The sequence below is a fragment of the Thalia democratica genome, chromosome 7 (genome assembly GCF_965202585.1).
Source record: "Thalia democratica chromosome 7, ktThaDemo2.hap1.1, whole genome shotgun sequence".
In the NCBI taxonomy this organism is placed as follows: Eukaryota; Metazoa; Chordata; class Thaliacea; order Salpida; family Salpidae; genus Thalia; species Thalia democratica.
In genome coordinates, this window is record NC_139171.1 from 37,695,740 (window position 1) to 37,839,918 (window position 144,179).

The 144,179-nt window shown below is 27.7% G+C and overlaps 6 protein-coding genes across 6 annotated transcripts; 1 reads left to right on the forward strand and 5 right to left on the reverse strand.

Moving 5' to 3' along the window:
- The first annotated feature begins 13,611 nt into the window (after positions 1-13,611).
- On the forward strand, positions 13,612-22,928 carry LOC145840824 (uncharacterized). Its single transcript, XM_082948163.1, has 4 exons — positions 13,612-13,921; positions 17,321-17,611; positions 21,878-21,952; positions 22,231-22,928. The coding sequence occupies exons 1-4, from the start codon at positions 13,687-13,689 to the stop codon at positions 22,725-22,727; spliced, it is 1,098 nt and encodes a 365-aa protein (XP_082804289.1). The 5' UTR covers positions 13,612-13,686; the 3' UTR covers positions 22,728-22,928.
- A 7,496-nt stretch (positions 22,929-30,424) lies between these two features.
- LOC145840887 (acyl carrier protein-like) lies at positions 30,425-37,561 on the reverse strand. Its single transcript, XM_082948233.1, has 4 exons — positions 37,400-37,561; positions 36,510-36,638; positions 31,602-31,686; positions 30,425-30,785 (listed from the first exon to the last, which is right to left on the reverse strand). The coding sequence occupies exons 1-4, from the start codon at positions 37,544-37,546 to the stop codon at positions 30,691-30,693; spliced, it is 456 nt and encodes a 151-aa protein (XP_082804359.1). The 5' UTR covers positions 37,547-37,561; the 3' UTR covers positions 30,425-30,690.
- Positions 37,562-43,445: 5,884 nt separating this feature from the next.
- On the reverse strand, positions 43,446-58,867 carry LOC145840667 (serine protease HTRA1-like). Its single transcript, XM_082947990.1, has 7 exons — positions 58,452-58,867; positions 53,239-53,356; positions 51,987-52,073; positions 49,392-49,610; positions 48,895-49,030; positions 48,543-48,720; positions 43,446-44,063 (listed from the first exon to the last, which is right to left on the reverse strand). Exons 1-7 carry the CDS (start codon positions 58,826-58,828, stop codon positions 43,892-43,894), a joined length of 1,287 nt encoding a protein of 428 aa, XP_082804116.1. The 5' UTR covers positions 58,829-58,867; the 3' UTR covers positions 43,446-43,891.
- A 6,947-nt stretch (positions 58,868-65,814) lies between these two features.
- LOC145840409 (uncharacterized) lies at positions 65,815-66,862 on the reverse strand. The gene has a single exon (XM_082947662.1). The coding sequence runs from the start codon at positions 66,843-66,845 to the stop codon at positions 65,820-65,822; it is 1,026 nt and encodes a 341-aa protein (XP_082803788.1). The 5' UTR covers positions 66,846-66,862; the 3' UTR covers positions 65,815-65,819.
- Positions 66,863-93,463: 26,601 nt separating this feature from the next.
- Positions 93,464-95,757, reverse strand: LOC145840332 (uncharacterized). The gene has a single exon (XM_082947556.1). The coding sequence runs from the start codon at positions 94,726-94,728 to the stop codon at positions 93,997-93,999; it is 732 nt and encodes a 243-aa protein (XP_082803682.1). The 5' UTR covers positions 94,729-95,757; the 3' UTR covers positions 93,464-93,996.
- Positions 95,758-102,467: 6,710 nt separating this feature from the next.
- On the reverse strand, positions 102,468-143,175 carry LOC145840650 (dynein axonemal heavy chain 5-like). The gene is made up of 89 exons (XM_082947970.1): positions 143,118-143,175; positions 142,673-142,845; positions 139,772-139,897; positions 139,581-139,706; positions 139,312-139,402; positions 138,331-138,566; positions 138,077-138,220; positions 137,618-137,692; positions 137,154-137,279; positions 136,517-136,685; positions 135,407-135,510; positions 134,618-134,760; positions 133,998-134,183; positions 133,232-133,447; positions 132,934-133,061; positions 132,301-132,469; positions 131,797-132,001; positions 131,332-131,544; positions 129,635-129,832; positions 129,351-129,476; positions 128,959-129,132; positions 128,482-128,657; positions 128,091-128,166; positions 127,836-127,948; positions 127,349-127,558; positions 126,844-127,048; positions 126,443-126,561; positions 126,129-126,265; positions 125,802-125,964; positions 125,466-125,577; positions 125,045-125,173; positions 124,733-124,824; positions 124,436-124,543; positions 124,147-124,300; positions 123,822-124,018; positions 123,575-123,644; positions 123,383-123,511; positions 122,897-123,115; positions 122,537-122,683; positions 121,903-122,075; positions 121,496-121,674; positions 121,097-121,284; positions 120,740-120,934; positions 120,368-120,610; positions 119,939-120,111; positions 119,604-119,730; positions 119,164-119,356; positions 118,804-118,922; positions 118,540-118,630; positions 118,196-118,404; positions 117,873-118,022; positions 117,506-117,646; positions 117,208-117,330; positions 116,922-117,039; positions 116,668-116,813; positions 116,246-116,377; positions 115,923-116,063; positions 115,695-115,785; positions 115,304-115,452; positions 114,484-114,675; positions 114,072-114,188; positions 113,726-113,930; positions 113,418-113,548; positions 113,192-113,319; positions 112,861-113,011; positions 112,376-112,552; positions 111,933-112,148; positions 111,626-111,793; positions 111,036-111,254; positions 110,559-110,735; positions 110,178-110,372; positions 109,946-110,101; positions 109,455-109,637; positions 109,173-109,319; positions 108,613-108,777; positions 108,152-108,389; positions 107,707-107,846; positions 107,293-107,424; positions 106,905-107,076; positions 106,629-106,768; positions 106,233-106,397; positions 105,638-105,832; positions 105,217-105,367; positions 104,922-105,040; positions 104,663-104,812; positions 104,325-104,537; positions 103,905-104,033; positions 103,224-103,356; positions 102,468-103,016 (listed from the first exon to the last, which is right to left on the reverse strand). Exons 2-89 carry the CDS (start codon positions 142,673-142,675, stop codon positions 102,721-102,723), a joined length of 13,695 nt encoding a protein of 4,564 aa, XP_082804096.1. The 5' UTR covers positions 142,676-142,845; positions 143,118-143,175; the 3' UTR covers positions 102,468-102,720.
- Positions 143,176-144,179: the final 1,004 nt, after the last annotated feature.

A 144,179-nucleotide genomic window follows, 5' to 3' on the forward strand; every position in this document is an offset into this window, starting at 1 on the left:
TACCTAGGCGGTTGCATAAATATTTATAACTAAATTTATTTTCTAAAAAAATTAAAATCAAAATTTAATTGTCTTTTACTTTTGGAATACACTCGGCAGACATATACAATTACTCTTATAAAAACTAAAAATCTTGAAAAAAGTGATGAATTTCTTTATCAATAACGCAATCGTTTTTAGATAAACTGTTGTTCAAGAAGCTTAAACTACAAAGCATCCGTAACTATTCCATAAAAACTTTACATTCCTTATAATTGTTGTAAAAAAGTTTTAACTCAAATTTGCATACACTTTTTAAAAGTTTTAAAGAAATTATTATTTTTAAACAAGTTAAAATACTTACACAACCGTGTCTAGATTTTTCAGTAAATAATTCAATACTAATTTTTGCTTTGTTTAATAATCGTGTTAATCATCGCAGCTACTGTCTACAGAATAAATTTATTTACTCAATTCAGAACTAACATCTTTGCCCGTTAAACTGTTATAGTTTATTAGAAAAAACTGCATTAAATTTTATGTATAAGTGCTGAATTTCGCTTTAAAGTTTACTTGTTGTTATTCAATGAAGCAAAAGACTACCTATGCAAAATTAATTGATGTCTTTATGACTTTCTTGCTTCTATTGGAGTTTTACCCTTTTATAAAGAGTGTAATAAATTTTAATAATTATAACTCACTTTTATAAACGATTCAATTAAACAGATTTTCTAATGAAAAGTTAATTTAGGTTGTTTTTGAGTCAAAACAGTTAAACGAAACGTTTTAAATCTTTTTCACTTTAAACATATACTGTTTTGTAAAAATATTTAAATTTTTTAAATTGAGATTCATCCTTCAAATCAACTGGTGTGCAATTAAAATATGACCAAGCACTTAAAAAGATTTTAGATATTACTTTAAATTATAACGCGATTTTTTAAATTTGACATTAATCTGTTTTTTTTTTTGTTGAAAATTTTTAACTTTTTGCAAAGTTTTAATTTTTCATTTAGACAAATAAAAAAAAAAGAGTGAAGTATGACTCGTTCCATAAAAAAGGAACCGATCAATTTTCAACGGCGTCACTTTTGCAGAGAGTCACTTTTGCACAGCGTTATATTTGCATGGTGACATATTCGCACGGCAATATTTTTTAACGGCGACATTTTTGCACGGTGACTCTTTTGCATTGTGTCACTATTGCACGACGTTACATTAGCATGGCAACATTTTTGCACAGGGTTACATTTTAACGAAAATTTTTGTGCACGGCGACACTTTTAAACAGAAGGTCAGTTTTGAACAGACTATATTTTGCACGAGCGTTCCATTTGCACGCTTCTTATTTATGAAAAAAAAATAAATGCTTTTAAGTTTTTTTTAAACAAGAATATTGAGACTGATTTTTACTTATATTCTCTTAATGTTAAAATTAGCATTAATTCGTTTCCAAAAAATACTTAATTCTAAACAGTTATTAAATTAAAAACATATTTATTTAGTTTGTGAAGTGTAAAGGTATTTCAGATTGTTCTTTATAAACCTTTTTAGTTTAATAGAAAATTTTTTGTTTTATAAATCTTGCGTGAGAATAAAAGAGCAATAAAAAGAGCGAGATTTTTCATTACTTTATCATTTCATCATGAAATAAACCAATGCGAGAGTACCATTTGGGAGTTTAAACTTATGTTCATCTGCAAAAAATAAACGAATAACATAATAAACAAACAAAATTAACATAATTTAATTTATAATTAATAAATATTTAACTAAATACATTTTTTAGTAAAATAGCAGTTTTTTTTTACAAAAGTTTTAACAACTAGTTTTAATTTACTTAAACTACTTAATTTTCTTGATTTTTTTTTCTAAATCATTTAATTATGATTTTTTAAAGTTCAAAAGAGCTAAAACATATAAAAAAGCATAGTTGTTAATTGATAAAAAATAAATCAAAATAAATTAGAACAATTTACTAACACTTTTAGTATTTTCTTTATTTTTGTTTCTAAATAAATTTAATATTTTAGTTTTCAAGTTTTTGTCACTGGCAAATTTTGATCCCTTTACCTTTTAGTTTTTTTTGTTTTTAACATTAATTGCCACCATTTTAACTTTTTTTATTTTTGACTTTTTATCAGTGATATGAGTCTGTTATATAATTTTTAATTTTCATTTACTTTTTAGTTGCAGATTCGGTACTAGCTAGTAACATTTAATCGGCCTGCATGCAAAAGTGATGTTCTGTTCAAAAAAATCGCCGTGCAAAAATGCTACCGTACAAAATTGACGCCGTCCAAAAGTTTTGCTGTGCAAAAATACCACCTTGCAAACGTAACATTCAGTTTAAAAGTGACCTTACGTGCAAATAAGTCGCTGTGCAAAAATTTCGCCGTATTAATGTGACGTCGTGCAAAATTGAAGCTGTTAAAAACGCCGTGCAAAAGTATAGCCATGCAAAATTGACCCTGAGTGCAAAAGTGTTATCTCGTACTAAAGATCCTTTTTTATACACCATATTTTAAAAAAAATTATTTGTTTTTGTTAGTGAAAAAAATAAATTTTGTAAAAAATTAAATTTTTTCAACAAAAAAATTTCAATAAATTTCAAATAAAAAAAATTGACGTTTTAAAATAACATCCAAAATTATACTTTCAAAGTGATTGGTCATATTTTATATGCACACCAGTTGATTTAAAGGATAAATCTTAATTACTTTAATCTAAATATTTGAATAATGCAGTATGTGTAAAAAATTTAAAAGATTTAAAACGTTTTGTTTAACTTTTTTAACTCAAATAAATTTTTAATACTCTAAATTAACTTTTCAAAAAAAAAATACGTCTAATTAAATCTTTTACAAAAGTAAATTATTATTGATAAAATTCATTACACTCTTCATAAAAGGTTAAAATTTCAATAGAATCAAGAAATCCATAAAGAGTCCTAATGGTTTTAAATAGGTAGTCTTTTGTTTCATTGACACACAAAAAATAAACTTTGAAGTGATTTGCAGCACATTATACATAAAATTTAATACAGTTTTTTCTGATAAGTTATAACGTTTTAACGGATAAACATGTCAATTCTGAGCTGAGTAAATAAATTTATTTTGTAGACAGTAGCTGCGATGATTAACACGACTATTAAACAAAGCAAAAACTAATATTGAATTTTATGCTGAAAAATCTAGACACTATTTTGTAAGTACGTTTGCGTATCTAAAGATTGTAATAACTTTGTTGAAATCTTTTTTAAATGTAAGTAATAGTTATTGTAAGGCAATCTAAAAATTATAAAGTAAAATTTTCTGCTGATAAGTTTTTTGTTTGAGTTAAAACTATTTTACAACAGCTATAAAAATTATATAATTTCTATGAAGTAGTTACGGATACTTTGTAATTTAAGCTTCTTGAACAACAGTTTATCTTAAAACGATTGCGTTATTAAAAAAGAAAATCATAAACTTTTAAGATTTTTAATTTTTATACGAGTAAATGTAAATGTCTGCCGAATATAATCCAAAAGTTTAGGAAAATTAAATTTCAAATAAAAATTTGTTTTGAAAATAAACTTAGTTATAAATCTTTATGCAACTGCCTAGGTAAACAGCAGGTTACTGACGTATCAAAAAAAAAACAATTTTTGACGGAAACTTTGCTAATTAAAAAAAAAATTATGTTACTAGAGTTTTTTTTTTACAAAATAATTAGCTAAGTTCTCAAACTTTTATTTATCCATTGTTTAGAACTTAAGTTAAGGTTTAATGTTTTCAAAAAACTAAAAAAAAAATTTAGTTAAGTTTTTAAAACATTCTTTTTAAATAAGTGATATCTAATAAAACTAAATGTACTTTTAGTTAAAGTTTAGAATTTTAATAGAAGTATTTGCCTAGGTATTCTTTTATCAGTAGCTCATAAAATGTAAACTTTAAAGTGATGCACAACACATAATACATTAAATGCAATTCATTTTTCTAGCATATAAGTTACATCGTGCCAACGTGTAAGTTTAAAGCTGACTAACTAATTTATTACTGTGGGTAGACAGTCTGTAGGCGTAGTATGGAGGAAGTAGATGCACATATACAAGTACTGTATGCAGTTGTTGTTCAGCAGAAGTTGTTAGTTTGCTTAAGAAAGCTTAAAAAACTTAGAAGTCAAGCAGTTTATTTATTTTTTCTAAAAGATGACAATGTCTAAAAATTTCAATGAAAGAAATTGCTTGTGCTTATACTTTTTGTAAATTTATCAAGTTTAAAAATTGCTTAGAACTGCCTGCAAGATAATGTTTCAAAGCAAACCAATCTGTCAGCTTAGTGCGCTAATTTAATTTAGAACTAGATGCTCCTCAAACATGTCTGTTAGTATTTTTGTCGTTCGGGTCTAGCTGAATTTTTTAGTTATTGAAGTTGTTTCATCAAAACAGTTTAAAAGCGAATTGCAGCTTTACATAGGTAACTAACAGCAGCTAAAATTTCTGCTGAAGGTAACTCTACTGTAAAAACGATAGAGTAAACGTTATTAAGAATATTGCATATTTGTAACCTTTACCTATTAATGTCAGTATCAGTATACTCGTCTTATCTTATTTATTGCTCTCATCTTCTTTTACTGCATGCTGTTCTTCGTAATAAAAAAGACTGCTTTTTTCAACACATCTTTTTTGAACGCACGAATGCTTTCATCATCAGTAAATTTTTAGTGTAAGTTTATTAAAGACCAGGAGTTCTAGAAAACGCGTGTTTGGGATGAGTTCAAAATGCGCACTTAACGGAAAGTATTAAATCTTTTTATGCATAGTCGTATGGCATGCGTAGTTATGCGACCGCGTTAGTAAACGGCAGGTTACTTAAATTCAGAAGTACTTGTTACTTTTTAAAAAACGGAAATTTTGATATTTTTTTAATAAAGGTAAAAAAAGTATTAGTCCATAATTGCGCTTATTTATGTGTTGCAATTTTTTTTCAAAGTATTTATCAAACTTTTTTAGTAAAACTTAAAAACAAATATTTTTGATTATATAATCGTGAATAAAATTGAAAGTACTTTTAACAAAAGTTCTAGAACATCATAAGAAACAGCAAAGCCACAAAGCAATAAACTTACCTAAGCGTAAGTAGGCTTTTTATTAGTTAGTTTGTAAATTCTAAACTTTAATGTGATTTACAGCACATTATACAATTGGAGAAGTTAATCTTTCAACAAATCAGCTACAACGTGATAGTTCTGAGCTGATTAGTTCATTTTTTTTCTGTAGGTAGATAGTCTATAGACGTGTACTGTACATATACTGAATAATTTTTTTTTTCAGCAGTTGTTGTTTAAAAATATTTTTTCATTAAAACTTTAGAAACTTAATAATTTTACGAAATTATTTATATCTTCAAAAAAACTGATGGCTTTAAAGATTAATGAAGGAAGTTATTTTTAAATTTAAGGTTTATAAAGTTGATTCAGTTTTGTTAAATAACTGTTGTATAAAATAAGTCATAAATTAAGATTAATAAAGAGATAATACTATGTCTAAAAATTAAGCAAAAATTACCAAGTACATATTCTATAATCAGAAAAAGTAATTTTAAACCACATTGATTTTTTTTGTAAGCAGATATAAATATTAAAGATTTAAGCGTCGAAACTAAGTTGTTTATAAAAACTCAATGTTGTGAAAGTTATAAACATTTCAAAAATTTTTTTAAAGTTTATAATCTGTAAGTAGAGGTTATTTTAGTAGGTTCTCTAAAAAATTGTAGGTTAAATTTTCATGTGAAATTATACTTGAATTTTAATTACATCCATTCAGTATAAACAATTTCAAAACTTATATTGAAATAGCTACGGATGGTGAGGAGTTTAAAATTTTTAAACAACAGTAATTTTAAATACTGTTTATTTACTTTAAGGGCAACATCATATTAAATTTTTTTTTTTAATGAAAATATAATTTTAAACGAATGCGAGATATATTCTTGAAGTATAAAACAAATTATAAGTTTTATCTAAACTTTAATTTAAATGTTTAGTTATGCGTCCACGTAGGTACATTGGAAGATTTCTGTAAATATAACAAATGCAATGATCTAAAGTCAGAAGTTTTGCTTGTTATAAAACTTTTTTTTTAAAGTTTCAATAATACTTAAACTCCTTTTTTATCTTAAAAAAGGTAAATTACCCTTAAACTTTTATACTTCTGCTTGATGCACTTTAAATTATCAAAAATTTTTTAGAAGTGTGATAATTATTTTCCATTAAGTTTTTTACTTTTGGCAACAAAATAAAGCTTATTACAATTAAATGTTGTTTTAATAAAAGTGTAGAACTACAGTAGATACAGAAAAACCATAATGAAATTAATTAATTTGCGTAGGTAGTCTTTCGATTCATTCGTTTATAAAGTTTTAACTTTAAGTTTACTTACAACACATTATAAGTTTAATGCAGTAAGTTTTTGGCAAATAATTTATAATATTTACTGTACTCAGAAAATATTAAATAAAAAACAAAAAGAAAACAATATCACTAACAATTTAAGCCTAAATAAAAAACTATAAGATTTATGCTAGTATTAAAAAAAAAACTAAGTTAATTTTATACATTTTTTTTGAAATAATATTAGTGCTTTAAATCTAAAAAAGTTTCAAGTTGCTACAGTTTTCAATTATAAAACGTTATAAAAAAACCATTAACTATGTAATAAATTTATTTTTAGTTGAAAAATTGAAATAGTAGTAAAAAATTTGTTTATTAATTTTGTGCAACTCAGTTAATAACTTACACAGCTTTACTAAAATTACTTCTTTACAGTCATAATTATGATAAGAGACAATATTTACCTGGCTACTTTGCTAGCTATTATGTTATCAAGCACCACTAAAGCCGCATACTATCAATCTAATGGTGACTGTGAACTTCACACTGATTCAGATTACTATGACTATTATTGCGATGATGAACTTGTTAAACTAGATAACGTCGTGTGCACAGCTAAAAGCAAAAAACCAAACTACTATTTTCCAAAAATAAAGCTTTCCTGGTTGGCATCCCAGAAGTACTGCCAGGACCATTACAACGGTAATCTCGCCAACCACGGTTTGGAGACTCAAGCCGCCAGAAGAGCATTGGCAATTCGCTTCAACACGCAAGATGACTTTTCCGTGGGTTTCCGCAGAGTCAACGGTGTCTGGCTCAGAGTCGACGGTTCCGTCATCGACCCCCCACTTGACAACATTTGGTATCCTGAATTCGGTTACCCCCTCAGTACACCTGGGTATGACTACATGAGATTAAGAGGATACCAGCAACCCCATAACGAGAGGCTTGGAATGCTGTGGAACCATCAGGAGCACCACAAAAGATTGTTCATTTGCGAAAAATTTTAATAAAGCAATTTTTTTTTTTTTTGAAACAAAATTAATACCAATATTGTTAGTCAAGATCAAATAAAATTATAAAAAGTTATAGTGGAGTCAACTATTTATTTACATAAACTAGCTGCTGACCAAGGGCTACAAATAACATAGCCTTAAAAATATTATATTTGAAAATAAAATCAAAATAAATAGTAATTAAAAATTTAATACTAAAAAGTATTTATAAACCTAATTTCAAAACTTACTTAGTTTTTTGATTTTTTAAAAGTATGTACTTAAAACAGTTTATAACATCAAGGAAACCGCAAGATTTTTAACTCTTTACTTAATGTAACTTACCGAATTATTCAATTAAAAAAAATACCAACTAGTATCAATAAATGATTATATAAGTTATGCAAGAACGTAACTGTTTCATTAAAACTTTATATACTTATTGCATTAAACGCAATCATCTAAATATGTTACTGTTGTCGTATAAACAGTTTATACAAAGTTTAAAAAAAAAGAGAACCTAGTAAATTTAGTAAGTAACAGAACTTAAATAAAAAAATATTTTTATTCAATTAATACTGCTATTAAGTAACCTTAATACTTTTTATGTATTTTTTAACTTCGGTATATGGTTTTGAATATATAGTATGCTTTTCTTGTCATCAAATCGTTTAACATTTACTTATTAACTAATTTAAAAATTTGTTTTTAGAATGTTTTTCAAACAATAGTTTCATTTTACACAAAATTTTTTATACAACATTGCTTTGTGTAACGTAAATTAAATTTCTGGTAAATAATTTTTTTTTAATTTATAAAAATTATAATTGAAATTTGTAAATCCAGCCTTAGGTAGTGAATTTACAAGTTTGTTGTAACTGATGATCAGATCACTGGTAGTGTTACCGTTATGAAACTGAGTTTTACTATAAACCTAAATCACTAGTAATTTGTTTGAAAATATAATTTAAAAAAATCTTTTAAATAGTACAAGCCAACATGATCTAAAGCAATTACTAAAATAGTAAACGAAAATAATCGTATTTGTGAAAATAACTCTTCTCAAAGTTGTGTTAACTAGTATTGAGTTAATTTAACTCTTTGGATAGTTTTAACTTCTTAAAGCTTATAAGAATACAAAATAAAAACATATTTAAATTGTGAAAAAACTTTTAGTTTTGAATAGATATCCTGTAAATTTTCTAGCGTTTTTTAAAAATTAGGAATTAAATAACTATATTACTGGGTAAAAAAACCTTTTAGCTTAAGCTTCGTAATGATTCTTAATAAGATTGCAAGTTGAAGATAGCAAAATCTATTTTTTATATCAACCTTTCATTATTTTGTCAACAATTTCAAAATATATAGCTTTTTTTAGTTTTAAAGTTTCTGAGAATCAGGACTAAGATAACAGTAAACTTATAAATGGTTATACTTAAGTAAAAAGAGTGACAAACTAGATTGCTAATTTTCAAAAAAACATTGTAATAGCTAAATATTTTTTTAAGTAACTCAAATAAAGAAAGTTCTTAAATAAAGATTAAATATTAAAAAAAATAATCAAGTTGTGATCACAACTTTGAAGACTATCTCTAGTAAAATACTTTTAAATAAAGTTTTTAAAATTTGATGTATTCGTAAAATAGAAGATACAAAAAACTAAAACACGTTTGAATAATGTTACATATAGGTGTTAGTTAATAATTTACAAAAGTAACGTTTATTAACAAAAACAACTGCAATAAATAACAGATTTGAAAATACCCATACTACTGAAAAATTTTTTGATACGTAAATAAATAGTACTTATTTAAAAACTTTTTAAAATATTTGAAGTATACTAAAAATAGCTATGTATTTTACTTTATTTAAGCCATATCTCAAGAAATGTTTTATGTTTTGCAAAAAGAAAAAAATGGCTTGTAGATATTAAAAGAACCTGCATATTTATTTTTTATGTTTGACAAATATACATTACTTTTTTTTTTTGCCGTTCCAACTTTTTTTTAAGAATTTGAATTGTCGGAATTTGAGTTGTCCGAATTAGAATAGTTGTTAAGTGCACGACGTGCACCCCAGAAAAGCACAGCGTGAGTTTAGCACGGGTCGTCACTTTAGAACAGCATCATTTCAGCATGGAATAATTTTAGATCTTTAATATGATCATTTAAATGATGTTCAATTATTTAATAAGTATTAAGTTAACAAACAAAAAATACGCAAACTAGTTCTAACAGTTTTAAATTCATCTTATAACTTTTTTTGGATAAGTTTGTATTAATAGCACTTTAAATTGAGCTGTTTCTTAAATTTTCAAAAAAATAATAAAAAGTAAATAAGCTAAACAGGTATAAATTTGTTGAGTATAGTTTAATTACCCTTTTAGTAATCTATATAACATAACTTTTGTAACACATATATACGTATAAAAAAATGCGAGCGCGTTATGTAGAAACTTAACATCTTTATGTATTATAGTATTACAAATTATATGAATTAAAAAATTAAATAAGTAAACTTTTATTCTGCTATGAAGTTATTGTAAACTTGTAAAAACAAAAGTAAATTGTTTGTCAAAATTTATATATTTTTATGTATACAATTTTGTTTAAAAATTACGCTTTAAGTTTAAACATAACTAGATTATTTTAAGCTTTTTGATAAGTTTCAAGAAACCTAGAGCTTGTATATATTGCTTAGTTAATAAAAATAGTTTCATGACGAAGATATGAAATTAAAAGTATCAAAATAATTTAGTATAAAACCATAAAGTAAAATAAGTTAATAAAGTTTGTAATGTACTCTGATTTTAGTTTTAATTAAAGCTTAAACTTATATTACATTTAAAGCTTATAAACTTTTAGTTTACATTTTGCATAGTTTATTTTAAGATGTTTGGGCACGTGTAAGAAAAGCAAGCGTCACTTTAGCACTGAGTGACACTTTAGCACGGCGTTACTTTAAAACGGAATGTCATTTTAGTACGGCGTCACTTTAGCACTGAGTGACACTTTAGCACGGCGTCACTGCCGGAGTGTCATTTTGGCACGGCGTCACTTTAGCATGCAATGACTTTTTTTTGCACGGAATAACTTCAAGTATTTTAAAATGATCATTTAAATAATATTAATTTTATCAGGTCGTCAGTTCCGCGCCGAAGAATAAACCCATTGGTACTTCAAACTGGTTTTTAATATCTTTTTTACCAGTTTCTATACCTACTTTTTTGGTAAAAAAAGATAGTAACAGCTAATTTGATGTACCAATGGGTTTACTCTTCGGCGCGGAACTTTGCCACCTGATAGGTTGGTATGCCTTAAATAAACTTATGCACTTATCTAACTATAAAAATATCGGAATTGATAGGGATGACGGCCTGGCAATAATAAGTAGAAAAATTAACCAAGAGCTAGAAAGACTAAAAAAGACATAATAAGAACTTTTAATGAACTCGGTTTTAAAATAATGATTGATACAGGCACGACTAAATGAAATTTCCTAGATGTATCCCTATATACTGCTAATAATACATTCAAACCATACCAAAAAGAAAACTCCAGCACCAATTATACAAACAATTATTCGAACCACCTGTCCATTATCAAAAAGAACCTCCAAAAAATGTTCGAAAAAATACTCAACAGACTGTGAAAAACTAAGAAATAAGAATTAATAACCGGATACCAGAATAATTTAACTAACTCAAATTTTAAACACAAACTTAAATACTCAAATCACCAAAACAACCAAAACAAAAATAAACCAACACGAACAATAAAAATAATCTACTTCAGCCCACCCTACTGCCAGTCAGTAAGAACCAGTATAGATAAAGATTTTCTGCAAAAAATAGAAAAACATTTTAAAGAAGACCACAAGTTACACAAAAAAAATAAATATAAAAGTTATAAAAATTCATTTAGCTGCATGAGCAATACTAAGAAATTAATCCAAATACATAATCGACAATATTTGGAAACAAAGAAGGATGAAGAAAATGAAACACTTTGCAACAGTCGAACGAAAAATAAATGTCATCTCAATAACAAATGCTTAGTTTAAAATGTCAACAATCAGATCACAAAACAAAACTAAAAGTATTTGAGCTCAACGGGTAGGACTTTCAAAAGAAGGTCGTACAATTGTATAACTGAATTTAAAAACTGTAAAGAAAACGACACAGAAATATCAAAAAAAATCTGGAAACTTTAAGTCAACAACACTGATTATAAAATAGACTGAGAAATAATCCACTATATTTGCAAAACAAAAAACCTACAAAGTACTTGCAGTACCTGCATACTAGATTAGTTCGTGATTACCAAAGCAGACAAAAGTGATAACTTGAACAAACGGTATGAAATGAACTGTTGTATTCCTCCCCTTTTTTTAAAAAGCTCCAATTCAAAACTTAAGTCTTGAGTTGTTCGTAATGTATGTTTTATGTATGCTCTTGAAAATTTTTTATGTAGCTACTATTTACTTGAAACTAAAAGCTTTAATTAAAAGCATTCAGAAAAATTCAAGTTTTCATAGTTATTAGAAATATATAACTGTTTAAATTTTCGACATTTACGTCACGATTAAAATTAGCTACATTAATTTGTATCTCAACTCAAATTTTATTTACTACTAGTAACTAATTTTTATTTGAGCAATTTTTATTTTTAAAGCCTACATATAGGTTATTATTATTGTTTTTATTATTATATTGATTTTTAAACTTAACTTAAACTTTACCATAAATTCAAACTTAAGATTAAAATTTAAAAATATGTTTTTTTTTTCAGTTCTAGTTTGTTCTGTTTTTAAGTAAAAATTTGTTTTTATTTAATTGTTTTAATACTATTTTCTATGACTGTTACATATCTTTTTAGATTTTTTATTTAAGCATTTACGAGGTCTTTGACCGAAAATTAGTTTACATAATAAAGTCTTGAAAGAATAAAGATGTAATTTTTATATGAAATAGTGTTTATTTAGGTATTAGACCTTAGAAATTAGTATAAGAAATTTGTATAAATAGTAAAAACTAGATTAAGTTCTAAAAAATTGTAAAATATAAATACTTTAAAGCATGCCCTTTAAAATATAATAACTAAATTTTATATAATTCACCTAACTCGCATTAGTTACCACTGCTGTTTTATATTTGCAATAATGAACTTTCATATTATATAACAGTTAGATTATTTTACGAGCATAAAGTTAATTTTATAGGCAAATTTATAAATTTTTCAAAAAACATAAAACTTTAATGTCAATTATTTTCTTTATCTTAAAAGCTATCTAAAAAGTTTTTTATTTATCTTAGAGAACGCACCTTTGTCTTTAATTTAAGAAAAAAAAAAATTTGGTTTGGGGTTTAAATTATTTCATGGGGTCCCTCCAAAAATAAAGGTTTTTTTTTTGTTTTTTCTATTAAAATTGCTTTATAACCAAAAATAATTTTTTTTTTGAATTAATTTTTTTTATTTCCCTTGGTTTGCATGTTATTTAAACTCTTAAATAGTTATTTTATAAATAATGTTAATATCTTTTACGATTTGGCCCCAAAACAAAATGATGTATATTACACTATCATTTGCCTTGGCCATTTCCTAGATAAAAAATTGATAAAAGGAAAAAAACAATTAATAAGAATGTAAATTACAACAAGTTTAATTAAACTTTAATAATTTAATTTCATTTGTTGTAATTCACATTCTTATTAATTTTTTTTTTCCTTTTATCAATTTTTTATCTAGGAAATGGCCAAGGCAAATGATAGTGTAATATACATCATTTTGTTTTGGGGCCAAATCGTAAAAGATATTAACATTGTTTATAAAATAACTATTTAAGAGTTTAAATAACATGCAAACTAAGAGAAATCAAAAAAAAATAATTCAAAAAAAAAAAAAATTTTTGGTTATAAAGCAATTTTAATAGAAAAAACAAAAAAAAACCCTTTATTTTTGGAGGGACCCCATGAAATAATTCAAACCCCAAATTAATTTTTTTTTTCTTAAATTAAAGACAAAGGTGCGTTCTCTAAGATAAAGAAAAAAATTTTTAGATAGCTTTTAAGATAAGGAAAATAATTGACATTAAAGTTTTATGTTTTTTGAAAAAATTATAAATTTGTCTATAAAATTAACTTTATGCTCGTGATTATTTTAAACTTTAAACAGTTTCTTGCAAAAAGCAATTTTTCGTGCTCAGTAGAGCGAAGCTACCCTCATGAAAGTATAGAGAAAATTCTTAACTATATTCAGTAAATAGTAATAAATAATAACAATAAAGTAACCTTATTTAGACTGAATATCCATCAACATGGTTTACTAAAGAGAAAAAAATGAACAAAAAAGTTTTTCCAAAGCATCCATTGGTTAAGTTTGAACCAAAGCCAGGTAACCATGAGTTTCCTTATCCTGGTAAACAGCCTTCAAAGGATCTTAGTAAAAATCATTATCCAATAGTTTCTCAAAATCATGTTAAAGGATTAATAGCAAACGTGCAGGAAGGGAAGACTCCAGATCCAATATTGTTGAGTGTTAAGGTCAATCCTGAAGCAGATAGTGATAATACAGGTTTAGAGATTAGGATAGTAAAAGTATGCTTTCATTAACTTTAGTAAGTATTTTAAAAGTGATAAAGGTTTATTATAAACTTGTTTCTTTATAAATTTTTTACTACCTAGATAACATAAATAAAGTCACTAATTCTAATACATGTAATAATACTATTTAAAAAATTATCAAGTGTTTTAAAAATTGCCAAAAAAAGCTGTTAGAGTTTTAATGACATAAATAATCTTATAATAATATTAAAATTTTTTTTGAAATTAGATATAAATAGTCTTTTATTTTATAATTACAAAAAATATTAAAAAAAGATATACACATTTAGAAGTGTTAAAAACTTTAAATGTGTCTTAAAAATATTTGAAAATTACTTAAAAAAAAGGCTTTTAGTCATTTTATGACTATATTTTCTAATATATATTGCTATGCCATAGTTGCCATAATTTAAATATGGTATAAATCTAACAGTTTTAAATACTACAGTTTCTTAAACTTAGATCATCATGTGTCTTCTAGTCTTGAAAAGCTTGATGTAATGGAACTAAATTTATAACAGCTCTTTGAAAAATTAGGATAATTTAAAAGAACTATTTAAAATTAATTTATTTAGGTAAGTGTGAGCAATGCCTTATATAAAATCATTTACAAGCTTTTCAGTTAAATAAATTTAAATATAGTTTTTAAGATAAGAGATGAATGTTTTTTAATTTATTAGGTTTCTGTATGTACACTATAATCTAGTAAAAGTAAATGATTATTGCATACAACTATGTTTTCTTTTATACAGTTTAAACATTGTTATAAAGTTTTTCTGTTTTTTTTATATTAGTTTTTTATCATTTGAATTTCAGAAGTTTTCCAATATCCAAAAAATTTATCCATTAAAAAATATTTTCTGTGATTTATTGCTTTTATAACCAACATTGTATTATAGTTATGGTCATAATGTTCTAAAAACCTACACTATAACCCATATAAATAAATAGTAACATTTACCTTTCTAATACTGATATTAAAGTTAACTTAGGGCTACTCTATATAAAACTAGGCTTGACAAGAATGAACATATTGTATTAAAAATCAATTGCAAAATCTAACAAATATAAAGCACCATATACAATATGAAAATTTTTTGCTTTAGAAATTACTATATGAGTGCTATTAAAGCCTTTAAACACAATTTAAATCTAAAATAAGGGCATAGGGGGGGTCGGACATTTTTTTTTACTAAAAATAACATTGTATTTTACATGAAAGCTAAAAAAAACAAACTACAAGCTAGTTTTTATAGAATTAAAAAATATTATTTAACTTTTGAGATACTGTAATTTTTATAAAAAGTTTCCGATACAAACGTATGGACCGCAAGTTTTTCAGGGTCAATTTTCTCGGAAATTAAAAAAATCACTAAAAACCTATCTCCTCCTTCATTTTTTGAGCTAGAGACCTCAAATATTTAAGAAACGTTCCTTTTGTAATTTAGAAGACTTTGAATGTTGGAATTTCTAAAATATTAAAAAATAAAAATTTTTAGATAAAAAAAAACAAAAAAAATAGGTGTTTTTTTTTTATAAAAATTTTATTTATCAAAACTAAGAAAATTCCTGCATTCAATCTTTTTAAAATTTAATAATAGACTTTCTGTGAAAATTTGAAGAAGATTGCTTAAAAAATGAAGGAGAAGATAGATTTTTAATAAAATGGTCTTTTTTCCCATTTTAAGTTTGCGCCTTCCATTAGGAACCTATTGCGGTCACCAACTTTGATCGTTTATATCTCAAAAAATACTTTGAATTTTTTCAAGCGGTTAAAAATTTCTGATAGCTCAGATAAAACTCTATAAAATAATATCAACTTGTAAAAATCAAAGTGGACCCCCTAGCCCATAATTATATTTTGAGAATGTTTAAATAAAAATAAACTGCCTGAACTTAAATTTATAAAAATAGTAATGAGAAGAAAAAATTCAGATAAAAATTATAGTACTCTAGTATACAATTAAATGTCTATTCTTGAATTACATGTTTACTGCAGCAAAAATGTGGCACAACCCTCTCCACCACTCTCCGTGTCTGGTTTATATATCTTTGATCCCAACTTTATTCAACATTACATCAGGAGTTTTGACTCTTTATTTTCTCCTTACCTAAACTGTATTAAAATTGCATCAGTACTTGCATGAGTATCATTCTGGGATTTTTCCTTAAACACAAAACGGACACAAATACAATTTGATGTACCAATGCACCTTTAATGTTAAGGGCATTGGGGGTAAACACCTTTTTTTTTAATTTGATCTTATTTTATATAGTTTTCGCTAAGCTACAAGATGCTTTACACAGATTTTACAAATTCAAAATAATTTTTGAGATATAGCCGGTCAAAGTTGGAGGCAACAAGAGGTTCCTTATGGGAGGCGCAAACTAAAACGGAAAATAACTAGAAATCACTAAAAATCTATCTACTCCTAAGTTTTTTGAGATAACTACCTAAAACTTTCAGGAAATGTTCCTTGATATATTTAGAAATTTCTTTCAGAAAAAATTAAAAAATAAAAATAGAATTTTATATAAAAAATAAACAAAAAAAACAGTTTTTTTATGTTTTTTTGTAATAAATTTTTTTTTTTTAATAAATTTTATATTTTTAATCCATTATAATCTCTTTGGTATTGTTTCCATATATATTAAACCTAATTTTAATTGAGGAAACAAAAAAGGTAACTACTAACAAAGATAAACATCTTAAAAAAGAGATCAAATTGCAAAAACAACTCATTTTTTGTTTTGTTAAGTAGGTTTTAAATTTTACAATAGCCTTTTGAATAAATGCAATTTTGAAGTACCTTAATATAAACAGGTTGTAAATAAATTATAAAAATTGATTAATTTGTAGTATACTGCAGGTAATTTGTATAAAAAAAACTTCATGCTTCTTTTTTAATTTTAGAGCAAAGTAACTTTGTTGTTTTATTTATTTATAACTTTGTTAAGTTTTTATATGTATTTGATAATAACTTAACAAAACTAGGTGTCTTAATAAGTCGAGTATATCAAATTAAAAAATAAAATTAAATTTTTTATTATTTTCACTTACTATAACTAATTTTTGAACTAAACACTAAAGGAAATAAAAAAAATTTCTCATAAAAAGGAATGTCAGCGATGTTTTTTTTAAGAAATGAGTACTTGTAAGGATAGAATACATAAGTTTGACACATAAATAAAATAAAAACTTTTTGTTCTGTGTAAATATTTACAATAACAAATTAATATTTGATGATCACATATTTAGATAACTTTAAGTGCAAATATTTTGACTCCTGAGTGTACCTTATTTTATTTTTAAAACAAGTAATGTTTAAAATATTCAATAATAAATCAAGACAATTTAAACATTTTATAGAATTGAAGACTAAGCCAAACACTGGATTGTTCAGGCCGAAGGGGTTTGTTTTACCAGAGGGTTGGCAAATGGAAAAAGTTTACCGCAAGACAAGTAGCGTATGTGATGTGTACTACTGGCCGCCACTTGTCAAAGGTGAAAAAAGAACAAAGTGCCGCAGCAGAGTTGATTTGAGAAAAAAGTTAGGTGATAATTTCATTAACTGGGACCTCTTCAGATATAAGTCCGGAGAATATCCAGAAGGAGAGATTGTAAGAAACGCAAACTTTGTATTAGATAACTACAAAAAAGGTAATTTTACATGAGTGTAAAAATAGTGTACTAATTTTTTTTTGTAAATGCAGTTGTTAAAAAATAGAAAACTAGAATATTTTTTTGCTAATCCCTCAGACTTGTTATGATTTGAATTTAATATTATTATTATTATTATTATTATTATTATTATTATTAAGTTTATTGTCCAACAAAGGACCTAGGCATTAAAACCTAAGCCACTTAAACTGAAAGACACTAACATAAAAAGAAAAAAAAACAAATTACAGTGATTAAATAAACATAAACATAAAACTTATACAAAGTACAAACTGAATAAATTAAAACTTTCACAATTCAACGATTCCAAAGTCACCAATCTCCAATTATACGTTCCAAAGCAACAAATACCTGTAACAAGCATTTCTGTCAAATCTTCAGAACCTGTCTTCATCTCGCAGAACATTGATCTGAGCTACTATTTGTTACTCGTTATGACGGCAAATTCAGTCAAAAATCACTTCAAAAATGTGGCAGCAACAGTTCACAAATCTAGCTTAGGAATCAACTGAGTATCCAATAATTTCAAAATCTAAAGCCCAAAGCACATTAACAAATAATAAATTGATAAATCTTGTTTTTATAAATATAACAGGATATTTTTATCTACTAAGTTTCAATGCTTATTTTTTGTTTACAATTATATTTTTAAGTAAATTATTAAACAAGTTATACTGTTTGTTCTAGTATATTACAACTTGATTAATATGATTGTAGTTCTTTTCTAAAATTTTACTAGGAAAATGTTCAAATATTTATTGTAAACATATCAATAGTTTTATTAAGTTTTAATAGCTGTTATAGATACAATAGTACTGTAGGTATATTTAACATTCATCAGTTATTTTTTTACAAACTATTTTATGTAATTTTATCTGTTTCTTTATATTATCAAGGTTTTTTTTTCATGTTTTACCATTATGTTTTAAACATATCAAAAGATAATTTTTTAAGTTTTGTTTTATCAACAAAGTTGCAAAAAATCTGGAATCCTGGAAAAATCTTAATTTGGTATTTTAGGCAAAAAAATCTGAAAAACCTAGATTTTTGACAAACTTTGAAAATTAAAAACTGAAAATTTGAAAAAAAATCTAAAAAAACTTTGAAAAACCTGGAATTTAAAATATTTCTACATGTTAAGTAAGAAAATTTTGATTAGATACAAAAATCTATCATAAAGACAAGTTTATTTTGTATCAATAAAAAAAAAAATATTGAAAAACATATTTGAAGTTGCTTTACTGTATGTTTTTAATGTTGTTATACTATTTATGACAGTTTTTTACTTAAGTTTAATTTAATACCTAAATTTACTAAAAAACCTGTTATTTAAAACCTGGAAGAAATTCGGAATACCTAGAAGAAATTAAAAAAAACTTTGGCAACCCTGTATCAAGCATTTTATTAGTTAGGCTAACTAACTATAAATTCAGCTTTGCAAAATTTTGACTGACAAAAATTGTAGTTTTAATTTAGCTGTTTCATACTTTCTGTTTCCGTTGTTTCAATAAGTAATTTTTGTTATCTTATGTACTAGACGTTTTAAAATCATTCAAAAAGATATCAAGAATCTGAAAGCTTTTCAGAAAATTTGTTTGCTGTTTCTGTTGTTTAAGTCACTCTTATTTGATTAGACTTTGTTTTTATTATTACTTGTTTAAGTTTTATGGTTAAGTGTTCTGTAACTAGGCATCAATTAGACCTTGAAACAGTTTTGATATAATTCAGTTAAAAGATAACAATAAGGTTTTATAGGATAATTTAAAAATACTTTTCATATAATTTAAGAGTAATTATTCATTCAACTTAAAGTTTAACTTGCTCTAGTTAAAAAATGTTTTCAAACAGATTAGTAGTGTCTAAAATTCAAAAAAAAAAACATTTACTGCTGAATTTGTAGTTTACTTTTGTTAAGAACTTTTCTCTAAACATTTCTCAGTATATAAATTATCTATAAACATTTTTACCTTCATACACACGGTGCATTTGAAAATATACAAGTTGTTTATTATTTTCTGTTGGTTGAATTGTATAAACTTGGTGGTATCATGTTATTAAGTTGATAAGGATGATGACAGTATTATTGTTACATTTTAACTATGAAATAATATAAAAAGAAAAAAGAAATTAATTAGAATAAAAATTTCTTAAACTGGTTCAATCACATTACTAAATAAAATTATAAATAGTTGAACTATTAGCATAGAAACTGATGAAATTTAAAGTAAAATGTTAAGCTTTTTTCATTTTTACCTTTTTTAAAGAAAATGAAACCGTACTTATACTTAAGTATGTTTGCTAATATGGTTGTTTATTCCATTATAAGTTAGTTTTACAGGTTTAAAATTGTTTTCGACTACTTTTTTAAGGCTTAAACTCTTTTTACGCTTATATTTTATTTTAGAATTATTTTGTACATTTCAAATACAATTTTTCCAAGTAAATTTATTTCATAATTAATTTTTGTTTAGTTATCTGTTCTTTCTTTTTATGTTTTGTTTTATTGGTTGAAGTTTGAAACTTTAAATTTGAACATTAATTTTTATAAGCCCCTAATAGATTTTAAAAGCATGTGGTGTGTAACTCGATAACCGAAAAGATTCTTTGTACACCAGGTCTTTAGATCAAAAATTTTTAGCATTTTTCTTTTGTCGTTCAATAAAAAAATATACATATTATAGGGAACATGCTCAGTTCCAACCCGCGCACAATTCCCTACCGGATCTGTTCCCAGCTGATCAAATTCGAGAACCGCTTGCTGACCAATGGGTAACTAAGATAAAAAAAAGAACCCAGAAATTTAAAAAAAAAATGTGAATAAAATAAATTGCAATGAAATTGTGCGCGGGTTGCCAGTGTGAGTATACCATAATGTTGTCAGTTTTCCAGAACGATAAGTTTTAACAGTAAAATAACGAGTAAAAAGCTTATAGCTAATGTGCACAGTTATTCAAATGTTTTCAAGTTAGACTTAGGTCCGTTGAAATATGTGTTCCAACAACCTTGATAGTACAACTTCCTCTTTTACAAACTCATACAGTACACTACCGCTTAAGTACGCAAATTGAACCCGACCAAAAAGTGCGTACTTAGCACGGGTAGTGCGTACTTTTTGACGACATAGTATAATATGAAATTTAGTTGTTTGTTTTCTTTCTTACAACTAGCCACCAAATAATTAAGCCAAACAAACAAGTCTTTTTATTTTAAATAACATTTAATACATAATTTTAATTTGTAAAATATTTTTATAAATTTTAAAATGATTTATTTTTTTTATAAAAAGTTTCTACATAATTAATACATACATTTAATATAGAAAGTCAATGTCAGTCAATGATTTAAAAAAAAATATTAAGCCACATTTTGTTTTCTTAGAGGAAAAGTACCAAACTACATTGTGTTTACCAAACATTTTCAAAACATCAATGTATGTACATTTAAATTAATTTATGACTTAACTATTTTGTATTTGTAGGTTTTTTTTAACTTTGTCATCTATATTTATTTATTTTATAGCATTACAGCTCAAATATCATTATTCTTTTTACTTTTCTGCAACCACTACATAAGTATTTAGTTTATTAACATTTAATAAAAGGACTGTCACAATCTCAGGTTACTTTAGACTACTCAGGATTACTCACCCTAGCTTAAAAGTTGTGAAAGTCTCAGGCTAACTCAGCAGGTTGGCCATTCTACCTAGAAACATAAAATAATCTGGAAAAACTTGATGATTGAAAATTTAGGCAAAAAAACTGGAATTTCTTATAAGTTCTAGTATAACATCCTTTACTTTGTCTTTCTGGATAAGTGCTTACTTAAGGCGTGATGCGTACCAAAAAAAGTGCGTACTTAAGCGGTAGTATACTGTACTTAAAACTTATACTTCTGCAAATATCTTTGCTTCTAGTTGAAAATTCAAACTGTTTTTATAAAGGCGTAATTGGTTTACATATTCAATTTTTAACACAATGTTAAACTCTTGATGTTAAAGCTTCAGTTTTGTAGCTAGTTACAAAGTTTACGCATACTCAGGCTTACCAGGCATGTCTATACTTTATTAATACTATGGCCAAATCAGCACAACTTTAGAATGAAAAAAGAGTATGGTAATGATAACAAAAACTGTTTTCAAGTAAAATGTTATTTTTTAGTATTAGTTAAGCATTGAAAAACATAAGACTTGATAAAATATTATATTGCTGTTGTAAGCAAATTATTATGTTTCGTTATCAATTTTAGTTGAAAAAGAAAAAGCGAGCAACAATAGCAACATAGATGAATTAGAAAAAGATTCTAATTGTGCGGTTGAACCAGGTGCGTTAGCATTATACTTAATAATAAAAATATTTTTCAAGTATATATCGGTTTTAAACTTTTTTTTACCTAATCAGTAACACTGATTTTTATTAATTTATTAACAGGGTTTATTAGATAATTCACTCAGGTTTATGTTTACAAAAACTGTTAAAACTTCTTTTTAAGTTGATTGTGAATATATTTAATGAACCATAAAAAAACAGGTTTTGCATATCATATTAGTTTCTATATTATAAGGTACCAACACCCTTTTAAGTTAGCTAATTTTTTTCCAGCCAATCGAAAGAGATCTCACTCAACTATAAACACAATTTGGCCGTCCCTACTACCTGCCAGCAGTTTCAAAAAATTCATTAGTTCCTATGCCGATAAAAAAGCCGACCTTTCAACATCCGCCTTGTCTAAGACCGAGCTCGAAGAAAACACTTCTGTCCCTCAACCTTCTGAAAAAGCTTCTCCTTCGAGAGAACCAACTAGAACGCTAGCCAATCCACAAAAACCCAAGCATCAGCTTTCAGATATGATACACACCGCCTTGCTGGAGCAGATTGGACCTTTGAACGATGACAAACTGAAAGGACGCACTCCTCAACAATGCATTAAAATATGGGCTGATAGGATTGTTGACAGAAAAACTGCTGAGAAAAGTAATTGCCGAAATCAGCTGGTTCCCAGCGATTTAATAAACTTCTGGTTTGTGGATGAAGAAAAACAGATAGAAAAAGTCGAAGAATGCCGTAAAAAATTATATGACGCTTTGAAAAATACTTAACTTTTTTTGTTATATGCAATTGTTTTAGTCTATAAAGATTTAGGAAATTATATTTTAAGCCATTTATATTTTTCATATACTTGTTATATTTTTAAACATTTATATTGTTTATAATACTTGTACAAAAAACTTCGAATTTTAAATTGAACACTGTATTTTTTTATTCTCATAGCATAAAAACGGTCAAATTAATGATAAGCAAACATAACCTAAACTATTCAATGAGTATCATTTAGTTTTAGTGAGGTTTTTAGTTTTTTAAACTATTCGTTAGTTTATACTTGTTAAAAAAATTATTTAAAAATATTATAAAAAGTTAGTTTTGAAAACATTTTTATTTAAAAAATAATCCTAATTTTACAATATAACAAAAACTTTAAATAGCGTTATTTTTTAGAGTGCTTTAGCTAAATGCTATGTACATTGTTTTTTAAATGAGTTTAAAATTTTATCACCTTGTTATTTGTTTAATAAAAATTATTTTTTTAAATTAAATTCAGTGTTTAGCTTAAAGTATGCAATTAAAATCTTAGTTTGCTTAGAAAAAACAGCTTAATTTAGTAGATTAGTGCTACAATGTAGTTGAACTTATTTTCTTATCCTTCGTACTAACGCACCGTCTCTTGTTGTTTATTATAAAACCTCTAAAATATTTATACTAGATAACCTAAATAAGTTTTATAAAACTTGAGCATACCTTATGGAGATTTAAAAAAAAAAAAGTTTTAGTAAGTAGAAAATGCGTTTTTCAAATGTTAAGTTTGAAATTAACAACTTGAGTTGAAGTCAAAATTGTGTAATTAATTTTAAAAAATATATTTAAAATTAAGTTAAATTGATTTTTAAATACCATCTAGTAAAATAGTTAATATGTGTCTTATTTTTGTACTTTATTTTTTTTTTGTCACATTAAAACAACGCTCTTGTACATTGGCTGATGCAAAGGAAAGGAAGCATTACTAATTAAGAGATGCAAGTTTTAATTAAGATAAAATTCAGTTCAATATTTTGATTCTTGTTTAGTTTTTTTTGAAATAGGTTGCCCAAATTTGAAAAACATATTTTTCTATAGAAGTTTCAAAAATGTTTTTGACACTTCGACTAATGTGATTAGTATGGTTAATAAATTATTAACTTTTATTTGTTTATTCCAAACAATAATCTGTTTTCAAAAACTTCAAAAGTTTTGCAACAAAAATAATTTTTTCAAAATGTCGCGAGGAATTTTTGTTCTTAGTCCTGCGGTTCAGTTTAGTACATATTGTGATTTTTGGAAATCAATGTTGCCGATAGTAGCAAAAAAAAAAGATAAGTATTAAATCGATAGTTACAACAATATAAACCTTTATATAAATCAATGAATTTCGTTTAATTTAATAAATAAAAATTATAGTTTAAAAAAGATCATAAGTTTGATTTTAAGGTAGAAAAATTTTACTTAAAAAACAAATATTAAATACATAAGAAATAAGCTTTGAATTACTTAGTTATTTAAAAAAAATCGTTTAAATATTACAAAAAAAGAAGTATTTATTATTTACATAGACTTACTTAAATGAAACTTTTTTTTACGTAAAGAACTTTAAATTTGCAAGTTAATTCTTATTTTAAAATTAAACATACTGTTATTTTAGTTTAAATCTTCTAAACGTCACTATGATTTCTCATTAGTTTATACATTACATTAAAAGTTTATGTCTGTTATAGACACTTCTTAATTTTTTTTAGTTCTAAAAGCTTATACTAGTAATTATTTTATGTTTAACAAACATAAGCCAGCTACTGTTACCTTGCTAATTTAATTGATTACTGAAAAATTTACAAAATCTTAGAAGTTCTAATTGTTTTCATAGATATTTAAAACATTCACTTGTTAAAACTTAAAATCTTGACAAACTAAAGTTTTAGAGAGTATGTTTGAAAGCGTACAAAAATATTTTTTTTCATAAAAACTAAGATTAAAGTATATAAATGGCAACTAATATCAAATCGCTGGAAAAGATGTTGAAAGTATTCATCGATAAGATAGATACTTATACTAAAGAATGAGATTAAAAAGTTAAATTTTCCACACTAAACTATAATATAGAAACCATCTATAAGGAAAAACAAGAACTGATAATGGAACTTTCAACCAAAAAAATTGCTGAGTTGAAGAAAAATGCAACTTTTTGGGAAAGGAAATTAGAAGAAATGATAGAAGAAAAGAAAAATGCACAGTAAGTTAGAACCAGTTGAAAGAGAAAACAGAAGATTTTTAGTCAATGATAGTATAGCTGAAAAACGTGAAAAACAACTGATACTGAAAGTTAAACAAGTTGAAAACTTTCACAGAAGATCAAATATTGAAATACAGGGTATTACCCTTCAAAAAATTGATAACGCTGAAGATGCTTTAAAAATTATAATGAAAGTGTTATGTAGTTGACTGAAATCAAATGTTAAAAGGAGCCAAAAAGCTTCTTTCAGAAGAATTATGAACAAAAAATTGTTGAAGATGGAAAAAAGGTTGTTAACCCAATCTTAGTAGAATTTAGATCTTATAATCAAAAGCTTAAAATCATGCAATAAAATAATTAAAAAACTAGCAGAAGTAAAAAACTTCGGTGGTATTGGTATTGATACGGTTTGTATCAATGAAAATCACACATCACTTGGTAAAGAACTTCTTTATCATGCAAGAAAGATGAATAAAAATTGGAAGTGGTTGACACGTATCTCAAGGAAAATATGAATAGTAAGGCCATTGCCTTTCACACTTCTGATCTAGAAAATCTAATGTGAAAAAAGGAGGCATGAATGGACTTCCAAAAAAAAATAAAGAAGAAAAAGTTAGTGATAAAATTTAATATAAAATATTTTTTTACTTATTTTATTTTACTACTTGTACAAGTTTAGATTATACTACCTAATGTTAGTCTTAAGTATAGTATATTATAGTTTCTATAGTTATTGTTTTATAAATAATTTCCCATTTTTTGATACTAACAATACAGAACTTTCTCTGATAAATAATAGTGCTTTATGTGAAGAACGTATATAATCCAGTTTAATAAGATAATGTTTCTTTTATAAATAGTCACATTTACAAAGTCTTTGACAAAATTTCTTCAAAGTTTTAAAAAAGTCAAAGTATTAATTAAATTATTGTAGAAAAATTATACCTAGTTCTGCATTTGTTTTCTTCTTATAAGATTTTTTTGTAGTCGTCAAGTTTAATGTATTAGTTTGCTCTTTTATAGAGTATTTTATCTTGTTATTATCTATTTATCGGTACATAACTACAGTTATAAACAACTTAAAACAAGTCGATAAGCCTCAGTTATTGTCTAAGAAACATTTATGTATTAATATTTTTCATAATAATCTATTCTGAGGAAAATTTTAATATGTGTTTAGTTTCTTTAAATATGTTTTATGTTCTTTTAATATGGAAAATAACAAGTTTTTATGCTAAAAATTGTTACTTTCTGTTGTTTTATAAGAAAAAAATATCCTATCCTGGACAAGACTTTAAAATGTATCCGTGGTGTGCGACACGATAACTGAAAGGTTCTTCGTACACCAAATCCTGGAGCCAAGTATTTTGAGCGTTTTTTTTCGTTCAGATGCAAAAATAAACATTAAATTAAGTTTAACTTCTATTTACTTAACAGATAAACAAAACAACATGAAGATATATTAACTAAATTTGTTGAAAAACACCAGGTTTGATATTCTTTGCTGTCATTATTTTCAAAATATACTTTCCAAAACTGCTTGTTTATAGAAGGTTTTAATGCTGTGTTTTGTAACTTGCAAAGGATGTTTTTTAGCTAAAAAGTATGTTGTGGGCCAAAAATATTTGTTGACAGGCTGGATCCGGCTTGCGAGCCATACACTGCTCATCTTAAACTGAAGTGATAAAAAACAATGATCTTTCGGATCTAAATTTGAAAAAAGTATTCGAATCCGGCTGGACTTTAGTTTTGAAAAGTATCCGGAACTGAAATTTGTGAATTCGGTTGATAACTAGCTAAAATGCTAATTTAAAAAAACTTAGGTTGATATTTACTGAACAAAACTTTTGTGTTATGTTTGACAAAGTTATTGGTTATACTTATTGGTGTCAATAAGTGGTTTACGACTCGATAACCAAAAGGTTCCTTTGTACACCAGATCCTTAGACCAAACTTTTTGAGCGCTTTTTTTATCGTTCAATAGACAATCAATATTGTGTCTTACTTTTAGAGTTGAAAATATTTTAAAGCTTGTAAAAGCCAATATTAGAATATGATACTAAACTAGAAGTCTTAAAATTTTACAGAAAATTTTAGACGAGAAATTTCTGTATAAAATAGTTTTACATCCATTATTAAGTTACGACACGAAATAAAAAATAATTAAGGTATTTCAAGTGGCTTTTTTGTCAGGAGACATAAATAACTATGCTCTAATGTCTTTAATTTTGTAAATTTGCTGAGCTATTTTTCAAAAATAACAAAAATAATTTTGTAGACAATATAAGTTTTAAATCTTAAAACTATTTTTTCAACATAACTAGTGTACTAGTATTAAAAGCTTAACTTTGGTAAATCGCTAATGACTGTAAATTTATCAGACTTACGTTTGTAGTCCTAACGGTGTTTCGATTAACCATTTTGTTGAATTGACAAGTTTTTGGGAAATTTTATCAACTGTTTTATATTGCGAATATTGGTTTTAGTGTAGCCAGGTAAAATGGAACTGTCACCATTTTTTTCATATACTAGTTTTTGTACACATTGTTATCTTTAAAAATCTAGTTGCAAGCCAAATTTTACCTGCAGGCCGATTTTTACAGATCATTTCTACAAATAAACAAAAAAATGTATTACACAAAGACATTATAAATCTTTACTTTAAATATATTGAAAAAAAGTTCGTTCCATTTATGATTAAAAAGTAAAGATGTAGTTTAAAATTTTTATTTTACTTCTGCATGGAAGAAATATCTTACAAAATTTAAAACAAGATTACTTCATTTCATGTCCAATATACATTTCTTTATTTGTCATATTATTTAAATTCTTAAATATAGTAAGCTCTAATGCTTATAGGTCAATTCTATTTACTTGTATCTTGGAGTACTAAATATGGAAACCTTTAAAGTTTAAATATTTTGAATTCAACTATATTTTCAATTCTTTTCTATTGAAACGTTTAAAAATTTAAAAGACATGTTTTTAGCACGTGGTAGTAACATAACTCTTTAAACTAGTTTACAACTTTAAATTTTGCGCTAATAACACATTGTTTTCTGTTTATAAATTTCTGTTCTTTACATTATATGTTTAAAACGTATTTGATTTAAAACGTTTTTCAATATGAACCTTTAGTTAAGCTATTATATTAGTTAAATTAATGTTATTTACATAAACTATTCATGTTTGTAACAGTAAAATTTATTAAACTCTACGAATAGTGTCGGTGACAAATAAAACTGCAACTATTTATTTAAAAAATTGAACACGATTTTTTTAATTTAAACAAAAAATGATATGAATAAATAGTTTTTATTTTAAACTGTTTAAAATAAAGTGTTTAACATTATTTTAACTGTTAATAGACTTTCTTGGTTGTATTAGAGACTATCTGTTAACTTTTGCACAAAATTTAAAACAGCAAATTTTATAGTAAAAAAAACTATAAAATTATAAAGTTTAAACAAAATTAATTTTTGATTAATTAATAAATATTACACATGTAGTTTCGGTCCTGGAAAAGACATTTAACTCTTCCCTGGTGTATGACTCGATAACAGAAAGGTTTCTTCGTGCATCGTTGTAGCGAAATTTTTGATTTGAGGTCTTTATCGTTCAATATTTGTTGTGTAAATTTTCTACAGATATGATGTAGTACAGTGTTGTCATAGTTTAAGAATTCTCACAGGTAGAAAATTAAAAAATAAAGTACATTTAGGTTTGTTTTTTAAGTTATATGTTATGGCCGAGTAACTGTGTAGCGATACGCTCTTAATGTGCTTTAAATCTCAAAAAATTAGTCAAGTCAATTTTTTTTTAATAAAAAATTACATTTTTAATTGAACAAAAATTTACAAAGTACTTGTTCATATACAAATTGATGTGCGTTTCTCTGTTTATAACTAATAAAAGTCCTACATAATTTAAACAAATATATCACAGAACAAAAGAAAAAGAGTATAACTTAAACATGTGCATTCTGTAAATAAGTTGGTAACAAATGCAGTTTTTAAAGTTACAATGTATATGATTAAAATGTATTGAAAATATTTTAAAGTTTAAAACTATACTTATAGTTTGTTTATTTTTATAAAATACACTACGTTTATCTTCTGTTTTTTAAAGTACTTAAATTTCTAATGTAGTTATTTTCAGAGCTCCGTAGAACTATCGTATTAGTTTTGAACTAAAAAATAAACTTAAGCTAGTTTTCAATAAATTGAGTACTTTTTTGTTTGTTTATTGTATATTTTAAGTATGTTCATTGAACACAAACGAAAATGCTCAAAAAAGTTTGTACAAGGACCTGGGTGTACGAAAAGACCTTTCGGTTATGAAATTTGTTTTGTTCAGATTAAAGAATAAATCTAGCAATTAGTTATGATATAAACAGTGTTCAATAAACTTTTGAACAAATAAAATCTAATTAGTGAAGACATGATCTTAGCATGATTAATTCTAACATGAGTAAAAAACTATTTTCAAAATCTATTAATTTCAAAATAAACTAAAAAAGATTGCATTTTTCTCAATATTGTATGGCACGTACCTGGTTCTATGTGCGTATATTTGCAATGTTTCTACTGTGTTTTGATGGGATTTTTACAAAAGTTCATGTGTTTCAAAGCCTAGTATTTATTATGGAGTTAAATTAGTTTTATATTTCGTCTAAAAAACCATACACTACGCAGTTGTGTCATATCAAGGCAAAAACAATTTTGAAAAGCTAATTTGCGAAGCTATCAATTAAAAACTTTACGCTTATAAGTTATAAAATATTTTTTTTAGTTAGCTTCTTTTTAAGTTAAGTCTTACGACAAATAAAGTCTCGGGTAGATAATGAATTAGAAGATAAATTTTCTATTTGAAATGATTCGTTTTTAATGGAAAAATGAAGTTTAGTTTATATGAGTATTTGAAACTCGAACTTATCTTTCCAAAATAGTCTGTGTTGAAGTTTTCTGTTTAAAACTTAGATAAAATGTAATTTGATAATAGTTAGTTGCTGAAAGTGATAATAAAGTAAATTTTTAATATCATTTTATCAAAAAATAGTTATTTATGTTAAGACTTATGGGAATATCGTAAGTAAAGTGGTACATAAGTAGTTATTTGTTTTTAGCCCATATTAAATAGTCAAATTAATTTTGTTTAAAATAAAAACAAATTTTTAGGTAAAATAGTATGATTTGTAATTACAATAATCAAATAATTACTTCAGTTTTTTTAAGCTTTAATTTTTTTCTTACTTTAATAATTAAAAATAAACAACTTTTTAATTATAAAGAACTTACCACTTTTTCTGGACATCGATAAAAAATGAATAAAAAATACTATCTGTTTATTATAAAAAAGTTAAACTATAATTTAAATTTCCATATTAACTTTGATATCCTTACATGATACTTCTTAACTTTACAATTCATTAGCTTGTCTAAAGGGAAGGAATTTCAAAATATAAAAAAATGTTCGATATCACGTAAAACTTTTTATTGACTAATTATAATAAGCAACGAGTACAATGGAGAAATACATTCTAGATTAAAGAATATTTTTTACATTTCAAAAAATGTACTAGCTTGTAAAATATACCAAAATTAACTTCATCTTGTTCTAATTTCATAAGTTATCAAAATCTAAACATTTTAAATGCCAATATTTTTTCAATTTAAAACAAGTTATACCAATTTTTTCTAACAATAATTAAATTTGAGCTGAACCAATTATTACCAAACAATTAATTATTCCATTGCAACACCATTCTCCTTGCACAAATACTGCACAATGTGCCTGGGTGTTACCAGTTTTTCAGCTGTTGAGTCCGGTATAAAGTGTCCTGTGTTAATAACACGTATAAAATAAAAATGAAACAGTTATATTACAACTCTTATAAAAATTAAAAAAAAACTTGAGTTTGAAAAAATCATTGTACAAGAAGGTCTGACTAATCTAGGTGATGACTATAAAAAATATTTTTATAGAATATTCATTAAAGTATACAACTTTTATAGGCCAAAAATAGCCTTGTTTTAGCAAGTTATTAAGTATATACTAGCTATTTCTAGAAATTTATTTAGAAACTTATTTAAAACTACAACTACAAAGTCCAATTTTAGGAGCTAAACCATTTTAGACTTTGACTAAGTACTTTGGATACATAAAAATTGAATTATTTGAAAAAATCAAATTTTAATCAAAATTTCTTTAATATTGTTTGAACTAATCTAGCAACTAAAAAAATTGTGTATAATACAACTTTAAAACGAAAAAAATGTAACATTTTATAATAAACTTACTGCTAATAATACACGCTCAATGCTCATATAAGTATTAAAAAAACAAGTACACTAATTAATTATTTTAATTGCGGTATAAATATTTTACAACTAAACAAGAAGTAAAAAACAAATACAAATTAGGTAGATGTTTGTAATAATTACTTCTTAAAAACATATATACTAAATTAAATTTATTTTAATATGTTAAATACAATAAATAAAACAAGATTACAAAAATTTGACACTTATGTTTAATTGCTTATTGTGTATGTATACAAAAATTTTAACAAATTAATAATTGTGTATTTTATTATAAAGCTAGGAACATAAATCTTTTTTAATTTTTTGATACACTAGGACTAGTCAAAACTAACCGAACTCATTTTCTATAGACATGATAACCTCAACATGATCCAAAGAGTCAAGTCCTAAATCAGCAAAAGATGAATCAATTTCCACCTGAAAGCATGTAGTGTTTTCTATTTAGAAATTAAAAACTTATTTAGTACTTAAATTAAAATATAGTTTTTGTAATTTAGTTTGAACTTGTATAGATAAATTATTAGACTAAAGCTTTACTGAGGATCATATGAGATAGAAATATCTCATATACGAAACAGCTGTATAAAACTGTTGTTTATTATATAATTAGATATACTTATATAATATATATATATAATTCATTAACACGATAGTGAATTAACTCTCAAAAGTTTTGGTCAAAGGACCTGGTGTATAAAAAGACCTTTCGTTCATCCAGCTATAGCCCAAATATTTACTTTTGTTATTTTGTGTTATAAAACAAAGAGAGAAAATAGTGTTCTTTAAATTGAAAACTTGTAACTTTATAAAAATAAAATTTATAAGTCGAAAAACATACATTAAATAAGAAAAAATATGATATTTTACTCAGAATAACTTATCAATAAAAAGTCTCTCACATTAACCTGGTACCTTACAAAAACGAGCCTGATCTGTTATTAGGAATAATAGTCCACAATTTATTACCCTGATATGCTAGAGATTTATGCTCATGTCTATTACAGCTTAATAAGCAATAGTTTATTTGAAAAAATACTGTTTAATAGTTGTGAACTTTATGTATATTTTAAAAATAGCATTTAAATAAACATAAAACGAAATAAAATAAATATAAAATTGATACAAAATGTTTAAAATTCAACCTTAATCTACATTAAAGTCAAAAGTAATGAAGTACACTAGTAACTGGTTAAATATAAACATCTAGAAGTCAGTAACACAGTATTACAATTTACTTTATTCTATTTAAAAAGGTAACATTTTATCAATTAAATCAAAATAAAATAATATGAATAGTTTACTAAAGCAACGTAAAAGTACTAATTTTAAGCCTTATTTGTCATAGCCAGAAAGATATATTTAATGAGTTTGCATAAAAAGTTATTCTTACAACTTTAAATAAAAATGACCTTATGAGCGGAGTCTTACATATTTTAAATATTTTAATGTATGTAGTTAATTAAGGGCATAGGGGGGGGTAAACACCTTTTTTTGGTTTTTTATCTTATTTTATGTAGTTTTTACTAAGCTACAAGATGCTTTTTACAGATTAAAAAAATTCAAAATATTTTTTGAGATATAGCTGGTCAAAGTCGGAGGCAACAATAGGAACCTTATGGGAGGCGCAAACTAAAACAGCAAAAATAGACTATTTCACTAAAAATCTATCTTCTCCTACGTTTTTTGAGATAACTACCTCAAATTTTCAGGAAATGTTCCTTGATAAATTTAGAAAATTCTGTCGGAACAGATTTTGAAAAAATTAAAAAATAAAAATTTTATAACAAAAATACTAAAAAAAAATTGATTTTTTTGTTTATTTTTTATATAAAATTTTAATTTTTTAATTTTTTCAAATTCTGTTCCGACAGAATTTTCTAAATATTGCAAGGAACATTTCCTGAAAATTTGAGGTAGTTATCTCAAAAAACGTAGGAGGAGATAGATTTTTAGTGATTTCTAGTTATTTGCCGTTTTAGTTTGCGCCTCCCATAAGGTTCCTATTGTTGCCTCCAACTTTGACCGGCTATATCTCAAAAATTATTTTGAATTTTTTAAATCTGTAAAAAGCATCTTGTAGCTTAGTAAAAACTATATAAAATAAGATAAAAAACCAAAAAAGGGTGTTTACCCCCCCTATGCCCTTAAATCAAAAAGTTTTTTTCTTTGGTTGTACTAAAAATAAACAACGTTTTTTTATTGTGAAAAAAATCTCTAATTTATTTGTATAAAAAATTCGAATCTTTTTAAAATTCTAGTTGGAATAATATGGTTTTGATTAGCAAGTTTTCTATATTTTTTTGCTCATTTCTTACAAAATTAAGGCCAAGGAGGAGGGGGTAAACCATGTTTTTTACAAATTGATCTTATTTTATAGAGTTTTTCTAAGCTGCAAAATGCTTTTTATTGTTTTCAAAAATTCGAATTAATTTTTTAGGGGTCAATTTTCTCGGAAATTTTAAAATTCACTAAAAATCTATCTCTTCCTACATTTTTCAAGCAATTTTCTTTAAACTTTCACAGTCTAATCTTTATACAATAACAAAAAATGGTTACTTTGGAATTAAAAAAAAAATTTTGTAAAAATACATTTTTTTTTATTTTTGTGATATATTTACTAAAATTCTAAAGTAAGGTTTTTTCATTTTATTATAAGGAACGTTCCCTAAAAATTTGAAGAAGATTGCTTGAAGAATGAACGAGAAGATAGATTTTTAGTGCATTTTAAAATTTCCGAGAAAATTGACCCTGAATAACTTGCGGTCCATACGTTTATATTGGAAATTTTTTACAAAAATTAAACATTTCAAAAGTAAAATGACGCTTTTGAATTCTATAAAAACTGGCTTGTAGTTTGTAGTTAAAGCTTTCATATAAAAGTCAAAGTTAATTTTTGTAAAAAAAAAATGTTGGACCCCCCTATGGCCTTAATAAACAAAATAAATAAGATTTTATACACAAAACTTATTTTTCAAAATTTATTACCTTCTCAGTTGGGTAAAGCAAGGAAATAATTTTTAACAAACAAGAAAGAGGTTTAGGTTCCAAAATAAAAATATAATTAACAAAATGAAAAACAAAAATTTTTAAACACCATTAACAGGTTAGTACAACAAGTCTAAAATACTTTTAATGATGTAAAGATCTAACTGAGCAAAAATAGATTTACAAAAAAAACTACTTTTATCTATACTATTTAATACTATTAGACGCTATTAGATATAAATTAACTTTGGAAACTTTAAACAAGATGCCAAAAAAATACATACAGGGTTCGTGCGCGAAATTTTTTTCATTTAGCCTGACTGAGACCAATTTAGCCTGACATATTTTCAAAGTAAGGAAAATCCCATTTAAAAGTCATTTTAGGTATTGGGGGGTCTTGATTAGTACTATTGTAATCTCCGACTTCAATCAGCTTTAACTCAAAAATATTTTGCGCTTTAAAAATATGCAAAAAGCAACTCATAGCTTAGTTACAACTCAATAAAATAAGACTAATTTGTGAAAAAAGTGATTGATCCCCCCCTTATGCCCCTTATATAACAAATTCAGTGATAAGTTTTAAAATAAGTGCTATATCTAATCTAATACTAGTGTAAAATTTTAATACATATTACTAAACACAATTGTTCAATTTAAATAAGCACTATAAAATTATTATAACCAGAAGATTTATAATAAAACAACGTGCATTGTCGTGTATTAATAAAATAAGTATTAAAATTCAAACAAATAGCTAAGTTATCGAACTAAACTGTAATGTTTAAACTGTATTTTTTTATGAATTTTTAGAATTATGACGTATACAATGTACTCAAAACAAAATAACAAAGGTTCTTAAAAAAATTTTAAAGATTCAACAAAAGGTTTTAAGCATTTATTTTTACAAATACTGACTGATTTTGTCTTTAAAAACTAAATCTTTATTTAGAAACAAATTCACATCTCAATTTGATCTTAAAGAGATTTCTCAATTATTTTTATCAAAACTTTTTAAGCTTTTAAACTGAGAAAAACTGAGATTCTCAAATTTCTAAATAAAAAACTGATTTAGCCTGACATTTTTCAACTTTTTTCAAATAAACTGATTTAGACTGACTTAGCCTGACGCGCACAAACCCTGACATAAAAGGAAATTTAATATTTTTAAGAAGTTTAAAATGTTAATAAAAACTTATTTATAGTACCGGGTTGCCATTTATTTAATTATTTATAGTTTTTTTCAATTCAAGTTTTTTGTCCACTTTCAGTATAAAAATAAAATCAAGGTAAAAAACTATTTGAAATGGGTAGGTGTCAAATATGCACAAAAGGATACTTTTGCACAAGATGATTTTTTTCAAATAATTAATTTATTTTGATTTTCAATTTTATTTTTTAGCTATACTATCAATGTTACCCACACCCTCGGTCAGTAATTTTTTTCTTCTTCTTCTTTGTTTTTTATTGATTGATTTTTTGTTCATTTCTTTTTTTTTAAGTTATTTTTTCTTTCTTATTGTTATTACTATCACTGTTATCCCTAACCCTTACCCTCGGTCGGTAACTTTTTTTCTTCTTTTTTGTTTATTTTAATTTATTTATTATTAATTTTTTTTTCTTGTACTTTTTTTATTAATATTTTTTTGTATATTTTGTTTTTACTCTCGTGCAAAAATGTCCTTTTGTGCACATTTTACCCTCAGTGCAAAAATGTCCTTAAGCATATTTGACCTGTCGCCATATTTCTAGCTCATCTTGAATAGAACAAAAATATTGAAAAGATGCTGTAATGCTACTTTAAATATGATTTATAGTGAATAAAATTTTAAACAATACAAAAACAAAATTTTGTATGATAGATATTTTGTAATTGACCTAAATTACATTACTTTAATTGTAAAAAGTAGTTTACATGAAATTGTATGTATTTTTAGTGATTTTTTTCAAAATTCCATAAATTTCTTTTTTTGCCTGAATTGTCAATTTCCAGATTTTATGACCACCCTGTAAAATCTTTGTACAACAAAAAGTATTTAAACACATGTTACAAATAACATATTAAATAAATTTGTGCTTTATAATATTGATAAACAATCTAGTCAAATAATTCTTCTATTACTTAAAAAATGTTAAGTAACAAAATTTCTTATATAAGTAAATAGCATAATTTTAAAAGTTAGTCTACAAGGTTGTTTTTATATATTAAAATTACTAAAATTGCCAAGAATTGTTTGTTGAAATAATTTAATTTTTACCTTTTCTTTTTCAAGTTTATCAAAGAGCAAAATACTTTCCATCACCCTGCTAACTACTTGGTCGTATGTAAGATGTTCACTCACTGCATCACTGTAACTACGAACTAGCTGATTTGATGCTAAGCTTACCTGTAGTATTGAGGTTTTTGATACTTTTAGGAATTCTATTTACTATAAATATTTTCAAAATATAACTTGTTATCAATATTTATGATTAAAAAATAGTTATCAAGTTCTATTTAAGTTTATGAAAAAACAAGTTTAAACAAGGTATTTTTTTAGTTTTAGATAACAATTTTTTTTTTCACCTTAGATTTACAACTAAACTAAATAGTTTTTAAATAAAACAGGCTGACTTTTTTGCTTTAATTTAATTATAATTAGAAAAAGTATAAAAAAACTATTAGGAAAAGTACCAAAATATTTTATCAATGTAATACTAGCAAAAAATAACCTTGTTTAAAAAAGCATAACTTTATATTTTGTGTTACACTATAAATAATCATTTTATAAAAGTTTTAAAATTACTACTGTTCATAAAAATAATAACTTGAATAACTTTTTAAAATTAAACTTAAAAAAGTATCAAATACAAATATGATATAGGAAAATTAATCAGCTAGTTTATATCTAAACTCATTTTAAAACCAGTTATTTTACTCCAACAAAAAAAAAACAATTGAAAGAACCAGCTCGAGAAAGCTTAAGGACTTAAAAAATTTACTAGTAAAATATTTATTTCAACTATGATAGCTTTTAAACCAAAGAGTAAAATATGGATAGAAAAGCATCGAATGAAAAAAAAAAAATTGTCAAAAAGTAGAAGGGTTTAAATAAATAGAAACAAAAGTAAAAATATATTTTAATCATTTATAAGTATAACAACTCACTAAATTTTTTTCTTCTCTTTTAGCCAAGCAATTTGACAGTTTCTGCTGAGATGTCATAATACTCCTTTTTGAATGAAGTTTTAAAATAGCTGGCATCAAGCCTCTTTTGTTGCATGAGTTGAGTATATTCTTTAATGAACTAGCCATTGTAAAAGTGTCTTAAAAACTATAAAAAAAATATTCAAAATATACAAGAACCATCATTAATATAGGGTAGAGATTATTTATCTAATAAGCTATAAAAATGCATAATTTTTTATAAATTTGCCTTAATTTATATGCTAAAATTAAAGTATTGTACATTAAAGTATTGTATCTTAATATATAATATGATACTAATTAAAAACCTAAATAAATAGTAAAACTTATAAAAATAAAAATCATCAATAATTATGTATTTCCTATATTTTCAGGTAAAAGACCACCATGATTATATGTAAAAATAAATATTTTAAATTCAGTAGTGTATGTTAACACTATTTAAGATAATGTATACAGTAAGCTAATTAGCATAAGAAACAATAAATTTAGTAATATTTGAGATATCATACTGTATATAAGTTCATGTATATTCCTGTTAAATATATTCATAAAACAAAAAATATTATTATTAGCGGAAAATATAAAGTAAAATTTGAGTTGAGGTGTAATTTATACTGCAATAAAACAATATCATTATCCAGTTAAAAAAATTTTGATTAAATCAATCAGATAAATATAAAGTTGATTTTTCTATAGAACGGCCTAATCATATTTATTCTTGTTTATACTCTTTTTTTAGGCTGATTGCTGGTAGTCTTGTTAACTGGGTATGAGAATAGTTTGATTAGTTTGGCTATTAGTTTGTATCTTATACCTTAAGTTTAGTAGTATAGTTTTATTTTCAATAACAGTGTATTTCAATGAATGGGTGTGGTTATTATTTTATTTTACTTAAATCAAAATGTTATATCTATTACAGGTGATGAAGAACCTGTGTAAAAGTTTGAGAACATCACAGAGTTTGTTTTTACTTAGTTTTTTTTATGTGTGCTTTTAATTAATTATTTTTATTTATAAAATTTATCAATTATATTTTTAGGTTGTACCACCACATGTGTTGTACCACCACATGATTTATTTAGTTATAACAGATTATTTGATCAAAAATATAAAAATTATTTATAATTAAATTATGGAAAAATAATGTATACATTAAATCAATCTTACAATACATAAGAGTAATAATAATAGTAATAATAAAAATAAATACAGTCTACTAATGTTCAGTCAAACCTAAAAAACACTTAGAAACAAATATTACAGAGTTTCAGCTCTTTGAGTCAAACAATTTGTCCTGAGTTTGTCCTAATCTGTTTCTTAGTCATTAAAAAATTTATAAACTTTTTAAAATAATTAAAAATCAAGTTGTTTAACAAAATTGGTTTAAAAATCACAAAATATTGATACTAAATGTAATCTAAAATATAGAAAAAAACTATCATGAAATTTTGAGTAATCTTAAAACTATACTGAGTTTCGTATAAAATAATAAAACTATTTTGATTCAGCTAGACTTTAAAAAACAAAATCAAAATATCCTGAGTTATACTGAGTCAATCTAAGATAAAAAAAAATTCAAAATATCCCAAGCTATCCTCAGTGTATGGAAACCATACATAAACCTATTGATAACAAATATCTAGCAAAATAAAGAACTCAAATATGTTTAATCATTTAACCACTTTTTCATTGAAGATGAAACCACACTATTAACTTTTGGATTTAAGAATAAAACAACAACTCAGACTAATTCAGCTGTGATAAACGCAGTCAATAAGACCATTAGCAAAAGGACCAAAGAAAAAAAAGGAGTACAAAAATTACTACCAATTAAACTTGTTCAACTAACAGTTTATAAAAAAAATATTCTTAACGTTTTTTTGAATATTTTTTAAGGATTACACCTTCAGTCCAGATTGAAATGCTTCAAGATAGTTCTGGTATTTTAAGTTCCTGGCCATTTCCTCCTATCCTATACTTCACAGCCAAGATAGTATAGTGATAGACGACCTGAAGGCTCATTATACAAACTAAGTATATAATGCTACAATAGAATTAAGACTTATAATAAAGACTATTTACTCTAAGAAACAATAGTTTGTCTACAAAAATCTTGTTAATTATTATGTATTGATTAATGTCAGTAAAGTATGGCTTAAAAGTAACTGGTGATATATATATTTTTTTTAATAAGATTATTCAAGAAACTATCCTAAGGCATTTTTTTTTCTCTTCATCAGCAACTCCAGAATATCTAGTGTAAGTTTCAAATGATGGCCTTATGCCCCTTCCCCTTGCAGCTTATGCCCCTAGCTTTCTAAAACTACCTACTTTGGGGAGCCCTGATCTATATAAGTTTGAAAACTTTCTTACAATATCTAGTGTAAGTTGGGAAACTTCCCTTATGATGCATAGGACTTTTTTTTTGCTCTTCACCTTCAACTCTAGAATATCAAAGGTAATTTTAAAATTTTCTGTAATATCTAGTGTAAGTTTCAAAACTATCCTAAATCAACAAAGACTTTTTTGTTCTTAAAATCAACTCTAGGTTACCTAGTGTAAGTAGCAAAACTTAGCCTTATGGCCTCCTAAATTCTTGAAATGGTACCTAAGGGGGCCATCTGACCCACTTTGGGAAACCCTGTAATACACCTTATACTTTGTTTATAAGTCTAAAAGTATTAATATTTTTACCTCTGCTTGCCCTACTTCAACATAGCAAACAATACCCAACAGGACTCATTGAACATAAATGAAAATTATAGTAAAAACTGTTTAACATAAAATACCTATTGTTTTTGAAAATTTAATTATAAATTATCTATATGTCCTGTACAAGACGTTAAAAGGTATTCGTTGTGTGCAACTCGATGACCAAAAGGTTCTTTGTGCACCAGGTCCTAGGACCAAATATTTTGAGTGTCTTTACTTTGTCACTTAATAAACAATTGTATATGTTTTGATTAATTTAGATTACTTAATATTGTTATACCAAAATACTAATAACAATTCATCACCAAATTTTATTGGTCAATTACCTATCTAGAAATCTAAAACTATGCTTTTATAAAAACGAGATTTAAAGGAATGAAATAGCATGTGTTTTGTTTTGTCAATATTTAGTTTAAGCCTGTTAACCATTTTGACAAATTATCTATTGCAGAAACTAAAAACAAAATATAAACACTCACAACTTTTACTTTGATAGTGAAAGTAGTTACAGATTTTAATATATAAAAAAATTCGTTTCTTTCAAAAGGTTTGTTTAACCTTTCATTTTATTGTCTGTAATAGTAACTTTTTTTTCATTACAACTTTCTTTGACATTCTGTTTGCATGTTGTATTAGTTTCTGTTTGAAAAAATGTACTTTTTGAAGTTGGGTTTTACTCTTTAGAAGCTATAATATAACTTATCTTAATACTTTTCTATAACTATAGTTTATTGAACGACGAAAAAGCGCTTAAAAGTTTGTTCTAGGATGTACATAAAAATTTTCGGTTATTGATTCATATTGCACTCCATGAATAGAGTTAAAGTCTTGTCCAGGGCATGTTGCTATCTTTATTTATTATAAAATATTTCTATATATCTAAGCATTACATATGGTAACAATTTAGACTAAATTTAAGTTCGCTTAATAAAAGAGATTATAAGCGTTATAAACTAAATAGATTTCTAACTTAACTTGAACTATCTTTATATTAGATATTTTTATGAAAATCAACTAAAGTTTTTTATTTAAAAATTGATTCATTTTCTAATATTCAAGCCTATCAAAACTGTACCAACCAACTATTTTAAGAACTACTGTATTGAGGCCGTAGGTAGAGGTCTAAATATAGGTCTTTGATATTGTAGTAGTTTAACGTTGTTAGATCGAAACACGTTAGTCGACAGATTAAAAAATCTTTAAACTATTTTTTTAGTTAGCTTAATTTAATTATGTTAATAAACTTGTTAAAATCAATTACTGTAGTTAAGTATAAAAATATTGAACTAAAAGATTCGAAATCTCATTTAGAGTGTGTTTTAGTTATACATATTTATTATAGAAAAAAGTTAATTTAAACAAAATGCATACACTTTTTTAAATTATTAAAAAAAAAATTATTTATGAAGGAATTGACGCAATTAAACTATTCACAACTGTATCTTTAATAAATTTTAGTGTTAACTTGAGACACTAATTTGGGCTCATTTTATCATTTAAAGGATGCAAAATTTTGTTTTTTTAGCTAAAATAAGATATCAAAGTTTTTTCGACTCCACCCTCAAACTTAAGTTCAATAAGACAATACTAATTTTTTTCTGCAAAGAATAAAACGAAGGTTTCTCGCAACTATTTCTACTTAAAAAGTTCTAATAATAACTGAAGCGATTGAATATTGTCTCATAAACTTATATTTACACTCATGCGGCGAAGTTTATTGATTAAATATAATTACTTTAGTAAAACCACAAATTTTAACAAATCAAGCACTTTTGGTAGTCATAAAGATTATTTTGATAACAAAATTTCTTCAAAATTTGATGTTTCAAAAGTTCATTTTTACGACTATACTTAATATCCTTTTTCCAGTCGATTAGATGAAAAAAAAACGATTAAAGAAAACTTTTAATTTGAAACAATAAAAACACTGGCAGCTTTGATAAGTTTCTACAAATTATATTATTTCTTTATGAAATTACAATACGTTTATTTTCATTAAAATTAGTAAATACATAAATTTTTTTCTAAGCATGTTTCAATTTGCTTTACCATGTTAAACTTTAATAAGTCAATGCCCTAATTTGCAGATCCAAATAATCAATAATCAAAACTAATAAATAAATGAACTAACTTAGACATTTTTTTGACGAGTAAGTTGTTGTAAAATAATTGTTTTTGGTACTAAGCTTTATTAAAGTTTACATTTTGGTATACTAACAACTCCTACCCATTTAAAAAAAACGTTGTTTTTTTTTTAATTATCACTTTTACCCCTAATCCTTGGTGGGTGAGCGGTTCTCCGATCTAAATTGTGCGCGGGTTAAAACATAGCGTTTTCTGACATTTTATACTAATACATCTTTTAAAAAGTATTGTCCAATTATAGACAGTTTCAAGAAATGAAAATTGTTAGTTTTACTTCGTTGAGTTTAAAAACGTACATACAGGGTTAAGAAAGATTTTTGAATTTCTTCCATGTTTTCGAAAGTACAAGTTTTAGGGTCTATTTTTAGCAAAATTAAGTTAGAGGTAAAAAACTAAGTTAATCACTATAATTTTATTAAAAACATATTGCAAAGCTACTTCAAATGTGTTTTTGTCATTCAAAACAACAAATTAAAAATCTATATGATAGTTTTATGTGTCAAATCGAAAGTTCATTACTAGACATGTAAAATTACAGGTTTTTCAGTGATTTATGTTCAAAATTTTAGGTATTTTTAGCATAAATTGTCAAATTCCAGGATTTTTGGGCAAACCTGTACATATAATAAAACTACTTTTTTATGTAAATACGTGCTTAATTCTGATATAAAACATTCTAAATTCTAGAAACTAAACAGTATATGTCTTAAATTAAAATGTATAACGAAAAAAATTTATTTAAATAAAAAAAAAAAGTGTTATAAGTCTGACACAGCTCAAAAATGCTGAAACTAAAAAAATAACTATTATGATAAGTAGTTTAAATTTATATCTATGTAATGTAAGTTTTAAAGAAGTATAATATGCACCTTCCATTTTGTTTAAAATCAATAACACATTATTCATTAATAAATGTCTGCAGTATTGCAATACTTCACTTTTTTTCTTTTGTATACATATTTTTAATAACTTTTATTTCTTTAATTCATACAAAATCTATTGGAATTAATCAAATAAAAATTATTTTTATAACTACTTAAACATTTAATTAATAACTGTAAATAAAATACATACCTTAACCGACATTTATACGTAAAATACCAAGCTTTACTTTTATGTTCATGAGTAAAATGTTGAAGATATAGTTTAATAGAAACAAAAAATGCTTTTGAATGATAAATAAATGATTATGATATAGAAGAACTTACGAATTTTATCTTTGAAAGATACGTAAAAATTTAATAGAGTAAAAACAAAAAATATAGATACTTAAGGCTAACATAATTAAGCAGTAAATATTCACAATTAACAAAAAAACATTTTAAGTTTTATACTTGAAATGATAAAAGACTAATTTCTTTAAATTTTTTCACAAATGATAAATCTTCTAAATTTTAGGTTTTAAAAATAATACTCCTTGTTGGCCTTATTCAAACCCTTTTCCACAACTTTTTTGAATAAATGTTAAACATTTTCAAAAGTAAAAGTATAGTAAACCGATTTTTTAACGTGACATTTATAAAAGTTGTTTCAGTCACCAAAGTAATGCAAATTTTTTTTTTAATCACATTGGTATTATTTTGAAACAAAAATTCAATCTTCAACGACTTCGGGCCGAATATCCATCTGTAGCGTTTGCCTCCCCCGTTTCACTTTGATATTCAGCAGTTCGACGCCGCTCGAAATCACGTTCATTATCTGCCGGGTCGTGCGGACTTGCACGCCATTCACTTCCACTATGACGTCATAAGGCTGCAGTCCTCCGCTGTTTTAATTTGTGCATTTAGTGAAAATTTGCTAAAAAACAAGTAATTAATTGAAAAGGGTTACAATACTCGAATTGTTTTTAAATAAAGTGCGTTACGCTTTTAATATGTATATAGTTATAGACAAACAAGACAAAACACAATATAAAACTTGTTAAAAAGAATATCTGAACAATTGAAATTCATAACGTGTAACAATTATAATAACTATTTGTATAAAGATAACAAAACAACTAAATAGTAAAAAATGAAGTAAATTAAATGGCAACCACAAACTTTAATTTTTGGACAACTTCAATTAAATAGTTCAGTGTTTTGTTTGCAAACGAAACAACTATTGCTTATTCATTTATAAAAAATTTCAAGTATCTTACTACTTATACAAACCACAAACTTTGAGAACTTTTAAGCATAAAGTTTTGTTTTGATTTACATTATATGTTGAAATAATGGTTTTTCCATTATAAAAATCACGATTTTTATACATTAAAGTTTATTGCAAACAAAATACAAAATAGAAGTACTTTTCGGACACGCTCTTCAGTATTTTTTCGTGTCAAAACAAGCTGAAATAATGATTAACTGATAAAAACTAATAAAACTAAGTATTTAAGAAAACAAATTAAATTTAACACAATAGTAATAATTAACAAATTAAGGCAATCTTTTAATCAGAAATAATATAAATGTAAGACAACTTTACTAATCAAATAATTTAAGTTCAACGAATTAAACAAAATGGTCGAATAAACAAATTTCTTTTGTTTACAGAGCTCTGGCTTAAAGCTTAAAATGTATATAGCTTCTAAAGTTTTTAGGTGAAATTCATTACGAGCAACTGATATTATTTTGAAGTTGTCCACTTTATATTTTTCGACACACTTAGGATTAGTAATCAGGTGTTGGCCAATCGCTGAACTACTATTTAGTTTTTCCAAATCATCAAATTTCTTTTCCTCGTTACATGACTTTATCTTGTTTAAAAGGTTTCTATACGAACATTTTTAGAAAAAGTACCTTCAGTGGGGACTATGTCCCTTATAACTCATACAGTCCAATGAGACAAAAACTAAATCTAATCAGTTGCCTTACATATAGAGCAATGAAAATTTGTTCTGAAAAATATTTAGAAACAGAATTATCAAATGTGGAAATAATCTTTGCGACTTTAGGTTACCCTCTAGACATAATAAAGAACACAATACAAAAAACAAAGACAAGGTTTGAGTCAATAAAATTTGGTCCAAAAAAGTGTCCGGTATACCTTAAGTTGCCATACAATCAGAATACAGTTTTGCATATTAATTTGAAGAAAATAGTAGAAAATGGCTATAGATCTGTTAATTTACGAATAGTATACTCAACCAATAGACTGTTTCAGATTAAAAACAAAGATAAATTACCCACCCTAAACACCAGCAATGTAATTTACAAATTTGTATGTTTATGTAAAAAAACATACGTGGGTAGAACGAGTAACAATTTGATTGCAAGAATTAACCAACATATACCAAAAAACCTTTTAAACAAGATAAAGTCATGTAACGAGGAAAAGAAATTTGATGATTTGGAAAAACTAAATAGTAGTTCAGCGATTGGCCAACACCTGATTACTAATCCTAAGTGTGTCGAAAACTATAAAGTGGACAACTTCAAAATAATATCAGTTGCTCGTAATGAATTTCACCTAAAAACTTTAGAAGCTATATACATTTTAAGCTTTAAGCCAGAGCTCTGTAAACAAAAGAAATTTGTTTATTCGACCATTTTGTTTAATTCGTTGAACTTAAATTAGTTGATTAGTAAAGTTGTGTTACATTTATATTATTTCTGATTAAACGATTGCCTAAATTTGTTAATTATTACTATTGTGTTAAATTTAATTTGTTTTCTTAAATACTTAGTTTTATTAGTTTTTATCAGTTAATCATTATTTCAGCTTGTTTTGACACGAAAAAATACTGAAGAGCGTGTCCGAAAAGTACTTCTATTTTGTATTTTGTTTGCAATAAACTTTGATTTACATTATATTAACATGCAATCAGAAATACTTCAAGCACTTAATTGAAAAAAAAACTTTCTATAAATGTACATTTTTAAACTTGAAGAAGTTTTTTAAACTTTGTAACAAATCACTATTTGAAATATCTGTGGTTAGTACTCTAATTTACTTTGTTCTAACACTTTAGATAAAAAACAACCTTATTGGTAAAATATAGAAAAATAAGTTTCAAACCTAAATAAACACAATTTAAAACCTAAAAAAAGGAATAATTTGTAAAAGTTTATATATAAAAGCGAAAATTGTTAGATTGAAAAACAAATTTAGTAACCAAATTAAAGATATAATGTAAATTCTACACATTTTTAAAATGTATTTTCTCTAGTTTTTTCTTAAATCTTAATTATTTAAAATTTTTTATTTTGTTAAAGCTTTAAAAAAACTTAGTCTAAGAAAAAAAGTAATAACATTTTATCTTTACGTAAAAGTAGAAAATAATTGTAAGTTTTGTATAAATACTACTAGAAAATATTTTTATTTACAAAATTATTTTTTTAAATACTTTGTGTTTAAAAATAAAAATAAGTTATTAAGTACAAAACAATCCAAAAGTTTATTACATAGTAGATTATACTAAACAACAGATTTTAATTTTGTTTCAACAACTTCGAGATTGACTTGTACAATTTATACACAACTTTTTAAATTCATACGCAACTAAAAACTATAGTCTGATTTTCAACATTTTGAGTTAAATTTAAACTCCCATTAAAAACATTAATATGTATAAACTTTATACTAGTAAAAAAGTTTACAAAAGCTTGCTCATAACAGGGTGGCTACTGGTTTTTAGAAAATTTCTTCTAGTCTTTCTGATTTCAACATATATTTATAAGATCCAAACTTTTATTTATGTTTTAGTTAAACACAAAACTTAAAAATTCAAAAAATAGTAAAAATAACTAAAAATATTGCAACTTCAATTAACTTCAAATGTATTTAATTGCAACCTCTTTCAAATATTTCAACCACCACTTTCGTTAAGGTCGTTGTTATAAGATTTTTTAAGTAAATAGCACTGACAAAATATTCTATTAAGTAATTAAGTTTAAAACTTTTGTTTGACTTTTAAACAAAAATAAAATAAATTTTTCTAAAAACAGTTCTATGATTTTTTAAAATAGTTTGTATAAATAAAAATAATATTTTAATACGTAAGTAGAAACACATTAAAAAAAAAAGAAATAAGTACTATAACAAGAAATACCAGTTAATTAAGATTTTGTAAGAGTTGCTAATTAGTATATAACATCAGCAGTTTTATTTGCCAATAATAAGAATTTTGTACATATTTAGCTTCTGTAAAACTCTTTAGAAAAAAACAGTAAAAATTAGATTTTTAAAATGTTTGTATCTGTTATAAGATAGGTTTTTATTCATTAGATTATTAAAGTTCTAACTTCCCAGTTTACAATTATGAATAACAATTTGTCTTACACTGTTAGACATATAACAAAAGTTTAATCTTCCAGGATTTTAAATACTTTTTACAAGATTTTTTTAATTTATAGTTTTCAGTTTGCTTAAAATTGCAGGTTTTTTATGTCTTTTTTTTTCAAAAACTAAAAAAATTAAAGTTTTTTATGCTTTTTTTGTCTAACTTTTCCATTTTTTTTTATGGCTATCCGGACATATGTTGCAATGAATTGATGTTATAAAATTTCTGACTGTAAAGCATGTATAACAAAAAAAACTAAAAATAGTGTGTTTTTAAACAATGAAAGTAATATAAAACTATTTTAAATTAAGAATGTAAAATATTTAGTAGTTTTTAATCTACAAGGAAATTAGTAGGAATAAGTTTTGAACGAAACAGTGATAGTTATATTTCTATTACATCCAACACCTTAGCAATTTCAATTTATTAAATAAAAATAATAATCAAAAAGTATTAATTGAAATAATGCTTTTAATAGAGATCCAAACGAAGCTCGTTGTAAATTAACTACATTTTGCAAAGTACTTTGTTTATTAGAAAAAATTCTCTATGTTAGTCTAACAAAACAGTTTCACAGAGTACTGAAAGATAATTTTTTACATTAAAGAATATATAAAATACTTATACTTTCAATAAATGACTTAAATAATACTGTAGTTGTATCTCATTATTAAGTGTTTGTAAGTAAATTCTATGTAAGATTAGTTACTATGACTAATCTGTTTATTGTTACTGTTGTTAGTTATTAATTTTTTAATCAATATTTATAGTTTATACATGTTTGTATCTATAGTAAACATACACCTGTCTTCAACTATTTATCTTCTTTTCTTACAAGTACATTCTTTTAAGATTTCCATAGAACTTTGTCATTAGTTTAGTTTTATTCTAGAACTTGGTGAACTTTTTGGTGCATTTTTTCAATAATCATACAATTTTATTGCTTGAATTTATAAAAACGAAAATTATTAAACGAACGCTTCTGCCGGGGAATCGGGGAGCACCTGGTGTATCAGAACTCCGCTTGTGACGTCATAGAGCGCATGGTTGTTCTGACGTAACAAATGGTGGATCAAGGCGGGGTCCACGCTGATCATTCTCACCCCGATGTACCTCCTGACGTGAGCGCTGAACCCGTCAGAAGTCGGGTGCTGATCTTCATTTAAAAAATAAAAATTAAAAAATCTATTTAAAGCAGAAACTTGATAAAAACCGTGAGTATGGCGTGTCTAAGTATTTGATACAACCTCTTGTTAATTAACAAAACCAATAATAGACTCATACCAAATTTGTAGAAGATATATAAATTATTTGAAGACATTGAACAAACTATTGAGGACGTTGATGAAGTTTTTAACGTGGTCGATGGGCACAGCGAAACTTATTCCGTCCAGGTTCATTTTCATCGTGTTCATACCGATGACTTCAGCATCCAAGTTGACCAGAGGACCGCCTGAGTTACCTATCTGTAAAATTTTACAACTGTTAAATATTCTTTTTGAGTATTTTGAGTCTAGTTTCATGTATAAAGAGTGTAAAGTTGTTGTTTGAATAAAATTGAGTTAATAATAATTAAATTGATTAAAAAATATTACGTCATATATAAAACATATTTTTTTTATATATGCAGTATCAAAAAATAATACTTTACTTTTCTATTTCTGCAGTTGGTTTTTAATGACGCGAATAAATATAAAAACTACTTAATGAGTTATTTCATAATCAAAACAAAATATATTTTCATATTCAGAATTCAGACATTAATTATTTAACATAAACTAATCACTTATTTATAAAAGATTAATAAAATTAAACTAAAACACGAACATTGATACTGGCGTCTGTTTGTATATACTCCATTCTAGGATCAAGGTGGTGCCCCCCTCCTGAAACTGCTGACAACTCTCGTATGGATCTGCTCTTGTTGCTTACCACTCCCACCGTGAAGGTGTTATGCAAATTAAGGGGACTTCCCACGGCTATCACCCACTCTCCAACTTCAACGTCATCAACCGTTCCCATGGCGATGAATGGAACTTCACCTTTCTGAAGAAAAAGGTTATATAGTTTTAACTGTTACATAAATATTTATATGAAAAGTATTAATCAAGCTTATCAAGATATCCGTGTTCTGCACTTATGCTAGTTTTTTAACGAGTTGGCTACAGCAATCCGGAGTTGCAATCAACCAGCACCGCGTGTTATTTCAAGAGCCTAACTTTACCACTACCGTTTATAGCTAACCTTTTTATAAGTTTCAATTACCACTTCCTCGACTTGTGGCTTAATAACCTTTCAAACGACTATGTCAAGAAACATGACAAAGGGTTAAAATCTATTTTTTCACTAAGTTATATTGTTAAACCTAATTTCGATGTTACAGTTAGACTGAGTAAAATGAGATTTAAATAGTATGTTTCAATTTCATTTTAAATACAGATGTTTTTACATTGTACTCTATGTCTGAACTAAAAAAACGTTGTTGGAGTATTTCGGTGTTTGTTATGGTGTTCATATTTATGGTTTTTTTTTTCATAAAGTTTTTTGTACTATGTTTTAAAGTTATTTTTTTGAGTTTCTTACTCGGTAAAAATATATATTAACGTTGGATTAATATGAAAAGCTTCTGATAAACCTTTCCTTTTTTTTGCCTAACATAATAAATTGGTAAAGATACTTTATAAACTTATTGAACTAATTATAACCAGTAGTTTTAAATAACGACTCACACAACTTACAACAACTAGTGTTAATTAGTTTTAAAGAGTTTTTAGAACAAATATTGTCAAATATTTCGATGGACTTACGACCATTAACGCCTATTGAGGTCATTTCTATTGTTGGAGGTATTTCTTTGTATTTTTTATCTTGATTGCATCGTGTATTGCTGGTGTTATCCAAGATGATCTCCGTTTTCTCAACTTTGTCTTACTTAAGTTTCTTTTATCAGCTCAGATAGAATTTTTATAAAGCGTAACTGATAGTCCTTTAGAAACTTATCATTGTATAAATTTGACTTAGTTTCCAACAGCTTCAGAGTAGGTTTTAAAATTTACTTCTTAACATCAAGGTTGACCTTTATAGACACTGCTTATGCAAATATCATTTAGTAGGTGGTCTGAAGTACCAATGTGCTTCATAGTCGGATACTAATTCAGTTTTTTCAGATCTGTTTCCATATAGAAAACGTCGAATGAACTAAAGGCCCTGTTTTTTAACATTCTTTTACTTGTGTAATAAACATTATTTATAGAACCCATTAGTGATTATGTTCAGATTATTTTGTACCCATAGGAGAACATAACATCAAGAGTCTAATTGTTGATTGATGAAAGCAATAGCGCGAGATATATGTGTTAAAACCTCCCATCAGAAAAATTTCGTATCGGTTTGACTAGTTTCTTAAAAAATTGCTTTGAAATGTGAGATTCACTTTACTTTTGTTATTTAGCACTATATTTATTTACTTATTTACATTATTAGTGAAGAACTATTTTAATTATTTTTTAAGTCTATTTCGCAACATTTTTTATAAGAACAACTATCACTTTGACTTCTTATATAAAGTAAAATTAAAAAGAATAAGCTATTTGAGAAAACTTTTACCACAAAAATTTTTGATATAATCATTACATTCAAAAAAATTGTACATTACGATATGCTAAATTAAACTTATCATCCACAAATCACAAATTACTAAGAAGAGTTTAAAAAATTAAAAAAATTATTAAAAAAGAAACAAACTAATGAACAGCTAAACTAATTTTATTATAATTTATAATAAAGTTGATCCGTAAAAATATAAAAAAAACCAAGCAACACAACTTAAAATCAATTTGAGCTGTTTTTTAATTAAATATAAGTTTAAATACAAACATTGTTTTTCAGATACAGTTTTGTAAACATATTTGAAAATAAATAAAGCTTTTTAATATAACTAAGTAAAAATATTAAAAAGAAACTTGAGACAAGATTAATTAAAAAAATTTATTGACCGAAAGAGTAAAATATACTTCAGCTAGCCCTTATTAACTACTTTTTTTAGAAAGTAATTAAAAAGTTTAATTTTGAGTAAGTAAACAGTTATAGATTTCATGAGAAAAATACTCAACTAGTATAATTAAGCAAAACTAATTAGAAATAGATTAACAGTTTATAATTACACAGTTACAAATAATTAATTAGTAATTTATCTAGGGTAAGCAAACGTCCAAAAAAAAAAGTAAAACAAACAATAAGTAAAATAATATTAAAACCAAACAAGTGACAAAGACAAAACATTTATAAAAACTTATAAAGATTAGCTTTATAAACGTACTGTTGCTTGCATAAATTAGGTTTAGACGGTTTTATAAATAAAGTGTATCATATTTATCATACAGTTTCTTAAGCTAATTTTTTATATTTATTACGAAAACTCACACAGTTAACTTGCACTGCTGCAATGTCCAAAGACTCGTCTACTGCCACAACTTTTCCGATCAAAATCTCACCGTCAGGTGTCGTTACCTGCAATATACATCATCATCTTACTAATGTTTGAAATATTAAAGATAAAAAAAAAGATTTTTAAAAATACTCATAGATCCTATTTTTGTTTTTATCTTAACCTTTAACCGTTTTTAATACAAACATTTGGTTCTGATTTATTTATGTTGGTTTTACTTTTGTTACATTGTATTCGTCTACTTTCATGAAAATAAACTACCACAAAAGCAATAATTAAAAAAAAAACTTATGTTTATAATTCTCAAAACTGCAGCTACCCATTAATTTAATGAACATAAATATATTTTTAAAGTTATTTATATAAAAAATTGTGTTGTTTCTCAAACCTAGAACCAATCAAAAACTATGCTAAGCTATACTTAAATGTGTCTAAACATACTGATACAAATTTTATACAATTAAAAGTATGACTATTAGTTTTTATCAATTGTAACCTTAAATAATCAACTTACTAATGTACATTATTTGATAAAGTTATACTATTCCGTTGAAATTAATAATTCAGCAGCTAGTTTGAAAACAAGCAGAGAAGTTGTAACAATATTTATTTAACTGTTGTTGTTGGTAGGATTTAAATATTTTGCAACACTATATGATAAAATATTAAATACGAACTATACAAGTACTAAAACAAACTATCAATAAGTTTTGAAAACTAATATATGCATTTCAAATGGTAATAAAAGTTTAGATAAAGAAATTTACGTTGTAAATGTATATTTAAAAAAAAATCACTTTGTGTGATATTAGAAGTAATCATAAAAAAATTATACTTAACAATACCTACTTTAAAACTTCAAATGACCATTACAGATTTAGTTCAAAAAATTTTAACATAATTAAAATTACGAACAAAACTTAAAATAAAACAAAATATAAATAATTTTATAGACTAGCTTAATAATCTGTATAATAGTAATAATACTAATCAAATAGATATTTTAAATTGTAAAAATAAAAGTAACAAACAAATATAAAACAGTTTTACAAAAACTTTGAAAACATAGATGACCCCTATTAAATACTATAAGAATAACTTGTACCTTACAATTTATAAACTTTACTTTGTCTATTTTACAAAACCAAAAAAACATTTTTTTTATTAGTGGTTAAATAAAAAAAACTTTTAAAAAGAACCTAGATATTAATGTTCAAAGTTTCTCACCTCTACTCTTTTTGCATTGGTGACCACGTGAGCGTTGGTGACCAGAAGTCCACTTGAGTTGACAAAGAAGCCGGAACCGCCACTTTGCAAAGTTTGAGGCATAAATATGTGACCCATGCTGTGTAGTATATTACAAAATTAGTTATAAATACAACAAAAACTAATTGACAACAATTTGATCTAGCCTGATAAAATGTTATTCATAATAATAATAATATAAAAATAAAGATTTAATTTTTAATCAAGTTAGAGTAAATTTAAGTAAAATATTTAATATCTTATCAGCAACAAGTTTATTTTACGACAATACATGTAATTTTAAAATATGAGTTTCAATTCTTTCAATTATTCTAACTTTTACCATAATTAAGCTCACATTATAGTCCTAGATTGTTGTTTCTAAAATCTTTACAGATTACTCGCGTTTCAAATTTATTTTTACTTTATACAACTAATAGAAAGTAAAACATTATTGCATTCTTTTGAAAATAAAAATGCATACTTTAAGATAGGTAAACTTATACGTACACAAATTTTTACAGATTTTTTTTCTAATGTATATCATAATACTTTATTTTTCTGTAAAACTATTTATATTTTATAATTAAAAAATCGTCATTAGACGATTAAAGTTTTAGCATAAAAAACTGTTTCATTGAAAAAGTTTATTTAGTACTGTAAAGAACTACAAGTAAACTTTAGCTATTATTTTTAAACTGATAGCCTACTCTGAAATAATATTTCAAAAATAGATAGAGATAGCTGCCAACTTAAAAAAAATTTTTTTAATGTGCTTTTGTCAAAGTATACACTTAAATATAAGTTTTAATGCCTTTAAGCAAAAAGTCAACTGTAGTCAGCATAAGTTTAAGCCAAAAATATAATAGTTAATCTTTTTAAAGTCGTAACAAACAAAAGCTCATAAACTTTACTACTAATAAATTTTCAATGTTATAAGAAGCCATGAACGAAACACAATATTCTTATTAAAACATACAATTTTTAAGAAAAACCTTACTTAAAGTCATAAAAAACTAGCAAGAGACTTTTAAAAAATCACATTAGCTTGAGTTTTTTAAAGTAGATAATTGAACAAGCTTGTTTTTTACTTCAAAAAATATGAAAAAAAAAGTAAAAGTAATATAATAAGGTCTGATATTTAAAAATCAATTTAGCCAAAGTAATAATCTTGTTAATATAATAAAAAATATGATTAAACGATAGATGCTAAAATAGTAAAACTGTTATTAACATGTGATCAAATTCTTAAATACTTAAATTAAACATAATTTAAAACAAATTGATTGGTTTCAAGAAAGTCAAACTTTCATGTAAAATGCACTTAAAAGTACTCATGTTTTAAATAAACTCTTGGTGTTAAATAATTCGATTATGTTTACAGCTGTTGGTTACTATTATGAGGTTGTTTATTAGTTATATAAAATCATAACAACTTAAGATATTAAAGATTTTTCCTCTTTAAAATCAGTTGTATATAACAACAAACTACTTTATAAAACCAACTATATAAAACTAAAACAATAATTCTTTTTTTTTACTTAATGATTGTACATTTCAGCTAAATATACTCTATAAAAAAGATGTTTTAATATTTAAAAACAGCTTAATTAAGCATTGTGCAAAATTAATATTTAGTAAGTTTAGAACACCAAATTCAAAGATGAATTGATGACTGACTGTGAAAGAACAATAATAATTTTTTTTAATTTAAATACAAAAACTAAAAAAAAAACATTTTTTTAATAAAAAATCCTTTCATATATTGTAACAATTGTTTAAATTAACTTAAGACGGTAAAGCATATGGCTTGTTTCATAATTAAAAGTTGAAATAATACTCAACTAAATTTTAAATTGTATTTTTTGCCTACATTATTAGCTTTAGTACCATATAATTACTTTTAATAACTACATACTTATTTTAAACAATTAACAGTAAAATTGTTTTTACAATTGTTGTTAAAATTTGGATTTAAAAATTCACACTTTAATTTAGAATTAGATAGATACGTGTTAACTTAAACATTTACAAAAAAAAAAGATTAAATTTTAAATAAAAGAACACAAATTAGTTTCAGAAATGTATTTAAACATACCCCTAAACAACACATGTGACCATATGTTGTTAACATCTCAATATGAATTTATTTATAGTTCAATAACATTTTTAAGTTCAAATAACAATTTTATAATTAATTATTAAGACTTACTAATTATTTTAACATTTAAAGAAAACTTTTAAAATCAGTTTTTTAAAATGAAAGATATTCACAACTTAATAATCTATTCAAATAATAAAACTATTTTTAAACTTCTATTAGTAAGTTACAATGCTTAATATAGTTGATCTGGCAAAAAGTGAAATTTTTTTCAATATTCAAAAAACAAAACTGTTTTAGATTCAAGCTTTTTAACCCTGTTCCGAGAATTACACGAAAAAAAGTTTAAAAAGTAAACTTAACATGTTATAAATTGTACTCTAATTTATATTTGCTTCTATATGCTCAGTAAGTTCATTTGAAAAAATAAACTATTTTTATATAATGCTTAATATATATAATCAAATATTTAAAAATTAAAAATTGTTAGTTATTATAAACAATTTTTTTAAATAAAAGATCAGAACATTAAAAGTTGACTGGAGCAAAAAATAAGATTTTTTAAGTACACTAGCAACATTTCTTTGTGTTAAACTAATTGAGCCTGAAAAATTTAAATACTTAAAAGAGAATAAAATTAAAAAAGTTATGAAGGTAATATATAAAATAACAAATTTTAATAGATACATGCTCCATTTATAAATTTTATCATGTAAATAAATTGTATGACAAACATAAAAACTTTTTAGTACAAATTTTTACTTAGATATTACTTTAACATATTATTATCATTGTTGTTAGTATAGTTCTTATATATTTGGATTTATAAAGGAAATGTATATTATAAATAAGACTTCAACAAACTGAGCTCAACAAACTGAGTTCAACAAATAATTAACACAGAGAAACATTGTTAGTTTTGATAACTATTGTTTATTAAAAAACGTTATCACTATGCTCCGTTTAACTTGTTTTGTTCAGATCTTTTACTAAAAAATATTGTCTAACTAAAATAATAAAAAATATTAGCACTCAGTTTAAACCAGGGTTTCCAAAACTGGGCAAAGTGGCCCCATTAGCAGCAAAGGGGCTAAGGGGGGCCATGAGGTCATAAATTAAAACGTACACTAGATATTCTGGAGTTGATGATGAAAGCAAAAAATTGTCCTAGGCGTGATAAAAAGTAGTTTTAAAACATATACTAGATAGTATGAAAAAAAGGAAATTGAGGGGGCCACAAGCAGTATAAGGGGGGGGGGGGGGGCACAAGGTTATAAATTGAAACTTACACTAGATATTCTGTAGCTGGTGATGAAGAGTAAAAAAAGGCTTATGGGGTTTTAATGGTACTTTTTTGAGAAACCTTGTCTTAAGGACCATAGCTTTTATAATTTTTTAAAAGGGGGCCTTTTGAAAAAAAGTTTTGGAAACCCTGATTTAAACTATAGATCTACTGTATCCACAAATTAGTAACTTTTATCTTTTTAAACAAGTTTAAGTTTGTAGCTAGATAAAAGTATATACACTACTTCTAGTTTATAGATTTTTATCTTAATCAATCATATTATAAAGTTTGTGTAGGCAATAGACTACTTGTGAGTAGGATACTGATAGATTATTTTTATAACTAAATTATTATTAAGTAAATTTTTATTACTTAATAATAATAAAAAAAAAAAACTTGATCAAAAAAGGGGGCCTTTTGAAAAAAAGTTTTGGAAACCCTGATTTAAACTATAGATCTACTGTATCCACAAATTAGTAACTTTTATCTTTTTAAACAAGTTTAAGTTTGTAGCTAGATAAAAGTATATACACTACTTCTAGTTTATAGATTTTTATCTTAATCAATCATATTATAAAGTTTGTGTAGGCAATAGACTACTTGTGAGTAGGATACTGATAGATTATTTTTATAACTAAATTATTATTAAGTAAATTTTTATTACTTAATAATAATTAAAAAAAAAAACTTGATCAAAACAAGTATGATTTAAACAAAATTGACAGTATTCTGTTTTGCTAATTTTATGATTAAGTTTTAAAAATTAGGTGCTTACGTAAATTTAAAACTCTGTTTTAGTATAATTTAAGAAAAGTAAAAATGGTTTACAGAGTTCTTTGTTCATTAAATCTGGCCTGTTATGTACAAAGAGCAAACGCATCTGAAACCTTGACTAAAGAAGTTGCATCCCTAATCTAGAACATTAAACTAACTATAGAAAGCTAGTTTGATTGTGAAAAAAAATATTAAAGTTCAAAAAAGTTTACAAAAATAGTGTGTCATTAAGAAAGTGTGCTGAGTTAGTATGAATCAATCTGTAAGTTTTTTTATTGATCAAGATTATGAAAAATATGCATAATAATATAAGAAAGTTGAAAGCTTACCTTAGGATTTATCATTATACACTTTTTCAAAATCTATATCTACAAAAAAAAATTGAAAAGTGTTTTAAAGATATTTGAAATAAATCCATATTTTCAAATGAGGTGACTACGTTTTATAAAACTTTAAACTTTAAAATATTTTTTTTGTATAACCTTATCTAAAGACTATTTAAAAGCAAAATTAAATAAAAAAATAAACAGGCATTTTTTTCCTTATACCAGGGAAACTTAAAACTTATAAAGTTCAAGTAATTTATTGAACAAAAACAAAAAACAAAGATGTTCAGAAAAAAAGTTGTTTAACGACCTTAGTGTAAAAATGGCCTCAGGTCATCAAGAAAATAAAACATTTATCAACTGCTATTTGTAAAAGTATGTAATACTGCAGATTATTTTAATGGTCTATTTGTTCTATTACAATAGCTTTTTGTTGTATACTTAATGTTATTTATCTTTAAATGTAGAAGTTTTGTTTTACCAAAAAAACTCTATCTCTTTCCAGATAATTGGATTAAGATCTGGCTGGATTCAGTAGATCACTAGTTTAAATAGCTTAATTAACAAAGTCTATAAGTTAAACTATACTAAGGGATAAAAGTTTGTGTTTAACTTTGTATATAGAATAAAAAACTAAAGTCTTATTTGAAAACTATAAAAAACGTTTGTAATAATAATCAAAAATTAAAAAAATTAAATAGCAAACAACCTTTGTTTTCTAGTTATTGTAATTCCAACAACAGCTGGACTGACTTTTTTGATAACTTTTGTTACAAAGTTAAACCTGGAGCGGAGACTTGAACTTTTACCATCATCATCATCATCAAAAGTACTAGCAGCATGAACACAACTTTTGGCTTTGAACTTGTACACTGTATAAGCTCCTACTGCACTCAAAAGAAAACTTTTTGAAACAAGGGATTTTTTGTCAGATTTTGTATGATTGTCATTTGTTTTGTACTTGTTATAGTTGTTGGATTCTTTTTCAACTTTGTTACTACTTAGGTACACAGAGACCAAATTGTTTTTTAGCAAATGCCTCAGCTTTGAGCTTTTAGGAATTATATTACTAACAAACGAACTCATATATGTTAAACTTTCTTGTTTTTAAATTTATTCTTGAAAAGTGCTGTATAATGAACAATTCTATCATTTTTTAAAGTTTGAAATGGCAAAAAGGTACAATAAAGAAGTTATTTTAACAAACTTTATAATTTTATGTACTTTACTTAACTTTGATTAAAAACAATACAATATATATCGTCATTAACTTTTTTTTTAATTCTTCACTTATGTTAAATTATTTACTGCTTAATAAAGTAGTTTTGAAGCAGTTGAACAGATTTATCTCACTTTAACTTAACAAATTAACAACTTTAGACTACATTAATTTGTTTATTTAACAAACTACAACATTAGCACCATAGCTAATAAAAAAAACTTAATATAAACTTTAAAATACATATAAATTATTCTTATAAGCTATGTATCTTATGTTGTAGTTTGATAAATAGTTAATTTAACTACTTAATCATTAAATTTAAAACTAATAGTACTGTATTCTAAGTATTATTTAATTTGCAAAAATTTAATCAATATCTTTTGCAACAAAGTTAGTTTATGGACATACACTTTGTCTAGTTTTTACATTAATGCTGTTTTACTAATCTATTTAATGCAAAAATTTCAAAAGAGGCCCATCAGGGGTGATTACCTGTAAAGGGGCCAAGGGAGGTAAGACAATTAAAGCAGCAATAAAGTTGTACTTAGGTACATTTCACAACATATTTTAAACTTATGCAAGATATTCTGAAGTTAGCATTGAAAAGCAAAAAAAGTTCTTAGACACAACTTACAGAAGATTTGAAACTTACAATAGGTCTTCTAGGGATTTTAATGAGTAAAGCTAACTGTTTTTTTTTTCTGAAAAACGGGCTTATATGAAATCTAGTTTGGGAAACCCTGATTTATTGTAAATGCTTAGATATATAAGACAGGATTGTCACTTTTTGAAACAAAAAATAAGTCTACATGACCAAAAACTGGCCTGAGTTATACAAAACTAGCTTAAAGTTTTGAAAAAGTATATAATTCAAGTCAAAAACTGAAAAAACTAATGCTTATTAAGTTTTTTAAATTTAAATGTCATAATAATAAGAAAATAAACAAATTTTAACAACTTAAACGAAGTTTAAAATAAATTTGAAGTCATAAAAAGCAGTATAAAGTTTAAATAAAATATTTAAAGTTTCATGAGCTTTGGAAAAAACCTGAAAAAAATCATACTAGCCTGAGGTAGCTTGAGTGTGTGGCTACCTTAATTAGAAACCAAAAATTCTAGCTTGAACTTTGCAGAACATTTGTATAATTTGTAAAAGTAATGGTAATGGAAGAGTGAACACTGAAACATTTTTTAAGTAATTTTTTCAAAGTTTTTAAACTTAAACATAAAAATAATGACACTAAACGTTTAAAAACAATAAAAATTTTATAACTATATAAAACTTAAGATTGAAAAAAAAAAACAGCTTAACCTGGTAATTTTTTTGCACCAATATAAAATCTGTATTTAAAAACATTGTTAAATTATAAAAACAATCAAATTAACATTTTTAACAGGTAAAAAACTTGTTATAACTTGTAAAAATTTGAATAAAAACAAATTTTATATTAAAAATATATTAAAACTATATTAGTTAAAAAGCAACATATCTTGCTTTTCCCTTTTTATTTTGTTATTAAGTTGTTTATTGCATTGCTCTTGTAGAAAGGGTAACAAGAAAAATGTGAAGTACATGATCTTAAAAATCTAAGTCTAAAGGAAGAATAGTGTATTGTCTACAGTAGGCTATGGTTTACTAAGTTAATATTGGCAGAAATGGGTTTAAAAAAGAGTCCATACCATTTCTAACAGAGCATTCAAAGCTGTCATTAGGACCTCAACATCATCAGGCCACACACTTGTTTTAATTCAAAAATTTAAATCAATCAAAAATTTTTAAAATATATATGAAGACAAACAAAAAGATGCTTAAAATATTCAGTCCTAGGACCTGGTGCATGAAAAAAACTTTCAATTATTGAGTAGCACACCATGTATACCTTTTAACGTCTTGTCCTGGACAAAGTAAGGCTTGATGAACAAAAAGTCTTTATCTACACCAATCCATTGACCAATGTTTTGAGTGTTCACATTTTCCTTTCTTTCTTATGTATTTTAACATTAAGACAAATTGGGTGCTTGGATTTGACTATTTTTAGATGTGTTTTATTGTTGTTACTAATAGTATGATACAAAGCTTTTAAACATATAAACATGTTATGCATGATGCTTTATTACTATAATGGATTATATAAAATCATCAAGTTTATTTTTCTAACAGTATCCGCTCAGAAGCTTAAAAAGACTATACTAACTTTGTTATAGCAAAACTCAATACATGTGCTATCGCTTGATTTTTATAGTTTTAAGGTTACATTGTTTAACAGTTATATAATAACAATTAATAAAGAAAGTTTTGCTTTTTAGATTAACATGTGTTTTGAAAATAAAACAGTATAAGTACAGATTTAATCTACTACAGAACTACAGAGTACAGAATCTGTACTACAGATTACAGAACCTACTTAATAAAACGAAGTTGTAAAGAAACTTGTATAAAATGATTATGCATAAAAAATTTATATGAAATTATTAAAACGATTCAATCAGAATCTATTTTTAATTAAAAATGTGAAAAATTTTATTTAACAAACATTCATTTGTCCTGGACATGACTCGATAACCAAAAGGTTTTTTCGTACACCAGGTCCTTGGACCAAATATTTAACTTTTTTTTTTCGTTCAATAAACAATTCTACACATACTTTATTTTTTTATTGGCTGTTGTAAAATGTTTTGTTTTTGCTATAATTTTTTAGATCATTCTTAAGAAAATGAATTTACTTAAACAGTACATAACTAAGAAAAAAGATTACAAACAATATTTAAAAAAAGAAACTTTGTTGTTTTATTCTCTAATTTAGGCTTGTTTTTAAATTTAATAAACTCTAATGAAGCAATCTAACTGTTTAACTAAAATATATTCAAAATTATGAAGTTTCTTTTCACCACTTTTATATCCTTAAAAATTGCTTTTAACTTCTAAATTAACGTCCAATCTAACAAAAGTGTCTTCGTGCAAAACTGACCCGTGTGCCCTAAAAACACCCCCGAGTTTCCAATAAAAAATTTACAAAAACTAGTCCATAGCAAATCCAAGAAAAGTGGCAGTCACATAAGTATTAATTTAAATATAAACTTTTGTACATATTTTTATAAAACATATTTTTCAGAATTTTTTTTGTTATAAATAAACTAATAAAATTATTACTTAAAGTTATTTCTAAATTAACTTACAGTTTAAAACTCAAATATACTTTCTTTTTAAAATAAATATTTTATTCTAGTCATGGATTTTTTGATACGCTTAAATTGTTCTTAAATTTTTATTTACTAGAAGTGTTTATAGTATAGTTTATTGAATGACAAAAAAAGTGCTCAAAAATTTTGTCAACGACATGGGGTACGAAAAAACATTTCGGTTATTGAGTCGCACACCACAAATACCTTTTAACGTCTTGTCCAGGACTGAATATAGAATTATCATTGTTTAAAGAATATTATTAGTAAAATTTATCTTCCATACTTGAGTTGTTTTGATATTTTGATGAAAGTTCGCTTGCCCTTGTTAGCTGAAAATGCTTCAAAACGTTTACTCAGTTACAACAAAGTATTACGTAAATCTTCTTCTTTTCATAAAAATGAAAAATGTCTTAATGTAATTAACAGCATTTTAGAAAATCCAAAAATGTTTTTTTCGAAACAAAGCAACTGCATACCAGACCCATAGACATTGCAATCATAAAACGTTTAATCTTTTAATTTTCGACAAAGTACATAAAGGTGTAAATCAAATTAACAGAACAAACTTCAACAAAATAAAAACAGTTAAAAAACTAGAAGACAATGTACAACCTTACGGTACAGTTTTAGTAAACGGAGCGCTTTGTCGTTTCGCGCGCTCATCCAAGTTTAAAATATGCGTTAAGAAGTGTTCCGCTTGCGCAAAAGAATGGAAAGTTGTTGCCGGCAGCCACATTGATTATCGGTTTTTCCGTATGTGCGTCTTCATGGATAACATATACGTAGTTGGCGGGTATGACCTGAACGCAAGACGAAATCTTTCTGCATGTTTTGTTTTGAACACTAGCAACCACGAGTGGAGCAAAATTCAAAGCATGCAGGTAGAAAGGGCAGGATCAGCGTGCATAGTTTATCAAGGTAATGTCGTTGTTTCCGGAGGTGGTAATTTATTGAATCTTTGGAGCTCCGTAGAAAGCTACGACCACATTTCCGACACATGCCAAGCATGGTGGTGCCCAGGTATCATCACAGCGCAGTTGCTACGAAGAACAAACTGATTGCGGTAGGTGGAGTAGGCAACAATGGATATTTGCGCAACTGTGAAGTTTACGACACAAACTCAAACGTATTTTCGCTTTTAAAGGAACCACCAAGCCGTTTCAAGTTTAAAATTGTCAACGCATACGATAGTAGAACAGTTTCAGTAGGCAGTAATGTATTGGTTTTTGGAAACAATTCGGATGCAGTAGCTATCTATGATGGTGATAAAGATGAGTGGTCCAAAAAATCATTGAGAGCTACAAAACGTTTGAGAGTTTTTACTTGTCTGAAATTGCCTCAAACAGTGGACTTCAACTGTAGTACATAAAAACACATTTGCCAGTTTATCAAAAATGTACTGTTTTAAGGACAAAAGTTTTAGTTGTTGTGTATAAAAGCTATTTTATTTTATCAAAAACTCTTAAACTCTTTGACACCTTAATAATAGTGGCAACACATAAAAAATGATAGGGGAAGAAGCAAAATAAACTTGGTTTTATACAGTACAGTAGACTACCGCTTAAGTACGCACTTTTTTTGGTACGCATCACGCCTTAAGTACGCACTTATCAAGAAAGGTAGAATGTCCAACCTGCTGAGTTAGCCTAAGACTTTCACAAATTTTAAACTAGGGTGAGTAATCCTAAGTAGTCTAAGTGGCCTGAAATTGTGACAGTCCTGTTATTAAAAGTTAATAAACTAAATACTTATGTAGTGGTTGCAGAATAGTGAAAAGAATAATGATATTTGAGCTGTAATGCTATTAAATAAATAAATCTAGATGACAAAGCTAAAAAAACCTACAAATACAACATAGTTAAGTCCTAACTTGATTTAAATGTACACACATTGATGTTTTCAAAATGTTTAGTAAACACAATGGAGTTCGGTACTTTACTTCTAACAAAACAAAATATGGCTTATTATTCTTTTTTATACCATTGACTGACATTGACTTTCTATATTAATAGTATGTATTAATTATGTAGAAACTTTTTATAGACAAAATAAATCATTTTAAAATCTAATAAAAAGTTTTGCAGATTAGAATTATGTATTAAATGTTATTTAAAATCAAAAGACTTGTTTATTCGGCTTAATTATTTGGTGGCTAGTTGTAAGAAAGAAAACAAATAACTAAAGTTCATATTATACTATGTCTTTAAAAAGTACGCACTACCCGTGCTAAGTACGCACTTTTTGGTCGGGTTCAATTTGCGTACTTAAGCGGTAGTGTACTGTAATTAATCATACTTTAACATTTATTCATTTTTGAAGTATTAAAACAACTGCATATTTTCATTTTGAATTCAATAAAACTAGAGGTAGTTTAAATTGATGTGTTCCCGCTAGACCGTTTATCACGCGTCATTTCAGATATTATAATTTTTACAGATTCGTATTTTTTTTTGAGCCAGCTACGTCCCTGGCTGGTAGTAACAAAGTTCTTTAATAGAATATTCAAATCAAACTTAAATGTGAAACTTTAAAATTTTTAACAAACGTGCGTTTAATTTTCTCAAGAATTAAAATTTTAATAATTTAGTTTAACTGACGATTAACATAATAAAAACGGTTTACTAAAATATACTTAACATTGTTTTTAAAATTACTAAAGCAAAGAATGTTTTACTAAATTAATTTTTTTTTTATCTAAATGAAGTACTTTTTTTTTAGTTTATTAAATTTAATTTTTTTATTCTACTGCAACCTACTAGTTTACAGAAAACTCATACACTCTTTCTCAAAACAGTTAAAAAAAAGTTTAGTGTTTCATTAGTAATAAAAATTTTGTAATATTTTTATATATGAAAAAAAAAACTTTTATATGAATAATCCGTAAAAAATATATACTAAAATTATCATAAACGACTATCCATCAATATATTTTTTAATTAAAAACTTTACTTTCAATGCATAAAAATTTTGTTATAACTAAAAACATTAAACTTTTTTTAATAGATGTACTTTCCTTTGAAAACTTATTTAAACCACGCAAAAAGTTAATTCAACTTTTTTAAGTCTTTTTATAGTAATAAGCAACACTTCCTTATCTAGTCTAAATACTAAGGCAGTATTTTTTATATAAAAAAATAATCGTGTTTAGTGTCACTAAAATACCAATAAATATACGATCTCAATCTCAGATTGTGTACTTTTAAAAAATATGCATTAGTATTAAAAACAAATTTGTATTACAAATGAAATTTTACGTAAAAAAAATACTTTAAATATTTTTTAAATTGTTTATTGTGCATGTTTCTTAGAAACCTTATCAGTATTCTTCTTATTGTATGTTCGTCCAATAAAATTCTCAAAATAAAATGCTTCGCTTAAAATAGTTTTAAAATTCAAAACTTGTAGCTTCAAATTTTAATGATATTAGCTAAATTAATATAGGCGTCTTTTGTTAATGATGACTATTAAAGTTGTACGAGTTTTCTAAACTTTAAAAGTTTACTAAAATTTAATTAAATTAAATATAAACAAAAGTTTAAACTAAAAAAGTTTTATAACAAAGAATTTTTTTAAGTTCTTGAATATAATCTGTTCTTAGAATGATTTTTCATATCATTAAGAGTATTTAAGAGATTGTTTACTTTTATTTTTATCAAAACCTGTTTAAAACAATTACAAAGAAACATTTGTAGAATGATGCGTTTCTCGCAAACCGGAGACTTGCTTGTAGATTTTCTTCTTTGAGCGTTTAGTTTTCATCAGTAGTATTGATTTGTAGTTGTCAAACGAAAGTATCAAAGAGACCAGGTTAGCTAGAAGACTCATGTCGAAAATGCAGCTGATTATGTACCTCGGCGTTAAATCGGGCAGCACCATCGTTGCTAGCACCAAAGTTGTGACCTCACAGACCGAACACACCAAAGTGCAAAGCGCTGAAAAGCGAATAGCTTTCTTAAGTTTTTCGTTACAGCTGTTTTTCAACCCACAGCATTTTGTTTTGTCGCTCTCAGCGTTTTTCAGGTAGTACTTAGAAAGCGGGTACACAAACAAAAGAAGCAAAATAACTTGTGTCACTACCAAGTTTGATATAAACACCAAGCCTACCGTCTTTCCAGCACCATACTTGCTTGGTTTTTTGACACAACCGATTTCTATCATTTGGTAAGAACTGTTGTTGACGCGAAACGCGGTTGCCGGAATTCCGACTACAAAAAACTGAAACAGCGTCAGGTAGCTGACAAATTTTACTTTTAAGGTGTTCAGAGTCTCCATGGAGGGCTGCATGTACACAGTCCTCTGTCTCACCCACAAAAACAAGTACATGGGTGTAATGGAGGCAACGAACATTATCGTCGTCAAGTTGGATACCCAGTTGCAAGCGAAGTCGCCTGTACGGTCTACCGGCGCGACCTCGCTTATTATAAGATCTATTTGCGTGATAAGAACTCTGACTGCTGTCACCGCTGGAATGACTACGGCAAGAACCATGAGAGACAGCTTGTTGAAGTCGTTTCGCTTCTTCTTCAGAACTTTGTTTCGTCTCGCGTACACGTATATGGAGAAACTCGACCATAAGCAAAAAGTGAACATTGCTAACGTTACAGTTTGAGTTAAAACCCAGCTTAAGTTTTTGTTAGCTCTTGCAGTTGTAGTGCTGTTTGCTAATGAAAGTTCTTTTTTTGTAGATAGAACAGACATAATTTGGCTTCTATTTTTAAAAGTCTAAAAAAAATATTACAAAGTGTTTGATAACTTTTAATTCAAAAAATTAAACTCAGTAACAATAATAATAATTAAATATTAATAACACTTATGCAAAACTACAACAATGCAACGAAAAACTAAAAAACAAAAAGGTGATTAAACAATTTCTGATTACAATCAAGTCTAGGTTTTTATATACACGTAGTTAAGTTTTATAGTTAAGTTGTAACCGTTTTTACTTTTAATGTTTTCCTTAAAATAAACTAAGACAAAATATACTTAAAACAAATGTTTTTAATAAGTTTGTGCTTATCTTTTAAACTGTGATAATTATACGTAAATAAGTTTCTTTCGTTTATAACTTACTTGCACATAATTTCAAAAGTGTAAAACTAGGGTTTTACAATAAATGTAAAATTGAAAAACTTTAAATATAAAAATTATGTAAAGTTGTTTCCTGTGTTTAATGGAATAAGAAAACATACGTATATAACTGAATAGATTATATTCTCTTTTCTCAATTTATGAATAAAGTAACGTATACAAAAGTTGTAAGTATTTTAATATATACTTGTACCAAGTTTAAATGAAACAAAAAAAGAACTAAAACTCGAAAAACTTTGCTAAAGGATATTTTTGTTAATAGTTAAGAGTAGTTAATAATTTTTATGCATCAGCAAACACATAAAAAGGTATTGAGTTTCTCTGTCTTAGAAAGCATAACATAGACATTCAATTCATAGTTTTTGTTCTTAGTTATCAAATAGTTTCGATTACTACTTTTATTTAGTTTTTGTTCAAAAACGTTTTAAAAATTTTGAAAGTAATTGTGCATTTTATCTTTTAAATTGTATTTGATATAAAAGCCTTTGTTGTATTTATAAGCTTGTACAAGCGAACTATTTAAATAAAGCTGTATTTTCTTTAAATGGTTTTTAGTATAGTATTTTAGTTTTACTTTTTATTGTAGTTGATAAGAACGAGTAAATAAGTATAATAGTGATAAGTATTTCAATACTACTTAGTTTTATAGAAAAGTTGATTGAATTAATGTTTTAAAGTATAGTCTTGTACATTAACAAACTTTATTACAGATTGTAAATCTGAAAAACAGGGATATTAATCAAAATAAAGTTTCAAAAATATTTTCCACTTGTTCGTGACGGAAACACGTAACAACGTGAACTATCGAATAAAAACTTCCTGTTAACTGCCTTGTCGGTAGTAAAAATCTACATAGAAAAGCTGTACATCGCGAAAAACAGCTCTTCTTCAAGCTCAATGAAGTTTATATTTGTCGTACTATTTGTAAATTTAGCTTTTTGTTCAGCTTTAGAATGCTACACCTGTTTACCAAGTTCTAATAACCTAAGTTCCCAGTGTAATTCAACTGCAGTACAAGAATGTGGACCTGGAGCTAAATACTGTGTGTACGTGTACTCGAATACCACAGTGACGGCACAAAGTTGCCTTCCGGCAGAAGAATCTCCCGGATGTGAATCTAATTCTACCGGTGTGGTAAACGAGAATGGTATTAAACAGAACTACGTTTGTTGTCAAACAGACCTTTGTAATGCTCCACAAAAATCAAGTTCTACCGTAAAAGCAGCTACGGAGAACAGACAAAGTACTACTGATCGAGTAAGGAGTGCTGCCGTGAAAAACAGTATGAGCTTGCTTTTAAATGTTGCACTAGAGTTTTTGTTATGTGTTTTAGTTGGTTAGACTAAACTAGATTTGTTTAGAAGGTTTTAAAAATGATTTTAATAATTTTGTTTAAAACGAATGAAACATCTACGGTTTACAAAACTTGTGTTTGAAAAGAAAACTATAACGAGTCGTATTAACATTTTAAATATATATTCTACATTTTTAATTACTACTTGATTATCAAAAAAAAAAGCATACATAAAAATCTTAAACTTTGCTAAAGGAAACTATCTAGCACTATTATTTTTTACTTTTAGATATTTTTTTAACACAGGTTTAAACTTTGTGTTAAATAAACTATACTTACAGACCAATCAGTAACACGCAATAGTATTTAGTTTTTCAGGACTTTGATTTACTAAAAATTAAAGCTAAACAGTTTTAAATCTTTATGATTATCTAAACATGTATAAAAACTATTTATATGTTTTATACACTCCCAGTATTAACAAAATAGTTTTTTTATCATAACAAGACTTTTTTGTTCACATTAAGAAAAAATATTTGTTCTATCTATCTGTAATTTAAGCATAAAACACCGCAAAGGAAAAGGTTTGAAGTATTTTAAAATATCATTGTAATTCTTTTTATTATACTTTAACTAAATGTAAACAAAAAATATTTCTATTGGTTATTGTAACTTTTATTACATTGAAGTAAAAAAATCTAGCGTATTGTAAAGTTTTATCTAAGTACTTCTATTCTGAGTACAGCTTTATCTAAAAAAAAAAACTATACAAAAGTCTTCGTTTAAAGTTATAAACCTATATTAAGAACTTTTTTGTATTCTTTAACCATTAGTTCGATTTGATATAATTTAAAAACAGTTTGAAATATTAACATGCATATATATATATTTTTTTTTTGAAAAACGTCATTTTTAAATTACATAAGTATCATTATTGTAAAATGCAAGTCACTCATTTAGCGTAATTTATTTACATACAAAACTTATGTTCTATATTAATCTTGTTTTCTTGTAACTAATGTGTTAAAAACAACGTTTGAATATTTTATGGTAGGTTTACCCAAGCTCATCGACAAAATAGACTCAGCAAACATAAAACTATCTCTTTGACAAGATATGTTTGTACCTTAATGTTTGAAATGTTACACTACGTAACGTACATTTATTCCGTAATGATTTTTTTGAATATTTTATCGACATAAATTTTTCAAACACATAGTACGATGTAAAACTGTTTTAGAAGTTAAAAAGCTTTTCTAGCCTCTGAAAGGGCTAAAAAAGTTTAAAATAACTTAGAATAAAAAGTAATATTTTTTGCCTTATTGTTCAATGCTTTTATGTGAATATTTATGAGCTTTTAAAAACATTAGTTTTTATGTTAGAAATTAAAGCAAGAATGTGATACAATCTTGGTAGCAAGTAAAAGAGTCTTCAAATATAGAAAACACCTACTAACAACATATAAAAAAAAATCAAAACTCTTAGCACAGTTTTATGTTTAATTTATGATGATTAGATTAAGTAAGTACAAATATTGAAAAAAAAAGTTATTTTAAAAATAATTTCAACAATTAAAATGTTTTTTGTAGAGAGTTTTTATAAACAGAAACTTACAAATTTAAATTATTGATTGAAACATTTCGTGGAAAAAAAAATAATTTTATTTAAATGCTTTTACTTTACCTAATGAACTTAAAACCGATTGACGAGCTGCTTCTACTTTATAAGTAAAAGCAAAAGAAACACTACACACTCAGTGTAGTGTGTAGTACACAGTAACTTAAAATTGCCCCCTCTTTGCTCATTTACTATTTATTATCCACTGATATGTTATAACCGACCACTTTAAAAAATACCTGTTTTAAATAAAACTATTAAAATATTAGTATGTCTTAGCTTATTGGTCCCTAAAAAATTGATCATACTGTTTTCAGTGCCTTTCTTCTATTAGTTTCTAAATTCTAAAATTATATAATGCTTTAAAAAAAAACTAACTACCCGACTATATAAAAGTAAGTAAAAACAATCTAATTAACTTATGTTTTTAAATATGTTTGTGCTAGCAAATTTCTTAGTTTAAATAAAATATTATTTATTTTACAACATTAATAAAGTTTTATACAAACGACTCCAAATAAAAACAAATGTTTATTCACACAATATCTATAACACCGTTTCCTGTAGCTTAGAAAAAAAAACTGCAATGTAAAATTAAATTAATATGTAATTAGTTTATTATTTAAAGCTTTACTAAAAAACAATCATCAAGCACTTATGTTTATGTAATCAACTAAAAAAAGCACGTTTTTTTATATTTTTTTCCTTTCTAGCAAAACCTTTTGTTCTATGTTTTCGTAAACAGCTCGCATAAAATTAGACCTGAATATTTGATTTATCATCATGTTGTTGCAAAGAAACTTTGCTTTGAACATTGTTTTGGTCCCCGGTATTTGGTAGGTGTCATTGTCACTAAGGTGTTTGTCACATAACCTGACCAGCAGAACAGAACTCTAAATGAAAAGAATTTAATTATAATTTAATTAAAGTGATCGAAAATACTTTTGCTGCATTTAAGTATTTAAAAAAAGGGTATTGTTTACAATCAGTTGAAAATAAAACTTTTTTTGTTAAAAGTTAAAATTCTTATTTTGCTGAGATCACCATTTTTAATTTTTAAGTTTGTTTAAATTAAAATTGTTGTTGAGTTTTAAATGTAACTCAAATAAATACTAACTAGGTTAAACTTTGACTCTACAATCATACGAAACTCTGCCGTATCTTTAAAGTTTTTCGTTGGTGCAGCACATGCTAAAGTCACAAGAACCAAAATGAATAAAACGTACTTCATATTTAAAATCTAAAAAGAGTTTTTATTTATTAATATTAACTATAAAAAAATAAGCTAATCAAAATGTATCGTAGTTTTGTAATTGCTAATTTCAGAGTAAAATTTTTAAGATTATTTTCGTATAAGTATACAAACAAAAGCAATACAATGAAATAAACTAATGTTTTTAGTTTACATAAATAAATTCAAAGTTTTCAAGTAAATAATTAAACTTTCACTGACATCTTATATAATTCAATTAACACAGAACACATGAGCAGTGATTCTGTAATTAAAAAAAGTAAAGGTTTGAATGCTATGTTATGTTACCCTTAGATCAAAATACATCTTGTTCTGGCGTATTAAGTACAAAAAGCATAAGTTTTAAATCAACTAAGTTTTTAGAAGTTTTATTTATAAGACCCCTCTTTAATATAATCTTTGTTTAACTAAGAAAATGTAGTTGATTAATAACTAGGCAGTGCACTATGAAAGTCTAAAATCTTTTTAGTGACTTGGAAAACATACAAAGATAAATATTAAAAACCAGGGACAATAGATACATGAAGAATAAAAAAAGTTAACATCATTGTCCTTCACTTCTAGATAATAAAGGTCACACGTACAAAACTGATTTTTAACCACTAATTTTTTTTTATTTTATTGTCTTCTAAACTTAATTTAATTAATTTAAAAATTTTTGTTGTTTAAACCTAAACCGTTAAACTATTGTTTTTTAGAATTATATTATTTTATCTGATAAAATATAGTTTTGAAAACTTTGGAACATATAATTTTAATTAGTTCATATTTAAGTATGTTTTCGATTAAAAAATCATTTTTAAATTTTATTGTAGCTTATACGTTTATCAGTAGAGTGTAACTCGATGAATGATAGATCTTTCTGCACTTAAGGTCATTTGACCATACTTTAAAAACGTCGATTTTTTATCGTGTTCAACAAGCGATAATAAATAAAATTTAAATGGTAATATTTTGTGCTTTCTGATGCTTCATTAGTTAGTTTGGTTTGATGTTACTTACTAACTGAGCTTAATTAAAAAATGTTGATTGAAGTACTAAAACAAACAAAGAAATAATTTCAAACGCTTATAAATGATCTGAACTTATATTTAAATGTTGTTTTACAAACCATAACTACCTAATAAATCTAAGTTAAACAAACTAAATTCATTGAGATTAATTATTTTAAATCTTTTTTTTTAAACTGTTTTTTGTAGTTCTTAAGAAATTTTTATTTAAAGTGTAATTGAAAATACAACTATACCATAATAATAGTAGTTTTTTTAAGTAACAAACAAACAACTCATGAAACTTTTTCTGTTATAAAAACTAAAAGTACTAAAATAATGAACATCAGAAAAAAACCAAGTTGTAACTTTGTAGTGTAAATTAATGAATGAAAACTAATATTTGTGTTTCTTACTGCATTTTCTTACGTTTTGAACTTTTATTATAAAGAAAAATAATACGAAAAAATAAAACTTAAGTATTAAAAAATATATGTAAAAAAAAAAAGAAACTAAGATAGAGTTTACCATTATATAAGTAAACTAATTGTATTAAATTTTTAATCACTGATTATAAGTACTTGGACTAAAGTATTAAAATACATAAACTATAGGATTAGTTTTCATTTTCCATTTAAAATAAAGTTTTAAAATGATTAAAAGTACTTAAATAATATAAAAGCAGCTTACTAACAAAAAAGAGGTTTTTAAGTGAAAATAACTAGTAGTAAAATTGTTATGTAGTTGAAGTTAATAACTGTAAATGATTAATATACCTTCACAACTTTTTGAATTAAAAAAGATAGTCATATAGAAAAAGCATGAAGCAAGTTATTCAAAAGTTTTTACATCTGAGTATTTTCTTTAAACTTAAATGCTCGTTTAGTAAGTACTCTAAAATTTAAGTTAAAAAAAGTGACCATTAAGAAGAGAGAAAGTTATGCACATTTTGTTTGGCTTTAAAAAGTTAAAATAATTTGTTTAAAACTTCTCATAAAGTATTTTCTTAAACTAAATCGCACGACTATCAACAACAATCCGTATGACATTCTGCGACCAATTTTCGTCCTTATTAGGACTCATCAGTCAGACATAGTCACGATGAATCGTTGTATCTTATATATTTTACTACCCGCCTAGAGATTGTGAGTGGTAAGCTAAACACTTTTTTATTGTAAAAACAAGCATTTTAAAATCACAGGCTAGAATTTAGAGTTTTCAATATACTAAAAATTCAAATACTCTTATATTACTTTGTTACACTTATTAAAGGAAATTTAATAAAAATTTCAAAATAATTAAAAATAGGATTTTTTTTTAAATTATCAAATATCATAATTATAAAAGTCATCCGAGACCATTACTGACTCAAAAATATAACTTTAGTTTATAAGCATGCATATGTTTACATTACTCCATACATAATGGATATTAACGAACTATTATAGACACATAAACAAATTTAGATTAACTATAAAATTTGTATTTTATGTTTTTCTAATTGAATTCTACAAAAATACTCCGGTGTGAGTTTATGGTAAAAATTTTTTATATATTACTCTCTCCCTAAATTACTCAAATATTTTTAACTTATATGTAATTTTGACACAAAACTTTAAGTATTAATTTTCAAAAATAAAAATTTGTTAAAAACTTTTGGTTATCTGTAACATTTTGTAAAAGTTTAAACACTTATTGTCTTTGTCAGTTAAAAAAAATACAAACTAAATGACAACTAAAGAACGCACCATTGTAACTAAAACCTTGTCTAAATGAAAGGTAAACTTTTTGTGTACTTAAAAAAAATTGAGGCTTTCCACCTGTTTAAAATAAAAGCTTTTAAAGTTTTAAAACTAACTTAAGTTAAAGTACGTGTTTAAAACTTGCAAAACAGCAGTACAACATTTTCGTTTTATACCAAGTTCTTAATTGGTTAATAAAAAATATTTTAGTAATTCAAGTGTGTAAACAACTAAAGTATAGAAGCTTGAACTAATTCTGACCTTTTAACTCAATTAAGCTTATTTTTGTCAAACTATGAAAGTTGTTTTGTAATAAAAACAAACTACTGCTAGAAAATATTTTTATGAGAGTAAATCAGTGATAGTATAACTTTTTTTACAGCTTAATTTTTAAATTAGTGATTTTGAAAGTTTTTGATAATTGCAGACAAAAGTAATAAACATATTTTTTTATCAATTATAATTATTTTGAAGGACTAAATTGAGTTTACTAGTCTCATAAATGTCGTTTTATAAACTATAAATATAATTTGAGATTGCAAAAAAAAATGTCTTTATACTTTTATCAAATAACCATTTTTGCACAACTAAATAAAGCTAATCATTAAAAAACACCACATCAAAAAGTACAAAAAAAAGATTACTAAAGAACTTTTTATAAAAGTTATCAAACAAAAATTATGAGTCTTACAAGGTCAAAAAACAAAGGATCCTTATTAATAAAAAAGTTTTTGAAGCATTTTAGTTCTGGGTAAAACGGATAATTTAATTTTCCAGATAACTATATAAAATATTAGAAATTTTTATTAAACTCATGAATGCATTGTGTATTATAAGGCATAAAAGTCAAAATTTTTGTTACTGTATTTATTTAAAGATTTTTTTAATTAATAATTAAATAATTGTCCACGGATCTATATGATATCTAAAAGGGGAATTCTAGTTTTAATGAAAGTAAAAGCATATCTTATCATCTTCAATATTTCAATTACGAAGTCTTTGTTTAATATTTAAAAATGCATAACTTTCTTATTAACCATTTTACCATCGTTTATTTTATACTGAAGAAATGAATTGACAAGTATTATTTATCCCATGCAACAGCGCTCTAAATAGGCTTTTTTAACTCTGATTTAATGTTAGTTGAAACTAAATAATCTATATCTTTTCATTATTGCACACAAATATAAAAAAACGGATGTGATTTTCCTTTTAGTTATCTTAGTTGTTGTTTGGTGTGAGTGGTTTTTTATTTTAAACAAATCTTCACAATGTTTTAGCTTAATTATAAAAATACCAATGTACTGAAGACTAATTTTACGAAGTTAAACAAAAACTTAATAAAAAAATATAAAATTCCCTGATATTTTTGGTTTACAAGAATGACAAACCAATTAATAAGAGTATTTTTCAGAACTTTATTACGTTACTTGTATAGTTATTTGTCTTAACTAAAAAAGATTGCTCAATTTACTGAAATGTAAAGAGCTTATTTAAGGAAAGATATGCAAATTAAATATTTTATTTACAACCGGGTTTCGGTCACAGTTTTTTTGTCACCGAAAGCCGGTTGTAAATAAAACATTTAATTTACACATCTTTATTTAATACGTTACTAATAAAAACTAGATTTGTTAAGTTTATTTTTAAACAAGCTAAGATTTTAAGTTATGAATTTAAATTTTAAAAAAATTGTAGTATGTAGCAATTAAGTTTTATACTTTATTCTTAAAGCATATATTTGTTATAAATGTTAAATGTTATTTAATATACTTTGTTTAGGAATGTCTAGCTAGCTAAAGTGGTTTGAAAATTTTGTTAAAACTTTATGTTTTCTTTTATATGAGTCATAATATTTTTTTAGAAATTTATTTAGATTCGCGTAAAAACATTTCGAATAGCTCTTAAAAACTACGTTAAGCTAAAAAAAATATGTTTTTTTATTAATTCACATTTCCAGGCGAAAACCAGTATACTGGTGAGACTATACGACAACTATTTGTAAGAACAAATAGAGCTTGTAACTCCAACTATTAGTGCATTGTTTAAACGTGTTGAGAATTATGCATATTGTTAAAATTATAGTAACATTTACAATTATTTTAAAATTATAAAAACTTGTAATCACTATAATAGTTTATTGTCTACAGCACCTCTATCAATTGAAAAAATCTAAACTGAGTTTAAATAATCAGCTTGGTTATGATAAAGGATCAAGAGTTACTATTAACATATTTAAGTAATCTGTTTTGTCTTTGATTAGTTTTTTTGCTTAAACAGTTAAACAATCCGGTTTGTGTTGATTATTAATTGTCGATTTTTGATTAAGTATTACTCTGCTTATGTTTTTTCAGCTAATTTTTGAGTATTTTATTTGTTTTTTTACAAGGGAGTAAGTAAACTCCGAAAGCTAGCTCAAATTGTAATAAAATCTAATAATGAAAAAAAAGTTCTATCTTGCATTAGAATGGTACTTAATGACATTTAAAAGTCTTCCTGTACTTAATAAAAATGTTATTACTTCTAGAATGTCAGTAAAGTCAATTCTAAACCACATACTAACAGGGTAGTTTAATAAAAAAGAACATACTTGAGTACTAAAGTTACCTTAACCAAGTTTAAACAATATAATTAGATCATGAACTCTAAATTCATTTAAGAATTATAATAAATAGTATCAAGTACTTAAAACATACTAAATCAGAAGGACCTATGACATTTGTTTGAAAATCAGAAGAGTTAATACTTTGCTCAACATTTATTAATACTTCTTGAACTACTTCAACTTTGTGATTAAACTAAGTTTTAAAGATCTTCTTATAAAAGATTTTTTACAAAAATATGTTGATTACGTATAAGATAAATTATAGAAGTTTTTTTTTTAAAATGATTTTTAATGAATTCTGTTTTAATTTAACCAGAATCAATTTTTGTAAAATTTAAAGTAGTTGCTAGGCTGTGCGTAGTTACTAATTATCACAAATCAGAAGATTTTAAGTAAAACAAACAGAAAACGTTCTTACTAAAGTACTACATCAAAGCTTTTATATTAAGGTAAAAAACGGTACATCTTTGATAATTCATATAAAGTAGCTAGAATTTTAACAAAAAAGTATTTCAGTGATGTTCAAACAAGCTTCAAGGTTAGAATACATTATTTTTTTTTATTGATTTGATTTTTACTTTCAGTAGTACTAAATTAAAACCAGCTTTGTATAGATTTATAACCTTTTGTTAAAAAAACCATCACAGAGAGTTTGCTTTTGAATAATAATAACTTTGATTATACGAAAAAGTTATTTATAGTTTATTTTATGCAATACAAAGACGAGATACGGTTTTGTAACCGAAATAAATTTGAAAAAAACAATGATTGTTAGTTTTACGACCAAATAAGTTGAAGTCAGCGGATACTGATGGCTCAGTATCTGCATGACCCGTTAACTTATTTTTATGTCTTAAGCCCTTCTTAGTCTTAATCATTCTAATAGTATAGTAATCACTTAAATAGTAGCTTAAACTAAAAACAACCGGTTATAATTTATACAGCACAGTTTAATCAACAATATTTAATAACAAATGTGATTTAAAAAATACGTATTAACTCAAGTAAAAATTATACAAAAAGTTGATAAAGCTGAAGAATAATTTAATAATTTCTTCAATAAGCAACAAAGTTTAATCTATAATTTGGTACTTCTTTTAAAGTAACAAATTTACAAAAGTTTAAACACTCAACTGCAATCCACTAAAAGTTCCAATTCAATGTCATCAACAAGAGTTTATAAATAAAACTGACCGTTGCTACAACAAGAATAGCATTTTGTACTAAAAATTCGTCGTTAAGCAAACGTCATAGTGCTTTAATAAATTTAAACTTGTCAGTGTTTACAACTAGTTATTTTGTAAATTTATTAACTATTATCACAACGCAGGGCAGATAGCGTTACATTTTCCTTTCTTTTTATCCTTTTTTGGCATTCTTGGCCAGGCTCCAATGATAAGCATCAAGGTCATGAGTAGACAGGAAAGAAAAATCGAACATACTGGTTTGCTAAACAACTACTGACGTAACTCATAAAACTGCTTCTTTTCTCTTGCAGCTGAAACAGGTTGCCCGCCTGCAACTCGTCACACTTCTCTAGACACTGCTGGTGATTTCAAAAATGTCACGAATCCATGACTTGTCAGTTTTTTTTTTTTTTTTTTTTTAGTACCAAATTAAAAATTAACCACTTTTGAAGATATAAAAAAAAGAAAAATTAATTAAAAAGAAGAGAAAAACTTTATTAAATTTGTACAGGTATTTTAACCAAAAATAATATTTTAATTGCAACAACTAAAAAAAAATCAACTACTAATAAATCATTAAATAAACTAGTTACCAAAGAAATAAATAGAAAGAAAATAAAATTATAACCAGTTGTTTTCCATTCACTACCCCTAAATATACATAAACGTTTAAAAGCAGTAAAAAAAAAAAAGATACTTACGCCGAATGAACGCTTAGAATTCATCTGAGCTAGATGCTTCGGCATAACTTATGGGGACTTCTCGTTCCCTTAAATTGTATGTTTTAGTTTCCTCACAAGTTGTAACTCTGGGAACATACGCTTTCACGTTCCTTATAGAAACCTTTACCAACCCAGAATTCTTTTGAATAATCATACTTTGCTCTGAACAAGAAAGCACTTTATATGGACCATGGTAGAGTGTGCTAAGTTTTCGCTTGTTTTGTCTCCTAAGCCAAACCCATTCGCATTCGAAAATCCCTGGTTCATAGTATGATTTATTATTGTGGCGCTTAAATTGCCTACCAATTTTAGCCATCATATTCAAAAATACTTTAGTTTCTAGAGTGTTGGGTGTGGTGATAAAGTCAGTACCCTCAATTTTGTCGAACATTACTCTCCCCGAGAGATTCTGGGCCGTCCCTAGAGCATATTGAGCTGGGGTATAAGGTGAACCTTCAACGAAGGTATTGTTTAAAGCTGTCGTTATCAGAGGCAAATGCAAAGCCCAGTTTGTCTTATCAGATAACGCGCGAAGTGCAACATTGATAGTCTTATGTTGCCTCTCGATGAAACCGTTAGATTGAGGGCTGTATGGGGATACCAAACGATGATCTATTCCTAACTGCTCGAACGCTTCGGTTAACACGGTGTTAACAAATTCACGACCGTTATCAGAAACAACAACTTGAGGGACCCCGAATGGACCCACCCAGCATTGAAAAAAAGCATTTCTGACAGTCAAAGCTTTCTTATCTGTGATCGGCATAGTTACAAGAAACCCTGTGGCTCGGTCTTTGGCAGTTAAAATATACTTATTATTACAAGATGACTCATTTAAAGGACCGACAAGATCTATGTGAACGAACTGGAATCGTTCCGTATTGTCTGGAAAAAAACCAATTTTTGGACGATTATATCTTGTTACTTTGGTCGCTTGACATACCACACAGCTTTTGACCCAATGAGTCACATCTTTTATTAATGTAGGCCAGTAATAGTCTTTTGCAATAGACTCGATTGTTTTATCAATTCCCAGGTGCAACCTATCATGGGCCACATTAAATGCTGTTAGGCGCATAGATTCGGGCAGAATGATTCGCTTATTATTTTCGTCTACCACTACCGCTAAATTATCTGGTTGTAAATATTCGACCGTTTTCTTCATATTACGTGCGGTATCTACTAGCCCCGGTTCATTACATTGCAAGACCGCAATAACTTCCCTATTTATCATATTTAAGCTAGTCGTATTTTCCCCGATCACTTCATTTAACGGACTACCTAAAATTTCCTCTTCACCGTCTAAATCACCGTAATCAGACTCGCTGTCTTCAGCCTCTGACTCAGACGTATAAACAAAATCAGAATCCTGGTTATACGCACGAACATGCATTGCCGACTGTGGGGGTCGGCTTAAACTATCTGCTACTACATTATCATGGCCATCTATATGCCTTACTATTGGATTAAATTCCTTGATTGCGCATATCCAACGTTGTTCCGCTGGAGAATGATTACCCATTTCGTTTTTAATGGCCCTTTCTACTGATTTACTATCAGTACGTATTATTAAGGATCTCCCCAATATTCTGCTTTGAAAGTGCTTAAGAGACAAATACACCCCGCGAAGTTCCTTATAAAAAGTAGAACGTACTTGCTTAAATGGAGGGAGCTTTTTTGAAAAAAACGCAAGCGGTTGCATTCCCCCATTTCTCCCTTCTTGTTCCAGAACTGCGCCAACGTGGCTGTCGGAAGCGTCCGTGAAGAGAACTAGGGGTTTTGTGTGGTACTTCTTTTAAAGTAACAAATTTACAAAAGTTTAAACACTCAACTGCAATCCACTAAAAGTTCCAATTCAATGTCATCAACAAGAGTTTATAAATAAAACTGACCGTTGCTACAACAAGAATAGCATTTTGTACTAAAAATTCGTCGTTAAGCAAACGTCATAGTGCTTTAATAAATTTAAACTTGTCAGTGTTTACAACTAGTTATTTTGTAAATTTATTAACTATTATCACAACGCAGGGCAGATAGCGTTACAAAGTTACCTTGTTTGGTTTTATTACTTATATGCTTAAAGCTAAAGTTTACGACATTTTGAAAATTCAGTTTAGTAAAAAGTAGTTTGAGTGTACCTATAAATCATGTTTTAAGAAGTCATCCTAAACTTCTTGTAACTGAATAGACAGAGTAAAGTTTTGTACTTCGAAATTTAATCTGAGAGCTGTGTACACAGAAAAAATAGAAATTAATAAGATGAAAAATTAAACTTAAATGAAACAAATTATACTCAACTTGTAGTCACATATAAAAAAAAAACGGTTTTGTTCACAACTGTATAATGTTTTATACTGTATTTAAATTTTAGCTTAAATCATTAAACAAGTAATGTTTTTTAAACAAATTTGTTAAATACTGTTTAATTTACTCTAAAAAACACTTATTAAGTTTTCATTATTTTAACAGAGTTTTTAACATGTTTAAAAAGAACAAATCAGAGAAACCCATTGAAGCAGATCTACCAAAACTTTATCTGTCGAAGTCAAAATCAGTAGTAGCTGCTTTGTTGTGTGAAAAAAAAGAAACTGTGAGTTGGTAAGTTTCACTATAAACATACTTAGTTGTAAAACTGCTTTATGATTTTAGCAAAAGTACTTGAATTTGAAATTATAACACACAGGGTTTTTTTTTTTGACACGTTTTAATTTTGAATATTGTACTTTTGAAATATCACTAAAAATATGTATGTCATGGTTACAATCTTCAAGTTAGTTTGTTCAACCTAACATTTAATTAAAAAAAAAATGTTTGAAAACTCAATGGAAAAATAATTTACCAAAAGCGTCTCGGAAGAAGCGGCGTCGAGCCAGGAGTGCGAGTGCTCGGAGATGTACGAGGAGGCGGTGAGGAGGTGGGAGCAAATCGTGGAGGACGAAATCGAAATGGAGAAGATGAGCTTGAAGGAGCGGAGGCGGAGCGTCCACCTCGGCATCCTGTGCCCGCTCTTCCACGTACACGGCAACAACGCGACGAGATTTTGATTGAACAAAGTACAGCTGTTTGACGACGTTATTACGCAAAAAAAAAAATTGAATGAAAAACAGCACTTATAATATATTAATAAAGAAGTTAAAGACTTTACTCAAATAAGTTATTTATTTCATAAATTGCCTTGACAAGTTATGTTTAAGGATTGATATAAAAAGTTTAGGTACGTATATTTGCACTTAAACTTATAAAAGCATTTATATTAAATTGTTAAAGTGATTAAAGAAGCACCCTAGACAAGGTATTTTTAAAAATCAAAAAAAAGTTTAGGCAAGTACATTTGCAATTAAAAATTTTATTTTATTTTTTAGAAATATGAATAACTAGGTAGAGTAGAAGTTTTAGTTTTTGATAGTTTTAGGGTATCAAAAAAAAAATATATATCGATGTTTCTTTACTACGTTACTTAAACAAAGTATTTTAATTCAAACTAAAGTTTAAAAACATACTAATGTATTACATCTACCAGTAACTATAACACATTTAATAAAAAAAGGCTTAGCTTTGAAATTATATATTATAAATTTTAGTATTACTATACGGTTGTTTGTTTTTATGTACAACATTTTTTTCAAGTAAATATTAATAAGCTGATAAATTAAAAATATTTCAAACAAACTTAAATTCAAAAACACCACTTTTGAATAACCTATAGGGAATCAGAGAGATATCATAAGTCATAAAATTATAAACAAATATATTTTTGATAGCACAAAGATGTCTTTGAAAACTTTTTAAACTATGTAGTTTAAAGTTTTAGAGTATTGTACACTTTTTACTTTTTTTAATGTATTTTTGCAACCACTATATTTAGTCATTGTCATATCTTCAAAAAACTTTTTCATAAAAACAGCTTAAAAAGTGAAAGTGTACTATATTCTAAAACTTTTAGTTCTATTAAAACTAATTGTACCTAAAATAAAATTGTAATGTAGTTATAAAACCCAAAATACAGTATATAAGTTAAAAAACTTATACTGAAAAACACTATAAAACAACAAGTTAAACATATGTCATGCACAAGACGTTAAAAGGTATCCGTAGTGTGCGACTCGATAACCGAAAGTTTTTTTTCGTACACCAGGTCTAGAACCAAATATTTTGAGCGTTTTTTTATAGCTTTTTAAACTATAAAAACACAATAAAAAAATTTCACACTGTTTAGTTATAATTAATTTTCCTTTAAAAAATAAATTTTCAAACCTGTGATTTGTGTTTTGTATTACGTATTTATTTATGTTTTGGTTAATTCAAGCTACCTTGAGACTTTTAACAGTCTTGAACTTTTATAAACTCTGAGTTGACTCTTTTTTGATATTTATAATTCACCTTTGCCTCTATGCTCTGTAGCTTATATTTCACTTTTTTTGGTCAAGCGTTGCTTGCACTCAAGATTTCTTTTGAGCTTTTAATCTTTTCATTTTTTACGTCAAATTCGAGACAAACTTTACTAAATATAAAAAGTCGCAACTGGTACATCCCAAAGCTGATAACAGAACTCAGCGGCAGCAAAACAAACAGTATCAGAGAGTTCATGACAACTGCGAGCCCCGACGCGTTCTCCCAATCCAAAAAGTTGTACACTAGTTTGTTTTCTTCAGTGAAGAACAAAACCAGCGTGAAAGCGCCGTACACTATCATAACGACTCCGCTGTAGACGAAATGGAGGATTCTGACCGGTTTCCTGGCGACGAACAGGTCGGCCACCATGATGACTGCCGCGACTCCGTGCTTGTGAATGTTCACGGCGTCGACGTCGCCGTCGAAAAGAAGGAGCCAGTAAATCACGACGATGATTATCGATGCGTTTAAGCTGAAAGAACCGGTGATGATGAAGAGCTTTTGGAGTGTTGTGTCTTTCCGCGCTGACACTGAAAGTATAAGTCAAGTTAAACTGTCATGAGTGTCTACTTTGTTTTTCGAACATAATTTTGTTATTAGATTTAAACATCAAATTAAATATAACTCTAAAGGAATATTATCTTAAAGTTATTTTATGCAACACTAAAAAAAGAGCATTCTGTATATCAAGCTTATAATAAAATAAATTAAATTGTTAAATGTCCATTTAGCTTTTTATTAACTAGGTTAAACAAACTGCATCTTCGTTTAACTAATTATTTTAACATTTGGAAAATATTAGTGAATTTTTTTTTAACTAATTAAGAATAAAATCAAATTCTTAAAAAATCAAAGTTAGTTACCTTCGTGGCCTGGTTGAACGTTTTTAATTCTCAATAGTTATTTTAAAGTCACCAGCACCGAGAATAAAAAATACAAAGAAATGAATACATTGTACCAATTAGTCAAATAGTGGTAGTAGCTTCTTTTATATTCCCTCAAAATCAAATCGGCAACGATCCACGATAGTGTGTAAAAAAATAAAAATATCCTGTACGCTAAACTCCATCTAATATCATTCGACCACTAAAATTGCTTTGTGTGAAAATATTTGTACAATATGATTTAATCAAAGCTTTTTGACTCAAAATTGGCAACCAAATTTCTTTTAACTACAAAAACATTACTTACGATTTAAAATTTTGTTACTTATTTGTAGTATAAATAAAGTCATATGTGGTAGAAATTTTTATAGCATACATATGGGACTATTTTTCAAAGAATTACTTTTATACGGTTAGCAAATAATAAAACTTTATTAAAACTTTTAGAAAGTTAGTTTAGAACTATTTATTATAAAACATTGATTTCAAAAGATACCGACTTGTAATAGGGAATAGTCTTCAATTCTGTCATATTCTAAACTAAACTTCTTCAATTTAAATTCATCCTTAAACACATTTTTACTTCTTTGAATACTCATTTTTATTTTTTATTTTTTGAAACACAAATGAACATACTGTACAAACTGAACTACAGTCAAATAAGGACTAAAAATTTTTCAAATGAAAATTGCGAAAAATGCTATAACAAAATAAATGACGTAATAATAGCTTAGTAAGAAACAAATTGAGCAAACGATTTAATTATTAAAGTTTCTTAATAAAACAGAATATTTTTTTCTGTCTGAACAAGTAAAGTACACTGTACAATACAGTAGCACTGGAGATCAGTTAATAAAAACGGTAAAATAACTATCTAGTTATAATAACTCACTTAATTTATTAATTCCAATGAAAAGTTTATGTAAATCCTAACAAGTGTACACGACATTTTGTTATGATCTTTTAATAACTTGATAACATTTTTCCTTGCAAAACATTTTTGAAAAATTTTTGAAGTTTTTATACATATTAGTAGCTAAATGATCCTAAAGAGATGTTCATTTTTATTGGTAGTGAAACGTCGTCCGTCTAGTGAAGTTTTTTACGTACAAAAACAAATATTTAAACTCGGTATATATGAAATTTTAATCTCTCATGATGAACAACTTACAATAAAAAAAAAATGTTGTTTTGTCCTTAAAGACTTTAATTTTACTAAAGTTCGAAAATCATGTTTAGTGCATATGGAAATCATTTAAGAAGAAAAAAAGTTTAAAATATAATAAGAAATGTATTAATCTTTACCTAACATATATTGTACTTTCGAAACGAAGAAAAATATTTAATAGTGTTGAATTTATTCTTTTAGATACATTTAGTTTAAAAAACTAACTAAGCATGTTGTTTAGGCAGCTAGAAAAATTATAAGACTTTTATTTTAAAAAACTGCCTAATACTTAAAAAAATGTTTTTACCGGGATACGTGCAAAGGTAGTATCAAATATCAACCATGCATTTTTAAAAGATGTAAAAAAAATATAAAAACTCTCAAAGAGTCTAAAAATTGTTTCATTTAAGACAAAAAAATCTTTTTTTTTGGTATTTTTCAACGAGTTAATGCTTTTTGTTTTGCTTAACTTTCTGCAGTTTTCTGTTCTTTTATTACAGTCAACTCTGTTTTATTACTTGCATGCAATTGTTGATGTTCTAAGTAGAAAGAAAATTTTTACTTAAATGATATCAACTTATTTTTTGTCAAATTTTTTGTAAAATAATTTTAATGTTCTCTTTATTTTCTTTTAGCTCGTTATCATCAATATAGTTTTATTTATTTATTTGTAGGGCAATTTTACGCAGCTCGAATAAGTTATACACCTATTTGTACATAACAGTAAAGCTAATAGCTTTGCACTTGTAGCTTAAGCTACACTAAAACGAGCTTTACTATAAATAATGATTGCAAATATTCATTTTACAGAACCGCTATTACTCTGAGAGACAAATACAAGTTTAATGAAGATATATTTGCTTATTTTTGGTTATTCATTCTCGGTAAAAAGGTTGTTAAAATTGTAGTACTTTCAGCAAAATGTGCAATAGATCTCAGTAGAGTGTATCAAATTGTGTTAAACATGCTCTTTACTCAGCTGTAAACTTTTTTGGTGTGTACAAAATTCAAGAACAATAAGTTTGTTGAACACAGCCGAAAAACGGAAACCCGGTTTAAAAAACGGATGTACGCATAGACCTCTAGATTACCGAGTCGTATACCACAATCTAGATGAAAAAATAAAAAATACACAAAATAATAAAAACTATAAGGACGAAATGTTTGAAAATAAATTATGCTTTGTTTATTTAAAAAACATAAACTACAGTATTTTTCTTTAATAAATACTGAATAATTGGTAGTTTGATGCGTTGTTCATCGATTATTTTTTAAATAGAGAATTATTTATTTATAATGGGTGCACGACAATTCAATTTCCGACAATTCAAATTCTTATTTCTTTAAAGGAACCAAATCAAAAAATAAAATGTATTTGAAAAATAAAATACAGGTTTAGGTATAATTAATACTTAAAGACCATTTTTTCTTGTTATAAATTTAAAAAAAGAATTGGTATATTGGTTTTGATATGTATTGATTTTTATTAATTAAAAAAATAATTGTTAATAGTAACTATTTCCAGGCTATTTTTTGCTATTACAATCTTAACAATAAGATCTACAACCGCTTTTTTTGTTTTTCAAAATATATATTACTTTTAGAGATATGGTCTTATACACAGTTTTTTAAAAACTTGAATTGTCGGAATTTGAATTGTCATGTAACCGTTTATAATGTATATCTACTGGTTTAAAAAAAACTTATAGTTTTAATCACAACACATTTGAATATAATTCTTTTCATTAATTATTTTATTACTTAAATTTTAGAATAGTTAAGAATAGTTATTTTAATTAAAACTATTTAACTGGTTGAATTAATCCACAATTCAATTTAATCTCAAACACTGTACTCTGTTTTTACTCTCGCTTAAGTTCAAATTTAAATATTAACTTTTTTTTAATTTTTTTCCCCTAAATTAAATAGTAAATCAAAGTAATATAAACATAGTAATATCACGTTTAACAGTTTGAATGGGACTTTTTTTAAAGCTAGTTTAAGTATATAAAACGTTTCTCATATCTAATTTATAAAGTAAATATTATTTACACCTTTTTGATGCTAAGACAGAAAAATATAACAAAGTAGAGTTTAAATTTTAAACAAAGTAGAGTAGCTTAAAGTAAATATATATTTAACATTAATTAAGTATTTAAAGGAAATAAAATACGATATCATATTATGAATCCTTTGGGAAAAGTTTAGAGTTTTCCTATTGTTCATATGTTTTTATTATAAACAAAGATTTTTTAAGAATTTTTATAATCTAACTTTAAGACTAACTTTTATTTTTAAACTATTTGTTATATTTTAGCTTATATTTAATATTTACACTGAAGTCTTTTTTATCTGATTATAATTTTTTGATAACACTTAAATAAGTATCTTTGTTCGTCTTTAGTTAGCTGAGATTTTAGATTTATTAAAGATCTTTTTTATAAAAGAAATAGTGTAAGCTAACAAGAAGTAAAACATTAAGTTACTTTAAAATGAAATAAAAAAATTATAGAAAGACTATCTAAAAACATATTTTTAGTTGCTGTAGCATAGCTTTTGTGAATGAAGTTTGTTTTAAAATGAAACAAGTCTATACTTTTTTTTTCACAAAGCATAATGACGTTTTACCACGACTATAGTGTTAAAACTTTATTGCCATTTACCATTCTATTCGTTTTCATATAGTAATAAAATTATAAAAGAAACAAACTTTTTTTAACTTATTCTACTTGTTAACAGTACAAAGACATTATAACTTACAACACATTTTAACAATACTTAAAATGAACAAAAAGATAAAGATAGCAATATTAGTTGTATGTTTTCTCTTATCATTTATATTAGCGATTGTGTTAATAGACGTGATGACAAATTCAAGTGCTAAAATGAATTTGGATATAAAATTTTCAAAGAGTAAGAACTTAAAACTTTAAGTTAAGAAAAAATAAACCTTAGTTTGTAAATACCTTTTTAAACATTTGTTGACTTTTTAGTTTGAATACTTTGTTGAGAAAGATAAATTTTGATTGTTGTTTAATTTTCCTAAAAAATATAGGTATTAAAGATTTAACTTAAAACTAAGTTTTACAAAAAAAAAAAAATTAAAGTTCTTTTACCAAAAAATTTAAAATGGCAATATTTTTGTTTTATGAAAACTTTATTGCATAACTATAAAATACATAAGCTTTTAATATTGATTGCTTTCTTAGTATAAGTTAACTATACTTTAAGCTGATAGAGTCATTTTAGTTTTAAGCTGTTGCACCACTAAATTATTGTAAACGCTTTTTTTTATACTATATCACTTAATCTATATGATGCAATTATTTTAGATTGCAACTCACAAACACCAGCATATGATAATGTTTCTTTTGTGACGTCAAACGGTCATAACGAAGTATATCAAACAAAATTATCCTGTGAACCTGGTTTTACCTTTGTTGATCTAAATTTTGACGTTGAATGTTCTACAATACTTTTAGATAAAAATATTGCTGATGTTTTTCCTTTTAAGTGCTTTTCTAGTTAGTTGAAATATTTATAAATAATAGTAATCTTAAAAATAATACAAATTTTAACAAAGTACTACTATTGCAAATACTCTTCTAAAAAAGTATAGTAACTATTAACAAAAGTTATAAATTATGAGTAAATTTAAATTATTTTGATCATTAAAAAAGTTTTAAGAAATTCCATCTTAACTTTTCCAGTATATTGAGAGGAGCAACGATAAAACCAATTAATTAAAAAAAACTAGAAATTTAAAAAAATACCTTTAACTGATTTTACTAAAAAACTTATGCTCTTGTAAATAAAACAACTATCTGTCAACAAAAAAGTATCTCTGACCAGCGAAAATAAACTTCACACAGTTGACTAAACTTCGAAAACAGACTGTGGCAAGCCTCCAGACATAAAACATGCATCGTACGAGACATTATCAGATCCTTACACTTCTCAAGCTACTGTTGTGAATACGTGCAACAAGGTAAGCGATGACGTAAACAGCGAGTGTTACGTGAGCTCCCCTCCTAAATCCCACGTTTTACAATGCGTTGAATGTAAGTTGTTTGTGTATTTCTAATCATTTAAATTTTTTATCCCCTTTTTGTAGCAGTTTTTTTTTATCTAGAACTAATCAAATGACTATTTTATTAAGAATTTTTAGTATACAGACTAACACATTTTTAAGGATCTCGTCTTTTGTAAAACTGTTTTGATGCAAAGCTTAAAGTTAAGTAAGTTTACTACTGTAGTTTTAACTTAAATAAATAGCTGTTTTTCTATTAAAATATTAATAAATAAAACTTTAAATTTCTGTTTTTCTTTTATGTTAATCTTAACTACGACCAAATTTAGCAAGAATATTTCGTTTTCTGAATAAATTAGTTGAAAATAACATTGAATTTTTTTAGTATTTAACAAAATATTCTTTTATTTATAAAGTAAAACCTAAATATATCTAACTAGTAAAACAACAACTGTTTTTGAACCAGTATGCGGTAAGGATGTGCTAATTATGTTTAGTGTTAAGTATAAAAAACTCACAAGTAAGTACAAGTGCTTTCGTAAATACGACAAAAACAAACTTGCTGATAGACAATGTAATAAAAATTCACAAATTGAAGACAACACAAACCTTTTCTGTTATCAAGGTCGTTTATGTTCATATATCTATTTTGATTATATTTTAGTGTATATTTTTTTAATACAATAATGTCGTCGCGGTTAAAAATTTTTTTGCTAGACCTACTTAAATTTGTTTTTGTTATGAGATTAGTTTAAAGCATAAGATTTTTAGCTAATAAATATATTTTCAAAGTAAATTAAAAAACAGTTATAATCAAATCTATATTCTAAAGCCCGTTTAATTAAACTCATAAAATAAATAAAAAGTAGAAGGTCAACAGGCAACTATTTATAAAACTTAGTCAAAAGATTTTGCATTTGAATTATAAATTTTAGGTATAGTATGTAAACTTAGTAATAACTTAAATAACATTTTCGTACAACAACAAACAGAGTGTGTTGAGTCGAAAGATGATGAAATCAGTGATATCAACAACGTAAAACATAACACTCTTGTTGTATACACTTGCAAAAGCGGGTACAAACCTGAAGGGGTCAATGTTAGAACTTGTTCAAACGGAAAATACGTACCGAGCTTTGAAGAATCGCCTTTCGAGTGTAAATCAGGTAGCGCTTGTACTCTTATGAATTAAAATAATCAAAATAGGTTTTAAAACTTCGGTTCTAATCGTTAAATTAAAACATTTAAAAGTATAAAACTTAGGTAAGTAACATTCGTGATCGATTTTTGAACTTTCTAGCTAACCCTAACTGTAGTTCTGCTTTATTTCATGCTGCTTTAAATATGACAGAAACTTTCTTGATTCTTGATAAGCATTTTTTTTTGATACCTAAAACATTTCGAAAATAATTTAAATCTTATACAGACTCGTCACAAAAGCCAGCAAGCAAGTACTGTGCGAACAAATATAAAACATCCGGGTTCTTTGTCGCTTCTCTACCCCATATAACTCAGGAAGTTGCTGTGAAGTTTTGCAAGTCCGTTGGTGGACATCTTCCTTACGTTAATGTTAAAACTACTGAGGATCGTAGGTAAGATATTAATTACTGTTAAAGTTTGTTTTATACCGCAGGATACAAACTAAAGGTAACTGTCTTAACATTTACTTTATTTAGTTTAATCTAAATTATAACCTTTTCTTTTTGCATAACGAAATTTATAATTTTTATCAAGTTTTAACCGAAATGTTACTTTATACAAAACCCTACAGAAGGGTGCAACAAATGATGGGGATAGACTTCCACTTCTACTGGCTGGGCCTCGACCGGCTTCACGACGGACAGTGGCGGTGGTCACCGTACTCTTCTACCAACACCACCTTTGCGGGAGTGGTTGACGACAATCCTGGCTGGTCGCGGGGACTCCCCAGCGGGAGCAGCGAATTCGGGTACGAGTATTGCGTCATCAGCTGGATGTGGTTCGGGATCACCCCGTGGAAAAGTTCCCGGATGGAAAACTTGAACGACTTTCCTTGTCACGTGCCGCTGCAGGTGCTGGCAACTCACATGCAAAGGGCGACGCCGAGCGGTGAAAAGTTTCCGTCGGTGGCTCTGTGCGAGTTTGATTGCGCGGAATGAAAACGATAATCGCATTTAAAAATATTTTAAAGCTAATTATAACTTTATCAATTTATTTTTTGGATTTAACAAACATATTTATTTATTTTTTACTAAGTTTATGTAGTATGATGCGCAGTATAAACAGTGAAATGTCTTCACAGTAAAATAAATTAAAACAAAAAAATTTTAACAATTTTTTGTTTAAAAATCTTACATAAAATATACTTACAGTTTATAATAAACAACAGTTTTAAAATATACATAAACTGTTTTGCACTAAGCAGTAAAATGTTTTTAAATTAATAAAAATTTCAATGTAATTCTTTTAACTGTTCTTTTTTCTTAAAACATTAGAAAAAAATTCTTTGTAAATTTAATAAAGCTTCGTGAATCATAAAAGGAAGTTGCTGACAAATATTAGTTTTACTTCGATTTTTTATCACTCAAACTACGCTTTGCAATTTCTTGTGCAATGATCGTCATGCTACTCGATTAAGCTGCATTAAAAAAACCAACACATTTTAGTAGTTTTTGTACTTTTAATTTGTAAGGTTAGTAAAATATTGTTATATTAGTTAATTATAGTTATTAATTTTTTTAGCTTTTAAGTCTACACTATTTTATAAAAGCTAACGTTAATTTGATAATTGCAGGAACTACATTGCACTACTAAACTTGTACTTTTGATTTATAAAACAAGCTTGTATCAATAATTAGCTATTTAAAATTAATCTTTAACAAAAAAAAACTTCAAGAAACATATGCTTTTTTTCATCTCAGTTACAAAAAGGTTTTGAATTTAGAACAGAGCTACAAGTTAAAATGATCAATTAAAAATGTGCTGAACAGTTTTAAAAGCTTATTTTTATTTGCATTAAAAGCTTAATTTTAATTGCATTAACATTTCAAAAGACAAACCTTTAAATTAGCTTTTTATTTAACCTGTCAATCGAAAATGTTCGCATCTTTTTCACAAGCTTTTTTTATTTGAGTATAAAATTGTAATTTAATTGTTTTAGAATTTTTAAAGGTAATTGTTTTACTTTGACATTCTTGTTAAAAATTAGATGCATTTAAACTTTTTAAAACTAAACGAATCTAATTTATGATCGTCATAAAATCTATTTAAAGTTAACTGATTAATCGTAATACAAAAAAGAACTCTAAAAACGTACAAACAGTAGAGTAATTTTTTTTAACAGATTAAGGTTTAATGGTTTTATATTGAACGTACTTGGGTCTACTAATAACTTTTCATACTAATAAAAAGAGTCACACCGTTGAAATAAGTTTTATGTTTATGTGCTTACACGCAGGACTTTAGATTAAAAGAATCAATGTTATAAAAGACAGAAGTTCGAAATAAATTAAAATAATAAAGATCACACTGAAAAAACAATCAAACTTTTTTCTTAAAAAATAGATACTTTTGCCTTTGTATACTTAAAACTTTATCTTGATAAAAACAAACATATTTTGTTTGCTTAAATTTTTATGATTTTAATAAAATGTCATAAAAGCTTATTTTGTTGAAAATTTGTTTCGTAAAGGTTCGTTAGTAAAGCTCAGAATAAAAACGTTGTTTTAATTTTAAAGCTGCATGAATTAAGTTTTAAAAAAATATTAATTATTTGAAAATATATTTTTTAAACTATTAAAAACTTTTGTATACCAGAATATCGACATGAAGCAGAATTATGTTTTTTAACTAATTTACTTTATTTTCTCCTACAACTGCAGTTTTGCTTAATCAATTTTAATTTTTTCAACTCATCCAACATATGTTTACAATTAAATTTAATTTATTTTCAATTGATAATGCCACAGTAAAATTATTTTGTTTTAAGTAAAAAGCTATTTACTTCCCTTAAAAACAAAAACACTATTTTTAATATAAACAGCTACTAATTTCTATAATATATATAAATACATACACAACATAAAGTATACAGTATTTTTTTTGTTCAAGCTTTAGAAACTGTATATGCAGTACAACTTTTTGTAATTTAAATTACAATATGTAAAAAAAAAATCGATGCTTGTTAAATTTAAGTTTATTGTTTGTACGAATTTATCTTGAACATAGTTTACGCAATATGTATACAGCAATAATAAAAGAGTGAAGTGTTTCTTAAAATAAGTACTTTTATGATAGTGTTGTATTAGAATTCTTTTATTTCAGTAAACAAGTTTTAAAATTTTACTAGCAAAATTAAAAAAACAAAGTACAGAACAAGCTTTTTGTTTATGTGATCAATAATAACAGCACAGTTAAATTGGACATAAATTGTTACAACATATACATTTATTACTTGGAAGAGTCAAGTACTTTTGTAGTTTACAAGAAAGCTCTAACGAAATCAGACTTTGTTCAAGTTTTTAAGTTCTTTATAAATTTATTTGATCAAACTTGAAAAAATTACTTTAAATTCATGAAAATACTCATTTAAAGATATTGCCCACTTCAGAAAAACCAAATCGACAAGAAAATCAAGTAATAACATTTAAACGTGTTAGTTATAGTTAAAGTGTAACTTTGATTACATTATAAGTTCGAATTTTTACTTTTATTCAACCCTTTTCAAAAAGTCAAAGAAACTTTACCTTTTTCAAAGACGGTTAAAAAGAACTTTTTTTTTTTGAACTTTTACTTCACAACTGTTTGTAAGTTTAACGCAGTGAAACGAAGAAACATAAAATAAATTAAAGCTTATTAAATTCATATCTTACATAGAAATAAATAAACGCCAAAAGCAAACTCATGAAGCTGTCATCCACCTCGGACGGTTCTGCTCGTAGCTGTGCAGCTTCTTCGAAAAACTCTTGAAGCTCTTCCTTCTCCTCGACGGCGACGCTGAGGGGGAGACTGTGACGTCACTGTCAGCTTCGCTTCCGCTCGTCACGTCATCCTCGATGAGGGCTGACAACGAATCCACGCACGGGAGCTCGCTCCTCGTCGGCTCCTTGCTCGTCAGCATTTTCACCCATTTCTCGCGGGATCGCGTCGACGACGTCCGGAACTCGAAGTTGTGGGTCTGCAGCGACGTGGTCAGCTTGAAGTCCCGATCCCCGCTGACGGTGACGTCGCAAGTCGCCAGGCGCAGGCAGGTCAGCGGGCGCGCGTACTTCCGGTCGGACTCGGAAATGACGACGTACGAGTTTGTGACGTCACTGTGGACCGAAACGAGAACGCGCCTCGGGAAGTGCAACAGGTTTTTGGCGTTTCCCGGCAGCTCGCTTTCCATGCTTGCCCTCACCTTGGTCATCTGGTTGCTTCGCAGCATGGCTCTCACGTCGTCTTTTCTCAACTTGTGCGTTTTACTTTCCGTGCAGCCGATGGTTGACGAACTGTTTTTGAAGTTGAAGTTTGAAGAAATTAAGGTCAAAACGCCCGAGTTTGAGGTTTTTTTCGCTTCATCAACTTTTACTACACTGTATTTACTATGGTTTTTGACGGCGTTGAGCGCAGCTTGATGATTGGTTTTTGACATGATCACACTTATAGTACTTTATAAAAAATATGTTTAATGCCTGCAAAGTAGTATTGCAAAAAAATTAAAATGCATTTATTAAATCTATTTAAAGTTCTCATAAGTTGGTTTACTTCAGATACTTTACACTTTAATTTCTTTAGTTTAGTGCAGTGGCTTGACTTAATATACTTAAGTGCTTTTTAGCTAACAAGTAACAAAAACTTTTCTAACCTCATCAATCTCGATTTGTTTATATAAATTTAAAAGAAAAACCACAAAATTGCTTGTTTGTAATTTTATGAATGACAACACAAAATGTATGAAAACCATGATGTATCGATAAAAGTAGTGAGAACGACCTTTTTTTAATGTCATTGAAGCGGTAAAAAAAAGTATAGATCATTTTGAAATACATGTTTTTATAAATTTTACAACTAATAAAAGTGTTTTAAAGTTTTATTTCGAGAATATCAGGCCTTTTAATTATTTTTGCCAGGTAATTATCATTTTTTAGTTAAACTAGAGCTGTTTTAACATAAAATATTCTTTAAATGTCTAACAAACTCATATAACTTCTATAAAAAGTTAGTAAAAGTTTAGAGAATAAAAAAGCTTTCTATAATTAAAACTTAAGTTTTATTTTCAACTCAAGTACAACGCTTTATTGAAAACTTACTAAAAATGCGCACCTATAACTAGAAACTAATATATACCTGAACTAAAAACAAGCAGTTTAAAAAAACTATAAAATATTAATCCCTAAAGTATTAAAAGCTTTTAAAGTACTTCAAAATTCCAAATCGCAACAAATTACAATAAATTTCTCATCGAAACCGAAGCTTAAATACTTCCCTGTGTACCTTATCATGCGACTACTCTCTTTCATATTTTCTCACACGCTGTTAAGTTTCTCTCAATTTTGACCTTAGCCATTTAACAACGCTTCAGGCAGTCGCGCTGAGCGATGAGGCTATTAATACAATCGATAAAGCCTACTGATCGCAATAAATTACCGGAAAAAGCATTAGGTGGAAGTGAATTACTGGCTTTTTTACTTCCGAAAACATAGGGAAAATGATTTTTTCTTAACAAAAATTTTATGGTTAATTTTTTTTTAAATTTACAACTACTTAGTGAAACCCAAAATAATTTAAAAATGAATCTTTATTATTTTTTGTTTCTTCTTTTTTGCAGTAAAATGCTTTAGCAATAAGCGAATTAAAACTATTTAAGAATACAAAAAAGCTTCTTTTTTAAGATTATTTTTAAAAGTACTTGCTATATATGTTGCTTGCTTTTCTTTAAGCACAACAAAATTTTAGATTTATTGAAACCGAAAGATCAAACAAAAATAATTCCTCAAAAATAAGTTTACTTTTATTCTACAAATCCTTTAGTATTGCAATACGATTGAAAAACCTTTTTTTTTTTTAACAAGCTTTTAGACTACTTTGATGGTAGTATTTTTCTACCAACGTATTAAAATGCAAAAAATTAACAAAAATATTTACATTCTCTTCACACGTATTTTTTCTTACTCGCGTTTACAAAATATTTTACTTCTAACAATGCAAATAAAAAATGCTGTTAAAAGCAAACACGTGCCGTTTGCTTAGCGCGTTTGTGACTACGCTTTGTTTATTTACATGCAATGACAGCGAACAAAAAGCTTATTTCGTACAAAGATGAATCAAAAGATAAAATAAAAAAATAATAATATTTGAAATTGGTAAAACACTTCCGGGTTTTTCCATATATAACACAGCATCATCTTGTGTTAAACAACGCAAAGAGTCAACGTAAACACTAAGCGTCAATATTGTATATAAAAAATATTTAACTGAAAAAAAAAAGCTTTATACTGTACTGACTTTTAACATTTCAACTTGAGAACCGTACAAACCTTTTAACAAAAGTAAAGTAGCATTGGTGTCACTAAAGTAGTTTACATAAACAGAAATTATTTTTAAAACGCTTTGAATTACTTTAGTTATAAATTGCTTTTACTTTAAGCTAGTAAGTTTTCATTACTTATAATTTAATTGTACTTAAAAACTACTAATGATTAAACGCTTTATATAAATTAAAAAAATTGTTTGTATCTTAACTTATACTCTAAAGTTTTTAAAGTACACACGTGAATTCACTTAAAACTGCTTCGCTTGTGTGAGTGTAATAACATAACTCTTCTCTAAATTTACGTTAAAGTCACGTAACAGCACAAGTTCAATTGCAACAATTGTCTTATGAGTGTTCACTTCAACTTAATTCAATGTTAACATCAATCAAAACGTCAAGAGCTGTCTCTTAATATTGACGCTTTTACTAATCGTTACGAAATTTACGAGTATTTTAGAGAGCACTTGAACTTTTTTATAATTAGATCAAGGTTTCATTAACGCATTTGTTTTTGCATTTGATCTTAAGAATCTTGTGATTTATAATTTTTAGCTAAAATAGAAAAAAAAAACTTATAGGTTACAGATATTAAATTTTGTAAACATGTTTTTAAAGTTTTTTGTTTACCCTTTAAGGTGTTGTTTTGAAAGCAATTTTGTAAGTTAAAATAAATTACTAATTTTTTAATTGAATAATTCTGTAAATTTGAATTTGTTTTTGTTTGTCCATGTTCTATCACATTTAAACATTTTATTCGACGTACGATTTGACAACAAATGAAAGTAACATTTCCTCGAAATTAATAAATTTGTGAGAAATTAAGCTTAGTAAAAATATTGTTTAACTTGTGCAAAAACTACTAAGCAAAAGTATGTCATGAGTCCTCTGATGTACTAACTAGTTTTTATCATTCGAAGCTAAAAGTTTTATTTCTTCGTGCACCAGGTTCTATGAACGAATATTTTGAGCGCCTTTTTTTTTGTTCAATAAACTGTAAAATTTTTAAGATATCTTTAGTAAACTAGATAAACGTAGAACTTATATGAAAATTCTTACAAACTAAAATACAGCCTTTATTTAAGGAAAATAACCTTAACATACTTATATCAATAAAATTTAAATTATTGAATGTTTATAAAAATTTTACACCAACTAAACTTACAAAATTAGATCTGCTAAATAAACCAACAACTTAATTTTGTTTTAAACTTTATTTTAACTTTTTTATCTATTTTCTATAATCTATAGTGAATTATTTTAATAATTATTTACTAACTCTCACTAAATTTTCTTCGTACCTTAACGGAATATACTAGTTACTTTTACCATAACTGTTGTTATTACTTTTCCATGAAACATCGATTACATCGAAAATGACAAGTTTGCGGTTCTTGCAAAATTGCTTTCCTTGTAAAAATTTGAACACTCTCTAACATGAGTTAATTTTTTCAGTTAAAGTTGTAATGTTTTTTGAATTTAAATTATTCATAAGGTGACTTTAAACTGAAAGATATACCGATTTTGATAATAAGCATATTTTTCATTTAAAAACCACCAAAAAATAAATATTGATTATTAGATAGTAAGTTTTAAAAATAATAATTATATAATCGAAAGTCGAGTCAAACTGAGTTAAATGGTTCAAACCTTACAACCATTGATTAAACCTAACAGATCTCATTAATATTTAAAACTAGTTCCTTTTTAAAACAAAAAAAGAACGCGTTGTGTAACCTTTAAACTAATGACGAAAACATACTTTTACAGAATTTTACTGTATATCTGTAAAAGAAAAGAACATATTTTGGCTGAAATTATAAAGACTTTTAAAATATTTTCAACTCTACATTGTAAACAAACCCTAAAGGAGCAAAATATATTTCTATAAACTTTTGTGTCGTTAATCCATGATGGTTAAGTTTTGTAATTTCATGTTCGCGAAAAGTAAAGTAACGTAGTAACGCTTATAATTTTATTCAACGTAGATAAAGACTTAGTTTTTAAAATCGTATACAAAAAAGAAATTTAGGAGTAAAATCTATACCAAACTTTAACACTATACTTTTATAAACTTATAATTTTTTGAACTAATTTTTAAGAATACGTAAGGAATAAATATGTTGAAATTTGTATGTTTATTTTGGGTAGCTATCAAATTTGCACGAGCGTACAAAATTGCACGAGGGGACAAAATTACACGAGGATACTTTTGCACAAAGACACTTTTGCACTAGGGGATAAAACTGCACGAAGATACTATTGTACGAAGAATTTTTTGCACGGAGACATTTTTGCACAGGTTGATTATTTTTTATCTTTTATAAATTTTCAATTTATTTCTTTTTTTACTATCACTGTTACCCCTAACCCTTACCCTCGGTCAGTAACTTATTTTTAATTTTTTATTAGTTTGTCTTTTAGTTTTTTTACTCTTTTTTATCTGTTTTTTTTTGCTCTCGTGCAAAAATGTAACTCGTGGAAAAGTATCTTCGTGCAATTTTGTTCTCGTGCAACTTAGTAACCTCTTGCAATTTGTCTTCGTGCAATTTTGACCCGTTTCAGTTTATTTTGTTGTGCAGTTTTATTACAGGTGTTTTTTAAGGGTTTTATGACTATTTGTTGTGTAGTTTTATAGAACATGTTTTATTAAGTTTTTAAAGTTACAAATTATAACATATTCTTTGGATGAAACTTTTGTTACATGAATTCTCAATGAATTTTATCGAAGGGTATACAATTATAAAAGTATACCTTATTAATGTACTTTAACTAAAACATTGTTTGTATATTATAGTTTAAAAAATGTATCTGATTTTGTTTAACTATATGTTAAAACAGGGTCGGCAGGCAGTTGGTGGTTGCGGGCCGAACTTCAAACTTTAAAATCTTCGCGGGCCGCAGTTTTAGTTTTAGCAGCATTTAAATAATCTAACGGTTTTAGTTTTATTCAGTTTAGTATTTTGATGGTTTTTAGCTGCACGTAGAATACCTTTATAAATTGTAGTTTATATTATCAAACTCTTTTTCATATTTTTTTAAAATATTAACTTTTGAAAACAATTTTTGCATTTTAAATATTTTGCACTCTTTAAAATACTCAGTAACTAGATGACTAAATAAAATTAAAACCTATTTGAATACAAAAACTAAAGAATTTTTTAACATAGTTAAGGCTAGAAAATTTTAACCAAACACCTTATTAGCAATTAAAAAGTCTTTTACATGGTTGCCACTTTTTGAAGCAAAAACGTCTGAGTTACATCAAATCAGCCTAAGTTTATAAAAAATTTGAAATTCCAAACACTTGCAATATATCAAGCTTAAATATATAACTTAAATATTATCATTATAATAAAGTACATAATACGTAACTAAATTAAAAAAAAAAACAATTAATAAACTTCAATACAGTCATAAAAAATGTTCAGAGAATTCGAGCTTTTATTTAAAGTATTTTAAATAAAAATTTCACACACATTTGAGTTTTTTTAAATGTCTTATACAAATTTAACCTTGTCTGAGTTTTTAAATTTTTCAAACTACCCTGTTTGTTTGACAACCTAGATAAAAGTAAAATTTAAAAAATACAAAACTAACGAAGTTTGTTAACAGTGAAATAAATTTATACTGCAAAAATATTCTTATAAGTGAGTTTGAATAGACAGGTAAGTTTCCAACATATTAGAAGAAAAGTATAAACATTTATTAAGCTATTATTGAATTAGAATACTTATTTTTATTGGGCATTACAGCAATTTTTTATTGCTTAATCCGCAATAAAAATATTGCATTTAAATAAGAGTAAATGTGAAATATAAGACAAAACTATAAGAATTACAAAACGTTAGTCAGGAGTTATTGCGAGAAACAGAAAAACAAATCGCTTAAATCAGTTTCAACAAAGCACATTATTATATTCAGTAACCACAGACTGTTCAGAAAAATTTGTCCTGGCAAGTTATTAAGTAGCAAAAGTAATTAATTAAAAGAAGACACCGTATAGAATTGATTTTTTTTAAGAGTTTGTGTTGGCGGTAGTAAAAGTTTTTTTTTTGTTTATTTCTTCAATGACAACAAGAAGTTGTGTTTAGGAAAAGTACGAAGATTATAAAGCCGCATAAATCAAACAAAGACTTCAACTGATCTGTTAAGATAAGAGCAATGATACAACAAGTACTACTCGTCTGTGAATATTTATTAGAGGTGTTTTTACTAATTATGACATTTTACAAGAATTTTTAGGTTTAGTTCCAATGCAAAGCACAACAATAGGTAAAGAAATTGTAAAAGAAATGTTGCAACGCAACAATCTAATGGGCCTGATCTTAAGTTTTTGTCACAAACAATGTTGCTATTGCATTTATTGCAAAAACATCGTGGTAATATGATTTTGCTTAAAAACCAGATTTTAAGCATTTCAAGCCAAAAACTGACAAAAAATGCCTTAATTGGCCTGAGATTTTAAAAGTCTTCAAACTAGCTTGACTTAGTCTGAGTGTGTGGCAATGTTTATTTGCTTAAATATGATATATTTTGATTGATAATTTACAGACTTAATAAATTTACCATCCTTAATATAGTTTGTAATAAACAGCTGGTTCCAAAAAAAGAGTACCTGTGTACATTAGTATGTTACTCATAGAAGTTAACTTAATTTGCCAAAACATATTATTTGAAAAATTAAAAAGTATACTGAACAAAATCTTTTTTAATTTATATCAAATATTTTGTTTTACATGTGTCTGTACTACACACTTAGATAATATATGTAGAAACATTAACAATAGAAAACTGTGCTTAAACTACACGTAATCTAACTTAAGTATGAAATAAAAGTGGTTCAAAAATGAGCATCTGTGTCCATCGGTATGCATAGGTATTGATACAAAGAGCACAGAAAAATTCTAAAAAAATCAAACTGTGTCGAATCCAAAATAATAAAAACCTAATTTCTTTATTATTATGTTATTTTAAATGTTTTTGTGTACACTCAAATATAACATATAGTGATAAAACATCTATAAAAGAAACTTAGGTATAAATTACATGCTAAACGAAATACCTAAATTGTAAAGAATTGACATTTTAGTAAATAAAATAAATGCAAACGTTTTCCGTTGTGTACAAAAGTAATGCACAGTAATTTAGTACTGTGCATTAGTACTGTGCATAATGTACAGTAATTTAGTACTGTTGTGTACTGTGGAAAACGTTTGCATTTAGTTTATTTACTAAATAGGTGTTATATAATTAACTTACAGAATTCAAGTACTTTTATTTTAAACTCTATATTTAAAATAATTTATTTTTCAGAACATAACTTGCTACTGTATGAAGAAAGTTATTATGAAAATGAGAAAAAAACACTGCTTGAACGCAATCTGTTTTTTTTTATATTATTAAGTCAAATCAGTTAAGTATTATATTGTTTGTAATGTTAACAGGAATTTAAATCAAATTAAACCAAACTACCGAAAAAAGTTAAACTTAAATTATAATTTTGCTCAGCGGGCCACAATTACATGCTCGCGGGGCGCAGAATTTTCTTTCGCGAGCCGCGTTTTATTCAAAAAAAAAGTGCTCACGGGCCGCAGTTTGCCGACTCCTGAGTTGATATAATCTTTATTTAAACGAGCGAAGACTTAGTTTTTAAAATTGTTACTAAATTGAAATTTAAGAATAAAAGTTATTGTAAATTTCAAAACCACGTATTTATAAACTAACCAACACTTTTAATTAGTTTAAATAGTACAAATATTATTTGGATGAATACGGTCATTTTGTTCTGTAGTTTTATTCCAAAAATTTTATTAAGGTTTTAAAGTTATGAAATATAAATAAGAAATAAAAATGTGAGAAATATTTATTATACCAAAGTAAAAACATTAAAAAGCGATTACAAAAGCAGTTGAAAACTTTCATATTAAAAGGATTAGTGTAATTACCAAAACAACATACAGCTTTTGCTTTTACAGTGATGAAGCCCCACAGTGTAACTCGATAGACAAATTGAAACAAATACCGACAGTTTTAAAAAATGCGGCTGAAAAACAGCGTCAAAACGAGAAAACAACAAAAGCCCCATTCAAGCCAATTAAAAAACGGTAACAATCACTTGGTGTCGCACAGTATCGCCACGCCCCTCAGCGTCCAGTGCTCGGGCATCTGCGTCGTCCTCAGGAACAAGTTGAATATGTAGGTGAGGTCGGTCCTGCGCGGCTTCTTGTACACGGGGCAGTGGTACAGCTTGTTGTCCTTGGACAGGCTGGCGGGCGAGGTGTTGACCGCGTACACGTGGACGACCGGCATGGCGCTGAACAGCACCTTGGCCTGCGACTCGACCAGCTTGCAGTTGCGCCGGTCCCACCCCGCCCCGTCTATGAACAGCCCGTGCACGTAGACGCCACCTGGCGGTTATTTTATTTTAACATATTGGTTTATTTAAGTTGCGAACCACAAGTTGCAGTAGTAGGGATATTTATAAAAAAATTGTCAAACTTTTTTTTGGAAAATTTCAAACTGAATTAAGGTTTTAAGTATTATGAACAAAAGATGATACTAATTAAAATTTAGTGACTAACTTGAACAGTAATAGTATTTAAATACATCCTCACCTATTTCAGGAGGTGGGGGGTTTATCACGTCTTCCTTGAGCATTTTGGTGACCTCATTGTACAAAACAACGCCATCAAGCGCCCAGCCCTTGTTTGCTCTCGTCACTTCTTGCCTCATGGCCGTCAGGAATCCCTAGTAAGGAGTATTTTAGATAAAAAAAAAGGCACGAGTTACTAAATTAAAGGTTGTTTAAAGCTTTTTGTGATAGAATTCTTTTTAGTTGACCATATTTAACAAAAATTTTAAATTAAATAAAATAAGATATGTATAAGGTTTAGGATACTAATAAACTTTTGCTTTAGTTGCTATTTCTTCAATCAATTTATTAATTTCAACATAACTTTTTCAACTAAAAGTTTTACTGCTTAAACTTTAAAATACATCGTTGATATAAAAATTTTCTTTACATAGTTATATTTTCTTCAAAATTAATCTCCTGAATACCAAACTTTAAATTTAGCTTGTCTACTTTATTTTATAAAAGTTGTAAACTATCTTATAAAAAATAACTACCCAATAGTTATTAACCTTATTATTTATCGAAGAAATTTATTAAAAAAAAAACAAAAATAAAGTAAACGAACAGTTAAAAAAAAATTTACAACATGGTTCACTTTTTTTTCAATTTAGAAACAGAAAAATATTGTGCAGCAAAAATATGTTTTCAATATTTTGCTTACTTGAGGGTTAAAAAATCCAGTCATCCAAAATTGATTTGGTCTTCCGTTAAATATCCATGCATGGAACTGACTGTGCCTTTCTAGCAGTTCTGTGAACCAAAAACCAAGAGTAGAACTTTCCCAAGATATCTGTGGGCAATTAATTTTGTGTAAGCGTTGATTTTAGGGACTGATTTGTTGAAAAACAACTAAACTACTAAAAATAAACAAAACAAGCGTCTTCTGCTTACAAATAAATTCTTACTCAAACTTATTCAAAAAATAAATACAAAATTCCTAAGAAACTTACAAAAACTTCAAACTTTTTCTAAAGAGGTTTAAAAATCATCAAAACTTCAAGAAAAATACGAAAGAAAAAAAAGTAGTAAATTTAGATTTTAAGCTTTCGTTAACATTTTCATTCTCGCTTAAATTTTTTACCTTTCTCCAGAGCTGAGGTATACGCGCGTCGTACATCTGATCAAGAGCGTCGCGAAGATTCTCGCTCATGATGATCGTTCCGTCGATTGCCAGCTTCAGGTCTTGCAGCGTCGTCCTGACAACGCTGATCACTCGCTGCATCCTGTCGATCTCCTGCCGCAGAAAGATGTTCATCGGCTGGATGGCTCCGAATTTTTGTAGTTGTGCTTTTACCTGTAAAAAAAATAAAAATAGTGAAACGCGAGGCAACTGGTTTACAAAGCAGTCTTTATCATAAAAATTTTATATTCACTGCTTTAACAGTTTTCTTATACACATGAAACTAGCGCGAGTTTTACTTTGTGGGGTAAGAAGTTCTCAGGCAGTTTTTCCAGCATTTCTTCAGCCATTTTGAAAACGACGCTTTCTCTCGTTTCACCGGAACCTCCACTGGATTCTTTCGGCTGGACGCTCACTATTGTGCCGAGGGCAGTGTTCGCAAAGTTTGTCTGTAAAAAATCGAACAAATAAGATTGACTATTTTTATGATTTAACAAAGTCAACCACTTAAGCAGAAAAAAAAACTTTTGACTTATATTAAACGATAAACTATAAAACCTGGTACGTAATGTCAGCATTTGGATGGAGACCCATCACTTCAGGTGAGTCAACAATAGGCATGTTGTCAATGTAACTTCTAAAATCTTGAATTGACTTAACGTTTGGAATAGTGTACCCTTAAAGTAAAAAATGTTAATAATTTAGCTCTGAAAACATTAATAAAACGATAAACTCCAGCTTCTAGTATTTTTTTGTTTTAGACTACATCAATTATGTTTTTTTGCTAATTTTTTTTTACCTACTGTTATAATAATTTAACATCTTTACTCAAGTATGTATGAAGATATTTCACCTTTGTAAAAACAAAATTTGTCTGAAAACATTTCGTCTCCGAACCAAACTTTGCAAAAAGTGTTGAGAAGATGCTTGTCCAAATCATCAGTGACCCTACCTCCAAATTGTATTTCTCCTAACATGTATCTCACCGTGTTCCAAGATATTCCCTGTATTCACGTTGATCAGGATATTAAAACTATTTTTATTGAAAAAAAAAGAACTTTAATGAGTAATTTTGGATTTAACTTTTCAAAGGTGAAAAAGTAAGTAATATTTCTCTAACACTTCTAATTAAATGCTTTAAGAAATTTGTATTATTCAATATTTAGAGAAGTTATTGAAAATACTCAAAACATGAATAATATTTATAGCATTTATCTTAAATTTCCATCATCTACTTTTAAAAACACATTGTCACACAAGCGCAGGTTCGTTACCTTTTTCGGTCCGACCTCGTCCAGGTGGTTCTGAACAAACTGGACGCTTGTGGTGAAGTCGGCCTGGTTGAACTCGTACGGAATGTTCCAGCCGAGGGGCCCGAACTTTCTCCTCTCCTGAACCGTCGTGTAGAGGAAAGCCACCGCGTACAGCATCGGCTTCCACTGCGGTATCCCTATTATGTCGAGGAAGTCCTGAAAGTTTTAACTGGTTTTGATGCCTGATAAGTTTTCACAAGTAGTTGTTCAAGACATATAAAACTAAAAAAGTTTAGAAAAACTAGTTCATTCATAAAAAACAAATGTATAAAACTTAAGACAATATGTAGCGTGCTAAAAAATTACTTCTAATTGTTTTATAACAAAAATCAGAACGAAACAAGTTCGTTAGAATATACAATAACAAAAAATTGCACACTACTTGCTTTATTAAACTCAGTCTAGTAATGCAAGTACTGATATTATACAAAAGCCAGTTTAATAGTTGTTTGTCAACAAATCAGAATAAATGTAGGCGTTATGTTATGGTTTATAGTGTACCCGAACTGTTTGTAAACAATTTCAGAAAAAAAAATTAGCAACAAATTCAACAAACTTGTGTGATAGTTGCGTACGTCCGTTTCAATCCCGCCTTCATTCCTTGCGGTGGCTCGTTCGTGTACTTGATGGAGGACTGCAGCAGGTTGATGGGAAACTTGGGGTGAACTTCGGCTGTTATCCACGTTCGGTACTGCTCGTTCACTTCCTCCGTTTCTTGCAACTTAACGTGATTTCATAAGATTTAATAAGGTTAAACAACCTTTTCTTATTAAGGTTTCTTATAATTTTTAAAGAGTTCAAACAAAGTTATGATACTTCAATACAGATATGTGAAATATTCCTGCACTTAAAAACATCTCATATGTTTTTGATTTTTCATGCAAAAATTCAAAGAAAAAAGCATAAAGTAACCAATTTTCAGCAAACTTGTTAATTACATCAAACAAAAAACCTGCTGAAGAAGTTCATCCATGTAGTTGAGCCCAAGATGGCAGTTTTGCAGGAGAAGCCACCCCCCGTCGGTGAACGATTGCTGAAGAAGTCTTCTTGCGTGGACCTCTTGACCTTGGCCCATGGAAATGGGTCTACATGCTGAAGCAATAAAATGCATATAAGGGTTTAACATTAAAGAAAAATTTATTCTAAATTTTATAACTTTATTCAATTAGAAAGGAAAAATATGTAAAAAGTGAAGAAAATAGAAGCTGGTATGTTAAAAAAAACAAACGTATTCCTTTGCTTCTCGCAAGTCGTTCAATGGAATCCGTAGGATCTGATCCCATTGTGAGGAAACAGATCATCGGGCATCTGTTGTCCGATTCCTTCAACATTTCTTCGTAGTCTAACAAAACTGCTTCTGCGTAGTTCGCACCCATTGTAGACGTGATAAAATGTCGAGCCTGTTTAGTTTTTGTGAACAGATTTATTAATGTGACAAATAATTTAAATTTATTAATTTGATTTAATTGTAAATAGTTTAAAAACTAGTTTCTAGAAAATATCGTAGTCAAAAACGAAATTCCATTAAAACTGCTTGTCTGACCAAAAACCAAGAGTAGTAGTAAAAAATGCCTACTTGTTTATACATAAAAAGACACGAGTAGTAAAAATTTAACCTGCGCAGTGATTCTGTCAGGGGCCCACGACCTGATAAGCAACAGTTTTTTGAACGTGTCTAAAGAGCTGTTGTACCCGTCTGGTATTGTGGCTTCTTCTGGAGCAGATTGGTCGAACCAATTCTTCCAAGCCTTTTATAAAACGTATATTGTATGGTTTTTATGTTTCCTAGGAAATAACTATTTACATTCTTCAAGCTAGTTTATTTTTTAATAAATAGAGTTTGCTTTTTAGTGACTTGTTTTTATTTAGCAGTAAGCCAATTATAGGTAAGCTGAATTATGTTTTTTTCAAAATTCTAGCATAGCAAACTTAAGATAATGCTTTACAAACTATCAATATGCTTTTTGCGATATATACTTAACCTTTGAATATATTCAGTTCAAATGTTCATGTTTTAAATGAGTACTAACTTTGTCATTTCTAGAAATTTGACCAAGTAGCTGTGAAAAATGCGGAAGCTTACTGAGTTGTACTAAATTCAGCCAAGTCATGTCGGAAATCCACTTCTTAGGTTTTGGTTGGACGGCATTTAAGTCCAAGCTTGCACCACCTAAAAGTAGTAGTTTCAAAAATTAAATTGTAAGATTTACAATTTGATGAAACAGTTATTACCGACTACATAAATGACAGTTTAAAAAGTAACTAGTTCTTTCTAAAAAGTATGTTTTTATTCATAGTTGTCTTAAAGCGATTTAAAAACAAACCATAAAAAGTAACTTTAATAAAGCTTTTTTTTTCAAGAAATATTATTTTAATAAGGGTAAAAATATAATTTTTTTTTACTATTTTTTAATTGTAAAACTTTATTACACTGTAAACCAATCAAAACAACAAATAAGAAGATAATATAACAACCTTTGATGAACGTTTGAAACTCGTGATGGCTGATCAAGCTGGTGTTGAGAGCGATCTTGAGCGTGAGGAGGAGCACGTACAGGAACTTGTGCTCCTCGTACAAGCCCCTGGTGGTGTAGCGGAACACCTCGTACGTCAGGAAGCCGATGATGTTTCCGATGCGCGCCTTCGGCACCGGCGACTTGGTGGACCGTCGCAGGCTCAGGTCGAACAACTGCAGGAACTGCCTCAGCGAAGTCTGAAAGGAATTTCTCGTGAAAGGCGAGAAAGAATTCAATCGTTTTGCTTAGAGTTGTTTAAACAAAAAATTTAAAAAAGCGTTGGTTTTTTTTGATCACCAACTGAGCTATTTATACTTTTTTGCACTTAAAACTAAAACTATCAAAAAAATTTGAAACAGTTAAAATAAAAAACATTCAGTTAAATTAAGCCTAATAATTACTTATACAAATAAATTTCACTTGGTACATGACGTTGACGAGGCTCATTTCGACGATGAGGAAGTACAAGATGGACCCTCTGTTCGCCACCGGCCTGAACTCCTCTCTCGCCGTGTTGATCTTCACCTCCGTGTCCGCCGCAATCGTCAGCTTCTCGCTCACCTCCTCCGCTGTCGTCTTCGTTGTCTGAAGTTTTCAATGGTAATTAGACTATGGTACTTTTTATTATAGCAGAAATGTCTAGTGGTCGACTCTAACTAAGTTTATTTAATAAAATTTGCAATTTTATAAAAAAAGTTAAAAAGTGTAATATTTTTGACAGAATTATAGTTCACTTAATTATACTGTGCTTAATGAGTTCTTAATGTATATTAAATGTTATGACTTATCACTAAAAAAACTTAAATTTATTTTCAATTGGAGATCATTATCTAAGCTTTTATTCGCTCGAAAGAATCTCCTTTAAATTGTTTGTACAAACTTAGAAGACCAGATCAGATCTTTGGTATACTAAAAAACACTTTACGTCTAACGTAGCGTCTAGTTTTAGAACGAAACTGTTTCTTAAAAATTTTACCAACTTGGAGCACTTGAATGAGCGATTCATCCTCAACCAATGATCCTTCTGTTGTAGTGAGCCTGTACAAAAGGTTATCTTCGAGTTGCTTCATTTTTCGTTTGTTGGCTGTAACCTCTTCCATTAACGAAACACGTTCGGACTCTAACTCCTGCAAAGGCACAGAATTATAACAAATAAACAAGGTATTTAGCACCTGAGTTTTTTGTTCAATACATGTAAAACAAGCAAGGGTAAACTTCTAATGAGATTGTGTTTCAGACCTGCAAGTGTTAAACCAACGTACGTTTTTCTCGGTTACGATGACTCTTCCGAGCAGCTGGTCCTCGAGTCCCTTCATGGTGACGGTGAAGTCGATGATGGAAGTCCTGGCGTAAATTTCGGGCGTGTACACCGGGTTGGCCAGCTTCGTCGTTATGTACAAGGAGAACCCGTCCATGACGTCGACTTCTTTGTCGCCGACTTTCACCTGGCAGCGACAAAATTTTTTTAACACTTACCTATGAAGATTTAAAAACTATGTTTAAAGTAGATATGTCAGGTATAATTTGTGTTAAATTTTTGCACAGAGTGACTGCTGGTTTGAATTTTACTTTTACTTATTTTTGTTCAAATCTAAAAAAACTTTTTTGTGTTCATAAATATCAACAATAAAGCTTGCTGCGACATAGAGTAAATGTCAAATTTACATCAATTTCGTTATCTAAAAAATATCTAATGAAATGTCTAAAATATTCAACGAGTGAAAAACACTCATTAGAAAAAATCAAACCTAACCTTAAAGGTAGAGCCGGACTTTATAAAGTTTTTCTCCAGGACATTGTCAAGAGCCGGATCGAGTTCTTCACCAACATCTTCAATCAGAAGTGGGCGTCCGAGAGAGAGAGAATCTTCGAGGTGAGTTCGAAAGTATTTGTGGTTGAGCGTGGTTAACTGTAAAAAAAAAATCAAGTTAAGTAAACATTTTTTAGCTAAAATTTCATCATTCAGATTCAAGTTTTAGTTATACCTGAAGCTCGTTGTCTTTTTCTTTGTTTTTAAGCCAAATTTTTCCTTGGCCTTGCGGGTCAATGATGAGTGGAAATCTGGTGGCTCTGGTGACTATGATACCATTTTGAACGGACAAGTCATCGTTAGGCAGTCCCTGAAGGTTCCATTCGCTGATTGTCGTGTTGTCAGTCAACATGTTGATTAAGTTCAAGTCCTATTTGTTAGACTTATTAAAAATTACTTTAAGGTTTTAACTCAAAAGATTTGAGAAAAAGTATAAAGCTTGCTTTTATTAAATTAATAAAAACACTTTGTATATTTTAAACTGAAGTGTGTTAAAAAAAAGTAAAAAAGTTTCCATTCAATTATAGTTTAATTCTTCAAAGGTTTTTTTACTTACTTCGGAAAAGGGAATTTTTAAGGTTGACATTTCTTTCTTCCAAGACTGCTGGAGCAAATTACGGAAGTCCTGATTAAACGGTCCGGAGTAGGAAAGGAAGCCTGTAGCTACAAGCACGTCCCCGACCAATCGCTTGATCTGCGCTTGAAACGTTTTCCCAGCTGCTGTCCATCTTATCTGTGGATTGAAATTGGTTAAAGTATTCTTAAACTTTTAAAAACAATTGAAAACACCAGAATGTTAGCTATATTACAACAACAGTTTTAGACATTCCTTTTCTAACTCACTATTTAGTAAACTTTAGAATAAATAACTTACATTTTTATAATTATTTCAATACATTCTCTACTGAACGATTAAGGAAAAGCGCTCAAAAAATTTGGTCTAAGAACCCGGTGTACGAAAAAACCTTTCAATTTTCGAGTAGTACACCACAAAAATGGCTTATAACAAAACCTCACACGTTTCAAACTTTACCTTCTCGCCTCCGAGGCCTTCGATCAGGGCGCTGGCGTTGTTCATTTTTCTCTCGCAGGCGTCCGCGTCGTCCATCAGCGCTTGCTTGTGCGCCTCCGCCGCGTCCGACTCCGCTTGCGCCGCCTGCACCTCCGCCTCCTTCTCGTCGAGTTGCGCCTGCGCGCTCTCCAAGTCGCTCCTCGCCACGCCCAGCTTCGACTCTTGGACGGCCAAGTTAGCCTGAGTAAAGTTGCGAGTTGAAGTATTTTTTGAAGCAAGTTTGCTTTGTTTATACTTTTTTCTTTAAAGCTTTAGTAAGAGCTTTAAGTGTTATAGAGTATTTTCAAAAAGTAGTTGACACTTCTATAAGAATTAAAGAAAAGTCATTTACAACAGAAAAAAATCATATTGGGACAATATTATTGTGTAGTATAGTATACTATAAGTATTTTTTCTTTAATAGAAAAGTATATTTGAGATGCTTTTTGATTCATAAAAGCAATATACTTATAAAAGCAATATAACTAGAGCACAAATACTTTAACAAGTTTAACTTGGCAAAGCGGAAGATAATTTATCAAACACTGTTCAGAGAGTAATAACTAAACTACCTTCAACGGAAGGACGTCTTTGTTTATTCCAAAAAAGAACGCCATGGCTTCGGTCCACGAGCACAGACCTGCCACGCTTCCCGAGACCTTTTTCGCCGAATCGAAATTGTAGTCGTCCATCCTCAAGTACGGTTCCAATAACTCAACCGTCTCTTCGTTGATAGTGTCCTAAAACATTGTTGCTTTTTTAGTTGTTTTTTTTAAGTTATAGTTTGAAGGCTAGATGAAACTTTCATGGCTTTAAAAGTACTAAAATTTTTAGTTATATTACTATTTTCTTTGAAATAACAATATGAATTTAACTGACCTTTGAAAAGTTAAGCAAGGAGCCTAAAAATCCGGAGTTATTCATGAGTTTTAGCGCCTCACTCCACGACGGTTTCGGGCAAGGTCTTTCGGGGTCCTGTTCAACAGGGTTCAAGCGTTTTTGGAACAACAGCAGCACACAGTCCATGATTCTCATGATCAAGTGTGGGGGCTTTCCCAGCTTACGAACTGTTGCAATATCCGCTGGTTTGATTGTCTGTATGAAAAATTAACTTTAGTTTCACTTCGTTTTATGCATCACGCCATTGTTTTGTAATATTTAAGCTGCTAGTTAAGTACATGTTATAGGTGACTTATTTGAAAGTTAAGTTTTGTATTTCAAAGTACTAGATTGCTAAATCAGCATACGCAGATAACAAATCAAGCTCACTAATTATGCTTGATACCATTTAGACAGTACATACATTGACGTTGGAAACAAACTTGCAAAGCTTTTTCAGCAGCCTCCAGCGCAGGCCTGGCAGCTTCGAGTTTTTCTTCAGCCGACGCCTTGTCCACGGCGATCATGTCGACGATCTTCTGAGCTTTGTCTTTCACCGTTTGCACTTCCGCTTTCTTCAGTTCAGCACCTGCCTTCTTTTCGTTCACTTTCGCAAGAACCTACGAGTTAATATGTCTTAATTTGTAATTTAACTACTTTAAAAACTATCAGTAACTAGTATCTGTTCTGAACCTGTATTGGTTACTGTTTAGATTTTTTTCTAACCAGCACTTTAATTTTTGGTAAGACGGAGTGAATAAAGAAAATAATTTAAATAAAATTTAAGTTTAAGTTCACTTTTTGATATTTTGAGTTATGTGTCCCTAAAACATTATTAAAAACAATTATATAAACTTTTTGCTAAAAATATAGTGTTTACTTGAACTAAAAAAATCTATTATGCCTGCATAACTTTGAAAATTATCACCTCATCAGCTTCTTTAGACGCTACAGCGAGATCTTTCTTCTTGACAACAAGCTCCAACGAAAGCTCGTTCACAGATTTTTCTGCTTCCACCAACTTCGTCAGACCGGTTCGCATTCTCGACGCTAGACCAGATATTTCATCCAGCTTCGACCTACGTCAAGCAAAATTTTAAGTAGTAATACATAGAAAGCTTTGCTAAATACAGTTTAAGATAATTAAGCAAATTATAGAATGTTTAAAAAAAAGCTTGTGACATTTTCTTAATAAAACCAAAAATGATCAATTTTATAAAAGTTCAAAAAAGTTGAAAACGCGTATAAAGTTTGCTCACTGGTATATGGTCTTGTATCCGGACAAGAAGGAAAGGTAAGACTTTGGAGTCACGTGACAAGCCCGACGAAATCTCTCAAAATATTCCACACATTTTTCAGCCACAAGATCTTGGACCGATCCCATTACCTTTTAGTTTAAGCAGAACGTTATTTAATTTTTATAGTTAGTTAATCAAACACAAGTAAAAAGATATTAAATTCTGAAATTAAATCTTTAAGGTAAACCTGAACTATGTTGGTTTTCGTTTCGGGTTCGCATTCGACTTTGAAACTTTCAAGGAAGTACTGAGCTACTTGTATGAGAGCCTCTCGTGGCCACCTCAAGAACCAGTCCATCGTGCACCCGGAGATCAAAGCTGAAATGAAGAAAAAATATCAGAAAACATTGTTACTTTTTTTTTTTCAAAATTTAAATTACATAAGTGAAGTTAAGAAAGTACGTTATTCATTGTTTACGTAATCTTACTCACTGTATTAAGTTTCAAATTTTTCTTGGGTTGAGTAAAAAAACTAAACACAAAAAAAAAATTAACCGGGAAACTTGAGAGCGCGGTTCTGAAACTTTTCGCCGACGGGCGAGAAGCAGAGGACGACGTGGAGGTTGGCGCGAACCCGCGACAGAAAGTAGTCGTACAAGTTGTCGTTCGTTGGCGGCCTTCTCGGGTACTCCTTCTTCATCACTGGGATCAGCTCCTGCGTGATCTCGTCTATCTCATCTCTCGCAAACAAGTTTGAAACCTGTAACGAGTTTTTTTGCATAAGCGTTGGTTTTGTAAAGAGTAGATACTAAAAAATACTAAAACAGTTTCATAACATTTAATAAGTATTACAGGTAGTTACAAATTTTAATATTCATAAGTATTATCATAAAAGATGTACCTCCCCTGAAGCAAGTACATTGTTCATGTACTCCAAGAAAGCTTCGTCTTTAATTTCGTTGTCAGTAAAAATGAACGACACTCCTTTTCCTTCTTTGCCGGTGAGTCGATATAAAATCTATTATAAATTGACGATATTTAACAAAGCTAAGAAAAATGTGTTTATTTTTAACGAATGGAAAATGTAACTAATTTTTTGATACGTTGTATAATTCGAAAAAGTACCATTATGTAATAATGGGCTAATATCAGAAAAAAAAAACTTATGTAAAAATTTAGATTCGAACAAGTGCAGAAATCAGTTTATGTTTTAGCTAAAATTTCACTTATTCTCAATACACTTATTCTCGAGCTTCAAGAAAAACGTCATGTAAAAGTTCATAAAAATTAAACTTCAGCTCTTTATTAAAAACCTTGAGATCGTCGATCAAGTTGGACGTGTTGTAGGTCCTGCTCAGGGTGATTTGGAAGGAAGTGTAACCCGCGATGTAGGTCGCCAGCCTGGTCAGCGACTGCTTGCCCGACCCGCCGACGCCGACGAGCAGGCAGTTTCCGCGCGGAGTTCGGATTATGCGAGATATTTTCACCAAGTGAGTCATGGCGTCCTGGTGAGATTTATTTAAAAAAATATATAAACAAAAGTTGTGAGCTAGTTGGTTTGTCGAGTAACTTTTACAACTGATTATAGATTTAATATAGTTTTAAATAATCAAAAAATAAATTAATCTTGTTTTCCATAAATTAATATAATAAAATAAAATTCTGCCTTTCGTTATTTCAATGTGAAAATGATCAGTGCAAAATAAGACGTTTGTCATTACTAAAAAACTTGCTATTCTATACAGAAAATATAGTTTCTTAATTTTAGAAATTTTAAATTCTTAATATCTAAATCATAATTGTTTAAACAACCTGAAATATTAAAAAACAGCTTAGTCCGTCTATTCTTAAAGTGATCGTTTCGAAGAACATTTTCCGATTAAAATTTTAGTATTTATCAACAAAAAGAATAAAAGATTATAACAGAGGAATATAACTTTTATAAGCAATGTATACCATTTACCTACTATAAAGTTCTTCAATTTTGTATACATATATACATAAAACATTTAAAAGCAAACTTATATTTTTAATTAAAAAAATTATTTAAGTTATTATTTAAGTATATACTCTTTTTCCGTTTATTTTCGGTATTACAAAAATTTAAACAGCATTTATAAAAGTAATTCAAACTTGGAAAAAAACGAGATCCATTTTGGAGCCTCTAACTGTTTCGTTGTACTGGTCCTGATACATTTTCAATTTTTCTTCTAACTCTTGAAATGATGCTATTGGTTCGTAAATTTTGGGTGCTTCAAAATCCATATCATCTCCATCTTCGCCTTTAAGTACAAAGAAAAACATAAACTATTTGGTTTTACATGATCATAGTCGTGAAAACTACTAGCTTAATAATAAAATTAATAGTTTGCTTGATATTAAGATTGTAACAATTTAAGATTAATCTCATTATAAAAATATAGAACTTTGTTAAAGACAATATTTTCTCTAATATAATAAAATGTTTCCGTATCATAAGCACTGTATGTAATGTAAAAAGTTGTGGTAAAGTATCCATACTTACCAGTATCTTCCGGGATGTCTCGAAGGAAATCAACGAAGTAAGGTGAAGGGGGAAGTTTACCACGCAACTCTGACATTTCATCTTCCACAATCTAATTATTGTGAAAACAAATAAATGCTCTTAAATTCAAAACTCTAAATAATTAACTACATTACATTTTATTTTGAATATTTTTTATTGGGAGGATTCGAACATTTACTAAAAGGTAGAATCAAATGTTATCAAAACCTTGTTCAAACTGTTCTCGAACCAATCTTTGTCGGGTTGGTTGGTGAACCGGTCAGCAATGACTCTGGTGCACTCGTGTTTCCACAAACCGAGCATTATGTCGCTTGTTTTGCACACGTCGCTCAAAACATTCAGAATGCCCTGCACGTTAAAAACTGCTTGTGTTTGTTTACAATAAAAATTGCTAACATTTTACGCATGTATAATGTATACAGAGTACAAAACAATCACTTATTAAGCCTATCTACCTATTAATAATGACTTTAATTCGGGCTTGTATATGTTTAACACCAGAAAAACGTAAAACAGTTTTAAACTCTCACCTGCCAAATACGGCTCAAATCGCGCAAGTTGAAGATGTAGTGAAACTTCGCCGGCGTCGGAAGCATTTTTGTTTTCGTTGATTGCCACAACCTCCTTGTCATTCCGACTAACTTCGGTGCAAGTTCCATCACCTAAAATAATAAATAATAAAGAAGTTCTTCATTTGTTCAAAAATGAATAGACCACGTTTGATTGATCAAATAACACTTTTTTTGATAACTACAGTTTGACGATGACAACTATAATAATTATATTTAAATAAAAAAACTTTAAAACTAAAGAGCCCTACAAGGCAAACATTGATTTAAAACAGGACTCTTTGAAATATAAAAATTCTAATCGACACTTTTCGCTAAGAATTAACATAAAACTTCATTAAATAACTTAAGATAATCTAAACAACTTTCAACAAGCAAACTACTTCATCTGTAAATCCTCTTTCAGCGCAGAAGTACCCCTCGGCGACCGTTCGAAAGATTTTGTCAATCGAGTTGTTGCTGGGCAGGGTGCAGTTGAAAACGTTGAACTGACGCTTCAGCCGCTGAGGTATGTCGTTGCGCCCGCCGCCTGCAACACCGAGCACATTTTTAATTTATAGCGTTGTTTGTAAATATTAAAAAAAAAACGGTTTCATACAGACATTACTTTAAGTATATTGAAAAAGTTCGTACGTACCGGGATGGATCATGGCGGCCACTAGCTGGATGTCGACGATGTTTGTGAAGTCGCCGGGCTTGTCTATGCTGTAAAATCCGCTTGTGGCCATCAGTTGTCGCACTATCTCATTTGTTATCTTAGAAAATGTTAATGTTATCTTCTTTTTTATTCGAAAAAAATTAAAAGTTTGGTTTACTGAAATAGAAATGTTTAACGTTTTTTTTTTTCATTATATTGTTCAAATAAATGTTTTGTAGAACTTCAAAAACAGTTTGATTTATCAATTCCTAAACAAAAAAAAAACCTGATCACCCCATTCATTTACAACGGGCATATTTATATCGTCAATGAAAACAGTCATTTTTCTTCCGGCTGGAGGTCCGTATGTCGTTCCAACTCGTTTGTCTACATAGCTCTCTATTGTTCTCTAGCGGAATTTAAAATAATATTAAAGCGATTTTTTTGTAACTACTAAGTATAAGTTTTAAATTCAATCATTTATCTAAACTTTTTTAACTGTTTAAATTTTTTATTTGCAGAACTTGTATCAATATGTTATACTTAAAACATTTAAGGCATTTGTACAAGCTAGTTTAAAAAACCTGGAACATATTAGGAGTAGTCGCACTACTGAAGTTGAGAGACTTTGTCATGTGCTGTTCCGGATCATACCTTTTAGCGTACCCTTTGATCATGACTGTTTTTGCAGTACCTTGTTCACCGATCAGCAAAATACCTTTTGACTGCAATATATACGTAAATATTGTTAGTTCTAAATATATCTAAATAAAGTCTAAAATATAAGCTAAACAAAATCTGTTTATAATGTTTTACAGTAAAACTACAATACAAACATACTCAGACAGCTGTTTCTAGTAAATTAACCTCATATAAACAAGTTTAGTAGTTAAATGGTGTCAACACAAAAGTTAAGCATTGATAATTTGAAATAAACAACTTATAAACAACCTGTTTCATTATAGTATGCATGAGAAAGTCTGTCCTGACGTTGTCAACGTTTGGTACCAATATCCCCATGTAGTCAGGCACGCTGTCCTTTGGATAAACATATTCAGGAACTTTTTTGTTCCAGTGAACCCATGAACCATCATCATCGACCTGTAAAAATTATTTGCATTTTCTTCGTTTAATAACTAATGTAAGTTGTAATTATTTATAGTGTGTTTTTTTTTTAATAAAAACTGTTTTACTTATTTAAAGCTATTCAAGTCTGCAATTAAAAATATAGTTTTAATTATTTTTCTTTTTTGTTACTACCATATAAATCTAACCATGTATTCAAACACAGTTTCATCGTCTCTAATCGGTGGAATGGGAAGTTGAGACGCCGATTCGTGCTCTTTAATAAACTGCTCGAGCTTGGCGCGATCATCAAGCTCCAGCAACGCTCCGGCGCTCCACATCAGGCTGAAGAAGAACAGCCGGGACAGGTGTTCCGAGCTTATTGGCCCCTGGTCGTGGTCTTGTTTCGGTATCAACCCTGTTTTTCATGTGTTTTAGCTTATACCAAAACTAAAAATTGTAGAAAATAATATGCAACAATAAAAAAATAGATATTTAAAAGCTCTTACTAAAAACAAGTAAAAAATTATCGAATTTTTTCCTTCAATATTACCTTCCAACAAGTCTATGGCTTGTCTGATATACATGCATTCTAAAAGCTGCATTTTCGGATTAAGCTCATTCAGCAGGTTGTCCATGACATCCTATTTAACGTTATAAAGCATTATATTTGTAGTATTAACAAACTTTAAAGTACTTAAAAGTTAAAACAGTTGTTATATTAATGTTTTTTTAAATTCGCATCCTTTAAATTAAAAAAAGTAGTTTTTTGTTTTTATCATAGATAGTTTATTAGACTTTGAAAACTTCTGTTTACTTGGAATATAGCCTCAAAAAGACTTAGCAAAATTTCGCTTTGTTGGGGAGAAATTTTCTGCAACCAGCCTTTTAGAATAGGTTCCCAAGTAAGAACAGAAGAACTCATAAACACCATACCTGCAGATTAGAAACTTTTATTAGGTACTTGTTTGTTTTACAGTGTTACTGCCTTGTAGTGTACTTTTCTAAAAGTGTTTGAAGTTAAAAAAACTAATAAAATTAACACATTGTTTCTAGTTGATAAAAGCAGCAAATAACAAAAGTCATTAACGCCGAAAGATGAATTTTTTGTGCCGCGTTACAAACTCAATACATCTTATTATAACTTTTTTGATCAATAATTTTTTTAGTCCTTAACCGTTTCTGGAAACAGTAGCAGGCGATGCATTGTCGATGTTGTGGGGCTCGAACACCACTTTGGTGTTTGGCGCCATGGTTATTCGGTCTCCATTGGCCAGCGTGAGCGTTTTGTTGTCGTCTAAAACTGAATTTAAATTTTCGATCCAAATTGCGTCAACTGGTCCGTCCAACACCAACCATATGTGTTCTCCCTTTAAAGATAATTTTATCAAATTAAACTTATATTTAATAAGTAATAAAAAAAACGATGTACTATTGTAGCTGCATATTTATTTATATTTAATACCTCGATAAATAATTTATGCTTTTAACCAAAAATTTACATTTAGTTTAACAAACTAAAAATCAAGTTATGTTTTATTTGCTAATGCCGCATATAACTTAAAAAAAAAGCTTCAACACAAAAAATACTCGGTTTTGAAAAAAAAAATCAGTTACTTTTTTAGCTTTGTGAGTTCTGCGCCACAGCGTTGAGAAAATACCGTCAGTCCAATCGTTAGTAGCGACATCGAGTGACCCGAACATTTGCGGCGCCGTGATCGCTTTCGGATTCATTCGCATCTCTCTATTTACAATTATTTGTGTAATTTCTACTTAGTATTTTATATGTTTAAAAAAACCTTTCAAGTAGCACGTAGTAACTGCGTAAAAAACACAAGTAGGTCTATCATTTCAAACGCATAAAATAAATCGGTTTTAAAATTACACCCTGTGCTAACACTTCATTAAAAATATTTCTCATAAAGTTTAAACAATTTTAGCGAAATTCGAACCGGTGAGGTACTCCCGTGTCGGTCATGGCCTTCATGAGCACGTTGATGCATTTGGTCTTTCCGGCCCCGCTCGGCCCCAGCGCCATCATGCCGTGCCTGACGCGCTGCGTTTCGAACAGCTGGATCAGCTTCAGAACCCACGGAGGGTGGAAGACGAGCCCGGCTTCCTCCACCTGACGCAAAATGTACAGTTGTTTGAAAAGTCGCGAAAGGTTTTGTTTTCATTAGTGCTGATTTATATGTTTTTTTTTGTTATGTTTTACAGTCTATGAACTTATTTATACACTTTTCAAATAAAAGTAAAGGTATAAGTTAAGTAGAGTACAGATGTATTTAAAAAAAATAGTTATAAACACTATTTACTAAAAGTACTTACAACTGCCCATAATACTCTAAGAAAATATTCAACTTTCCGAGCGCAACACTCACCTGGCTCTTGATGGCTTTCTCCAGTTCCGGGTACCCGGCCTTGTCGAGCGTGATTCCGGGGAAGAGATCGTTGATGAGGGAGAGGAAGAGGGGCTCGTCCTCGTCTACCAGCTTGGACAGGTTCATGTCTCGGAGCACCCGCATCACTATGGTCTGCTCGGGGTCGTTGGGGTTGGCCCGCTTGACCCCGCCCAGGGTTCGCAGCACGGACAAGATGTTCCGCAAACCGAAATCGTAGTGGACCTGCGTTGAAATTTGGTAGTGAAATTTGAAACTGGACATGCTCTAACTGTTATGCGCAAAAAGAGATTTCAGAAAATAAAGTTTAGTCTGCTGATTACTTTTGTTTTAATTAAATTGCCGTAAACCGACCTGCTTGGAAAGCTGCTCTTCACAGAGCTTGTACAGGGTGTAGAACTTTTTGGAAAGGGTGACGTTTTCAATGAAACCGCAAGCAGCGAGCTTCACGCGAATTATGATGCTTCTGTCCGGCACCATCATGGCCACCGTGCGGAAAATAATTTTCAAGTTTTCTGGTAATTCTTGTCGGCCGGCATAACCTGGATTCTGTGTTTATTTCGATTTGTTTCGATTGTTTTAAATATGTTGAATTCTAGACTCTAATCAACAAAGAAATAGAAAAATGAAGTTTTGACATTAAATATCTCAATTAGTGATGCTCAGGTTTAAAACGCTGAAAAAATCAATTTTATAGTTAATTCTAATAACCATGGTAAGAAAAATTCCGAATTCAGGGTCCATATCAACGACATCACCGTCAGTGAAGACGAACTGGGGCTTCTTCATTTTCTTGCATTGCAAAACGATTGCTATTTGCTGTGCGGCCACAGACAAAACGGGAAGCTCAATTCTGTTAAATTCATCAAAGCATCCCCATGAACCAGACTGAGCCAATCCTTAAAAAGTTTGTATTTTCGTTTTAATAGCTATTATCAATCTAACTGTAATTTAACTATTTGTTTTTTTTAGAAAAGTTGAGCTTGTTCAAAGCTATTTACATTAATATAAGTGTTAAATAAATATTTGTTGTTTTCCCATCAACTTGTTTGAGACTTTTACAAAGGTGTCCACAACTTTTTTATACGCTTATGTCATATTGATAAAAACCTTTATAGATTCTTCCCAGTCCCCTGTAGTCCATTTGATCAGAGCAATTGAAGACGACGACGTATTTTCCAAGGCATTTACCCATGTCTTTTGTTGTTTCGGTTTTTCCTGTACCCGCGGGTCCTGCAGGGGCTCCACCCATACTCATGCCCAGCGCTTGTGAAAGCGTGATGTAACATCTGTTATAAAAAAGTTTTTTTTATCAAACAAAAGTTAAAATTTATTTTTTATAAAGTTTTTCAGCATATAATAACTCGCAAATATAAAACAAGCTTTATTTAATCCAGACACGATAAAAAAATATTCAAATTGTTTTCTTTTACGTTGAAACAAAATGTTCTACATATACATAAGCCTTTCAGCGTTATCAAGTCGCAAATACTCTGTGTGAAGGTAAAAATGTTTACCTATCAGTGAGTGGAGTGATAACCAAGCGGTCGGTACATCCCGTGTACTCGTTGCAGTATTCAAACTCGACATCGGTTATTCTGATCAAACACTGGTCCTGGTCCTCCACAAAGTAGAATCTCGACTGCTTCAGCCACTCGAAGTCGCCAGGTGATTTGATGTTTTTGCGGCACTAAGTAGTTTAAACTATTTAAGAAACCTTTGCTAACAGATATCACTATATCTAACTTGGAAACAAATAGAGCGTAATTAAAAGAGAATTTAGTACTTTAATACTTTTAGTATTTAAATACGTAAAATTATGTAATACTTTCGTTAAAATAAATTCGTAGCTTTTATTAAGTTAATTTGTAGTCAAAACCACGCGAAAAAAACTGAAATTAATAAATAAATACTATTTTTTCCCTTAAAAAAATCTTAGCTGTTTTTTTTTTAAACTTTACTAAAAATTTAGTTTTAACTGATAACTTAAATTAGAAACACATACTCCTTCGATCAAAAATTAAAGTTTCTAAACGTTTAAAGTTACAATAAAAAAGTTTTTTTATTATACTACAAATACTTAATCATTTTTTTTACGTACAAAAGTTAAATGAAAAAATTAAACCTACATTTAAAATAATAAAAACTAACCAAGTCATCGAAAATGTCACGTTGGTGCACATGTATGGTAACAAGTGTCTCGAATTTTGTCCTCTCATATTTTGTCAAGTCTTTTGTAGTCACTTGAATCAGTTCGTTTAACATGTCCAAAAATCTTTGGTTCATTATTGCCATTGCCTAAAGTAAAAAAAGTTATGTATTACAATGTTTTCTTTTTCTACTCATTTTTTTTCAATAAAAAAAATATAATTTTAATCTTAAAAACTACCATCGTCTTACTGTATTCAGTTGCAATTATTTAAAAAATCTTATTTGATTTAAAGTTGGTAAAAGTTTTTAAGCTGTACGTTTAGTCATTTAAAAACAAGCTTTAAATAATTTTTCACAAACTTTTCGTTCAGACTTGGCAATTTTCAGTGTGGCTTCAGCGTCCCGGGTCCACAACATTTGTATACCGAGGAGGCCAATTTGGGCGGGAAAACAGTTTTCAAACTCGGTAAGTTGGAAGCTGGAATCGTCAGATATGGCCACCCACGCTTTTCTGATTACTGAATGAACTGTAGACTTTACAGTTTCAAGCAGCTCTTTCAACCAAACCTCAACATTTCCCTGCAAAACTTTGTTAGGTAAAGAAAAATAACAAAACGTAATGAAATGTATAACGTGTACATACGTTTCCAAGCTTTAAAACAAGTCTTTTGTTTTTCATAACTTAACTTAAGCTAATAGATTAATGAAAAAATTAAAGCAACTAATAAGCTAATGTTAATATGAACTAAAAATGTTTAAATTGTGAACAACTTCAGTTTTTGCGAGCGTTTTTAAAATTTGTTTTTTTTTATTCAAAAAACTCAAAGCAAGAACTAAGCAACTCACTTGTGCTAAAACAGATTTTGTAAGAGGCACGGCCTCGTCTTCCTGGGACCTGATGGTCGTAATTTTATCGTACACTTTTTCGTCAAAGTCCACTTTGTAAACGTTGTCGAACAAGCTTAACAAGTGTGCCTGTAAACAATATAGTTTTAGGCAATTCGAAAAAATGTTTATGTGAAGAAAAATAAAACAAACCTGAATTGTGTGAGAGTCACTGGCTTGCCCGAGAATTTCGAGCAATGCAGGATCCGATACAAAGAAAAACCTTTAATGCATTTTTAGTTTATTTAGAACAAATCTTATTTTCAAAATTTTATAAAATTTTCAACTACAAATTAAATGATAACTTTGTAATAACTAAAAATAAAACCTCATTACATCACAGGTAGTATAACTTAAAATGCTACAAACAAAAAAGTTAAGCAAATTAATCATTTAAAACCTTGGGAAAAGCAGTCGCTTCTTTTCCAGGTAGCCAGTGAGAGACTTCTGACACATTTCGAGTTGTTCTAGCAGGTGCGGGAGCAGTTGGGCGAGAGTGTCGTCTCCCATGCAGCACTGCACCACGTTGGTGGTCTCGTGTGCCTTCTGCATTATCTTCTGCCATGACTTGTCGATGTTACTGAACCTTTTCGCTTCCTACGGTAGTTTGTTTTTTAAATTTTAAAGTAGTTAGAGTAAAAAGTAAGTTTTAGAACTAAAAACTATGGTAGATAACTTTTTGTAGACAGTTTAAATGACAGAACACTGATTATTATTTTTCTTACTTGAGGTAGTTGCTTAGCAATGTCGCCACCGACAAAAACGGCTTCCAAGTAAACCCACAAGTTCTGAACCGTCATCCAGTTCTCGATAATTTCGGTCGTTCCAGACAGCTTGAGCACCCAGCCTTGTATTTGGGTTTTAAATGGCACGTTGTATCTTTAAAATAGCAATTACATTATTCAACTCAAAATTAAGGTACAAAATCTGTTTTGATACCAAAACTTGTTAACTTTGTTATTTAACTTTGTTAAAAGTGTAACAAACTATTTGAAAGTATCTTTTTATACCAACCTATTACTCATCAAAGAGGCAAGAACCATCAGAGAGTCTTCCATAAGCGCAATAATTTCCTGGATGTCAGCTCCTTTCAGTAAAAGCTCACCTCTTGCTTTGAATGTGCTGTTAACACATAAAATAAAACTTTATAATTTTAATTCTAGTATAATTAAACACTCATTTAGATCTTACTTATTTAAAAAATGCCCCAGTTTTTAAGTATAAAATGCTACAGCTACCTTATATATGTATTTTACATTACGAATTTGAATATTTTGTTATTGATATTGGTTGATTGAAACTAAAACTTACGAAAAAGTGAAAATTTGAACACTCCAATCCGCAATTACTTGTTTCAATTTGGCTTCGATGTCACGCTCTTTCGTTGCACTTATACAAATATCCTACAAAATAAAAAAAATATCTTATTTATTTAAAAAGTTCAAAAAATAAATTCATACCTCTGTTTTTCAAATAATTTATTTTCAATAAATACAGTACTAATAATTTAGTAGAATGGAAAAGTTTTAAATATTATTTTTTTGAGAAAATAGTTACGGTTAGATTAGTTGGTTTCCTGATAAAAGCCTTTAGTTTTTAAAGTAATACACAAACTAAAATAACCTCAATATCTTCTTTGTTTTGCAGAAGTGGAGCCTCCATGATGTTTCGAAGTTGGAAGTTATCGTTCTCCACGTCAAAGTTGTGACTCGTCACGTTTGCTATACGCTCCCAATGCCTTTTCATCATCGACTATAACACGTAGGTTAGTTTTAAATTTGTAGCAGCACAAATAATTTAATAGTGCAAATATTTAAAATTACAGCAACATTATATTCGATTCTATCTATATTTGAAACTATATAAAACTTTGAAATTCAAAAATTTATTTTGTAAAAACTGCTGTAAAAGATCACTTCAAACAAAGTAGCAATAATAAAAATGTTCAAGTATATCATCGACCATTGTTAAATATTTATTTAATTTTTAAGTAGAAGCTTAAAATAAGATAATTATAGCTTCAAATTAATAAAATAAACCATACTTTGTTAGCCATAAGCTCTAACAATGGACAGCATTCGTTGAAATCGTCTATTTTCTTTTTGAGGTCTAAGAAAGCCTGCCATTCCTTCAGTCCTTTTGGAAGTTTTCGGCATCTGGTTTTAAAACATTCTTATTTAAAGTTGTATATGTATAGTCAGAGTGATTTTTATTATACAAGAATAAGACAAAAAAGTTAAAATTAAAGTAGTCAAATTCAGAAATTTCTGAAACACACACTCTACAATTTAAGTTAAAATTGTTCATAAATAATTAATTCACAAAAAAGGTTTAGAAAGACTCTCAATTTCTTAGTAAAAAAATAGTTTTATCAAGTTACTTGTTTTGGAAGTCAAGCAGTTCATTGTTGATCTGTTCAATGTCCAGTTCTGACCACAAGATGTCGTAGTAACCATCAACGCTTTCTATCACGCTGTTGTAGAGACCATAAAGCTTTTGGAGCAGTACAAGTTCGCGCTTGATTCGTTGAAGGTCGGGATATTCTGCAAAAGTTTAAAATAAAATAAATAATTTGTTTACTTCTTATACAAACATACAAATTTCAACAATCATCAGTGAATAATTTTAACACTGAACTAACAATGGATTAAAACTAATAAAAAGTAGTAATTATAATCTGAAACACAAGTCCTAAAATATTGTTCACCAGTGACAGTGAGTCCGAAGAGCGTTTCTCCTCCAGAGTAAGTTTGAAACTTTCTCCAAAGCTCGTCGAATCTTCCTTGGAATATCTGCAGTCTGTCGCTCGCTTCTTGCGGTGGGATCCCTTGCAAGTTTGGCCCGCTGAAGTAAAAAAGCTTTTTTACGACTAAAGTTGTTTTTCAATGTTTAGGTACCTTCAAAATTCCTGATTACTGCTTTAAAATTTTATTTTTTTACCCATAAGCCATAGAAAGTTTTTAATTTAAAATGAATTATTTTTTAGTTTAACTGCTTTAATCAAAATAAAAAAAAAAAAACTTGTTTTCGTAATCTTCATAGAACGTCTCAGTATCAACATGAAACTTCTCCACTCCTGCCAACAAATCTTCTTTAAACGTTGGCTGTACTTCAATCAACTTCGTTTGAGTCTCAGTCACCTAGAGTTTTTTTATAAAGACTACATTCAGTATTTCATCAAAAAAAAAAAATTTTAAAAACATACATTAATTTACTATCACAAAGTAATATAGAATAAAATAAGGAATTGTTAACTTATTCTAAAACATACTACGAACTCTAAAGGAGATCATTAATTTAACATATTTAAAAAATTATATTTTTATAACAAATAGCTCAAATGGTTTAAAATGCTTAAGTTTTAGTTTCAATGTTCTAATGGTAGAAAATTAAATTTTAAACAGCAATCACACTCTACCGACCAACGCAAGCAAGTTCTTCCACTGGTACGCCAGCCCGTCGACCTTTTCCGCATTGCCGTCGTTGAAACTCAGTTCGAGCTTGTTCAGGAGCGCGTACGACTCTTCTATCGGCCCGATGGTCATGTCTATTTGGATCTGCTGGTCCCTGACTTCCATCAGCCCTGACATGGCTCCGCGAACGTCGTCCAGATCGTTGATGCTCCGGCTGTTTTCAAAATTGTTACTTTGAAACCAGCATGACAGCTTCGGTTAAGCTCAGTAATGTTAACTTTTGTGACGAGTAATAACAAGGTAACAGGTACTTTTTTAATTCAGGTTTTTTTTTCTATTCTGCATAAACAATAACGGTCCTTCACAGTAATTGACTATACTTTTTTAGCAAATATCAAGTAACTAATATCTAATAGCAAGTTGGTTTCCAAATGAGTATTCAATTTAGCTACCGACATTTTTTGATCTTTAAAATCTATTAAACAAATAGAATTTAAATACATATTCGTGAAACCTCATGCGTTTTGACAGGCTGTCGATGAAGTTGAGCATCTCCTCTTGCGCGTTGCCCGCTTTCTCGTTGAGCGCCGCGCCGAACGCTCGCTTCCACGACTTGCACTCCTCCTTCAGCGCGAGCTTGAGGTCGTCCGTTTCGAACAGGATCGATCCGACGAGGTAGGACGAAGGCACGTCGTCGACCTCCGACTCCAGCTGGTGGTAGTATCTGTATGTAATGTAAGTTTTAAAGCGATATATATAACTGTTTTAGATAAATTTTAACTAAAATTAGTATAAATATGCAACCAACTCCAATTGTTTGATGCATTAATTTTAAAAGATTTACAGTTTAAAATTCCTTTAAAATTATAAAACTGCTTAGTATTTCGTTATGCATTTAATTTTTATTCAACTTAATGCCTAAAAAAAATTGAGTTGCGTTTTTTATATATACTAATAACTGTTCTAAAACAACGATTTAAAAAACAGTTTTAAAAGTTTACTTTATTTTTGCTTCAAATTCGGAGTAAAGCGGTTTAGTTTCCACAAACTCTGAAACTTTTTGTTGAGGGTCTTCTTTCCATAGTTGACTAAAATTGACAAAGTTACCTAGGAGCTGTGAAAAGTTTGCAAATGAAATGATTTTGAAAAACTAAAACATTTACTAATATCTTTAAAACTTATACTTTCCATACTATAGTTGTAACCTTTCTAAACATGATTTGTTTTAAAGTTGAGCATAGAAATACAAATTGTACCTGATCACTATCGCTTTTCATCCAGCTATTTACCGAATGCAACGCAACCACCATTTTCGTAACATCTTTGTGTTCGCTAGTGTAAATATTTTACTATTATTCGCCTTTTAACATTATTCAAATAAAAGTAACAAAACGTTTGCTTTAAAGGATTTTAAGTAAACTTCAAATTCAAGCGTTTTGGGATTTTTTTTCTTTTGTTTAAAAACGCACAATGATCATTTTAGTTTAAAACATTTGATGAGGTATCTAAAATAACAACTCGTCAAAAGCCATAGGTTCAAAAACCTGATGTTTATAGCAAGACGTTTTAATTTTAGAAATACGCGTTTTTATAAAAACTTAATTTTAATCCGTCAGTCTTACAACTTTTTTCTCAATCTCGACCGACCTGACTTGCTTGTGCATCGGCTTGGGAGGCTTGATGTTTGTTTTCACGTCTTCGCCTGTCTTCTTCGCGGCTTCCGCCTCCTTCAACAGCAGATCGTAATGGAGCTGGTAGTAGTTCCACAGCTCTACGTCGCTGCACGCTCCCAGTATCGTCTCTATCGCCTTGTTCAAGGTACTCTGCAAAGGTTTGTGTTTGTTAGGTTATCTTTTTTATTGATAAAGTGAATAAACAATGTTTGTTTTTTGAACTTAGTTTGGATTTTTTTCATTGAAATGATCAATTTAGTACGCAACGAAGCATTACTGCCTTTTAGGTTTAAGTCATTTGAAAACAAGAAATATTTACGAATACTTAATTTAATAACTTTACTAAGTAGTGTTGATGAACTTTTAACTAATAAGCTATTTAAAAATGTCCTAAGTAAAAAAATATTTATACTTAAAAGTTTTTAATATAATGTTTGACAGTTGTAATAACCTGTATTTCATCTAGACTTGGTTTGAAAACGACGTTTGGGATAGAAAGAACAATCTTTGACTTGAACAGGGGTTCCTTTTTCTTTTGCACGTGGCTCGCAGATGTTATGTACTTGTTTGCTGATTGCTGTAACCTTCTTTTTATTGTATCCAAAGACAGCCTTGTTGATTTAACCTGCATTTTAACAAACAGAAAAATAATTTTTGCACACGCACAAGTAGAAGCCACAAAATAAATCAGTCAGCTGTAAAAAACTTATTTTAAAATGATTTTACAGATCTATCGTTACACAACTTTAACAACTTAAATTTCTTTAAGCTTAAAAACTACCATGTAAAAAAAAAAACCTTCTAAATTAAGAACAATTTTTAAAGAAAGGTAGAACGTCTAACTAAAGATTCTGTATTTCTCTGACAGACGTGCCCCATTAGAGTGTAGTACCAGGTTGGTAGATTGTCAGACTTCGATTGAGCCTGTAGACCTGACATTTCGTTTTCCGTATACTTTTGTTCTAACATCTGTTGTACAACTTTTGTGTTGAAAAATTTTCAATTTAACTGCTACACTTTTCTCAAGTTGATAACTAACATTTAAAAATAAAAGACATTTTAAACTTTTTTTTTTATAAATTCAATTTTCAACAAAACCTAGTTTTAGCGTAAACTTTCACACTAACATTGACAATGTCGAACACAGACCGCTCCACCGCCTGGCTGGTCGTCGCCAAACTTTTCTTCGCGCCGTTCACCGTTTTTTCGGTGATGGCAAGAAACTGGCTGCAGCTAATGGGCTCGCTGCCTGGCAGGTCACACAGCGGCGTGCTGCCAGTGTTCGTCAGCTCCTTGGTTATCCTGCACTCGAGTATGTCTTCAACCTGAGACAAATTTTATAGTTATTCTGTATTATTGAAAAATTCAAAACTGATAAAAGGTTTTAAAAAATATAAAAAGTTAGCTTGAAAAGCACAGTAAACGTTTGTAAGGTTTAATACCAAAATAACTGTTTCAAATTAATTGTGATTAAATTTGTTAAATTGACATACGAAAGTATTTTGATATAAAAAGGTATATAGTTAAAATTATAGTTACAATAAAAAATTTTTTGAATGCGCATTTTGAACACAGCCCATCCAAAACTAAGCCTGTAGTTCAAACAAATAAAAAAATTAAAATTTTTAGACTTTTATTAAATAAAAATTCTTTTAAACAAAGGATTAAAATTCACTATAGATATTGTTTAAATTAAGCTATTAGAACTGTTGGAAAAATTTAATTGTTTATTTATATTTAAATCATATAGTTTTGTAATGTATGTTTTATCGCTTATCTCTAGGGGCAATTTAATGCTGTGATAAACCAATGGATATTGATACTTCTAGTCAAAGGTTAAAAGTTAGCAAAAATATTCATAACGTTTACGCAAGGTCAGTCTTGGAAGTTGTTTAGCTGAAATACAAGCTGTTGTTGGTACAAACTATGGAAAATTACAATCCATTTTTTCTATGTTTTCAAATATTTTAACGAGTCTTTTTAACAACAAAAAGAGTCTGCTAGCCAAACCACAGGCTGCTATATCAGAAAATTTTTAAAAGCATCTAGCTTTAAATAATTTTTTTTTGATAATTTTATTCATTAATAATGCTGTTTTGTAGAGATTTTTTAGTTATGTTTAAATCAAAGGGGTATTTAAAATATTTCAAGAATATATTAGTGTTTTGAAATGATAAAATTTAAAAACATTGTATTTGGCTTTAAAAGGCGTACTCGACCGATTGAAAGGTTACTTTAATTGTTAAAAGTTTTATTGAAATAACAAGTATAAGTAGTAGACAAAATCGAAAAAGTTATTGTAACTCAAACAAAGCAGCAAAATTCATCATGACAAAACAAACTTTCTTTTTCCATAAAAGTCAGTTTTCATTTGATACACCTTAAAGTAGAAATTGTTAGTTTTATATGTTTGACGAGAAATGGAGAGCGTTTGATAAAAAGATAACGCAGTGACTCGTAATTAATTAATTATGCTTAATTATACAAAATTTAGCTATAACTTTAGAGACTAAACTCAACTTTGTTTAATCTTAGTAAACGTGGTTTTCTGCGTTATAAAAACATACGTTTTTTCAAATAAACTTACTTTTACTTCTCAAACATTGCATAAGCCCGAGCAAACTAAAGCTTTTCAGCGCAAAACTACAATGACACGGAAATTTTAAACAAACAACACTCGCTATTGTTTCACTTTCTCGACGGGCCAGACAAGCGGTCGTCAGCGGCAACAAAGCCTAGCTGACAAAAAGCTCGCAGCGTGTGGTAAAGGCACAATTATATAAACACAAATTGGGGTTATGACGTCATAAAGACAATAACTCACTCGCTTCCAAACCAGCTTAAGCTCGTTCAGCCTTTCGGTGACTTGGGCAATGTATTCTTTAATGTTCATCGAGTTCCAGTTGATGATTGTCAGCCCGACCGATATCTTTTCTTCTACGCGGCTCACTAGCGGTTTTAGCAAAGGAGCGACCAAAAGTGAACTGAACGACTGAACAGTGTTTTCAAATTCCGACAACACCGACTTCAACGCTTCCTGTGTATTAAAGATTTGCTTTTGATTAAATATTTTTAACTTGTTGTTTATATTTTCGTACGTTTTAACGAAAGCGTTAGTAAAACAAAAGTATTTATCGTAGTAGTATTTTTTTTTATAAACAACTTTTAAAACATACATGTTAGTACAAATATTTTTTTTAAACTTTGCATAAAAAAATTCTTTTGCTATAAATGTTTTTGCTTAAACTTTTTTGTTACGAAACATCTAACAAATAAGTCCTACACTAACTCTGTTGCTGTTTATTGATTTTTCTTTTAAACAAAGTCTGAAAGCAGCGTCCGGTATTTCAAGGCCTATTTTTTTCAAGTACTTAGCTTCGGCAATCAACTCCCAAATTGCAGGGTCAAAATTAACAAGAAGCTTTCCAGATTCCGGGTGTCTGATTAGTATTGATGCTTGCAGCACGTTTTTCACCCGATTAATTGCTCTACACCTAAGTGGTATTTTTTATTAATATCACATACATATTGTGTGTAACTTTTGTCAGATTATTTCTAAGTAAGCTATTCAAAAACCTTTCTTTTTCTGTATTGTAAGTATGAATGTTGTAAATAAGTATTTAAATGTTCAATTTATTATAAAAAACAATTACAGCTTAAGTTTATATATATATCGTTATGCGGCTAACTTTTTTAACTTATGTATTTAAACAAAAGTTATAAAACTTGGTAGCTTAATTTAAAAGGCTAAGTTTGTTCAAATTAGTACCAGATAGTTCTGAAAAATACAAACCAGCTCCTGTGGTACAAAACTTCGTATTCAAGCAAAACTCCTGCGGTTTTGTTGTAGCTTTTGACTATTGCCTTTCCTTCGGCAGACTGCAGCAAATGCTTCTGTCGCTGAAAGTGCTCCATCGGTTTGGATATTTTTCTATAAAGCTGCCTGACCCAAGATATTCTACCTGTTAAAGTAGCTTGTATAACTTTTTTTTTTATTAGACTTATCAACAACAACAACAAAAAAAAAGTAATATGGTATAGCTACATTTTAAAGAGGCAGTTAGTAAAATTGAAAAATATTTAAAAAAAAAGTATACGCACTAATTATGACAAAGAAACAGTTCATTGATGCATTTTAATATAAGGAAGAAACTAACTTTGTTATAAAGTGGACTAGCACGTATGCGTTTATTTTGTGTTCAATTATTAATTTTTCTTTTGTTAAGGTTTAGTTTTTTATACGTGTGTTAGTTTCTAATTATCATTCCTTTAAATAACAGGCTGGTCTAAAAACAAAGTTATTAAAAACGTTCTTTTGTATGCACACATAAAATAAGCTATTTAGTTTTAAATATAGTAATAATAATTTATATTTGTTTATAAATAAATATTTAAATAGTAGGTTTTGTAAATTATTTGAAATTACCAGAAACAGGTGGAATATTTCTTGATATGGGTGGGTCTTGTTTGTTTTTTGCGTACAACTTTCTCACTAAATCCAAGTCTTTGCTGTATTTGCTCAGAAGAATTTCATACTTTTCAGCTATGTCTAACCTAAAACAAAACTAACATGTCAAAAAAAAATTGTTTACCCAGTATGTATTCAAGTTTGTAAAAACGCAACAAAAACAGATGTACTGTAACAACTTTAAAAACCTTTATAAAGCACTTTGCCAAAAGAGTAAATTATTAAAACAAAATATAAAAATTATATTCAAACTAACTCGGCGCCGCTTATGGCAGAAAATTTTTCCAGCAAGTTCAGGAGGTAGAGCGTCGGCAGGTTCCTGTTGAACCAGGAGTCCATGTACACCTGCAGGGACGCCTGCAACCCGACTATCTGGCCCTTGAACTCCTCGTAGTCCGCCTCGAACTCCATCTTGCGGTGGTCCAGGGCGTCGTACTTTTTCTTCTCGGCGAAAGCAACAATATTTTCGTACCTGAATGTGCGAGTTGAACACTTGAGTTGAAGTTTTTGTTTTAACTTTTTTTTGCAAATTCATCACAAGCTGTTCTGTTTTGTAAAACATAAGCGCAATTTAATTGCAAATAGATGGCTTTCATTTGACAAAATTGCTTTGATATTTTTTGGAATCCGTTAACGATCAAGAATTAAAAATTATATGTAACATTTTCAGATACATTTAGCAATTTAGAGCCTTTTTTTTGAATGCAGCTTTTGTCTTTAATTAAAACAATAGATCCTAAATGTTCTTAAACTTAACAAAAAAGAACTAAAACAGTATAAGTTTAATTACTTATACCAATACAAAAATTTAACTTGTTCATTTATGTTCTTAATTTAAATAAGCCACTACAATCACTAAAACTACTATAAAATCTCTAGCTCTTCATACTTTAAAACCTTTACGAACAGCTTTGTACGTATTAATGTCAAACAACAATCGCAAAAGACTACATCGCGACAGCGGCCTTACTAAAACACGCCGTTTATCTTTGAAGAGATGCGAAACAACAACAACTGAATACTTGAGGTAGATGCTGTCGATGCCGTCCATTTTGACGTGCTGCAGTCCCTTCAGCCGGTTCATGGTGTTCATCATGTCCGCCAGCTTCCGCAGCCGGTTGCAGAACAAGTCGAACTTGCCGAAGATGTAGTTCTCGCTGAACTCAAACTGCCGCTCCTTTGGCTTTTCTTTGAGCTTAGCTTTTGTTCTGAGGGTTGAAAGAAGTGATGGGATTATAATTGATGCGACATTTCAAACTGTACTAACAAGCTTGTAGAAACTTTTACCGTGAAAAAAATGGTGTTTTAACAAGTTTTTATGATATAATCACACTAAATATATATACTTAAAATGTTGGATTTGCATGGATTGGCATTTAAAAATACTCCTTACGTAACTAAATGTATCATTTTGGTTACTAAAACTTTTGATATTATTGAAGTTTTTCCTCAAGTAAATTCCTAATTTATTTTTTAGTACTTATTATAAAATTAATATGTGCTCTTACTGTAGGATTATAATAAAATATTTTTATTTTTATTGTTTTTTAAATAATAATGCTGATAAAAAAAAATTGATATACAATCACTATTTTAAATGCAAAGAAATGCATGTTTTTTTTTTGCTAACAACATAATTTACTTTTGGAAAGCAGCTTGATATTCGGTGTTCAATTGAATACAGTTTGATATTCTCTCAAGCATGACGGATCTTTCAATATCCCAAACTCTTTTCTTTCCTCCCATGATATAATTCTTGCAAGTTGTTATCATTTGATTCGTTACCTAGAATATTATTTGTAAAATAATATTCACTTACTAAAAGTATATTTGTTAATAACCAAAACCTTTCACTTAGCCAGTACTTTCTCTTATTAAACTTGTTTCTTACTAATCTATTTTTTAATTTTATTTCTTATTAAACTTAATAAAGTAATAAGCCTTGAGTTTTATTGGTAAGGAATTTAAAAAAATAGATTAAAATTTTAAGCAAACTAACCTTAAATTTTGAAAATATTTTTTGTTTTATATATTTTTCTAATTATTAGTTGTGTTTAAGACTTTAATTTTTTTTTTGATAGTTTTAACCGAGATTTATTAGTCTAATAACAATTAATTTTATTAGTTATTATTAAAGAACATTGAGATTCGACATTGTATCAAAAAGGTATGTAAATAAATTATTGCTGTTGATAGAACTTAACTTTAAGTAATTTTTTTATGCAAACTTATCAAAAACTTTCACAGTAACTGGCTTAAAGTATAGTTAGCTAAATTTTATTATGAATAAAGTGTTAAACTTTTTGTTTTTAGATGCAACATCTGTTTCAAATAGTTTGAAGCTCATTAAACAATAATTGGTTTACAATACCAATAAAAAAAAATTACAAACTTTTTTTTTTGAAAAAATTAAGTTTCAACTCATGTTTACCTTCACAAACAACGATGTCATGCGTTCTGAAGTGTTGTAAAACTGCGAAATACTGTGAATCATACTAATGCTGCTCATCAACCCTGGTAATATTTCGGTCATTCCTGTAAATAAGTAAACACATTTCAAATAACTTTTTAGTACTACAGGTATTAAATAAAAATTCAATTCATCTTTAAGTTCAAATGCCACTGTGATAGTGTGTATAACGGCAGAACGTCCTATAGATTTTATATGAGAAGAGACAACATATTTCAAAATTCCTTAGAAGTTGGATGGACACGGGTTTGAATAAACCACCTAATAGGTCATCGGCGATTGCTGAACACTTATTAAACAATTATGATTCAGCAAAGAATTATAATGATAGTCATTTTTCAATATTAAGTAAAGCACGTAATGATTATCGTCTAAGCGTTTTAAAATCTTTACTTATATAAACGTTCAGACCTAATTTATGCAACAGTGCGTTTATAAATCTAATTTTTATAAGTTGTTATAACTGTTGTTTGTCGCTTATTTTATTGTTTACTTTTACTTTTATTTTTGTACGTACGCTTGTCTTACTAAAATTACTAATGAATTCATAACTATGTAATTATAAACTGCTAATCTATCTTTAATTCATTTGGCTTAGTTTTGCTTAATTCTAATCATTGAGTATTTTCTGATGAAACCTACAACTGTTTACTTACTCAAAATTTTATTCTAAAAGTAATTGATAAGGGTTAGCTGAAATATATTTTACTCGTTTTGTCAATAAAAGTGTTTTTATGAATGAGTCTTATCTCAAGTTTTTGTTAAATATATTCTAATTACCTATATACAAGAACTGAAATTGAGAAGGAAATTTGATGTATATAATTATTGCAATATTATGTAGTTTAATGGTAATTTTTGTTCTAGTTTAATAAAACATTAAGCTTTAGAAAAAAAAAACATTTTTTAATTATTTTTGGGAGGAAACTTTATTAAATACTTTCATAAAACACTGGCAAAAGTTACAGTTTAATGACAAAACTTTGAATAAATTAGTATGAACAAGATTCTAAGTCCAAAAAAATTATTGTATTTATATAAATCGGAATTGAAAACTTCAAAAATCATTACCGTGAGGCGTATTTTTTGAAAGAGGTCCGAAGAACTTGTCCAAAGCGTATAAATATTTGACGTTATCCTTGGACTCGTTAGTGGCATCAGTTATTCTGCTGTCCAGCTTGTTCCACGCACGAAGTGTCCTTGATTTTGCCGCGTGCAAAACTCCTGTTACTATCCGAACCTGAAAATGATAAGTTAATGTTATTATGCTTTGAAAAAACGCATAGTGATCTTATAAATAAACTTCCGATATTACGAATAATATTGCATCTGCAGTTAGTTTTTACCTCTTATAAAAGTTTAAGTAGACTACCATAAACTAATAAGTAAACTAATAACTAAATATTACTAATTAACCTAAATTAAATTTGTTTTACTCTTTCAATAGAGAACAAATTTTATAAACTTTTTCTGAATTCTTAAAATATTCTGTGGCTACAAAAAGGAATTTAAATTCAAATAAAGTCATCTTTTAAACTATTTAAGCAAGTTGATATATCAAATTATATATCACTTCCGTTGCTTTATATTGGATACACTTAATTTAATTAAAGCAAGCGTCTTGAGTTTTAAGTAAAAAACTACTATCGATTAAAGTTTATACTCTTGTGGTAAACTCAAATAAGATAAACAGAGCTTCACAACACACCTTGTTGGTCTTGATTTGGTCGAGAAGAGACGAAAACTTCACAAGTCTCTGCTTCCAGTGGTCCAGTTCTGCTGCCGGCCCAATATCATCGGCTTCTTTTCTCATTTGTTCGCTTTCAGCTAGCACCTAACAAAAATAAATTTCAGTATTTTAAATTTTGTTGCTTCCGCTGGTTTGTTATTTTTTTCTTATTTTAGTTGTTAAATAAATTTCACTAAAGTTAAACTTTCTTAGTTTAAAATTTGTACAGGCAGGCGGAGTTATTTTTTTTATAAAAAGTTTTGTAAAAATTTTCAAAAAAAACTTTGATTAGAAAAGACTACTTAAACGATTTTTTAAAGGAACAACTATTTTGTCTTAAACTTATAGAAATTTAAAAAACTTGTCAGCAATAAAAAAATAATAAAGTTATTGCAACAGATTTGTTTTAGCGTAAATTATAAAAAGTATTTAAAAACACAAACTTGGTCTATCTGCTTGCACCATGTATTTAGTATACCTTCTACTTTTTCAACCAACTCAGTATTTGTACTGGCAACCTGTAATTTTTTTTACAATTATTCGGATCCGTCTTAACGTAATAGAATTCCTAAATATCTAGATAAGAAAGTCTAGTTCAAACTAAAAACATCTGTTTCAGTACATTTAAAGTTTGTTACACTACGTTTTATTTTCAATAAATGTTATTCATGAACAATTGCTTTTTAATTGAGAAAACTAAAATATTTTCTAAATTGATAATAATATTTTTGATCTTTGATTCACATAGCAAAATTACTAAGGTGTGAAAAGGGTATTTACGATATTATTTTAACAATAAACTTATGTTTTAACACAATCGACAATTAAAGTCAATTTAATCAATTTTTACATTAACGAGAATTTAGCTTTTATCAACTTGATTTTAAGATTAAAACATTAACCTGCATAAAGTCTTGAGGACCTTTCAAAGTGTAAAGGTCAAAACCAATATCAACTTCTTCCAGTTTGAATTGATTGTTCAAGTTGTTGTTAGCGGAACTTAGAGACGCAACAAAAGTTCCTACTGAATCAATAAACTCCAATACCTGTAAGGTTTATGAAACACTATCAAAAACACTCATGGAAAAAAAAATTGATGAAGAGTTTTGATCAGACTTTAAAAATCAAAACTTGGTGATTTTTTTTTTTAACTCACTTCTGGACGCTTGTTAGCGTTCCCGTATTCATCTTTGACAGCGCTTAAATTCCCCCAGTTCTCTTGGGCCTTGAGAGCGGGAATCATTACTTTTGTTAGGAGTTGTTGGACTCCTCCTAGCAGGCCTGCGAAGCCTCCCGCTTCAATCACTCCGAAGTTCACTTCGTTTACAACATTCGCTGTTGAAATCGCTTTTCCGCTCGCTTTCAGAAAATAAAAGCACCTTCCTTTCAGTGCTGTAGTGCATAAAAGTTTATTAAATTTTTCTAAAACTTAAATATGAAAACATTTTACAGAAGTTTGTATCATAAACACTTGGTTTACAAAATTATCAACTGCATGTAAAAGTATTTTTATTCAAGTTTAAAACTTTTTTTTAATCAGAAACAAAAAAAATAGTTTTATTTGTAAAAAATTATCACAATATTTTTTGAACAATTAAAAATAGTATAAAAGCGAAAATAAGTAAACGTTGCTTTAATCTATGAGTGACTTAAAACTAAAACAAATATTTCATTTTACTTGAAACGTATTATAGTAAACAAGCAAAGCTTTACTTTCAGTTTTGTTTCCATTAAAAAAAATAATAAACAATATGCAGAAATTCGTTTAATGTGATTATCTTTACTTATAAATTATGCATTGTTTTATAAGTTGTTATATAAGTTTTATAAGTTATGTTTTATAATTATGTATGAAAAGGCATTAAAATTATGGGCATGTTTTATACGAACATATAAAAATTACTAATATATTAAAAATATTGTTATTAGGGATAAAACGTTTTAAACTAAAAAATAACTCGAAAAGACATATTCAAATGCAAAAGTATTTTTTTGGTACGTTTTTTGATTTTTAAAATCTTAAACTATACTAGTTTAATGAACACCAAAATTAGAAAATAATTTTTATATTTCCAGTTATCATTGACCTAAAAACATTTGTAGATTAAAATAAAGTGTTAATTTTTTTCTATCTCACCTTCGTTACTACCGTTAGTAATGAAAAGTTTTTCTTTCATAACCACACTGTTTTGATCAGTTCTTGAACCTACTTCTTTTACTGCAATCTCCTAAAAATAAAAACTATCAAACATAAGAGCTGGACAAAAACTATACCTAAAAAAGTTAAAATAAATATTTAAGTTTTTTGTTTATTAAACATCTGTTAGTAGTTAGATTATTTATTCTTATATATTCTTAGCATGTGTATAAGTGTATTTTATCACTAAAAATATGTTTATAGTTTACCTGAAAAAACAGAACTAATTTTTTCAAAGTTGCTGATTCAAAAAACTCATCTATCAGTTCAAACTTTTCATCTCCAATGAGTTGTTCTTCTACTTGAGATTCATCAAATTTTAAAATTTGTGCGATCTTGAGCAATATTTAATTTTTACATTCTATTTCAACAAAACTTTTTTTCTTAAAACTGTACTCACCTTCATAAACAGCCATTTGTGTCGGGAATCTAAACCCTTCCTTCTGTTTTCTCTGAGTATTTTAGCTTGTCTTGCCATTTCTTTCATGACTTCGCCAGTTAACAGTGGGTTTTTCTTTCCACCAGCCTGAGAGTTAACATTTTTGTTTTCACTGTTAGCTTTTTCTAAACTGTTTTTTGCAGAGTTTTCACGCAAAACTATTTCGTTTAAAAAAGAAGACATGCTTAACACAGCTAACTATAGCACAGCGAATTTAAAACTAAAAGTTTACCACGAAAAAGCGACTGAGTTTTAGTAGCCATAGGTACAAGCTACTTTTTTTTTGCAAAATTCAAGTAGTTACAAATAGACAGCACCTCTATACAAATATTGAAAAGATAAACTGTACAAACAATCTTATGCTAATGCCACTACAATCTCGTACTTTCGCTTTGATTTTGAGAACTTGTTGTTAAGTTATTTAAGAAAAAATGTTAAAATGTTCATTTGAAAGGGTAAACTTAACAGTTTTTCATAGTAATCTTATTAAACTTATAAGCTTCACTTTGCTAAACTTATTAAATAAAATTGTAAACATACATTCTTTCATTTTTTACTAAACAAAATTGTAAAATAATACAACATATTAAAAACTCATAAGATAAAAAATTTGAAAATTCTTATACTATGCTGTTAAATAAACTTAAATATTATTTCATAAACTGTTGTTTGTTTAAACTAAGTTTTGGACAATTTAATGATGGTAAGTAAACAAATTACATAAATATTATAAAATAAATTTTTTACGCATTTTACTTTTTTTAACTTGCATTAACTTGATAAATATATTAGTATTCAAATAAAAGTTTACGAGCTTTGTTAACAAACACGCATCAAAATCATTTGAACGTATTTTTGTTTTTATATTTTTCACCATAGCCTTGAATAGTTTGTTTAAGTTATTAATTTTTTAGGTAAACTTTAAAAAATATAGTATTTAAACAATAAACTTGAAATAAATTAGTTATTGAATTTATTCTTTCAAGAAATTATTTTACAAACTAAGTTTCGGTCAAAGACCTGGTCAGTGCTTTAATGTAGTTGAGTTTAGTTAAATTTAGTTGATCTTAAATGTAGTAAATGTTTCTCCTTCAGTAATTGAGATCTCTCTATTTTTTTTTCTTAAAACCAAAACATGTAATAAATTACTTTATTATAAAAAGCGTAAATGAAATCATCTTTGTAAAAACAGTTAAACAACTTATTAAAACGTTTACCTTGAAATATTTTTTCTTTACAAATTTCAAAGTTTTTTTTAATTTTCATATCAAAATACTATAAATTATTATTGTTTAACTTCATAACACTGTAAGTGTGTTTGTAATTGAAATCAAGTAAGAATTGTGTACTGACGATACAATTATAAGTCATGTATTTCATCTAAAATAAAAACTTAAGTTTCTTGTTTCTATTTAAATAAATTTTTATTAACATTATATTACTTTTCAATATTTATTTATTATAAGACTAAAAAAGAAAAGTATATTTAATAATTCTGGTTTAAAAGTTATTTATCTGATTTTTAGAATTTACCAAAACTATTGTAACAAATTTTAGTTTTTAAGTAAAGTACACGACTTAATACTTAATACTCGCTTAATCTAAAGTTTTACTTCAAGATTTAAGTGAAAAAGTATTAACTTAAAAAAATTATACTACATCACATACAACTATTTAGCACAGACAACAATTACAAACAACTCGGTTGCTGTTTGTTGCTGTAACATGCGTACCTTGATACTAGTCAAAATACTACCTCGGTTTGTCCACTTTTTTGAGTATTTCAACTAAAAATAAATGTTTTACTTCGTAAAGGGTATACTAAAACTTGAAGTTTAGAGTTACTTAAGTAAACACATGAATAGCATTTTTTATGAACAGTTTTAAAGTTCAATAAATTAAATTTTAAATAAAACATTCTATTTAATATGGGAAATTATAATACTTTATATTTGAGACACAAAATAAAAACAACCTATTCAGTATATGTTTCTAAAAACATTTCGATCATATAATCAAAATCAGAAAACTAAAGCTTTTTAACGTCTCCGATTTATTTTTCTCTGTATTGACCAAATTTCCTATTTAAGTGCTTTAAACAGCACTTGAAAAGGCGAAACAATCAATTACTTTCGCTGTGAGTACTTTTTTAAAGTTGAAAGTTTAAGCTACTTCATTTATTTATTTTTAAAGTAGCAAACGAAATATTATTTGAAATTTTATAATTTTAAAAATTACACTACTGGGTCAGTTCAAATAATTTTCCAAACGAAGTATAAATATTAGGCTAAAGCTTTACTTATTTAAAATAACTATAATTTAAAATAAAAATAATAATTTAAAATAAAAATTTAAGATAGACTTTTAAAACATAGTTTACCTTAAAACTTGATTTATAGTTACGTAATAATATCCTTTTTTGAACTTTTATATGCAAGAAGATTTTGAATTAATCAGTTCTAATTGTCTACTGAAGAAGATTTTGAAAGTACTTTAGGCAATATAACGTTTACTAATAAATTTGTAGATTTTTTTGTTAAATAAAAATAACTTTTTTATTTAAAACGATCGATAAAGGCAAAAAAATCACAAAGAACTTCACACAACCAAGGGAAGATTTGAGACACTTAAAACTAAAATATTCTTACTGTTATTTAAAATAAGTAAAATTAAAAGCTGTAAGTATTAAAAATTTTAAGCTAAGAAGTTTCTATTTGAATTGTTATTACTATAAAGTCTATTAAATGTTTCAAAAATTTTCAGTCGTTTGATTAAGTCGTTCGTTTAGTCGTTCATCTTATAGAATAAACATAAGTATACGGTATGTTTTACAAGCTGTTTTCATTGTATATTAAAACAGACCATTATATGGTGAGAGGCTGCTTTGGTTTTGTTTTGGCTTGAGTTCGTTCCCGACTCATTTTCATTGATAGCTTTGTTTTTGTTTCCTAATCGACGATGCTTTTTTGTAGTCGTTTTTATTCCTTTATTTTCAACTTTAACTGTTTTGTTTTCCAACGTTTCACCACTGCTAACTGTTTTAAGCATTTCAAGTTTCATTTTAACTTTATATAAACACAAACTATTAAAATTCAAAGTTTTAGGATCATTAAAGTAAGGTTTTATTTATTTGAGTGATTGGGATTTTATCTAAACATTTTCTTTTTAAAAATAAACTCACAAACATCTTATGTCAAAATTTAAAATATACAACCATTTGTAAAAAAAATACCAACTAAACAAAAACCTTTAGAAAAATTGTATTCAATTGATAACACAAAAAAAAATAACTCTTAGAAAAAAATACCTTCTTTAGTAGGTGTACTTGGTTTAGAGCTGCCTTCAGCTGTGTCAGGCTTGGGGCTAGGAGGTTTCTCAAGCTCTTTCTTGGTGATTTCTTCCTGCAAAAGTTAAAAACAAAAATGATAAGCTCTAATAAATAATAAAAAATAAAATAACCATCATAACGAAATCTACTCACCGCTTCAGAAGACATTAATGTTTTTTGATAATACTACTTTGTCTTATTAAATAAATTAAATTTAAGTTCAGCTAACATAAGGAATTGAAATGCAACAATGTAAGCGACTTTTACGCATTGAAACATTTGTATAACGTAGCAACAAGGGGCATGTGCTTGCGGCGTGCTCCATTCATCGAAATAACGAACAATGCTTCCCCGCATTTGCTAGCAACATCTAGTGGTGAGTTTTTTAGCATTGAAGTTTTCTTTCAAATGTTCAATTATGTCTACACATTTTAGAATTCAAAAAATGGTTTTGTTCAATATATCATCATTGTAAGTTTAATTTAATTTTTTAATTGCGTTTCAAATACCTAAAATATATTTGTTTATATTTTTCATGATTATAATAAATTATTTAAATAGAAGTTTTTTACTTAGAACTAATATGCCTTGATTTAAAATATTTTCATAAATGTGTAATAAATATTTATGTAAAAACTAAAATAATTAAAATAGTTTTGTGTAAAAAAATGTTAGGGAGTACTACAACTTGGTAAGTTAAATTAACATCTGAAAAAAAAAACAATTAGAATTTCTAAAAATGCTCCTACTATTAGTCACTTTATCAGTTAAAAATGGTAAATAACTTTTGTATACTCTACATTAAGAATTGTGAACAATCATTTTAATTTTTCCAGAATTTTTTCATCAGTCATTGTCTTAAACAGTTTTTTTTTCCACTCAAGAAAAATAAACAGTTTTACTTTGGCATGTTGAAAGTTTTTTCTTAAACTCAGGCTAGTTTGCTTTATTAATAAATCTCAGGCAAAGTTTTGTGACTTTTAAATCAACACTTTGCTTCAATAGCTGTTTTCTTTTCTAATATATTTTAAAGTATTTTGT

Excerpts from the sequence above, each read along its gene's own strand:
- LOC145840824 (XM_082948163.1), top strand. The coding sequence starts at position 13,687 with ATGAACAAAAAAGTTTTTCCAAAGCATCCATTGGTTAAGTTTGAACCA. Across the intron at positions 17,612-21,877 it reads ATTAGATAACTACAAAAAAG|TTGAAAAAGAAAAAGCGAGC; the intron begins GTAATTTTACAT and ends TATCAATTTTAG. Across the intron at positions 21,953-22,230 it reads TAATTGTGCGGTTGAACCAG|CCAATCGAAAGAGATCTCAC; the intron begins GTGCGTTAGCAT and ends ATTTTTTTCCAG.
- LOC145840887 (XM_082948233.1), bottom strand. The coding sequence starts at position 37,546 with ATGGCTAGTTCATTAAAGAATATACTCAACTCATGCAACAAAAGAGGC. Across the intron at positions 31,687-36,509 it reads ATAAACTTGAAAAAGAAAAG|GTGGAAATTGATTCATCTTT; the intron begins GTAAAAATTAAA and ends ACATGCTTTCAG. Across the intron at positions 30,786-31,601 it reads GTCTATAGAAAATGAGTTCG|GACACTTTATACCGGACTCA; the intron begins GTTAGTTTTGAC and ends TTATTAACACAG.
- LOC145840667 (XM_082947990.1), bottom strand. The coding sequence starts at position 58,828 with ATGAGTTCGTTTGTTAGTAATATAATTCCTAAAAGCTCAAAGCTGAGG. Across the intron at positions 53,357-58,451 it reads ACAATAACTAGAAAACAAAG|CATGGGTCACATATTTATGC; the intron begins GTTGTTTGCTAT and ends TATACTACACAG. Across the intron at positions 52,074-53,238 it reads CCAATGCAAAAAGAGTAGAG|GTAACGACACCTGACGGTGA; the intron begins GTGAGAAACTTT and ends TGTATATTGCAG.
- LOC145840409 (XM_082947662.1), bottom strand. The coding sequence starts at position 66,845 with ATGTCTGTTCTATCTACAAAAAAAGAACTTTCATTAGCAAACAGCACT.
- LOC145840332 (XM_082947556.1), bottom strand. The coding sequence starts at position 94,728 with ATGTCAAAAACCAATCATCAAGCTGCGCTCAACGCCGTCAAAAACCAT.
- LOC145840650 (XM_082947970.1), bottom strand. Across the intron at positions 118,405-118,539 it reads AGCCATAGACTTGTTGGAAG|GGTTGATACCGAAACAAGAC; the intron begins GTAATATTGAAG and ends CATGAAAAACAG. Across the intron at positions 106,769-106,904 it reads TGCGAGAAGCAAAGGAATAC|CATGTAGACCCATTTCCATG; the intron begins GTTTGTTTTTTT and ends TTATTGCTTCAG.